The 143,039-nt window shown below is 38.0% G+C and overlaps 1 protein-coding gene across 22 annotated transcripts; it reads right to left on the bottom strand.

Annotated features, from left to right (window-relative positions):
• Positions 1-23,567: 23,567 nt before the first annotated feature.
• Positions 23,568-142,147, bottom strand: Cplane1 (ciliogenesis and planar polarity effector complex subunit 1). 22 transcript variants are annotated; one of them, XM_074077586.1, is made up of 53 exons: positions 141,906-142,119; positions 141,514-141,614; positions 136,011-136,104; positions 134,323-134,455; positions 134,093-134,212; positions 133,475-133,707; positions 132,103-132,209; positions 129,945-130,101; positions 128,066-128,169; positions 126,479-126,661; positions 123,801-124,050; positions 123,468-123,623; positions 122,554-123,305; positions 121,286-121,494; positions 121,011-121,091; positions 119,248-119,412; positions 115,708-115,881; positions 109,415-109,643; positions 107,810-107,949; positions 107,041-107,258; positions 106,621-106,785; positions 104,377-104,515; positions 102,892-103,001; positions 102,574-102,732; positions 101,720-101,828; positions 99,632-99,932; positions 97,093-98,050; positions 94,994-95,142; positions 93,605-93,792; positions 92,875-92,948; positions 91,897-91,976; positions 90,312-90,389; positions 88,516-88,708; positions 82,071-82,364; positions 81,106-81,876; positions 79,360-79,526; positions 77,914-78,046; positions 77,090-77,141; positions 73,550-73,654; positions 70,811-70,882; positions 69,817-69,926; positions 69,314-69,512; positions 65,048-65,301; positions 62,362-62,449; positions 55,391-55,552; positions 52,806-52,836; positions 52,231-52,362; positions 51,325-51,490; positions 44,347-44,405; positions 43,716-43,883; positions 42,095-42,219; positions 24,718-24,893; positions 23,568-24,294 (listed from the first exon to the last, which is right to left on the bottom strand). In XM_074077586.1, the coding sequence occupies exons 3-53, from the start codon at positions 136,089-136,091 to the stop codon at positions 24,118-24,120; spliced, it is 9,636 nt and encodes a 3,211-aa protein (XP_073933687.1). In that variant the 5' UTR covers positions 136,092-136,104; positions 141,514-141,614; positions 141,906-142,119; the 3' UTR covers positions 23,568-24,117. The 22 variants fall into 22 exon arrangements, with proteins under 22 accessions (XP_073933687.1, XP_073933694.1, XP_073933686.1 ...); XM_074077593.1 differs by lacking the exons at positions 134,323-134,455; positions 141,514-141,614 and adding an exon at positions 140,222-140,315; XM_074077585.1 differs by lacking the exon at positions 141,514-141,614 and having other exon boundaries at positions 136,011-136,139.
• Positions 142,148-143,039: the final 892 nt, after the last annotated feature.

Below are 143,039 nucleotides of genomic sequence, written 5' to 3'. Positions count from 1 at the left end.
GTTCCAAAGAGAGGAAGTACCCTTATTTTCTGATTTTTACCCCTGTTTCTTACCTGGATTCACTGTAGGTTTGAGAAATACTTGACCTCTTCCAAATTCATAAATACTGATGCTTGGTGGAATAGAGGTACCATTATAAGAATAATGAAATGAGAAAGGTCCAATTTTCAGAATTTCAGTTGCAAATCCAAGTAGACAATTGGAGATGAAGAATTAAAGCAAAGAAACAGAAGATTAGGTGCCAAAGGATACCCTATAACTAAAATTCCTTTGTTACTAATTTTGTGTTAAATATTGTTTGAAATAAGTGGAGGATGGGTTGTGACTTTATTAAACAATTCATATGTGTTATATTGTTGAATGGAATTTTGCTGGTAACTTTTTACTTGTGATGTTTAATCTTGGTCACATACAGTCTTGGAAAAAAGTTTTATGTTAATTCATCAAATATAGTTTTTTCACTTATTATATTAGCCTTTCTTCCACTAAGAAATGGCAGTGTAAGTTTGTCTTGATTATAACTTGCCTATAATCATAATTTAGACTTAACTTTATTACATTTAAATCTTGAAACAAAGAACAGTACAAAGTCATTATTACCCTAGTTTATCATAAAACCTAAGTCAATAATGACTTTCCATATTCCATAGTGGAATAAATATTTATATAATGACATATGAAGGATCTGAGAAATCATTTAATTCAGCTGTTCTTAACCATTTTGGTATTTATGGACCCTTTTGAGAATCTAGCGAATTTTCTCCTTAGAATAAATTCACACCCAGAATTACAAACAATTTCAAGAAATTCATAGTCACCCCCATTCATAGTCACCCCATTTCCCTATATCACCTGTCTTGGGTATCCATTGTTCAGATATCCTGTTCTAATCCCAACACTTCCCCTTTTTTTTTTTTTATTCATATGTGCATACAATGTTTGGATCATTTTCTCCCCCCCTTCCCACTGTCTCCTCCCTTTCCACCCACCCACTCCCTCTCCCCCCCCAACCCCTCACTACCAGGCAGAAACTATTTTGCCCTTATCTCTAATTTTGTTGAAGAGAGTATAAGCGAAAATAGGAAGGACCAAGGGATTTTGCTAGTTGAGATAAGGATAGCTTAGCTTATCTCAACTAGCGTTGACTTGCATTGCTTTCCTTTACATGTATGTTACCTTCTAAATTAATTGTTCTCGAACCTGGTCCCCTTCTCCTATTGGCCTCAGTCACTTTAAAGTATCTGCTTTAGTTTCTCTGCATTGAGGGCAACAAATGCTATCTAGTTTTTTGGGTGTCTTACCTATCCTCATACCTCGCTTATGTGCTCTCGCTTTATCATGTGATCAAAATCCAATCCCCTTGTTGTGTTTGCCCTTGATCTAATGTCCACATATGAGGGAGAACATACAATTTTTGGTCTTTTGGGCCAGGCTAACTTCACTCAGAATGATGTTCTCCAATTCCATCCATTTACCAGCGAATGATAATATTTAATTCTTCTTCATGGCTGCATAAAATTCCATTGTGTATAAATACCACATTTTCTTAATCCATTCGTCAGTGGTGGGGCATCTTGTCTGTTTCCATAACTTGGCTATTGTGAATAGTGCCGCAGTAAACATGGGTGTGCAGGTGTCTCTGGAGTAACCTGTGTCACAGTCTTTTGGGTATATCCCCAAGAGTGGTATTGCTGGATCATATGGTAGATCTATGTTTAGGTTTTTAAGAAGCCTCCAAATTTTTCCCAGAGTTGTTATACTAGTTTGCATTCCTACCAGCACCAACGCTTCCCTTTAAGAAATGACTGGGCACAAAGAGGTGAGCTGATCCCCACAAGGTCAGTATCTACTTATTACTAAAGTGAAGCAATACCCTAGGCTTTTTTTCTCCCAGATCAGGCGTTCTTACAAGGAAGATTTGGTCTTGGGAAGTATTTAGTTTCCTGCTAAAATTCTGAATGTAGGCTACTTAATGACTAAATTTTATTGATTTTTTTTTTCCCCAAAGATTCACCTTTATATTCCCAGGTTTTATGATAACTTCCATCCTGTTAGATAAATGGAGATAGAAAATACGGCATTTTATTGTGTTCAGTTTTTATTTTAATTATTTTCTACATTATCTGGATTGGTGAAGAAAATTAAAGTTGGATTAAAAAGAGTATTAACTTTGAAGTCCAAAGACAGCTTGGAGCCATGTGTTTCCAAAAACAGTATAAAATGAAATTTGGTAAATAAAACCACTTAGCATAAAATGTGGGAACATATTTAAAATGAAATCTACACCTGTTTTTTGTGTGTATTTGAATATTAGAATGTTTAGGTAAGTGGGGAGATGGAGGATAAAATCCTGCCTGAAAGTGGGAGCAGCAGATTGAGTGAAGGAACTGGGATGCGTGTAACACAGCATGCAGACGTGCTGGAGCACACCTGGGTTCCGGCTCTGAGAGGCTGAGGCAGGAGACGCATAATTCAAGGCCAGCCTGAGTTACAGAGTGAGACCCTGTCTTTAAAAAAGGGAATTTTTAAGTATGATTTTGATAACTTCTATAGTAGTATGTGATTTGATTATTTTAATGTGAAGACATTTGAAGGTCAAAAGCCCTTTCCTAAAGGCAAAAAGTTAATGAGTGTCACTTTGCTATGAATAGTGTTGTTTCAAAGGGTGTCAAGAGAATGCTGAGACAATTCTCAGAAATAGCAATTGAAGTAGGATGATGGTGACAGGGATGAAAAGAGGATTGGAGAGGTTACAGACGTGTTGAGGAAATTAAAGTTGACAGTTTTCAGTATGGAAAGTGAGCACCTGTGGGGCGTGCAGGTGATGTCAAAAGGTAGGAAAGTGTGACAGTTTCAGAGGGTGCGCCGGAGCTGGGCTGTATTTGGGAATCATCAGTACGTAAGCCATAGAGGACGAGCACAGAGCCAAAGAGGACCTTGGAGACTGCAAGCATTTAAGAAAATGAGCTTGTAGAAGTTACTAGTGGAGTTTAGGAATCCGGAAAGCCAGAATCAAAGTTCAAGGAAGAGGTAGAGGCTACAAATGGCAGCTGTAAGATCAAGATGGAAAATGATAGATCTGCTATCCAGTATGCAAATCTTAACTGTGAGGATATTTACTATTTTACAGCTGTTGGGGAGGGTAGCGAGAGGGAAAAAGGTAACAATACTGAAATTGTGAGAAGTGAAGCTTGAGAGGGAAGTAGCTAGTGACGGGCTGACTGCCACATTCAGGAATGTGCGGTATACTCAGAATGTACTTCGTTGAGCACTGGCTGTCGTGTAGGAAACTGTGCTGATGCCAAACTTCATGATTGTGTCAATTTTTCTGGAAGTGCTCAGCTGCCCAACAAAGGTGATTTGTCTTTGAGCCAGGGTTGAGAGGAGTAGTTGAACAAAACTGAGGGAAAATAAGAGGATGAAGGTTCACAGGTCTCCATGAAGTAGAAGAGAAAGTGCAATGAGAATAGCAGAAGTGACCTTGCATGTTAAGGGTCAGTGAGGCTTCTCACACAGTGTTCTGGGTGTGAGGTGTGGAGTAGGACTTTGGGAATGAGTAAAGTGAAGAGATGAAATTTGGAATCACAGGTTATATGCACACATTTCCTGAGCTAGAACATTGGTTTATTCTTTTGGGCCATACTAAGATTTTCCTGGAGATCATTTGGTATAGATACTGGTTCATTATGTTCAGTTTTTGCACACCCCACCATTTGAGAAGTATTTGCTGAGTGCCTTCTATGTACTATAGACCCATTGGCAATAAATTTGCATTCTGGTATTATAGCCAGAATATTACCATGAAGTACACAGTTATTTAATTATAATTAAGATGAGTGCTTAAAAGGAAAAGCAGTAGGACCCAGGACAGTATGTGGCACTAAAGGATTCTGGAGAGAGAAGTCTACTGACTACTACAAGTGAAATTAGTCCTCAGCTAAAGCCCAAGATGTGACAGACATGATAGATGCCAAATAATGTGGAGCTATTGAGAAATGGGAAATTATTTTTATTTTTTCTCTCAGTCATTAATTAGGATCATGATGACTGAACTTTGAGGTCTGAGGGAAAGAGACAGATGAAGGGAGGAGTTATGCTTTGGATGTTAGACGTGTTCCCCAAAGGTTCCTGTGCTGAGGGCTTACACCCGGACCCCAGCTTTTGACACCATTGGGAGATTGTGAAAGGACTGGGACCTGGGGAAGGATGACAGATCACTGGAGACATGCCCTTGAAGGGGCTATTGGGACCCCAGCGCCTTCCTCTCTCTCTCCTCACTTCCTGGCTTCCATGATGTAAGCAGCCTCCTCTGCCACGAGCTCCCACCATGATGTACTGCCTAGCCCCGGGCTGAGAGCAATATGGCTGAGACCATGACTGAAAGCTCTTAAACTGTGAGCCAAAATCAATCTTTCCTCCTTTAAGTTGTTTATCTTAGGGATTTTGTCACAGCAACAGAAAGCTGGCTAACGCAGGGGAGCAGAAAATGTTTCCAAGCACATGGCAAAGCGTGTGTAAAGGCCCTGGAGAAAGGAGCGTGTGACCTTCAGAAGCTCCCAAGTCCCTGTGAATGGTAGGGAAGAAATGAAAGAATGAGAAAGCTGATGGAAAACACAAGGACCGACTCATTCTGTGAGCCATGTTTTCGATGTCCTGCGAATCATAAGAGCCACTAAAGAACTTACAGTGTGTGGGGGAAATAGTAATTCGCATTTGTGTAATCCAGTTTGCATTTTTAAAAGATCGCTGACTTCAATTTGTAGAACAGTTGGAGGGTCAGGGTGGTCCATGCACAGATGGTGATCATTGTGCTGGGGGTGGGGCTAGTGAAGGAGAGTAGTGGCACCTTTTGCAGCCTAGGAAGTTAGTCATATTGCTTTGTCACTTATTTAAATTGTGATAAGGAGATAGCCAATGTGAATTTCCATGTTACCTTTTAGCTCATCTGGAGAACAGTCTATGAATAATAACAAGGAGGGGAAAGAAATCAAAGGTGACATTATCCAGAAAGGAGAAAAGTCTTGATAGATTTCTGCAAAACTTAAAACAGCTAATTGTATCCTTAAGATCCTACCTTTTATATAATTCAAAGCAATTTCAAATAATAAGTAGATAGGCTTTTAATTTGATAATAAAGTTTATAAGATTTAATGCTTTAGTTTTTGTAATTAAATTATGCCTATTACACCCTTCCCCATCCAGCCCTTCACTGCAGAGGCAACTACTTTGAACTCTTAGCTCTTTCATTTCTTTCTTTTTTCTTTTTTTGAGGTACTGGGACTTGAACTCAGGGCCTTACACTTGCTAGGCAGGCACTCTACTGCTTGAGCCAAACCTCCAGTACATTTTGTACGGTTATTCTGGAGACAGCTATTAAATAGTCACAAACTATTTGCCGGGACTGGCCTTGTGCTCCAATCCTCCTGATCTCAGCTTCCCGAGGAGCTAGTATTATATGCTTAAGCCACTGACACCAGACTTACTGGCTCTTTCTTTAGATCGTTATTTATAGTTCTATTTCTAAAGAATAAACTTATAAATTATTAATCCTAGATTTTATATATTATGTTCTATTGTCTCTTATGGAAAGATAAGGTCCTCATAGTCTTTCTCTGTTCTCAATATGGATGTCACTATATTTAATGAGGATTTGTGTAATATAAAACTATGTAAATATTGTTCAAAGCCAACACTTAAATGTACTACGAATGTATATTCTTTCTTGTGTACATTTTTGTCTCTCCTTTAGTAAAATTGCTCTGCTTTCTCACTAAAAATCTTTCTTTTGGAAAGATTTTTGTTATGCTTTCTTTTTTTTTTATTTCTTTTCTTTTCTTTGGCTGTATTGGGGTTTGAACTCCTGGCTTCACACTTGCAAAGCAGGCAGTCTACCAATTGAGCCACACCTCCACTCCATTTTGGCAATAGGGTCTCTCGAACAATTTGCCTGCTTGTGATCCTCCGAATCTCAGTCTCCCAAGTGGCTAGGATTACAGGTGTGAGCCACCGGCATCTGGCACATAATTCATTCTTTTTGAGTCTTCCCTCATCAGGACATTTTTTTCTGGACATATTCTTTCTTTTGGAGGGAAGAGGCAGCAGGACTTCGTGGTTGCTAGGCAGGCACTCAGCCAGTTGGGCTATTCTCCCAGCCATTTTTTCGTTGGTTATGTTTGAGGTAGGGTCTCACTTTATGCCCCAGCTGGCCGCAACTTTGATCCTTTTATTTGTGCTATCCTGTGTAGTTGGAATGGCAGACACCTGCCACCACATCCAGACATTGATTGAGGTGGGGGGCTTGTGAACTCTTTGCCTGGGCTGGCTTTGAACCACGAACCTCCCAATCCTGGAACTATTCTTTGAGCCAATCTAGACTAGTTTTCTGGAGTACGTACAAAGTTGTACCAATTTTCCTTCCCTTGTCTGGTTAGATCCAAAATCCATCTCTAGAATCCATACCTTCCTCTTAGCTTAAAAGCCTTCAATTTGCTTGAGCATATCCTGCAGTAGCTTTCTAAGAATAGATGCTGTACCATTGTGTGTGTGAAATGCCTTCATTGTCAGCCAGTGCAGTGGTTCTGGCCTGGCTACTTGGAGGAGGAGAGCAGGAGGATCACAGTCTACACTAGCCTGGGCATAAAAGGAAGATCCTATTTGAAAAATAAAGCAAAAAGGGCTGGAGGTATGGCTCAAATGATAGAGTACCTCCCTAACAGGTGCAAGTCTCTGAGTTCAAACCCCAGTACTGCCAAAAAAAAAAAGTATTTTTTCATAATGAAAACTAGGTCTAGAATTCCAAGATGGCTGTTTTCCCTTTGAAAGCAATTTAGCATAATCTAGCCTGTGCTCTTACTGTTACATGAGCTAATATTCTATTGTTCCTTTGTATATGACCTATGTTTCCTCCATCTGGAAGTTTTTAGGAAATTTTCTGCATTTCTGGTACTAAATATTTACCTTGAAGACCCTTCATGTGAATTTCTTTTTAAAAATTATTTTGCAGTTGGAATTATTAAATAAGTCTGTGTCCATAGCTCTGGGTAATTTTCCTTGATAATTTCTTCCTCGTAGTTTTTGTTGTTGTTATTTGCTTGTGTTTTGAAGTACTGGATAAAACCAAGGGCCTCGTGCATGCTGGGTAAGTGCCCTACCTGCTGAGTCAAGCCCCCAGCCCCTCTAATTTCTTTATCCTCTTTGAAATTTCTGTTAATTGTATAGTATTCTCTTAGACTGATTTTCTCAGTTATGTTTTTCCTATTTCTTTCTTTTTTTTTTTTTGATACTGGAATTTGAACCCAGGGCCTTGCACTTGCTAGGCAGTGCTCTACCCCTGAGCTACGCCCAGCCCTTTCTACTTTTGTTACTTTTGGGATGGATCTTGCGTATATGCCAAGGCCTTCCTGGACCACGATAATTCTATTTATGCTTCCCACTTAGCTACAATGACAGTTATGCACTATCATCCCCAGCTCTTTATTTGTTGAGATGGGATCTCAAGAACGTTTTACCAGGCTGACCTCCAACCATGATCCTCTTGATCTCTACTTCCTGAGGAGCTACGATTACAAGTGTGAGCCACTATGCAGACTAATTGTTGTTTTATAACTTGTGCCTTTGTTTTCAACTTTATCTTTTATGTCTTCTACTAAATTTATTTCAGATGTATTTTAAAATTTGAAGCACTTTTTCTTGTTCTCTCATTTCCCTTCATGTACTGTAACTTATAAAGGCAACATCTTCTCATCTCTTTCTGTCAGATTAGGAAGTAAAATTGTCACTTGCCATTTGGAGGCCAGAGCCCAAGTCATAGCCAACACATCACGTGTTCAGGCTTATGTAGGCTACAAAACAACATTCCTATTCTTCAGAGTTCTGATTAAAATTACAGACTGGAGTCAAACAGATGGAAATAAAATGAACAGCTTTATTGTTAGTAAAGCCAGAATACAGAACATATTGTAGCCTGGACCTGAAACCACCAAGCTTGCTGCCATCTTCTCCAGATCTAGACCTCACAATCCATCTGCTGGTGGATTGTTACACAAGAAAGACAGTTATCTACATACCCAACTTAGAGAAACTGCTGTCCCTCACTTAAGGTCACATACACTTAAGCTATGCCCCATGCCCTTTTGTTTGCATTTCATTTTTCAGACAAGGTCTTCCTACAACTTTACCTGGGCTGACCTCAAACATGTGATCCTACTAACTCATACTGCCACACCCAGCTTTGAGCATATTTTAAATAGTCAATTTAAAATTAGTATCATTGGTTTCTTAAATCCTATCTTTTTTTAATTTTTATTTTATTCATATGTGCATACAATGCTTGGGTCATTTCTCCTCCCTCCCCCCACCCCCTACCTTACAACCACCCCTCCCTTCCCTGTCCCCCTGCCACCCCTCGATACCCAGCAGAAACTACTTTGCCCTTATCTCTAATTTTGATGTAGAGAGAGTATAAGCAATAATAGGAAGGAACAAGGGTTTTTGCTGGTTGAGATAAGGATAGCTATACAGGGCATTGACTCACATTAATTTCCTGTGCATGTTACCTTCTAGGTTAATTCTTTTTGATCTAACCTTTTCTATAGTACCTGTTCCCCTTTTCCTATTGGCCTCAGTTGCTTTAAGGTATCTGCTTTAGTTTCTCTGCATTAAGGGCAACAAATGCTAGCTAGTTTTTTAGGTGTCTTACCTATCCTCACCCCTTACTTGTGTGCTCTCGCTTTTATCATGTGCTTATAGTCCAATCCCATTGTTGTGTTTGCCCTTGATCTAATGTCCACATATGAGGGAGAACATACCATTTTTGGTCTTTTGAGCCAGGCTAAACTCACTCAGAATGATGTTCTCCAATTCCATCCATTTACCAGCGAATGATAACATTTCGTTCTTCTTCATGGCTGCATAAAATTCCATTGTGTATAGATACCACATTTTCTTAATCCATTCGTCAGTGGTGGGGCATCTTGGCTGTTTCCATAACTTGGCTATTGTGAATAGTGCCGCAATAAACATGGGTGTGCAGTGCCTCTGGAGTAACCTGTGTCACAGTCTTTTGGGTATATCCCCAAGAGTGGTATTGCTGGATCAAATGGTAGATCAATGTTTAGCTTTTTAAGTAGCCTCCAAATTTTTTTTCCAGAGTGGTTGTACTAGTCTACGTTCCCACCAACAGTGTAAGAGGGTTCCTTTTTCCCCGCATCCTCGCCAACACCTGTTGTTGGTGGTGTTGCTGGTGATGGCTATTCTAACAGGGGTGAGGTGGAATCTTAGCATGGTTTTAATTTGCATTTCCTTTATTGATAGAGATGGTGAGCATTTTTTCATGTTTTTTGGCCATTTGAATTTCTTCTTTTGAGAAAGTTCTATTTAGTTCACTTGCCCATATCTTTATTGGTTCATTAATTTTGGGAGAATTTAGTTTTTTAAGTTCCCTATATATTCTGGTTATCAATCCTTTGATGTATAATTTCCTCTTTTACTTTATCAATGACCCATTGTTCATTAAGTAATGAGTTATTCAGTTTCCAAGTGTTTGCATGTTTTTTGTCTTTACTTTTGTTGTTGAGTTCTAGTTTTATTGCATTATGATCAATAGAATGCATGATATAATTTCTATTTTCTTACATTTGCTGAGGCTTGCTTTGTGCCCTAGGATATGATCTATTTTGGAGAAGGTTCCATGGGCTGCTGAGAAGAATGTATATTGTGTAAAGTTGAATGAAATGTTCCATAAACATCAACTAGGTCCATTTGATCTATTGTATATTTTAGACCTAGGATTTCTTTATTGATTTTTTGTTGGATGACCTATCTATTGATCAGAATGGGGTGTTAAAGTCTCCCACAACCACTGTGTTGGCGTTTATATATGCTTTTAGATCTTTCAGGGTATGTTTGATGAAATTGGATGTGTAAACATTGGGTGCATACAGGTTGATGATTATTATTTCCTTTTGGTCTATTTCCCCTTTTATTAGTATGGAATGTCCTTCTTTATCTCGTTTGATCAATGTAGGTTTGAAGTCTACTTTGTCAGAGATAAGTATTGCTACTCCTGCCTGTTTTCAGGGGCCATTGGCTTGGTAAATCTTCTTCCAGCCTTTCATCCTAAGCCTATGCTTATTTCTGTTGGTGAGATGGGTCTCCTGTAAGCAACAAATTGTTGGATCTTCCTTTTTAATCCATTTCGTCAATCAGTGCCTTTTGATGGGTGAATTAAGTCTGTTAACATTAAGCGTTAGTACTGATAGGTATGTGGTGATTCCTGTCATTTAGTTGTCTTAGTTGTTTGAAGGTTTGATTGTGTGTACCTAAGTTGAGGTTACTCTCTAGTTTCTTGCTTTTTCTTTTCCTGTAGTTTGGTGCTGCCTGTCCTTTCATGGTTATGTTGGGTTTCACTTTCTGTGTGCAGAATCCCTTGAAGAATCTTTTTTAGTGGTGGCTTTGTGGTCACATGTTGTTTTAGTTTCTGCTTATCATGGAAGACTTTTATTGCTCCATCTATTTTGAATAATAGTTTTGCTGGGTAGAGTATCCTGGGGTTGAAGTTATTTTCATTCAGTGCCCAGAAGATCCCACCCCAAGCTCTTCTTGCTTTTAATGTTTCTGTTGAGAAGTCTGCTGTGATTTTGATGCATTTACCTTTGTATGTTACTTGCTTTTTCTCTCTTACAGCCATCAATATTCTTTCTCAGGTCTCTGTATTTGTTGTTTTAAGGATAATATGCCATGGGGTAGATCTATTTTGGTCTGGTCTGTTTGGTGTTCTAGAGGCCTCTTGCATCTGTATGGGAATAGCTTTCTCTAGATTTGGGAAGTTTTCTGTTATTATTTTATTGAATATATTATGCATTCCCTTTGCTTGCACCTCTTCTCCTTCTTCGATGCCCATGATTCTCAAATTTGGTCTTTTGATGGAGTCAGTGAGTTCTTGCATTATCTTTTCACAGGTCTTGAGTTGTTTAACTAATAGTTCTTCGGTTTTTCCTTTAATTACCATTTCATCTTTGAGTTCTGAGATTCTGTCTTCTGTTTATTCTATTCTGTTGGATTGGACTTCCATTTTGTTTTGTAATTTTGTTTCATTTTTTTTCTGAGGTTTCCATATCCTGACTCTCTTCCTCTTTAATGTTGTCTATTTTTGTCCTGAGTTCATTTATCTCTTTATTAATTGTGTTCTTTGTTTCACTTTGGTGTTTATACAGTGCTTTTCTGGTTTCTTTTATTTCTTCTTGTGCTTTCTCAAATTCTCTTTTTGTTGTCTTGGAATTTCTTGAGTGTCTCCTGTACATTTTGGTTGACCCTATCCAGTATCATCTCTATAAAATTTTAATTGATTACCTGTAGTATTTCTTCTTTTAGATTGTTTTGTGGGCTTCATTGGGTTCTTTGGGATAGTTTATCTTCATTTAGTTGGAGTCGGGATCTGAATATCTGTTTTCTTCATTTACCTCTGGTTCCTGTACTAATTTTTTTCTGTGGGGAAACTGGTTTCCCTGTTTTTTCTGTCTTCTCTTCATTGCCATTGATGTTATTGTCCCTGTACTGTGTGCCATTAAGTATATTCTAGCTTGTAATAATAACAATGGTGATATTTAGAATGGAAGGGTGAGAGGAGATGGAAAGCAATGAAGTTAAAGAAAAAGGGAAAAACAAACAAATAGAAAAAACAAAACAAAAAAGTTTCAAAGACATAAACAGGGAGAGACAGTGTACTAATCAACAGTAAGCTGAACAGGCATTACAGAGACAGAGGATAGAAAATAAAAATAAAAAATAAATAAATGAAAAAAAAGTAAAAATAAAAAATCTCCAAGTTCAAATGCAATAAATTTCAGTCTTAATAATTTTGGTGTTCATCCCTCAGTCTCCAATCCTGGAGATGGTGTCTCAGAAGTACTTCTATTGTTGTCTCATCAAAGGGGAAAAAACCAAAAAAACAAAACAAAACAACACAAAACAAAAAAAAAAACCCACAGAGTCCCAAGTTCAAATGCAATATAGTTTCAGTATGTTTTTCAGCATGCAGGTGTAGTTTAGTTGTTGTCTCATCAAAGGTAGGGAGAAAAAAAAGAGTCTGGAGACAGTTCTGTGAGTGGCTATCTGAGGCTGTGGCTCGCCTGCCCGCTGCTGTCAGCCTGCTGTTGCTGGAGGCTTTATTTATGCAGATCTCAGGAGTGAGCTTAACACGCACCTGACCCCTCAGGCTTTGTTTACTTAGAGTTCTCCTGTGCGGGAGCCACTGCTACAAGCTTTCCCCTTTCCAAGCACTGGGGGAGGTGACACTGCACCTGCTTTCTCTGGCCTGTGTGTTTATTTACAGTTCACATGGGAAGTGGGTCTTCCCCCCTCTCCTGTGGAGTTTTCCTCCCACCGTCACTTTTACAAGCTTTCCCGCTCCTGGTTGCTGGGTGTGTGCTGCTGCTCCTGCCTTCTCCAGCCGGCTTGTGAGGGATTCCCCTCCCCACCTCTTCTGCGCTCAGGGCACCCCACCCTCTTTGCTACGTGTCTTTTTTGTTGTTATTGCTTATTATTCAGTTTCTCTTTTTTCCCTGAGTGGGGGTTGGTCTGTCCAGGGGTCTATGCTGATCTGGCCCAGGGTTGTCTGTGGGAGTACTGTGTGCCACTTAGCTCACCTTGTGGTCCGCATCTTCCCAAGCGGTCTGGGTGCTGCTGTCTGGCAGCGTGGGAGCCCTCCTGGTTTCTCTGTTTAACATGAAGTGGGAACGTTACATGTGGGCTGGGGGTGTGGAGGAGTCAAAGTTTTGCCTCTTCTCAGTGGTTTTTCCTGTAAGGTGTATCTCCAGCATCTCTCCAAGATTTTACTTTAGGAGGCACACTTTCTGCTTCCTCCCTCTAGCCACCATCTTGGAATCTCTTAAATCCTATTTTCCTTCCTGCTTGAATTCCTTTTATTTCCTCTTCCTGTCTTACTGCTCTGGTTAGGAGTTCTAAGACTATTTTGAATTAAAGTGGAAAGAGTGGATACCTGTTTCTCATTCCTGACATTAGAGGAAATGGGTTCAGTTTTCTCCATTTAGCCTGACATTGGCCATAGGCTTGTCACATGTAGCTTTTATTACGCTGAGGTGCATTCTTTCTATTCCTAGTTCCATCAGGGTTTTCATCATGAAAGGATGTTGAATTTTGTCAAAGGTTTTTTTTTTTTTTTCTGCATCTATTGAGATGACCCAAGTGGTTTTTGTCTTTGCTTCTATTAATGTGCTGTATTACATTTAATGACTTGTGTATGTTGAACCATCCTTCCATCCCTGGGATGAAACTGACTTGATCATAGTGCATGATCTTTTTGATATGTTGAATTTGGTTTGTATTTTATTGGGAATTTTTGCATCTAAGTTCATTAAAGAGATTGGACTATAATTCTCTTTTTGTGTTCTGTCCTTAATATCCAGTTTGGATGAATATAATGCCGGCTTCATGGACTGATTGTGGCTGTGTTCCTTCCCTATTTCATGGGAAAGTATGAAGAATGTTGGTATTAGGTTTGTTTGTTTGTTTTTAAGGTCTGGTAGAATTCAACAGTGAATCCATCAGGATTCACTTTGACTTTTTTTTTTTCTGGGGTACTGGGGCTTGAAGTCTGGGCCTGCACATTGAGCCACTACACCAGCCCTATATTGTGAGGGATTTTCTCAAGATAGACTCTCACAAACAATTTGCCTGGGCTGACCTCAAACCATGATCCTCTTGATCTCTGCCTCCTGAGTAACTAGGATTATAAACATGAGCCACCAGTGCTTGCCTGCATGTTTTTGGAAGACTTTTTATTGCTGCTTCAATTTCATTACTTGTTATGGATCTATTTAGATGATTTATAGCCTCTTGGTTAATTTTTAGATGATATTTGTCTAGAAATTTGCCCATTTCTTCTAGATTTTCCAATTAATTTGACTATACATTTTCAAAGTAATCCTTAATATTCCCCTGGATTTCACTGGTGTTTGTTGTGATATCCCCTTTTTCATTTCTAATTTTGTTGAGTCTTTATCAATCTTCATTATCTCTTCAAAGAACCAAATTTTTGTTTCATTGATTCTGGTGTTTTGGGTCTCTATTTCATTAATTTTGACCCTTATTTTTATTATCTCTTTCCTTCTGCTGGTTTTGGATTTTGCTTTTTCTTCTTTTTCTGTGAGTTTGGGATGCAGCATTAGGTCATTTGAGATGTGTGTTTTTAATATATGCATTCATGGCTATAAACATTCCCCTTAGGACTGCCTTTGCTATGTCCCACAGATTCTGGTAGGTTGTGCTTTCATTTTCATTAAATTCCAAGACATTTTTTATTTCCTTCTTTATTTCTTCAATGACTCACTGGTCATGGAACAACATGTTGTTTGGTCTCCAGGTTTTTGAGTATTTTCTGGTTTCTTTGTTGTTGTTTAAAACATTTCTACTTTATTCTGTTGTAGTCAGAAAGTATGCAGCAGGTTATTTCAATTTTCTTATATTTATTAAGTCTTACTCTATTGACCTAAAATATGGTCTATTTTGGAGAAAGTTCCATGGGCTGCTGAGAATGTATACTGTGCTCTTGCAGGATGGAATACTCTGTAGATGTCCATCAGGTCCATTTGATCAATGTGTCATTCAATTCTGAAGTTTCTTTGTTGGTTTTTTTTTGGTCTGGACAGCATATTTATTGGTGATAGAGTATTGTAAGTCTCCCACTATCACTGTGTTGGGATCTATCTGTGTTTGTAACTCCAGTAGTCCATGTTTAATGAAGTTAGGTGCACCAACACTGTGCACATACAGGTTATCAATTTTTATGTCTTGAGGTATTGCTCCTTTTATTAGTATGAAGCTACCTTCTTTGTCTCTTCTGACTAATTTAGATTTGAAGTCTACCTTATCTAAGTATAGCTACTCCTGCCTGTTTTCAAGGGCCATTTGATTGGTAAATCTTTTTCCACCCTTTCACTCTAAGCCAATGTTTGTTTCTGTGAGATAAGTTTCTTGTAAATAACAAGTCACTGGGACTTCCTTTTCCAGCTTACCAGTGGATGTCTTTTGATGGGGGAGGGGAGAAGATTAAGGCCATTAACATTCAGTGTTAATAATGAAAGTTTGGTGATTCCTGCCATTTAGTTGTTTTTGGTGTGTAAGGATTTGTGTGTGTGCAACTGATTCTATGTTATTCTCTAATTACTTGTCTGCTCTTCTCTTTTTATTTGGGAGGTACTGGGGTTTGAACTCAGGGCTCATGCTCTACCACTTGACCCATTCTATCAGCCCTGTCTGCTCTTCTTTTGAGATTTAATAATTCCCATCCTTTCATGGCTGTTTATTTTCATCTTCTGTGTGTAGAATTCCTTTTGAGTATCTTCTGGAGTGCTAGTTTAGTGGCCATATATTGTTTTAGCAGCATATTCATGGAGATGAGTCCCATGAATGCCTATTATTATTAGGATATTATCCTTATTCTAGCACAGAAAGAGTCCAAGCAGACCACAATGCTCTCATTGAGCTGAGGAGACAGAGATCAGAGTTCAGGGTAGTCAGTGGGTAGAATCTGAAGGGTAGGACCATAGAGAAGTTGTACAGACAATATCCCTTCATTATGGGGCCATTTTCTTCTTCCCCTTTATCATAATAATTCTAAGCAGGACAGATGAAAATACACTATCTTTGGTTCACAAGAGGTACATTTTATATCCAGCCTGGCATCATCTTATTAAAAGTCCATATAGGAGTTTTCTGTGAAATACTGGCTAAGGTCTGAGCTGCTGATGTTCACTGTAACACCTTATGTGGCCTATCAGAAAGCAGTTGCTACAAGTGAACAGAGATAATAGAGGCTGACCAGTGCTAAGGGTCGTTGAAGCCTAGACCAGCCAGACATCCAACTCAGACACCACAAAGTCCTACCTTATGAGTAAGGGTCACACCCTAGAAAGCCTAAACCTTTATAAGATTCACAGGGGAGAGACTATGGAGGTTCTATTCTGCCAGCTTACAGAGATACGGGATATAACTAGAGCTTTCCATAGACAGACCTACACACATGCAAGTTGATTGACCTTGAACTGCCTATATGAATAAAAGATAATCAGCTTTTTAGTGGAAGATAAAAGAATCCAGATTCTATTACACATCATCCACCATGGATGGTACATGATTTAAAAAAAATTAGACACACAAAGTTTGGGCAAGAGTCCAGAAAAAAAGCAGTTAATAGAAATCAATCTTGAGACGCCCCACTGCTTTAAAGCAGTAACTATAAGAGCCAAAAGAAAATGTTTAAAGAATTAAAGGGAAATGTGGTTGTAATGAGTTAACACAGAGGGACTGTGCAGAGAAAGGGAATTTATAAATAACCTAGAACGTGAAAATACAATAACTACATTAAAAAATTCATTCAGTAACTTCATGGCAGACTGGAAGTGGTAAAACAGTCATTGAAGTTTACAGCACACTTAATTTAATTGTGCAAACTAAAGAACAGAGAAAGAAAAAGAATGAAGAAAAATGAACAGAGTTCAAGAGCTGTGAGACAGCATCAGTCCAGCATATGGAGACTCAGAGAGGGCTAATAGAGCAGAGAAAAATACTGGAAGCAGTAGCATGTGAACATTTCTCCTATTTGATGAAAAATACTGACCTATGGATTCAAGAAGCTTAGCATGCCTGTGTAATAATTGACTAAAAAAAAAATCAAACCTAGGCACATCAGTCAAACTGCAGAAAGTCAGAGGCAAGGAGGAAATACTAAAAATACCCAGAAGAAAATGACATATTTCATGCATAGAAATGATTGAGGTGATGGCTGACTTCTCACTAGAAGCAATGCAAGCAAGAAGGCAACTGAATGACTCCCAAAGTATAAAAGAAACAAAAGCAAAAATAAACAAATGAGACTACACCAAACCAAACAGCTTCTGCACTTTTTTTTTTTGCAAAAACAAAAACAAACAAAAAAAAACCATTCAAGGGTGAAGAGACAGCTGGGGGTGTGCACCTGCCTAGCAATCAAGGCCTTGAATTCAAACCCCAGTACTGCCAAAGCAAAGAATGAAAAATTTTTAAAAAAAGCAAGGAGATAAGAATGGAAGAAAATATTTGCAAACCATATATTTGATAATGTGGTAATATCCAAAATATATAGGGAATTCATATAACTCCTCCCCCCCCAAAAAAAAACTGGTTAAAATGGGTAAAGAAACTAAATAGATCTCTCTCCAACGATGAAATAAAAATAGTCTCCATGTATATAAGAAAGTGTTCAGTGTCACTAACCATGAGGGAAATGTAAATCAAAACTACAATGAGAGAGCTTGTTGTAATGTTCCCCACCTATAGTTTGAACTGCTCAGGAGGCTGGAGGAAGGAAGACCGCTTGAGCCCAGACTTCATAGGCTGGCCAGGACAATATAGCAAGACCCCCATCTCTTTTTTTTTTCTTTTATTATTCATATATGCATACAAGGCTTGGGTCATTTCTCCCCCCTGCCCCTACCCCCTCTCTTACCACCCACTCCACCCCCTCCCTCTCCCCCCCACCCCCTCAATACCCAGCAGAAACTATTTTGCCCTTATTTCTAATTTTGTTGTAGAGAGAGTATAAGCAATAACAGGAAGGGACAAGTGTTTTTGCTGGTTGAGATAAGGATAGCTATACAGGGCATTGACTCACATTGATTTTCTGTGCGTGGGTGTTACCTTCTAGGTTAATTCTTTTTGATCTAACCTTTTCTCTACTACCTGTTCCCCTTTTCCTATTGGCCTCAGTTGCATTTAAGGTATCTGCTTTAGTTTCTCTGCATTAAGGGCAACAAATACTAGCTAATTTTTTAGGTGTCTTACCTATCCTCACCCCTCCCTTGTGTGCTCTCGCTTTTATTATGTGCTCATAGTCTAATCCTATTGTTGTGTTTGCCCTTGATCTAATGTCCACATATGAGGGAGAACATACCATTTTTGGTCTTTTGGGCCAGGCTAACCTCACTCAGAATGATGTTCTCCAATTCCATCCATTTACCAGCGAATGATAACATTTCGTTCTTCTTCATGGCTGCATAAAATTCCATTGTGTATAGATACCACATTTTCTTAATCCGTTCGTCGGTGGTGGGGCATCTTGGCTGTTTCCATAACTTGGCTATTGTGAATAGTGCCACGATAAACATGGGTGTGCAGTGCCTCTGGAGTAACCTGTGTCATAGTCTTTTGGGTATATCCCCAAGAGTGGTATTACTGGAAAAAATGGTACATCAATGTCTAGCTTTTTAAGTAGCCTCTAAATTTTTTTCCAGAGTGGTTGTACTAGTCTACATTCCCACCAACAGTGTAAGAGGGTTCCTTTTTCCCCGCATCCTCGCCAACACCTGTTGGTGGTGGTGTTGCTGATGATGGCTATTCTAACAGGGGTGAGGTGGAATCTTAGTGTGGTTTTAATTTGCATTTCCTTTATTGCTAGAGATGGTGAGCATTTTTTCATGTGTTTTCTGGCCATTTGAATTTCGTCTTTTGAGAAAGTTCTGTTTAGTTCACTTGCCCATTTCTTTATTGGTTCATTAGTTTTGGGAGAATTTAGTTTTTTAAGTTCCCTATATATTCTGGTTATCAGTCCTTTGTCTGATGTATAGTTGGCAAATATTTTCTCCCACTCTGTGGGTGGTCTTTTCAAGTTTAGAGACCATTTCTTTTGTTGAGCAGAAGCTTTTTAGTTTTATGAAGTCCCATTTATCTATGCTATCTCTTAGTTGCTGTGCTGCTGGAGTTTCATTGAGAAAGTTCTTACCTATACCTACTAACTCCAGAGTATTTCCTACTCTTTCCTGTATCAACTTTAGAGTCTGGAATCTGATATTAAGATCCTTGATCCATTTTGAGTTAATCTTGGTATAGACCCCCATCTCTTAAATAAAAAGAATTTTTAAAAAACTACAATGAAGTTGGGTGCCAGTAGCTCACGCCTGTAATCCTAGCTACTCAGGAGACAGAGATCAGAAGGATCGCTGTCTGAAGCCAACCCAGGCAAACAGTTCTGCAAGAACCTCTTCATAAAAAAGGGATGGTGTCCAAACAAAAAATCAATAAAGAAATCCAAGATCTAAAATATGCAATAGATCAAATGGACCTAGTAGATGTCTACAGAACATTTCATTCAACCTCTACACAATATACATTCTTCTCAGCAGCCCATGGAACCTTCTCCAAAATAGATCATATCCTAGGGCACAAAGCAAGCCTCAGCAAATATAAGAAAATAGAAATTATACCGTGCATACTATCTGATCACAATGCAGTAAAACTAGAACTCAACAACAAAAGTAAAGACAAAAAACATGCCAACAGCTGGAAACTAAATAACTCATTACTTAATGAAGAATGGATCATCGATGCAATAAAAGAGGAAATTAAAAAGTTCTTGGAAGTCAATGAAAATGAAAACACAACCTACCAGAACCTATGGGACACAGCTAAGGCAGTCCTGAGAGGAAAGTTTATAGCCATGAGTGCATATATTAAAAAGACTGAAAGATCCCAAATCAATGACCTAATGATACATCTCAAACTCCTAGAAAAACAAGAACAAGCAAATCCCAAAACAAATAGAAGGAGAGAAATAATAAAAATAAGAGCTGAAATCAACGAAATAGAAACCAAAAAAACCATACAAAGAATTAATGAAACAAAAAGTTGGTTCTTTGAAAAAATAAACAAGATCGATAGACCCCTGGCAAACCTGACTAAAATGAGAAGAGAAAAAACCCAAATTCATAGAATTAGGAATGCAAAAGGGGAGACAACAACAAACACCATGGAAGTCCGGGAAATCATCAGAGACTACTTTGAGAACCTATATTCAAATAAATTTGAAAATCTTAAAGAAATGGACAGATTTCTAGATACATATGATCATCCAAAACTGAACCAAGAGGAAATTAATCACCTGAATAGATCTATAACACAAAATGAAATTGAAGAAGCAATCGAGTCTCCCCAAAAAGAAAAGTCCAGGACCTGATGGATTCTCTGCTGAATTCTATCAGACCATTAAAGAAGAACTGATACCAACCCTCCTTAAACTGTTCCACAAAATAGAAAGGGAAGAAAAACTGCCAAACACATTTTATGAAGCCAGTATTACACTTATCCCAAAACCAGGCAAAGACACCTCCAAAAATGAGAACTATAGGCCAATCTCCTTAATGAACATTGACGCAAAAATCCTCAACAAAATAATGGCAAACCGAATTCAACAACACATCAAAAAGATCATTCACCACGACCAAGTAGGCTTCATCCCAGGGATGCAGGGGTGGTTCAACATACGAAAATCAATAAATGTAATAAACCACATTAACAGAAGCAAAGACAAAAACCACTTGATCATCTCAATAGATGCAGAAAAAGCCTCTGATACCTTAAAAGCAACTGAGGCCAATAGGAAAAGGGGACCAGGAACTAGAGAAAAGGTTAGATCAAAAAGAATTAACCTAGAAGGTAACACACATGCACAGGAAATCAATATGAGTCAATGCCCTGTATAGCTACCCTTATCTCAACCAGTAAAAACCCTTGTTCCTTCCTATTATTGCTTATACTCTCTCTACAACAAAATTAGAAATAAGGGCAAAATAGTTTCTGCTGGGTATTGAGGTGGGGGAAGAGGGAGGGGGTAGAGTGGGTGGTAAGGGAGGGGGTGGGGGCAGGGGGGTGAAATGACCCAAGCCTTGTATGCACATATGAACAATAAAAGAAAAAAATAAATAAATAAAAAAGAGATGGTGGAGTGGCTCAAGGTGAAGGCCCTGGGCTCAATCTCTAGTACTGCCAAAAAAAAAAAAAAAACCTACAATGAGATATTATCTCACACCTGTTAGTAAATCTGGCTTTTATTGAAAAGACAAGAACTTGGCAAAGATGTGGAAAAAACAGATGTGTACACTGTTGGTGGGAAAATTGGTGCAACCATTTTAGAAAATAATACAGAGGTTCCTAAAGAAATTAAAAACAGAACTCCATATGACCCAACAAGTCCTCTTCTGGATATACAACCCAAAGGAAACGAAGTCACCACCTTGTAACGTAACTCCCTTGTTCATCACGGCGTTATTCACAGCTGCCAAGATACATGGGAATAACTGAAGTGCACGTCCACAGAACAATGCTTATAGAAGTTGTGAAAATATGCATATGATGGAATATTATTCAACATTAAAAAGGAGATCCTGTTTTTGAGAACATGGATGAACCAAGCAGATAGATATTATGCTAAGTAAAACAAACCAGATGCAGAAAGAAAAATGCTGTACATGTGGAGTTAAAAAATACACAGAGGGCACAAAATAGTGACTGTATGGGTGTGAAGATGTAGACGGGACAAATGGAACCATGTAGTTAATTAGAAGAATACATTTAGAAATCTAATGTACAACAGAACGATAGTTAACATTGCTGTGCCATATACTGATAATTGTCCAACAAAGTATACTTTACCTTTACCATAAAAAAGGACAACTGTACCTGATGGAAATGTTAATTTTCTGGACCATAGTAATCACTTCACTATGTAGTATCAAACATGTTGTACACCTTATATAAGGCATATCCAAATACACTGTATAAGCCGGGTGCACGTGGTTCATGCCTATAATCCCAGCTACTTGGGAAGCTGAGATCTGGAGGATCACAAATCGAAGCCAGCCCAGGCAAAAGGTTCAAGAGACCCCCATATTAATCAATAGCTGGGCAGGGTGGCATACAACTGTCGTCCCAGTTACTGTAGAAAGCATAAGGAGGAGGTTCATAGTCCAGGCTGGCTGGGACAAAAAGAAAGACCCTATTTCAAAAGTAAACAGAGCAAAAAAGAGTACAGGCATGGCTCAAGCACCTCCTGCCTCACAAACAAACACAAAATCCTGAGTTCAAACCCTACTACCAAAAGTAAAGTAAAAATATACTTGGCTTAATGAAACCTGAGGGAATTAATTGCCAGAAGATAATACATTATAAGAAATGCTGAGCCAGGCATGGTGGAACACACTTGTAATCCAAGTTACGTAAGAGGTGTGGCAAGAGGATCACAAGTTTAAGGCCAACCTGGGCAACTTAGTGAAACTCTGTCTCAAAAAGTAGAAAAAGCCTGTGGGTAACAGCTTAGTGGCAGGGCACTTGCAAGTTGAGCATGTGCAAGGCCCTGGTTCAATTTCTGGGCTGTGGTGTGATTGGTGGCACTGGCCTAGTTAGGCATGTGTGAGGCATTGGCTCAACACCCAACCTGCACTGCAAGAAATATGGTTATGTTCTTCAGGTCAGAAGGAAATGCTAGACAGAAATTTAGATCTACAGGAAAAAATGAAAACACACTAGACATGACAAGGCAATGGAATGAGCAGGTAAAAGTGATTACTTTGCTGAGACCTAGTACAGGTGTGACTGTAGAAGGTGAAGTAAGAAGTGTGAAACACCAAGTGTAGAGTGGTAGGGGTATTGACTCTCAACTGACCGGTAAGCTAAGGATTCCTACTGCTAGCCCTAAAAACAGCAGTTCTCAAATTTTGTTCTCTTCATATTATTGAGAATATTAACAGGCTTTTATTTCTGTGCCTAAACCTGTCTACAGTTATGTCAGAAATCAAAACAAAAAATGTAAGTACTATTTTAAATGACTGTAACTCATTCAATGTTCACATCACATTTTTATTTTTTATTTTTTTTATTCATATGTGCATACAATGTTTGGGTCATTTCTCCCCCCTGCCCCCACCCCCTCCCTTACCAGCTACTCCACCCCCTCCCTCTACCCCCCATCCCCTCAATACCCAGCAGAAACTATTTTGCCCTTATCTTTAATTTTGTTGTAGAGAGAGTGTAAGCAACAATAGGAAGGACCAAGCATTTTTGCTAGTTGAGATAAGGATACAGGGAGTTGACTCGCATTGCTTTCCTGTACATGTGTGTTACCTTCTAAATTAATTCTTGTTGATCTAACCTTTTCTCTAGTTCCTGGTCTCCTTCTCCTATTGGCCTCAGTTGCTTTAAAGTATCTGCTTTAGTTTCTCTGCACTGAGGGCAACAAATGCTATCTAGTTTTTTAGGTGTCTTACCTATCCTCATATCTCCCTTGTGTGCTCTCACTTTATAACATCACATTTTTATAAAGCTACTCACCCCCACAAAATTTAGTGAGAATGGCACTGCCGTTACAGTTCTGCCAGTCTCTCTGATGATCAGTTTACCAGAAGGCAGCGAATTCTCACACCTGCTTCTACATTCAACCGGCTGCAGGATATTATTTTAAATGAAGAATGTGAAGAAAGAAGAAATTAATAGCAGCCTTTTCAGGTAACAGGATTCTTTGATCCTATACCAAAAACTGGCAAGTGGTTGACAAGAGTCCTGGTTTTTAGTCATTTCTTCTCTAAAAGTGAACTCCAAATTGTGCTGTTTCAGAACTAAAGGCTTCTACACTGTGGTTTTCATGAGGCTAAGATAAGCCTTCTAAACTCAGGCGTTGTATTCTCTCTCTTTCTGACGTCAAGGCTCTCAGGTCACAGGCACAAGACAGAGGTCTCTTGGTCCACATGAAACTTAGCTTATTTACAAGTAAGTGTTCAGGATTAGTGTTTAGTGGCTAGTTCTTTTTCACTCCCAGGCCAACCCCTGCTGAAGGGAATTTTAGGATGTTTTAAATTTGAGTTTCTTGGGTAAGACTGTGATTTTCTTTTTAATGAAAGCAAAATTGGTTTTTTCCTATCAGGTTCACCATATAAGGTTGTTTCTCAAATCATAGACAGTGGTAAAGAAGGAGGCAAGATAAAAGACTTTTATTGAAAGGAGCTTAAACATTAAAACTTGGCTTGAAGGGTATGTATCGTTTTTTAAATTATGAGTGAAAATGCGTCACATGCAAAAACGTAACACATAACTAGTTAAGCAGCCTCTCCCTATGAAGGCAAAATTACTGAGAATATTTGTTGCTCTTCTCCGAATGGCAGTCCAGGTAATACTACAGCTGTGGCTGGTAAATACATCACTTTCCTTCATTGCTTCTCTCCCTGAAACCCGTAGAGTCTTTTAGAACCAAATCAATGAGGCCTGGCCAGTGCTTGCAAAGAGAATGCTATTCACCTCTCACAGGCCCAGGGCCCAGTGGACACACAGGCTCTTGTCCTCCATGCTGGCCACCATGTCTTCAATGGCGTTCCAATCAAGCTTGCTGAGGATGCTGCCGGTGCTCTCAGAGACGCTGTCTATGCCACCCATAACAGGACTAGGATCAGCCTCTTCCTCTTCGGCCGGTGACAAGTCCTACGGAATTGAAAAGACAGTTGAGGCTTGAGCTGCTCATCCACAAGTGCTAAAGGCAATGGGAAGAGAATGGGGCCGTGCTGCCCAGCAGATGGAACTGGCACCAAGTTGAGTGTCACCTGCACAGAGGCTGCTTTCACATCTGAAGGGAGGCAGGAAGGATTTTGATTCCTGTAGTACAAGATGATCTGCTCGTGTTTTTGTTGTTTTTTTTAATTAAAAAGAGTTACAAAGTCAAGAAGAATTCTAAAAAATAAAAGCTAAGCTAAAAGGGTAGATACAGTTTGAATCACTGTTTCAAAATGACCTAACAATCATTCAGTATTTTCACATCTTAAAAAAAAAAAAAAAGAGCAAATAGAAACAACGAAACCACTGAAGAACATAGAGCAATCACTAGACAAAGTCTGGGCCAATGCTTACCTGGAGGAGGGAATTGTGACTCTCATGAAGAATCCTTTGGATTTCTGAAGGTAATGTCCAGGGGCTCACCACAGTCTCCTCTCTCTCATACTCTATACACAACTCAGCGTGAGGAGCAAGCCCAGTACTTACATGGTTTTTCCTATGGTGTAGACTATTACACGGAGTATTAGAACCTTGGAAAGGAAAAGAACAAAACATTCATTTGTTAATCTATTGTGACCTTGTTGTCAAAACCAAGACAAGCACATTTTACTTAATACTCAAATCACAAAGTTTGGATATGGTTCACTGTAGTGTTCCAACAATTCCTGTTCTATTACTGTATGACTTGGAAACTGAATTCTGGCCACCTCTTTGAATTAAAAAGTAATAGCAGTGATTATCTAGGACAATAAAGTCTAGTGAAAAGAGACCTCAGATTTCACAGAGCTGGGAGAAGTCTGGACTTCAAAGTTGGGTTAATTCAGAAAACTGTGCCCTCATTGTTTTTATGGAAAGTCTTCTGGAAACTTCACCAAGGCTTCATGCTTACATCTCATGTGCCTTGGGGCACAGCTGACAACACATTAGGGCCCTCTTCCCCGTACCATATATATATATCAGTATTTGTGAAAAAGAAACTCATTCCAGCTAGTGCCTGGAGGACACCCATCAATCAACAGAACTTCTCTACATCAGGCCTTGGTGGAGCTCGCCCCACCTAGCACCCCTACTGTTCTAATGCCAGTGCTGCAGCATGTTCTGCCCCACATTGGTGCACCTCGTGAAGGCACACCCAAGACGGCAGGGTAGGAAATAAACTCCGTTCTTCTGCAAGCCGTCCTGTGACTCCCTGCAGAGGGAAAAGCAGGTAAGAGAATGCTGACGTCTGGGCCCACTTGACCTTTGGGAGTCTTGAAATAAGCCCTCAAACTGCAAAGGTTCATGTTGCCATTTACCACAACATGAACTCTACCAGAACTCTACCTACATTCATCCCCATGCCACACACCTGGTCCCTGGTCCTCCACAGATCTACACTATCCCCAGCTGACCTAAGCTAGCAGCCAGGCTTTAACTGTGACTCCCATGCTCTAAACTCTCTCAAACCCGAACCTCTGGCCAGCAGAGCTTAGAACTGTCCTTTTAACATCCTCACTTAGATGTTCAGTAAACATCTGAACCTTAACATGTCCAAAGCCAAACTGTTAATTTTTATCCCTAAACTTCCCTATTCCAGGAAAGGCTTGGGCTAAAATCCTTTTGCTCTTTGGCTTTTCTTATACACCCTACACCTAAACCATCAGCAAGTCCTAATTTGATCTATCTTCAAAAGATATCCTGAATTCCCACCCCTTCCAGTGTTATAACCCCTGTCTAAGCAATCTCTTTTCTTGTTCACTTTCTGTTTTTTTCTCCTATGGGTTAAAAAACAAAACACCAACCCAACCCTCCCCTTCACTCTGCTGCAATGAGCCTCACTGGCTCCTGAGTACCATCCAAACTCCTTGCTTTACAGTGTCTAGCCTCTCCAGCCATCTCTCTGGCCACTTTCCACATGGCTCTAGAACTTGTTCTTTCTTCCTGCAACTGTTCTGCTTTGCCTTTTCCCTGTTAACCATGCTAGATCTTCACTTCCACATCACCTTCTCAAAGAGGCCTGAATTAACTCCACCTAAGCACTGCACTCCCCCTTGTTTACATGCGGCTGTCAGCACTGGAGGAGCTCAGTGGGTGACTGACAACCCCTGGGGAAAGTAGTTCTGTGCTCACATTGCAGATGAGGAACAAGAAGCACACTGGGGCTGTATAGGATTTATCCGAGATGATAGGGAAGAACCCCGCAGAACTTGAGCTAATGTATTAAGTGTCTAATCCTCAGGGTAGAGGAAGAACGGTGCTCGGAGAGCCCTTTGAGATAATCTTCCTATTTCTGAGTGAGAAACAAAGGGTTTATCTGGGTTTCTGAGGCAGCTTTCCTAAAACTTCTTCCGGGGTTAGTGCTAAATGAAGGGGTGGCAACAGAGAAGGCCTAAGAATTTTTCTTTGGACTAATCCACAGGTCTGAAAGAGGAATGAAGGCAAATCATTTGGAAGCACTCATGTTTGATATTTTAGCATGCAATGTGAGAGCGGTGCTCTGGCTGAAAATGTTTGACTTTTTTCTGCTATTTAAAGACTATTTTGAGATGCCACAGGAAGTTCAAACTTAAGAATTATTTCAGCAACTATTACTAGGGAACAAATCTGAAAAACTATGAATGATTAAAAGTCTATGAGCAGCAATGGGAATGTATGCACAAAAAAAATACTGTGGTAAAAAAGAAAAAAATAAGACAAAGAAACCAGAAGAGAGAAGCAGTATTATAACCATAAAGGCAGCAGTCTCTTCAAAACTAGAAACAAGCCAGGTGTGGTGGCTCACAACTGTAATCCTTGCTATCTGGGAATCAGATTTTGGGAGGATCGTGGTTGGAGGCTAGCTCTGGCAAAAAGTTCACCAGACTCCATCTCACCTAATGGCTGGATGTGATGGCAAGTGCCTATCATCTGAGCTATGCAGGGAAGCACAAATAGGGGGATCATGGGCCAGCTGGCCCTGGCATAAATGTGAGACCCTACCTCAAAAATAACCAAAGCAGGGCCGGTGGAGTGTCTCAAGTAATAGAGTGTCTGCCTAGCAAGCATGAGGCCCCGAGCAGTCAGGACATGACCAGAGATTAGGAAAGGCTGTCAACACCAACCAACCACACCTTCACCTCTGCCAAAATTAATTTGGTAGCCTCAACATCTTGTCAAATAAGCATAACTACTGCCATTTAGAAAACAAAAATGACAAAACCAAACCATTGTTAAATCTGCTGGAATTAGGTTAACACTCTATTTCGGATCAGCCTTCACCTAGGGGGTGTCTACAGGCCTTGAGCACCCACCATGGCTTTCACCCAGGGATGACTCTGTAACTTTCTTTTCTGCTGATCATAATTACTTTCTCTGGAATTTACTTTGGATAACCAATCTTGAAATGAAAATACAATAAGAAAAAAATTTCTGTGAAACTGAGCATATGTAAAGCTCAACGTAGGGTTTCTTTGACTTCACTGTAGACAGTGAAAGCTTATGTAAATTTTACTTTGTATATTTAAGGTATATAACCTCATGTTATAAAATACAGATTATATAATAAGCAGGGAGCCCTGCTCACACCCATAATCCTAGCCACTTGGGAAGCTGAGAGGCCAGCCTGGGCAAATAGTTTGAGAGACCCTCATCTCCAAAATAACCAGAGCAAAATGGACTGGAGGCATGGCTCAAGCAGTAGAACACCCGCTTTACAAGCATGAAGCCCTGAGTTCAAATCCCACTTCCACCAAAAACAAAACAAAAAGCAGATTATATAATAAAATGGTTACTATGACAGAGTTAACATACACATCATAACACACAGTTTCTGTTCTTTCCAACCCCTCTGCCTGCACCAATGTTCATATTTAGCAAAATTCCTCAATCCCATATAGCATAATAATATGCTATTATTACAGTCCTCATGTTGATATTGGATTTTGGGACTTATTCACCCTATATATTTGCTACTTTGTAACCTTTGACCTGCATCTCCCCATTTCCTGTCCCCCATAGAAACTGCTTGGGTTTTTTTTATTAGCTCTATATACCTGAGACCCTCTCCCTTTGTTTTTTAGATTCTACATGTGAGATCACTCAATAATTTTCTTTCTGTGTCTTGCTTATTTCACTTAGCGTAATGTCCTCCCAGTCCATCCATATTATGGCAAATAGCAGGATCCCTTCCTTTCTGGTGGCTGAATAAGTCTTCCTTGTGTGTATGTGTGTGCAAATACATGTAATCCCTCCTTATCTGAAGCTTCACATTCACAGTTTTCAGTACTTTCAGTCAACCGAGGTCCAAAAATACTAAATGGAAAATTCTATAAATAATTCGTAAGTTTTAGGTTGTGTGCCAGTTGAGTAGCACAATGAAATCCTGTGCAGTCCCACTCCATCCCACCTGGGAAATTAATTATCTTCGTCCAGTATATCCACACTGTATATGCTACCTGCCCAGTCACTTATAAGTTTTGCTTATGAGATTGACTGTTGTAATGCTGCAGTGCTTATGTTCAAGTGAACCTTAAATTTACTTAATAATGGCCCTAGAATACAAGAATAGTGATGCTGGCAACTCAGATATGCCAAAGAGAAGTAGTAAAGTGCTTCCTTTGAGTGAAAAGATGAAAGTTCTCAGCTTGATAAGGAAATTTGAAAAATTATATCCTGAGGTTGCTAAGATCTATGGTAAGAATGAATCTTCTATCTGTGAAATAGTGAAAAAGGAAAAGCAAATCTGGGCTAGATTTTTTGTCACAACTCAAACTGCAAAACTTACAGCAACAATGCATGGTAAGTGCTGAGTTAAGATGGAAGGCATTATTAACGTAGTCATGGGCATGTATGCATGGGAAAAATAAGTGGACTTGGCACCATCCTGACGTTAGGCATCAACTGGGGGTCTTGGAATGTATCCACCATGGATAGGGGAGCTGACACACAGCTGATGGACACACAGGCTGTTTCCACATCTTCTTGACTACTGTGAATAACACTGCAACAAACATGGGAGTGCAGAAATCATTATGAGGTGGTTATGTCATTTCCTTTGGGTATACACCTAGAAGAGGGACTACTCAGTCATATGGTAGTCCTATATACATAGAATTTTTTTTTAGGAACCTCCATACTGATCTCCATAATGACTGCACCAATCTACCTTCCCACCAACAGCATACAAGCATTCCGTTTACTCCACACCTTCACCAATGCTTGTTACCCTGTCTTTTTTCTTCTTTTGGTGGTACTGGTGTTTGAACTCAGGGCCTCACACTTGCTAGGCAGCATTCTAACATTTGTGCCACTCCACCAGCCCTTTTTTGTGTTGGATATTTTCAAGATAGGGTTTCTTAGCTATTTGCCCAGGCTGACTTCAAACCACAGTCTTCTTGATCTCTGCTTCCTAAATTGCTAGGATTACAGGTATGAGCCGAGCCATAAGCACCCAGCTGGGAGGTTTTTAATTACTACTTCTATTATGGTTTGAATCCAAAACGTTCCCTGAAGCTCACAATGCTAAAGACTTGGTTGTTAGCGGACAGATTTTTGAGAGATGGTTGGATTATGAGGGCTCTGGCCTCACCAATGGATTATCACACTGATAAATTCATAGCTGAATGGACTATTAGGAGGTGGCGCTTGAGTAGACGAAATAGGCCACTGAGGGCATGTGTGCCTTTGTCCCTGGACCCTTCCTCTTGTTCTCTCTGCTTCTTGGCTGCTATGAGGTAAGCTGCTTTTCCCCACTATGCTTTTCCTCCAGGTTTCTGCTTTCCCGACCATGGACTGAAACCCTAAAACTGTGAGCCAAAAGAAGTGCTTCTTCCTTTGTTTTTCTTAGGTGTTTTGCCACAATGATGAAAAGCCAACTAACACAATTTTAATCACTTTGTTACTTATCTATTCAAGCTTTCTATTTCTTCCTGATTCAACTTTGTAGGTTTTATAGGAATTTATTTCCTCTAGATTATCAAATTTGTAAACCTCCTCTGTGATTTTTTATTTTTGAGACATCATAGTATTTCCACTTTCATTTCTTTTTTAAAAATTTTATCATTTTTACATTTATTTACACATGTATACATTATTTGGGTCACCCCCCCACTTACTTTCATTTCTGACCTTATATATTTGAATCTTCTTTATAAGTCTAGCTAAGATTTGCCAAATGTTTATTTTTCAAAAAACTCAGTTTTATTGATTTTTCCAATGATTATTTTACTACCTGATTTTATTTTTACCCTGATCTTTATTATTTCCTTCCTTTTGCTAATTTTGGGTTTGGTTCTTCTTTTCTAGCTCCTCAAAGTAAAATGTTAGTTTACTTATTTGAGCTCTTACATATTTTTTAATGCAGGAATTTATTGCTATTGCTGATTCTATAGATTTTGGTATTTTGCGTTTCCATTTTTATTTTTGGTTTCCTTTCTGATTTCTTCTTTGATCCACTACTTGTTCAATACCATGTTGTTCAATTTCCATGTTCTTGAATTTTCCAAAATTTTTCCTATAGTTGATTTTTAGTTTCATCCTACTGTGGTTAAAAAAAAAAATACTTGCTATGGGTTAGGGATAGGACTGAGTGGTAAAGGGCTAGGCTAGTATGTGGTGTTGGGTTCAATCCCTAACACCACAAATGAAACAAAAACCTGATATAAATAATAGAAAAACTGCTCTGATTTCTAACTTCTTAAATTTGTCAAGACTTGTTTTATGGCCTACAGTAAGGTCCATTTTGGAGAATGTTCCATGTGTGTTACTGTTGGTATAACAATGAGGGAAATTCTATTTTTTGTGGGGTTTTTTTGGTGGTACTGAGGTTTGAACTTCAGGGCCTCATGCTTGCTAAGCAGGCACTCTACCACTTGAGCCACTCCACCAGCCCATGGATGAGGGAAATTCTGAATATATATCAGTTTGGTCCATTTTACCTCACACTTTATCTATTTTACCTTTCATGTAAATTTATATTTGCTTTATATACTTGGGCTCTATGATGCATATATACTTCAATTGTTATGTCCCCTTAATGAGTTGATCCAGTTATCATTAAATAATGACCATCCTTGTCTCTTGTGAGTTTCTGACTTGAAGTTTATTTTATTGATATAAATAAACTTCTTTCGGTTACCATTTCCTTCCATCTTGTTACTTTCAGCTTATGTGTGTCAGTGAAAGCTTTCTAAGGTAAAAGGTAAGTGCTGTCAAGAAGAACCCTACTAGAGAAATCAGGTTGGCAATCGTCTTTCTATGTGGACAGTAACAGATGCTTTACAATAGACTGACAGACAATGCCCAAAGACTCTAGCATGAGAAATAGGAAAATGAATGGTCAAGTTATACCCACAACCTGTACCTCCCCTAAAAAAATCACAAACCTCACTTCTCTTGCCCTTTCTGTATCAATTAGTGTACACAGTGTAGCCAAGCAGACTCAAGCCAGAAACCTGGAGTCATAACCAATTTCTTACCTTTAACTGGACAATGAAGCCAACACCTAGGACTTTCTATGAACAAGGCTTTACGCTAGATCATAATGCATTTAAGGAATCCTGGATCTCTGGAGCTCTCATAAACAATACCATATGATACATACAATACAATGTACATATCATTGCAACTGTTTATTGGTATAACATTGGGGGCATTTTATCTGTTGAACTAGACATTGCTGGGTATTTGCTTAGAAAACAATTTAAAAAAAAACTAATGAATATACAAAAAGAGAAAATCTAGCAACTAGGAATCCAGACAGATGTCTCCAAAGCCTCTTCTCTAAGCCACTTTACTACACGGGCACACTCTTCATTCTTAAGTCTCTAGCTGAAATTTATAAGAGTGACTTACAATTATTTTAAATTTAGTAAATTAGCTATAATCCTAGCTACCAGGGAGGTAGAGATCAAAAGGGTTGCCATTCAAGGCCAGCCTGTGCAAAAAGTTAGTGAGATCCCATCTCAATCAATAACCTGGGCATGGTGACATGCACCTGTCATCCCAGGTACACCTGAAACATAAATAGGAGGGCCATCGTCCAGGCCTGTCCAAGGATAAATGCAAGGGCCTGTATGAAAAATAACTGAAATAAAAAGGGCTGGGGTTGTGGTTCAAGTGGTAGAGTAACTGCCTACAAGTACAAAGCCCTGAGCTTAAGCCCCAGTATGGAAAAAACAGCATGGAGTTAAAGCACTTTCTATTCTTTATTCATCCTTCACCTTTCTGGAAGGCGTGGCCCAGCTACCACTGCCCAGGCTCCCCCAGCTCTTTTCTAAATGGTGAAAGTGGAAGTTCCTACAAAGGCAGACACACTTTTTAACTTTCCAGACACAGCCATGATTTTCCACACACCACAAAGAGGGACAGGAGGTTCCTGTCAGCTCTGAATCTGTTCACGAAGCCCAGCTCATTATAAGGCCAATGAAAAGAATGGTGGCTGATCTGAACCAAGAAAGGAAAAACAGAAAGAGGGAAAACTTTTCTTTAAGATTGGGTATCCTTAGAGTATAACTGTGGAGTTTTTTATATATACCCCACAGCTATATTTGTCATCTACCTATCTGTCTATCATTTTTTGAGAGAGGAAGTCTCACAATATTGCATAGGCTAAAACTTCTGAGCTCAAGTGATGTCCCTGCCTCAGGCTTCCAAGTAGCTGGGACTATAGGAAATTAAAACAGACAATCGGAAGTAGCAAAGGGACAAAAATAGGCTGCAGAGCTGGGACATGAACCTAGATCTGGGTGATTCTAAACCTAGACTTTTCTTGAAGCTACATGACAAGTTAGTGAGTATAATGGCCAGGCATATGGTATAAATGCTATAATACCCTCCTATAAATGTCTTTGAACAATAATTTGCTTACATATAGCATTTTTTTGCAGTACTCACATTTGAACTCAGGGCCTTGTACTTGGTAGGCAGGTGCTCTACTACTTGAGTCATGCCCCTGACACTTTTGTGCTCTAGTTTTGTTTTTTTCTTTTCTCACAAGTAATTACAGCAGAAGACTTGTTGTAATAGTGACTCAAGAGGGGCACAAACATGTGGTTAAGGGCTTAGAGAACAGAAAAATAATTATTTTAGCCAATATTTACCACTAATCCTCATAGCCACCATGCAATTTAAGTATTAGCCTCAAAAATTCAGAAATAAGAATGTAAAATTTAAAATTATCTCAGACAGGAAGGACTAGAGATGCCTAAGCTGGGTGTGGTGGCACACATCTGTAATCCATACCTGTAACTCAACTAAAAAATTAAGGATGCCTTTTGCAAAGACATAGAAGTGAGACATTCAAGGTGCCAAGATGTAGGAAAGACTTCAACTGAGGAGTAGAGGTATGATAGCATGGCATGTGGTTGGAAAATGAGCTGTTCCCATCAGGGTTTGTTCAGGGAAAGGAGACTAAGGAGGTAGAAGGACACTGGAAGGTATCTGCATGGATGTGAGGGTCACTGAGGGCTTCTGAACTGCAGCAGGATTATGCTGACCCTGCATAGGCCAGCGAGCCCAGGTGAGATGGCCACAGCCACAGACAGAGTGCAGAATGCATGGGACAGATATAAAAGGAAGACAGATTGTAATGTAATCAAAGTTTTCTTCATCAGATATTAAGAAACCATGGTTCGGAAACCTAGCCAATTTTAGGTATTTAACTTTGGCAAATATATCAGGTGTGAAATAAATGTATTTAAAAAGAAAAGAAAGTGTAGTTTTTATATTTTTGTTTAAGAAGAGAAGTACTTTCTATTGCATTTCATCAAAAATAAGAGTTAACCAGAGGGATTCCAAGATGGTGGCTAGAGGGAGGAAGCAGAAAGTGAGCCTCCTATAGTGAAATCTTGGAAAGATGCTGGAGATACACTTTGCAGGCATAATCACTGAGAAGAGGCAAAACTTTGACTCCTCCACACCTCCAGCTGGTGCAGAGAATGTCCACTTCATGTTAAACAGAGAAACCAGGAGGGCCCCTAGGCCGCCAGTCACCCACGCCCAGATGGCTTGGGAAGACGCAGACCAGGTGAGCTTTACGGTACCGTGGAACTCCCACAGACAACCCTGGGCCAGAGCAGCATAGCCCCCTGGACAGACTGACCTCCACCCGGGGAAAAAAGAGAAACTGAATAATAAGCAATAAGAACAATAAAGACACACGGGAAAGAGGGTGGGGATCACTGAGCGCCAAAGATTGGGGGAAGGGAATCCTTCCTGGGACTGTAAATAAACAAGCTGGGCGGGCAGGAGAGGCTCCGGCGGGAGCGGGGGCGTGTGCCCAACAACCAGGAGCGGGAAAGCTTGTAAGAGTGGCGGAGGGAGGAAAACTCCACAGGAGAGGAGGGAAGACCCACTTCCCACGTGAGCTGTAAACAAACATGGCAGCTGGCAGGAGCAGCAGCACTGCCCAGTAATCAGGAGCAGGAAAGCTTGTGAAAGTGGCAGTGGGAGGAAAACTGCACAGGAGAGGGGGAAGACCCACTTCCCACATGAACTATAAATAAACACGCAGGCCTGAGAACGCAGGTGCGGTGTCACCTTTCCCAGTGCTTGGAAAGGGAAAAGCTTGTAGCAGAGGCTCCAACACAGGAGAACTCTGAGCAAACAAAGCCTGCGGGGCCAGGTGAGTGCTAAGCTCACCCCAGAGATCTGCATAAATAATGCCACCCGCAACAGCAGGAGGACAGCAGGGGGCAGGCAAGCCACGGCAGCAGATACCATTCTCAGAACTGTCTCCAGACTCTTTTTTTTTTTCCTCTTTCTCCCTACCTTTGATGAGAGAACAACCGAATTACACCTGCATGCTGAAAAACTTACTGAAACTGTATTGCATTTGAACTTGGGACACTTGGTGGGGTTCTTTTTGTGTGTGTGTGTGTGTGTGTGTGTGTGTGTGTGTGTGTGTGTGTGTGTGTGTAGTTTTGTTCTACTTTAAGCATACCCTTTGAAGAGATAACTACAGAACAACAGCTGAGGCACCATCTCCAGGATTGGAGACTGAGACGGACACCCAAATTTTTAAGACTGAAACTTCATTGCATTTGAACTTGGAGGTTTTTGGTTTTTTTTTTTAATTTTCTATTTTTCATTTTATATTAATTCATATTTATATATAGATATTTCTTTCAACTACTTATTTTTTTTTTATATCTTTCTTTTTTATTTTTGATTTTCAATCCTCTCTCTGTCTGTTCAGCTTACTGTCGATTAGTACACTAATGCTCCCTGTTTATACCTTTGAAACTTTCTTGTATAATACCTTGTTCTGTTTTCTCCTTCTTTTCTGTGTATTTGTTTTTCCCATTTCTTTAACTTCTTGCTTTCCATCTCCGCTCACCCTTCCATTCTAAATATTACCATTGTTATTATTACAAGCTAGAAAATACTTAATTGCACACAGTACAGGGACAGTAACAACACCAAAGACAATGACGGGAAGACAGAAAAAAAAGGGAAACCAGTTTCCCCACAGCAAAAAATTAGTACAGTAACCAGAGGGGAATGAAGAAAACAGATACTCAGATCCAGACTCCAACAAAATGAAGATAAACTATGCCAAGGGACCCAATGAAGCCCACAAAATAATTTAAAAGAAGACTTACTACAGGTACTCAATGAGAATTTTATAGAGATGATACTGGATAGGGTCAACTAAAATGTACAGGAGACACTCAAGAAATTCCAAGACAACAAAAATAGAGAATTTGAAAAAGCAAAAGAAGAAATAAAGGAAACCATAGAAGCACTGTATAAACACCAAAGTGAAACAGAGAACACGATGAATAAACAGATAAATGAACTCAGAACAAAAATAGACAACATTAAAGAGGAAAACACCCAAGATATGGAAAACCTCAGAAAAAAGAACGAAACAGAACTGCAAAACAAAACAGAAGGCCAATCCAGCAGAATGGAACAAACAGAAGACAGAATCTCAGAACTTGAAGATGAAATGGTAATTAAAGGAAAAACTAAAGAACTATTAATTAAACAACTCAAGACCTGTGAAAAGAAAATGCAAGAACTCACCAACTCCATCAAAAGACCAAACTTGAGAATCATGGGCATCGAAGAAGGAGAAGAGGTGCAAGTGAAGGGACTGCGTAATCTATTCAACAAAATAATAACAGAAAATTTCCCAAATCTAGAGAAAGATATTCCCATACAGATGCAAGAGGCCTCCAGGACACCAAACAGACCAGATTAAAATAGAACTACCCCACGACATATCATCATTAAAACAACAAGCTCAGAAACTAAGGAAAGAATATTGAAGGCTATAAGAGAGAAAAAACAAGTAACATACAAAGGTAAATGCATCAAAATCACAGCACACTTCTCAACAGAAACATTAAAAGCAAGAAGAGTGTGGGGTGAGATCTTCCGGGCACTGAATGAAAATAACTTCAACCCCAGGATACTCTACCCAGCAAAACTATCATTCAAAATAGATGGAGCAATAAAAGTCTTCCATGATAAGCAGAAACTAAAACAATATGTGACCACAAAGCCACCATTACAAAAGATTCTTCAAGGGATTCTGCACACAGAAAGTGAAACCCAACATAACCATGAAAGGACAGGCAGCACCAAACTACAGGAAAAGAAAAGGCAAGACAGTAGAGAGTAACCTCAACTTAGGTACACACAATCAAACCTTCAAACAACTAAGACAACTAAATGACAGGAATCACCACATACCTATCAGTACTAACGCTTAATGTTAACAGACTTAATTCACCCATCAAAAGGCACCGCTTGACAAAATGGAATAAAAAGGAAGATGCAACAATTTGTCGCTTACAGGAGACCCATCTCACCGACAGAAATAAGCATAGGCTTAGGATGAAAGGCTGGAAGAAGATTTACCAAGCCAATGGCCCCTGAAAACAGGCAGGAGTAGCAATACTTATCTCTGACAAAGTAGACTTCAAACCTACATTGATCAAACGAGATAAAGAAGGACATTCCATACTAATAAAAGGGGAAATAGACCAGAAGGAAATAATAATTATCAACATGTATGCACCCAATGTCAACGCACCCAATTTCATCAAACATACCCTGAAAGACCTAAAAGCATATATAAACGCCAACACAGTGGTTGTAGGAGACTTTAACACCCCATTATCATCAATAGATAGGTCATCCAACAAAAAATCAATAAAGAAATCCAAGATCTAAAATATGCAATAGATCAAATGGACCTAGTTGATGTCTACAGAACATTTCATCCAACTTCTACACAATATACATTCTTCTCAGAATAGAATAAAATAGATCATATCCTAGGGCACAAAGCAAGCCTCAGCAAATATAAGAAAATAGAAATTATACCGTGCATACTATCTGATCACAATGCAGTAAAACTAGAACTCAACAAGTGTAAAGACAAAAAACATGCAAAAGCTGGAAACTAAATAACTCATTACTTAATGAAGAATGGATCATCGATGAAATAAAAGAGGAAATTAAAAAGTTCTTGGAAGTCAATGAAAATGAAAACACAACCTACCGGAACCTATGGGACACAGCTAAGGCAGTCCTGAGAGGAAAGTTTATAGCCATGAGTGCATATATTAAAAAGATTGAAAGATCCCAAATCAATGACCTAATGATACATCTCAAACTCCTAGAAAAACAAGAACAAGCAAATCCCAAAACAAATAGAAGGAGAGAAATAATAAAAATAAGAGCTGAAATCAACGAAATAGAAACCAAAAAAACCATACAAAGAATTAATGAAACAAAAAGTTGGTTCTTTGAAAAAATAAACAAGATCGATAGACCCCTGGCAAACCTGACTAAAATGAGGAGAGAAAAAACCCAAATTCATAGAATCAGGAATGCAAAAGGGGAGATAACAACAAACACCATGGAAGTCCGGGAAATCATCAGAGACTACTTTGAGAACCTATATTCAAATAAATTTGAAAATCTTAAAGAAATGGACAGATTTCTAGATACATATGATCATCCAAAACTGAACCAAGAAGAAATTAATCACCTGAATAGACCTATAACACAAAGTGAAATTGAAGCAGCAATCAAGAGTCTCCCCAAAAAGAAAAGTCCAGGACCTGATGGATTCTCTGCTGAATTCTATCAGACCATTAAAGAAGAACTGATACCAACCCTCCTTAAACTGTTCCACGAAATAGAAAGGGAAGGAAAACTGCCAAACACATTTTATGAAGCCAGTATTACACTTATCCCAAAACCAGGCAAAGACACCTCCAAAAAGGAGAACTATAGGCCAATCTCCTTAATGAACACTGACGCAAAAATCCTCAACAAAATAATGGCAAACTGAATTCAACAACACATCAAAAAGATCATTCACCACAACCAAGTAGGCTTCATCCCAGGAATGCAGGGGTGGTTCAACATATGAAAATCAATAAACGTAATAAACCACATTAACAGAAGCAAAGACAAAAACCACTTGATCATCTCAATAGATGCAGAAAAAGCCTTTGATAAGCTCCAACACCATTTCATGATAAAAGCTCTAAGAAAACTAGGACTAGAAGGAAAGTACCTCGACATTATAAAAGCTATATATAACAAACCTACAGCCAGCATTATACGTAACGAAGAAAAACTGAAACCATTCCCACTAAAAGAAGGAACCAGACAAGGATGCCCACTATCTTCACTCCTATTCAACATAGTACTGGAATTCCTAACCAGAGCAATTAGGCAAGAAGAAGGAATAAAAGGAATACAAATAGGTAAAGAAACTATCAAAATATCCCTATTTGCAGACGACATGATCCTATACCTTAAAGACCCAAAACACTCTACTCAGAAGCTTCTAGACATCATCAATAGCTATAGCAAGGTAGCAGAATATAAAATCAACATAGAAAAATCATTAGCATTTCTATATACTGACAATGAACAAACTGAAAAAGAATGTATGAAAACAATTCCATTTACAATAGCCTCAAAAAAAATCAAATACCTAGGTGTAAACTTAACAAAAGATGTGAAAGACCTCTACAAGGAAAACTATACACTTCTGAAGAAAGAGATTGAGGAAGATTATGGAAAGTGGAGAGATCTCCCATGCTCATGGATTGGTAGAATCAACATAGTAAAAATGTCGATAAACCCCAAAAGTAATCTACATGTTTAACGCAATTCCCATCAAAATTCCAATGACATTCATTAAAGAGATCGAAAAATCTACCATGAAATTTATATGGAAACACAAGAGGCCACAAATAGCCAAGGCAATACTCAGTCAAAAGAACAGTGCAGGAGGTATCACAATACCTGACTTCAAACTATATTACAAAGCAATAACAATAAAAACAGCATGGTACTGGCACAAAAACAGACATGAAGACCAGTGGAACAGAATAGAGGACCCAGATATGAAGCCACACAACTATAACCAACTTGTCTTTGACAAAGGAGCCAAAAATATACGATGGAGAAATAGCAGCCTCTTCAACAAAAACTGCTGGGAAAACTGGTTAGCAGTCTGCAAAAAACTGAAACTAGATCCATGTACATCACCCTATACCAAGATTAACTCAAAATGGATCAAGGATCTTAATATCAGACCCCAAACTCTAAAGTTGATACAGGAAAGAGTAGGAAAAACTCTGGAGTTAGTAGGTATAGGTAAGAACTTTCTCAATGAAACCCCAGCAGCACAGAAACTAAGAGATAGCATAGATAAATGGGACCTCATAAAGCTAAAAAGCTTCTGCTCATCAAAAGAAATGGTCCTTAAACTGAAGAGAACACCCACAGAGTGGGAGAAAATATTTGCGAGCTATACATCAGACAAAGGACTGATAACCAGAATATATAGGGAACTTAAAAAACTAAATTCTCCCAAAACTAATGAACCAATAAAGAGATGGGCAAGTGAACTAAACAGAACTTTCTCAAAAGAAGAAATTCAAATGGCCAAAAAACACATGAAAAAATGCTCACCATCCCTAGCAATAAAGGAAATGCAAATTAAAACCACACTAAGATTCCACCTCACCCTTGTTAGAATAGCCATCATTAGCAACACCACCACCAACAGGTGTTGGTGAGGATGCGGGGGAAAAAGGAACCCTCTTACACTGTTGGTGGGAATGTAAACTAGTACAACCACTCTGGAAAAAAATTTGGAGGCTACTTAAAAAGCTAAACATTGATCTACCATTTTTTCCAGCAATACCACTCTTGGGGATATACCCAAAAGACTGTGACACAGGTTACTCCAGAGGCACTGCACACCCATGTTTATCGTGGCACTATTCACAATAGCCAAGTTATGGAAACAGCCAAGATGCCCCACCACTGACAAACGGATTAAGAAAATGTGGTATCTATACACAATGGAATTTTATGCAGCCATGAAGAAGAACGAAATGTTATCATTCGCTGGTAAATGGATGGAATTGGAGAACATCATTCTGAGTGAGGTTAGCCTGGCCCAAAAGACCAAAAATCGTATGTTCTCCCTCATATGTGGACATTAGATCAAGGGCAAACACAACAAGGGGATTGGACTTTGAGCACATGATAAAAGCGAGAGCACACAAGGGAGGGGTGAGGAGAGGTAAGACACCTAAAAAATTAGCTAGCATTTGTTGCCCTTAATGCAGAGAAACTAAAGCAGATACCTTAAAAGCAACTGAGGTCAATAGGAAAAGGGGACCAGGAACTAGAGAAAAGGTTAGATCAAAAAGAATTAACCTAGAAGGTAACACCCACGCACAGGAAATCAATGTGAGTCAACTCCCTGTATAGCTATCCTTATCTCAACCAGGAAAAACCCTTGTTCCTTCCTATTATGGCTTATACTCTCTCTACAACAAAATTAGAAATAAGGGCAAAATAGTTTCTGCTGGGTATTGAAGGGGTAGGGGGGAGAGGGACAGGGCAGAGTGGGTGGTAAGGGAGGGGGTGGGGATAGGGGGGAGAAATGACCCAAATCTTGTATGCACATATGAATAAAAAAAAAAAAAAGAGTTAAGCAAACCAGGAAGTATAGTATCAAAAGTACGGGAATGTGGGGCGCTTCAGTGTTCTGAACTGAGGCAGCACACTGAGGTGCAGTTCCAAGTATACACCAACCTCCACCTACAGCTCTGCCTTCCCAGCTCTCTCATCTTGGGCAGCTATTAAACCTTTTCCTGCTTCAATTTCTTCATGTTTAAAATAGGGACATAATTGTACCCGTCACATAAGTCAGATGTTTTTTGCATTTTCAGCTCTATACATTTATGTATTACATGTTAACTATTATACATTTTAATGTGTAATCATTCTACAAATGTTTTACTTTAGTAATAAAAACCCAAATATTAACAAAAGAAAGGCTAGCAACAAATAACAGATACATCTTCAAATGTGGAAAAGGATGTTCAAAGGATAAAACCATGATATTATTTCAATCTGATCTTCTTACCATTCCTTTTTTGTGATGCAGCCATTCTGTAATCTATCAGAATTTGACTTGTACAAATGTACAACTTTAGTCAGACATACAAAAGAAGACTCCCAAATAAGTTACATCTAACTCTCTGACTGTTCCAATTCTATTACAAAAAGGCAAGTTTAAACAGATTCCTAGGTCCTTCTTATTTCAAAGCAACAGAACAAAATCCTGGTACAGCTAAGCCTTTATGAATTCCTTGCATCCTGTTCAAATCACAGTTCTTTTTTATGAAGATTTTATTGCTTTCACTGGTGAAAACACAGCTTGGCAACAAGAAGGAACAGGTCTAAATCACACAACACAACATAGCTTTAGCCTTACCGTGTGGCCGAGGTGACGGTTGTGGCTGCCAGAAAGGTTTCCCCTTGTGGATATGACTTGGTTTGGACATATGTCTGACTCTTCCAGGTCGATTGACTGGAAAACTGTGCCCGTGAGGATTCTCCCTAAAGTAGAAATTATACAATTATTATACTCCTAAAATCTCTTATTAGTGAAGAACCTTAATATTTCAAAAAGCCCAAATTACAGCCAAGATTAATATTCACTTGACACTGCTTATTCTGTACCTTAATGTTACATTTAATGTATAATAAACTGCAATAAGTTATTCTTTTGTATGTCATACTTCAAATCTTCTCTTTTTTTGAGGGGGAGTAGTACTGGGGTTTGAACTCAGGACTTCATGCTAGCTAGGCAGGTGCTCAACCACTTGAACCACACCTCCCACCCTTTTTGCTATGGTTATTTTGGAGGCAGGGTCTCACTTTTACCCAGGCTGGCCTGGATTGAATTCTCCTATTTTATACTTCCCCCCTCACTGGGATGACAGGTGTGTGCCATGACACCCAGCATTTTTCTGTTGACATGGAGTCTCACAAACTTTTTTGCCTGGGTTGGCTTGGAACCGTGATTCTTCTCATCTTACTCTCTGAAGCAGCTAGGATGACAGGTGTGAGCCACTGGCACCCAGCTTAATTAACGTGTTTAACAAAATTTTTACTTATCTCTCTAACCATTTCATATTCTCCATATGTCTGGCAGCTATTTATGTATTTAATCTCCTGCTTTGTTCTAGAAAAGACTCCAGGGAAACCTATGGTATTTTGAGCAAACTTCAAACTACACACACAAGTGATCTGGTTATGTCTGGATTTTGTTGGTAGTATTTCCTGTAGGATTTTCTTCTTTTTTTTTTTTTTTAAGTGGTACTGGGCGTTGGACTTGGGACCTTGCACTTGCTATACACTTAAGCCACACCTCCAGCCCTCCTTTAGGCTTTTAAATTCTGTGATTAGGTTTTATAACTCTAATCATCAAGGTGGTAATTTTTAGCAATACTGTGCTGCCAATTCTTGTTCATCATATGGATCACGAGCAGATATAAGTCTGCGTGTTTGTTTGCCATATATAACAAGTTTTATAGTTGGGTACTTTAGCATTCTGTATTTAATGAATTCCTGACTAATGGATGCACATCCAAACCCACTGCAGGTGATTAAGGTAGTATCTATAACTGAGCGGGCATAATTGGGCAGGGTGGGGAGGGTAGCAGAAGGAAAAGTGGCAAGTAGGTTGGAGCTGGCTGTTCCTGCCAGAGTGAAGACAACTGGTGGAGAAACAAGGAGAGTAATAGGAGGCAAACTACAGAAGCAAATTTTAACAGAAAATAAAGAAAAAAAGTATAAATAGATAGCACTTTTCATAACTCAGGTGTACTTAAGTTCTTTGTTACAGCTTAGTAATTTAATAGCATTTTGCCTTTTTTCCTTGGTGATTCTTTACATTTATAAAGAGCTCATCATTATTGGGCTGTTGTTTTCTCATTTTATCATCTTACACTAAGCAGGGTAGATGCAAATACAGTGAAATTGGGTCACCAAAGTGCCACACATCAGACCTGACATTCTTTTGCCAAATGACATGCTAAACCTTGCCTCACCTCCTGGGAGAAGGGCATTGTTGCCGTCTGGAGTGCTGAGCAATATTGGGCGTGTTAGGCAGTGGTTTCTGTGTGGGCGCTGGTAACTGTACTGACTCAGATAGCAGTTCATTCATCAGACTGTATGCTTGCGAGATTCGACGACTATAGTGGTCAGAGAGCAGCAATCTTTAGACAGAGAATTAAAATGCATTACTTAAAGAGTCACTTCTAGTTCATGCTTCTGGAGAAAACTATGCTTGCTTTTTTTCAGAGCTTTTCAAATCCTTCTGATTCATCAGATTTCATTAAAAAAGAATCACTGGACAGTACAGGGTATTATTAAAGGAACTTAATAAATTAAAGGCATTTAAAAGCCTTGGAGGTATTTCCCAAATGCACGTACAAATCTGGGTTGGGAAAAGGAGGAGAACAGCAGAAATAAAAGTTGTAAAAACTGAATGGTACAAATATGTGAAAGCAAATTCCTAAAAAAGCTTCTTAGTCTATGTATGTTACTTACCATGATATCTTCCATAATACTCTGTTTATTGAAAGAAAACTGTTGTGAAAAATATATTTCCTAAGGTACTGTCTACGCCAAGCATCAGTGAGCCAGAGAGAATGCTTAGGGTGTAACTCCCAAGCTTACCTATCTTTCTCATGCTTTGTCTTTTGTCTCAGCCGGATTTCCTTTGAAGTCATGTAAAACTGTGTAAGAAATATCCAGTTAGTTTGCTACTGTTCACTACAAATAATTAAACCACTGGACACAATTAGAAAGCAGAGGAAAACAGAGCCATATTTGATATAGCTTCCAATGCTAATACAAAACCTAAAAATGTTAAGTTAAAACATCATGTTATTAAAGTAAGATCTAATTTGATAAACAGAATGCAAAATCTATTTTACTAGTTAAATTAATATATTTTGCCAAAAGGGAAGGACCTTATTATCTGCATTTAAAATTGAAAAGAACATTTTATGGATGGAGACCCCTCAACTTTTTACTCAATCTTGTGATTAATTTCACCAAGAGCTTGGCTGAAGAAGTGGAACTGAGTCAGACACTGAAAATGATCACTTTAATGTTTTAAAATGTTTACAAATACCTGCTGGAAACTCATTGTGCCTTGTAAATTTTTCAGAATTTATGAACTAGAAGGCAAAGTGACAAAGGTCAGATATACACATTTCATTCTAGAACAGTAAGAATTACTGCTGTGGGGCTGAAAGCGTGACTTGGAAATAGAATGCTTGCCTGCTTGCCTAGCAGGTGCAAAGCATGGGGTTTGATCTCCTCTGAGAGAAAGAGAGAGAAAAAGAGAGAGAGGGAAGGAAGGTAAGGGGGAGAGGGAGAGAGAGAGAGAGAGAGAGAGAGAGAGAGAGAGAGAGAGAGAGAGAATGTGAGAGAGAATGAATGAATGAGAGAATACTGTTTTAAATTACATGTGAGGTTGTCTCTTCATACATAATTATATACATAAAAACAGGCACCTAGAAGTAAATCCACTTTCTTAAGGTATTATATAGAAGTAGTGACAAATTAAAGGTTTCTGATAGAAATTCAAAGAAAAATTTCTATTACATCAACCCTTCACTAATCTCATGCCCTTACTCAAATAGAAGCTAAAATTAAAAGAAACAAGTGTTTGTGATCTTGAACAAGATGTCACAAAATCCATAAACCAAACTGTCCTGTTGTCCTCACAATTAATTTACTCTAAATTTTAACACAATTCTACCATCTTGGGTATTTTCTTGGCTGACAGGGCAGGTGGTGGTAGAACCCCTCCCTCACGGGGAGGGAAACACACAGAGACACAATTTTAAGATTCTGGTCCCATAACTCAGCAGCCCTGAAGGTCCCTATCATGTCCAGGAGCTGACCAAGAAAATGTTATATGAACACAGGTATGCTCTTTCCAGAGACAGGTACATAAAGTACATATTTTAAATGATAGTTCACCTACTTTTGCACCATGGGGAGTTTAAATGGAACAGCCCTTATCTAGAAAATTCGCTTACAGAATTTATTCTAATGAGACTTAAAATGAAGTGCTATTTCAGATTACAAAATATAAGATAAGCCATAATCTAATTACAATCTAAATGTAACTTTCATAGTAATATAATTATCAAGATAAAACTATTTTCCTTCACTTTTTGAGTTGTTTTACTTTTCTTGTGGTACTTAGGGATTGAACTCATTTCACTTTTGAAGAAAAAATATTCCTGATCTGGCCATGAGGACTCAGCAAGTAAATGTGAATAGCTTAAAGGGCAGTTAAACAAACTCAAACACACACACACACACACACACACACACACACACACACACACACACATATGCAGACACAAACACACACACACACACGTCACTGCTCTGCTGGTACATACTTAGACCCTAATTATATTTTTATTTTTTTAAAAATTTTATTCATATGTGCATACAATATTTGGGTCATTTCTCCCTCCTTCTCCCTGCCCTCCTTGCTACCAGGCAGAAATTATTTTGCCCTTATCCTAGTTTTGTTGAAGAGAGAGTATAAGCAGTAATAGGAAGGACCAAGGGTTTTTGCTAGTTGAGATAAGGAAAGCTATGCAGGGAGTTGACTTGCATTGCTTTCCTGTACATGTGTGTTACGTGCTAAGTTAATTCTTCTCGAACTAACTTTTTCTCTATTTCCTGGTCCCCTTCTCCTATTGGCCTCAGTTGCTTTAAAGTATCTGCTTTAGTTTCTCTGCGTTGACGGCAACAAATGCTATGTAGTTTTTTGGGTGTCTTACCTATCCTCATACCTCCCTTGTGTGCTTTTGCTTTATCATGTGATCAAAGTCCAATCCCCTTGTTGTGTTTGTCCTTGATCTAATGTCCGCATATGAGGGAGAACATATGATTTTTGGTCTTTTGGGCCAGGCTAACCTCACTCAGAATGATGTTCTCCAGTTCCATCCATTTACTTGCAAATGATAACATTTCATTCTTCTTCATGGCTGAGTAAAATTCAGCCATGAATTTGTGTACAAGTACCATATTTTCTTGATCCATTCATCAGTACTGGGGCAATTTGGCTGTTTCCATAACTTGGCTATTGTCAATAGCGCTGCAATAAACATGGGTGTGCAGGTGCCTCTGGAGTAACCTGTGGTGCATTCCTTTAGGTATATCCCCAGGAGTGAGATTGCTGGATCATATGGCAAGTGTACGTTTAGATTTTTACAAAATCTCCAAACTTTTTTCCAGAGTGGTGGCACCAGCTTGCATTCCCACCAGCAATGGATTAGGGTTCCTTTTTTCCCACATCCTTGCCAGCACTTGTTGTTGTTGGTGTTTTGGATGATGGCTATTCTAACAGGGGTGAGGTGGAATCTTAGTGTGGTTTTGATTTGCATTTCCTTTATGGCCAGAGATGGTGAGCATTTTTTCATGTGTTTTTTAGCCATTTGAATTTCTTCTTTTGAAAAAGTTCTGTTTAGTTCAGTTGCCCATTTCTTAATTGGTTCATTGATTTTAGGAGAGTTTAGTTTCTTAAGTTCCCTCTATATTCTGGTTATCAGTCCCTTGTCTGATGTATAGCTGGCAAATATTTTCTCCCACTCTGTAGGTGGTCTTTTCAGTTTAGAGACCATTCTTTTGTTGTGCGGGAGCTTTTAATTTTATGAAGTCCCATTTATTCATTCTTTCTCTTAGTTGCTGGGCTGCTTGGGTTCTATTGAGGAAGTCTTTGCCTATACCTATTTGTTCCAGAGTGTTTCCTGCTCCTTCCTGTAGTAACTTCAGAGTTTAGGTCTGATATTCAGGTCCTTGATCCATTTTGAGTTGATACTAGTACAGGATGATAGACATGGATCTAGTTTCAATTTCTTGAAGACAGGTAACCACTTATCCCAGCAACATTTGTTGAAGAGACTGTCTTTTCTCCATCATATATTTTTGGCACCTTTGTCAAAAATGAGGTGGATGTAGTTGTGTGAGTTCATATCTGGGTCCTCTATTCTGTTCCACTGGTCTTCATGTCTGTTTTTGTGCCAGTGCAATGCTGTCTTTATTTCTATTGCTTTGTAATATAGTTTGAAGTCAGGTATTGTGATACCTCCAGCATTGCTCTTTTTGCTGAGTATTGCCTTGGCTATTCACGGTCTCTTATGTGTCCAAATGAACCTTAGGATAGATTTTTCAATCTCTGTGATGAAAGTCATTGGGATTTTGATGGGAATTGCATTAAACATGTAGATTGCTTTCAGTACTATAGCCATTTTTACTATGTTGATTGTACCGATCCATGAGCGCGGGAGGTCTTTCCATCTTCTGTAGTCTTCTTCGATCTCTTTGTTCAGGAGTTTGTAATTTTCCTTGTAGAGGTCATTCAACATCCTTTGTTAAATTCACACCTAGGTATTTGATTTTTTTTGAGGCTATTGTAAATGGAATTGTTTTCATATATTCTTTCTCAGTTTGTTCATTATTAGTGTATAGAAATGCTAATAATTTTTCTATGTTGATTTTATATCCTGCTACCTTGCTATAGCTATTGATGGTGTCTAGGAGCTTTTGAGTAGAGTTTTTTGGGTCTTTAAGGTATAGGATCATATTGTCTGCAAACAGGGATATTTTGACAGCTTCTTTACCTATTTGTATTCCTTTTATTCCTTCTTCTTGCCTAATTGCTCTGGCTAGGAATTCCAGTACTATGTTGAATAGGAATGGAGATAGTGGGCATCCTTGTTTTTTTCCTGATTTTAGAGGGAATGGTTTCAGTTTTTCTCCATTAAGTATAGTGCTGGCTGTAGGTTTGTTATCTATAGCTTTTATAATGTTTAGGTACTTTCCTTCTATTCCTAGTTTTCTTAGAGCTTTTATTAGTATGGAATGTCCTTCTTTATCTTGTTTGATCAAAGTAGGTTTGAAGTCTACTTTGTCTGAGATAAGTACTGCTACCCCTGCCTGTTTTCGGGGACCATTGGCTTGGTAAATCTTCCAGCCTTTCACTCTCAGCCAGTGCTTATTTCTGTCAATGAGGTGGGTGTGCTGTAGGCAGCAGATGGTTGGATCTTCCTTTTTAATCCAGTTTGCCAATCAGTGCCTTTTGATGGGTGAATTAAGTCCGTTAACATTAAGCGTTAGTACTGATAGGTATGTGGTGATTCCTGTTATTTAGTTGTCTTAGTTGTTTGAAGGTTTAATTGTATGTACCTAAGTTGAGGTTACTCTCTACTTTCTTGCTTTCTCTTCTCCTGCAGTTTGGTACTGCCTGCCCTTTCATGGTTATATTGGGTTTCACTCTCTGTGTGTAGAATCCTTTGAAGAATCTTTTGTAGTGGTGGCTTTGTGGTCACATATTGTTTTAGTTTCTGCTTATCATGGAAGACTTTTATTGCTCCATCTATTTTGAATGATAGTTTTGCAGGGTAGAGTATCCTGGGGTTGAAGTTATTTTCATTCAGTGCCCGGAAGATCTCACCCCACACTCTTCTTGCTTTTAATGTTTCTGTTGAGAAGTCTGCTGTGATTTTGATGCATTTACCTTTGTATGTTGTTTTTTCTCTCTCACAGCCTTCAATATTCTTTCTCTAGTCTCTGTACTTGTTGTTTTAATGATAATATGTTGTGGGGTAGTTCTATTTTGGTCAGGTCTGTTCGGTGTTCTGGAGGCTTCCTGTATCTGAATGGGCATAGTTTTCTTTAGATTTGGGAAGTTTTCTGTTGTTATTTTGTTGAATATATTACACATTCCTTTTGCTTGCACCTCTTCTTCTTCAATGCCCATGATTCTCAGGTTTGGTCTTTTGATGGAGTCAGTGAGTTCTTGCATTTTCTTTTCACAAGTCTTGAGTTGTTAACTAATAGTTCTTCAGTTTTTCCTTTAATTACCATTTCATCTTCAAGTTCTGAGATTCTGTCTTCTGTTTGTTCTATTCTGCTGGATTGGACTTCCATTTTGTTTTGTATTCCTGTTTCATTTTTTTTCTGAGGTTTTCCATATCATGGTTTACTTCCTCTTTAATATTGTCAATTTTTGACCTTAATTCATTTTTCTGTTTGTGGTGGTCTCAATTTTAGTTTGGTGTTTATTTATGGTTTCTATGTTTTCATTTATTTGTTTTTGTGTTTTCTCATATTCTTTATTTTTGTCCTCTTGGAATTTCTTGAGTGTCTCCTGTACATTTTGGTTGACCATGTCTAGTAACATCTCTATGAAATTCTCATTAATTACTTGAAGGATTTCTTCTTTCAGTGTGTTCTTGTGGGTTTCGTTGGATTCCTTGGTATAGTTTATCTTTGTTTTGTTGGAGTCTGGGTCTGGGTATCTGTTTTCTTCATTTCATTCTAAATCCTGCAGTACTTTATTTTTTGTGGGGAAATAGTTTCCTTCCCTTTTTTTTCTTTCCATATTTTCACTAGGTAACGTTTCTATCCCTGAACTATGTGTAATTTAATATTAGCTGGATAGTAATATTATACTAATAAAACCAAGAGAGAAAGATAAAATAGAGAGAGAGATGGAAAGATAAAAGGACTAGAGTAGAGAGTAAAAGAGAAAAAAAATGGTAGAGATGGTGGATGATCAAACAATAAACCAGGCAGCAAATTCCTTAAAGAAGGGAAAAAAATAAAAATTAAAAATTAAAAAAATCACCAGTTCTGGAGCAGTAGAATTGCAGTCTTAGTTGTTCTGATGTTTGTTCTTTAGCATCCAGACCTGTCTGTGTGTGTCTCTTAGGTAGGTTTGGAGCCTTCCTGTGGCAGGTGGACACTGGGTGGGGTCCCTTGGGCCTCTGGGTGGAGGCCTTCAGCTGAGGTGAAGTAGCAGGCCTTTGGAGCATGGGCAGACCCTAATTTTTTTCTATTCTTTGTCAGTAACTTATAGATAAAAAATCAAGTTTTAAAAATGGCATTAGGGCTGGAGGCATGGCTTAAGTGGTAGAGCACCTGCCCAGCAAGTGCAAGGCCCTGAGTTCAAATCCCAGTACCACCACCAAAAAAAAAGGCATTAATGGGCTGGGCATGGTGGCACTTGTCTATAATCCCAATGATATGGACAGCGGAGATGGGAGGATAAGCCCAGGCAAAAAAGTTAGTGAAACCTTATCTGAAAAACAAGCTGGAATGGTGGTGAATACCTGTAATCTTAGCTATGTGGGAGACAGAGGCAGGAGGATCACAGTCCAAGATGAGACCCTACCTGAAAAGTAAGAACTAAAGCAAAAAGGACTGGGACCATAGCTCAAGTGATAAAGCTGCTTGTCTAGCATGTGTAAGGCCCTGAATCCAAATCCCAATACTGCTCAGAAAAAAAAAAAAAAAAAAACCTCAGTGGGCTATTCAACTGAAAAGTAAAGAAAAAAACCCAAAAACTCTGTTTTACCCAATCACTCACTAGTGCAATAATAAGCCTGAGGGAGAAAAAAAAGATTTAAGATCATTAAACGGAACAGTGTGCACACTATCCCACTACACTTTGTTAAGGTCAATTCTTTTCCTAACTTACTTAAAATGTTGAGTTTTTGATCTGCCCAATTAAAAAAGACATTCAGATCATGTTAATCTTTTTCTCGCCTATTCACCAGGAAAAAAATTACAATACGTTCTGTCGCAATTCCATCGCCATCAATTCAGCAGACTTACTGGACTGCTTCTGGGGCAGAAAGGATCATGCTCCTGACCCCTCCTTTTTGCCAGCTGATGTAAATACTCTGCCATTCTTTCTTTTCGCTTTCTTTTCATCCAGACTCTAATTTCTCTTTTCTCCTTCTCAGTTCTTTGTGGATGCCTGCCAGAAGAACGCTGAATGCTGAGAAATTTAATAAGAGACGCATCATTGGTCTTTTAATTTGTTATGCAGATAAGAAGTATCCTGACTGAGTACTATTCATTTGGAAAGATTCTGCCCATCCTGAAAAGTAGTATCCACCATCCAGGTATGGAACCTTGGATCTCCTGCTTCTACCTCCTGATTGCTGAGATTACAAGCACATGTCACCATATAAGTAAGTCAAGTGCACAAATTTCAGGAAAGCATGAATAGGGAAGTCAGTGTTAATTTTATCCATGAAGGGCTGCAAGGAAAAGCATTTCAACCTAATGTTGCATGGAAAAGCTACTGTAAATATATCATAAGGATTGATATTTAGGATAAAGTACCATGAACTAAATCATTAATTACTTCTAATAAGAAGTAGCACTAACTGTATGTTATACAGTGATAAAACCTGGGAAAACTCAAAGGATACGGATTCGTTGTGTAGATAATCCAGTATTTATACTGCCAGGGAAGGAAGAATGAACACATGTCACTAAAAGGTCTTATGAACAAAACATCTATTCTGAGCTCAAATTTGTTTCAAAAAAATTACATTAAAATAAGGACAATTCTGGACAGTCTTCAACCTGAAACATTTTAAGTAAAGAAGTGAATTTTTCAGAGGCTGGGATGTAGGTCAGTGGAAGAGCATGTGTTTAACATGCACAAGACCGTCTATACTCAGAACAAACAAGACAAAACAAAACAAACAAACAACCTCCAATGATTACCTAGAAATACTCCTTGCTTGATGTTCGGTTAAGCCAAGCTCTTCACTGGAAACTCCACCTTCAGTTATAAGGTCATCAATAATGTCAGCAATATCAGTCAATCCAGTCATCTGGAGTGGATCTACTGAAACACTTTAATTGCAAATGGAATTTGAGAAAGATAAATCAGTATCTACCACTCTTCCTTCTATTTCTATAATTTTGGTATCTCTTAGTGGAAAAGCCTAATTAACAACAATTGATTACCTCTACTACTTTGTGGGGGCTCTAAAAAAACAAATTTGGGCCCAGGTGAAAAATTCTATGGTATTGACTACTGAAATTTAATTTATATTTAGTAAAAGAAAATGTAGCCATTTCTATTATATTTTAATTACCTATGTTAAAACAGAAAGAAAAATAACATGACACTTCTGTTTCTTAAAACACCCCATTCTCAATGAAAAATTATTATATTCCTTTAAGCTACAAAAGATGTGTAATGTAAAAATTCATATTCATAGGAAAAACAAAATTTCCAGAATATGTAACTACACCCAAATTTAAGTGAAATCATGAACTCTTAAAATACTTACCTCTCCAGTAATTCATCACTGTTATTCACACCTTAGAAAAGAAGTATTATTATTACTAAAAATTTCAGGTCAGTTATTTGTAACTTCAATTATTAATCACATTTAGAAATTATGTAACCAGAATGAAATAATTTTGAAACCTCTAAATTAGTTTAAAGATATATCTATATAGAACATTTAAAGCTACATTAATGTCTACACTTTAAGATTATGACTTTTCTGTCATGAGTATTTTGTAGAATACATTTTAGGAAATACAATTCTTCTTTGCTTAGTACACAGTTTAGGATACTGGAGTGCAGTTTACATAAAAATTAAACAAAAATGGCAAAATTCTGGTGATCAGAAACTAATACATGTTGAAAAATGTATAACCTAAATTCAAGAAGCAGGTTATTCAGAAGAACAAGACCCAAGGAATAATTTTTGAGCTTTTTCTAATATTAACTATATACTTTTAAACAAAACAATCTGTTCAGTATTCTATGTATCTAACTCTGAAAGACCACCAATTAAAGGAAAAGTGTTCTGACATCTCTTATCAAAAAAACAATCATTGTTAAGATTTTATTAGACTAAGATAAACCAAACCCTCCCCTAAGACTTGAGTTCAAACTCCAGACCCACCAAAAAAAAAAAAGATTAATCTCTAAGACTTATTCATCCACACATTTCTAATATGAAATAATTTGCTTTATTGAGCACATATTGTTAATTTACTAATCCTAAGTCAAAAATTTTATCTTTGTTCTTAACATCTGTGCATGTGTGAGTTTGTAATAACAATTAATTAAATTTAACTATTTTGCATAAATCTAAGATGATAGCAATAGTAACAATCTACCCCATAGCTCTTTGCTCAGGAGAAAAACATACTAGTTAGAAGAGAGGGTCCATTAAAGTGATACTTTCTGTCAATGTTTGAATGACCCCTGCCAGCCTAACCATGAGGAAAACTAAGGATTCCCTCCAGTACTGACTGGGCTGCATAAGGGAAGTAAGTGAGACCAGTCAAAGGTGGTTAAAGGTCCAAGTGTTAGTCACCAGAGGTAAGCACCAAGATGCCCTTTCTTCTGCCACGACCATGAGCTCATGGCCAGTGTCTACAACCCTGGGCAAGTTTAGTACTTCTCAATCGCCACTACTAAAGGAAGTCTTTTTGCAGAACTCCAAAGCACTTTGGTAACAAGTGCAACTGAACAACTTCATGTTTAACGACAAACTGTCTTCCATTATAGGATTTATTGCCTTTGATTACTGATAAATATCTTTCTCAATTCAATTATTATTCAGAGGTGCCTCTGAATATCTTATGGATATTACCAAAAATTAAATCCATCTTCAGTGAGTAAGTTATTTGCCATCGAGAATACTCAGAAGAGTGCCAGGCATTGTGACACATACTTATGATCATAGCTATGTGGGAGGCAGAGATGGGAGGATCATGGTTTGAATCCGTCCTGGGCAAAGTTAATGAGATTATACTTTAAAAAAAAAAAAAAAGCTACATTGGTGGTAATGCCAGCTACACAGAAAGTGAAGGAGAAGGAGGAAGATTGCAGTCTGAGGCTGGCCCAAAGAGAAAGTGAGATCTAACTGAAAAAAAAAAAACTGAAGCAAACAGGGCTGGGAAAGTGACTTGAGTAGGAGAGCACTTGCTTTACTACTGAGTTCAAACCCCAGTAGCACCAAGATAAATAAACACTCAGAAAATGTACTAAGAAATGGAAGTTAATTGCAAAAGAGGAAGTTAATTTAAGCTATTTTATGTTATAATAGCAAGGTAGTTAGAACATATATTTCCAACATGAAAACTTTGGAATTGAAATTATTCACTTTGTTAAAAAGTAATAATGTCATTTCTTTCCAGGTTTATAATCATACAGTGAATATGAGAGAGAAAAACACGCTAATCTATTCATCTTTACATGGGTTATATGTAGAGTAGTTCATATGACAAAATGTGTTCATTAGGATGAAAGAGTAACACTTAAGTTAAATGCCGCCTCCAAATGAAATGTAAGAAAAAGTGGCACTCAAAGTTTTCACTCAATATCTTTGATTATAACAGTATCTTCCTCATGGGTCAGGCTCAAATAAGGATCCACGCATAGAAAACATCAATGGCTGGCATACAGGAGAGGCTCAATAAATGACACCAGTGCTTTGTTATTCAAAATGACCACACTCATCAGTATCAATTTCTCATCTTTTTAAAAAATCAGGTATTATAGTAATTCCATTTGCCATATATTTAACATTAAAACATTACACAGAGGGAGGGGGGATAAAGGAGAATGATGGAGAAGTGAACTATGAAATATTTAAGAACTTTTGTAACTGTCACAATATACCAACAGTACAATGATATGATAATTAAAAAATTAATTAATTAAAAAAGTTACACAGAGATATGATACAAGGTTGAAATATATCTTATAAATTTCTCATGTGAATGGCACAAGTATTAATTTTCATTCCCAGAAAAAAATATTATAAATGACTTGACAAATCCCAAAAGATATAGCTTGGTAACATAATGCAAAATAAGAATGTGTGTAAATGAAAAAAGCAGAGAATAATACCAGAAATAATATTCCAGTCACTGGAGAGGCTAAGGGCTGAATCAGCGGAAGCAATCACACGTGTTTGCTGACTAGAATGATTTTCTGTTATGGAAAATTCAGTTTCTGAAGTCTCCTCTTTAGCATTTTGATCTTCCTCATCCATAGGAGTCAGGAAATGCACTAATTCAGAGTACATATTACAATTAAAAGAAAATAGTAGGGAAAAAAAATCACAGGGAAACATAAAGTAACAACTGCTGACACTGCCCCATAGCAACACAGATATACAAGAAGTTTGCAACATATTATTCTGATAGCTTTCTACAGTATAGTGAACTAATTTAATATGAAATTTAAAATTAAAACTCTTCCATAGTAAAAAAAAAAAACAAATTTAAGATAGGAAACAGAAATCCTAACAAAACAATAGAATAGGCACAGATGAAAAAGTGATCAGCATGCACGAAGCCCTGGGTTCAATCTGCAGGACCAAAAAACCACAATGGAATGAAAGTAATACAAAATTCCCAATGTTAAACCATCAAATTGAAGAATCATTTCCACTTTAGTAGAAGATAAAAAAGAAATACAGTCAAGTACCAGTGGCTCACATCAGTAATCCTAGCTCCCCGGGAGGCTGAGATCAGGAGGACATGGTTCGATACCCATCTCCAAAATATCCAGAGCAAAATGGACTGGAGATATGGCTCAAGCAGTAGAGTGCCTGTTTTGCAAGCATGAAGTCCTGAGTTCAAACCCCAGTCTCACCAAAAACAAAAAAACAAAAAAGAAAGAAATACAAACCTATAAACACTATATCAACAAAACAAAAGAAAAAAATTTCTTTTGACACAGGGTCTTGCAACGTATCAGGTTGGCCTTGACCTCACTATGTAGTCCAGGTTGACCTACAATTCATGATTCTCCTGCCTCAGCCTCTCAAGTGTGGGGCTTACAGGTATATACCACTATGCCCAGTGTAAAGAGAGATTTGTAAAGTCATCAGAGATAAAAGAACAACAGTTAGACTGATAGCATATATGTAGTGTAAACTCAGCAATTAGTACTGTTAGTAGATACTGGAATAATATTTCTTAAATGCTGAGGGAGATCCCAAAATTGGAGTCTGAGAATTATGTCTTCAGATATAACCACTCAAAAGGCAGAGTAAAATTAAAGCTATTTTCAGAGACTGGGAGAATTTAGCACTCACAGATGCTAGATGAAAGAACTAACAAAGAACAAAAGAGGAAATGGAATCTTTAAAGAAAGAGAAGTAAGAAACAACTGTGGGCAAAACAGAGAAGAAAAAATGCAAAGTGCATCTCAGGCAGGGAGTGTTGTTCATGAAACTCCTGCCATGGTTTTATACATTTGATGCTTACATAGTTACATTATTTGAATTAAATTTTTAAAGAAGTAATTGTGAGAAAATAAACTGATGGAGAATTCCAAGACGGGAGCTAGAGGGAGGAAGCAGAAAGTGTGCCTCCTAAAGTGAAATCTTGGAGAGATGCTGGAGAAATACCTTAAAGGAAAAACCACCGAGAAGAGGCAAAACTTTGACTCCTCCACACCTCCAGCCCATACGTAGCATTCCCACTCCACGTTAAACGGAGAAACAAGGAGGGCTCCAGCACTGACGCCAGACGCCAGTGCCCAAACAGCTTGGGAAGATGCGGACCACAAGGTGAGCTAAGTGGTACACAGTACTTCCACAGACAATCTTGGGCCAGATCAGCATAGCCTCCTGGACAGACCGAGCCACACCCAGGGAAAAAAGAGAAACTGAATAATAAGCAATAACAAAAAAGACATGTAGCAAGAGGGTGGGGTGCCTGAGCATCAAAGAGGGGGGAGTGCCCTGAGCACCAAAGAGGAGGGGAGGGGAAATCCCTCACAAGCCAGCTGGAGAAGGCAGGAGCAGTGGCACACACCCAGCAACCAGAAGCGGAAAAGCTTGTAAAAGTGGCGGTGGGAGGAAAACTCCACAGGAGAGGGGGGAAGACCCACTTCCCATGTGAGCTGTAAATAAACACGCAGGCCTGAGAGAGTGGGTGCAGTGTCACCTCCCCCAGTGTGCTTGAAAAGGGGAAAGCTTGTGGCAGTGGCATCGTGCCCAGGAGAACTCTGAGTAAACAAAGCCTGTGGGGCCAGGTGAGTGTTAAGCTCACTCCTGAGATCTGCATAAATAATGCCTCCACACTATTCACAATAGCCAAGTTATGGAAACAGCCAAGATGCCCCACCACTGACGAATGGATTAAGAAAATGTGGTATCTATACACAATGGAATTTTATGCAGCCATGAAGAAGAATGAAATGTTATCATTTGCTGGTAAATGGATGGAACTGGAAAACATCATTCTGAGTGAGGTTAGCCTGGCCCAAAGACCAAAAATCGTATGTTCTCCCTCATATGTGGACATTAGATCAAGGGCAAACACAACAAGGGGATTGGACTTTGAGCACATGATAAAAGCGAGAGCACACAAGGAAGGGGTGAGGATAGGTAAGACACCTAAAAAATTAGCTAGCATTTGTTGCCCTTCACGCAGAGAAACTAAAGCAGATACCTTAAAAGCAACTGAGGCCAATAGGAAAAGGGGACCAGGAACTAGAGAAAAGGTTAGATCAAAAAGAATTAACCTAGAAGGTAACACACACACACAGGAAATTAATGTGAGTCAACTCCCTGTATAGCTATCCTTATCTCAACCAGGAAAAACCCTTGTTCCTTCCTATTATGGCTTATACTCTCTACAACAAAATTAGAAATAAGGGCAAAATAGTTTCTGCTGGGTATTGAGGGGGTGGGGGGGAGAGGGAGGGGGCAGAGTGGGTGGTAAGGGAGGGGGTGGGGATAGGGGGGAGAAATGACCCAAGTCTTGTATGCACATATGAATAATAAAAAAATAAAATAAAAAAATAACACCTCCAGCCAACATCAGGCTGACAGCAGTGGGCAGGCGAGCCACAGCCTCAGATAGCCATTCACAGAACTGTCTCCAGACTCCTTTTTTTTTTTTCTCTCTCTTCCTTTGATGAGACAATAACTGAACTACACCTGCATGATGAAAAACTTACTGAAACTGTATTGCATTTGAACTTGGGACACTTTGTGGGATTTTTCTGTTTTGTGCTGTTTTGTTTTCTTTTGCTTTTTTTAGTTTTTTTCCCATTTGATGAGACAACGATAGAAGTACTTCTGAGACACCATCTCCAGGATTGGAGGCTGAGGGAAGAACACCAAAATTATTAAGACTGAAATTTTATTGCATTTGAACTCAGAGATTTTTTTTTTAATTAATTTATTTATTTATTTTTTATTTTTATTTTCAATCCTCTCTCTGTCTCTCTAATGCCTGTTCAGCTTACTGTTGATTAGTACACTATCTCTCCCTGTTTATATCTTTGAAACTTTTTTGTTATTTGTTTCTTTTGGTTTTTTTCTACTTGTTTGTTTTTTTCTTTTTCTTTAACTTGTTTGCTTTCCATCTCCTCTCACCCTTTTATTCTAAATATCACCAGTACCATTATTACAAGCTAGAAAATACTTAATTGCACACAGTACAGGGACAATAACAACACCAAGGGCAATGACTGGAAGACAGAAAAAACAGGGAAACCGGTTTCCCCACAGCAAAAAATTAGTACAGGAATCAGAGGGAAATGAAGAAAACAGATACTCAGATCCAGACTACAACTAAATGAAGATAAACTATGCCAAAGAACCCAATGAAGCCCACAAGAACAATCTAAAAGAAGAAATACTATAGGTAATCAATGAGAATTTTATAAAGATGATACTGGATATGGTCAACCAAAATGTACAGGAGACACTCAAGAAATTCCAAGACAAAAAAAAGAGAATTTGAGAAAGCACAAGAAGAAATAAAAGAAACCATAGAAGCACTATATAAACACCAAAGTGCAACAAAGAACACAATTAATAAAGAGGTAAATGAACTCAAGACAAAAATAGACACCATTCGCTGGTAAATGGATGGAATTGGAGAACATCATTCTGAGTGAGGTTAGCCTGGCCCAAAAGACCAAAAAATCATATGTTCTCACTCATATGCAGACATTAGACCAAGGGCAAACACAACAAGGGGATTGGACTTTGATCACATGATAAAAGCGAGAGCACACAAGGGATATATGAGGATAGGTAAGAAACCTAAAAAACTAGATAGCATTTGTTGCCCTCAACGCAGAGAAACTAAAGCAGACACTTTAAAGCAACTGAGGCCAATAGGAGAAGGGGACCAGGAACTAGAGAAAAGGTTAGATCAAAAAGAATTAACCTAGAAGGTAACACATATACACAGGAAATCAATGTGAGTCAACTCCCTGTATAGCTGTCCTTATCTCAACTAGCAAAAATCCTTGATCCTTCCTATTATTGCTTATACTCTCTCCACAACAAAATTAGAGATAAGGGCAAAATAGTTTCTGCTGCCTATCGAGGGGGTGGGGAGGAGAGGTAGGGTGCGGGAGGGGGGTAAGGGAGAGGATGAGGGAGAGGGGAGAAATGACCCAAACATTTTATGCACATATGAATGAAAAAAAAAAAAAAGTAGACAACAAACTGACAAAAACATGTGATAAATCCTAAGCAAGAACCAACTTAGTAAAAGATAAAGGAGACAACAGGTGGGTTAAAGATACAATAGATCTAAGATATTAAAAACAATTATCAGGCTGGGTGTGGTGGTCCATGTGTGTAATCCAGAACTCGAGGAGCTGGGGCAGGAGGGGAAAAAAAAAACCATGGCAAACAGGAGGCACAAGAGGTTTAAAAGAAATAAGCACAATACATGGACACTGCCAGATTTCACAGTTGGTGATTAAAGAAACAGACCACCTAGTTATTTTAAAGGAATGAAATCTAGTTATATGTTGGATAGAACCACAATAATCATGTTTGAAAGTATAGGGAGATCTAATTCACAGGAAATTCAATCATGAAAGGAGCATATTAAATGGGCCACAGAGACTCAAGTTAGTAAAACCCAGACTGACAAAAACTCAGAATAAACATCCTAGTTTCTTCAACAAAAAGCAGACATAGAAGAGAAACCTAGAAATGAAACTTATAGCTTATATGTTTCCCATGAATAGGGATTCCAACTAAAACAAAGAAATAATTTTTAAAAGTGAGACAACTGGCAACACTACAATACTGATTAGATATGTGAAAATATTAAGATTTTTTAAAGGTGTGACAATATTTTAGTCTTAAGTTTAAAAAAGGGATCTCATCTTTTAGAGAGACATATGAGATGTTTATGGATAAAATAATGTGCTATCTGGATTTTGTTTCAATGTAATACAGGAAGAAGTGGGATAGATAAAAAGGACTAGCCATGAATTGATAATTATTAAAGGTGACTGTTGGGTATATGAAGGTTAATCAGATTACTGTTGAAATATTTTTAAAAATAAAAAATATAGAAAGGATATACAAGGCAAAAGAACACAGGTATAGTAAAATTAGTATTAAACAAAACTAAGTCAAAATGCATTACTGAAGATAAAAAAGGTCATTACTTAATGATAAAAGGGGTAAAAGGGACAAAATTCAACTAAAAAAGTAAGATCCTGAATTAAATTTAACTTGGAGCCTAAAATACATAAAACAAAATTTGCCATATTTAACAGGAGAAACAATCCCATAAATCATCGTGGAAGATTTTTAATGCACCCTTCTGAGAAAGAGTATCAATAAACTAAAGAATGAAAGAGGTTAGGCACAGTGGCTCATGCCTATAATCCTAGCTATTCAGTGAGCAGAGATAGGGAGGATTGTGGTTCGCAACAACAGGGGAGACAGAGTTCCTAAATCCCAATCTCAACTAATAAAAGCTGGGTGCGGTGTCCTATGCCTGTCATCCCAGCTATGCAAGAAGCATAAACAGAATGACCATGATCCAGGATGGCATAGGCATAAAGCGAGACACTATCTCAAAAATAACCAAAGAGAGAGGGCGGGAGAGAGAGATGAAGGAAGGGAGAGAGGGAAGGAGGAAGAGTAAATACAATTTACAAGCCAGACTAAATGGATATATAACAAACACGCCCTACACACAACCATCAGAAAATGGTGATTGTTTAAATAAGTGTAGAATATTTACAAAAACTGACCATAAACACTAGGCCACAATAGAAAAAAAAACCTTTTTTGGCAGTAATTGGGTTTGAACTCAGGACTTCGTGCTTGCCAAGCAGGCACTCTAATGCTTGAGCCATTCTGCCAGCCCTTTGCTCTCTGGTTATTTTGCTTTTTTGCCCGGTCACAATCTTCCTATTTTAATCTTCTTGCCATAGCTGGGATGACAGGCACATGCCACCACACCCAGCTTGTTTCCATTGAGATGGGGTCCCACAAACATTTTTGCCAGAGCTGGCCTGGAACCACAGTCCTCCCAGTCTCAGCTGCCTGATACCTTGGAATGACAACCATGCACTACTATGTCCACTGGTCAAGATGGGGGTCTTGAAAACATTTTTTTTAACCTGGCCTAGTCTCAAACTGTGAGCCTCCCAATCTTAGCCTTCTAAAGTAGATAGGATTACAGGTGAGTCACCAGTGCCTTGCTCACAAAGAAAATTTTAACAGGTATCTAAGAAATGATACCATAATATACATCATCTAAGCCCAATGCAAAGAAAATGAAAATCAAGTCAGGTGCCAGACAGCCTCAAGAAAATCCCCTATGAAACCAAACATAATCCTAATCTAAAAACTGGAGGAAGGGCTGATGACTTCAGTTCACATATGAAAAGTATTTCTAATAAGTCTAATCAGAATTGTCACTACAGATCCTCCCCAGTATAATGAATATATCCTAATAAAAATTTCTCATAAAAAGAGGGAAAGGGAAAAAAAAGTATTTCTAGTTCTAGCACTCCAAAACCAAAGCTCATTCTTTCAGGTTAATTAAAGCCAAACTCAATCCTAACCCCTGCCATCCCCCACAAACCTTCTTCAGAAATACTGATATTTTTTGAAGTTAATGGGTTTTCAATTTCAGGGCCAGATGACAATTCAATGTGATCCACCTGTCCAACCTATAGAAAAAGCACACACAGAGCAGAAAACTATTATAAACTTTATGTTTTGGTAATTTAAAAATATTATAAGCAATTTTACGTAAGTTTTAAAATATTTGCACTAATTCAACAAAAGAATGAGATGGGATTAAATTTGATAGAGCTAAGTGGTAGGGATCAAGAAGAGGAAGTTATTATCTATTTGTAGCTTAGCTGATTTAACCTTTTATGAGGCATAGGATCATATAATTTTGAAATAGGGGAAGAACCTTAACTACCACCTAAACAAAATCTTCCATTTTACAGGTGAGAGAACAGAGATTCAGTGACTTTCCTAGGGACAGAACATGGGTTTCAACCATGTTGACTAGGAGTCCTCAAGGCTCCTAGTCAGTGCTTGTCCACAGTGTCCCTCTACCTCTTCCAGACCTACAAACTGTTTTCTTAAGTAGGCAACTTAAAGTGTATTTATGTGTACATTATAATAGGGTGAGAGCATTTTAAACAAAATATCAAGCTCATCACTTCTATCAGTGCTATTTCCTTCAAAGCAGTCATCTTTGAAGACTTAAATACTTAAGGACTTTGAGCAAATGTTTTTAACTCTTCCTTTGCAATTGTCTCCAAGGTTGTGCTACAATTATTAATCACTGTTCGAGTGGCAAATTTTTAATACGTAAATGTAATTTTATCATTGCAGGAGTCCAAAAATAGGAGTGCAGAAGCAACCATTAAACATACATTCATGGAGTACATGCTATGCACAGCAAGACAAAGTCCCCACCTGCCAGTCTTCTAAGACTTCTCTCAGGGGTTTGGAAACTCTCCAAATACCACGCCACCTCTGCCTCCCTCAGAGATTCAGGCGAGCCAAAGTGTGTAATTTGAAAACATGTCCTAGGAGATTATGATGTGTACTCTTGTCCAGGAGTAACAGAGCCAGCCCTGTGGAAACTCCACTTGACACACCCCCTACATTGCCTTTCTCCTGTCTGTCACTATCTCAGGCCTTGCTGTGAATCCTCATCCTAGCCATACAACTCTCCCCTTTGCCCTCTTTTTTTCTCACTCCATGTGCTCTAGCTATCATGACTTCAGCTTCCTTTTCACAGAGGACTCCAAAATCTGCACCTTCAGCCTGGACCTAACTCCTCAGCTCTGGAATCTTTGGTCTACCTGCCTACCAGTCTCACAGCACTTCAAGTTTAACATGGCCCTCACAGAAAGAGCTGTGCCTCCTCCCCCAGCACTGCCACATGTGCACACATGCTTGCTCCTCCGCAGCCTCCTGCTCCCAGGCTGGAGTCTGGGTACCACAGGGAATCCCAGGGATCTTCTCACCCTTCCACAGCCTATCAACCTCTACATCTTGTTGTATCCTTCCCTTCACTGCTACCACTTAAGTTCACGTACATTATTATTTTTTGCCTGGGATATCCAGTGGATCCCAAACACCTGTCAGTGGATCTTCTAACCATCACTTATGATGCTTACTAATAATACAGATTACTTGGCTCCATCTCAGACCAACTTAAAATCAGAATCTCAGGGAAATAGGAATTTGCATTTCTAACAAGTTTTCTAGATGATTTTAATGAGCAGCCAGGTTTGAAATCACGGAGACCCAACTGTTCTTCCTGATCCCAATCATATCCTTTTTAGTCTGCTCTTCACACTATCATTAACCTATCTGATTTTATCATTTTACTGCTTAAAATTCTCCAAAGGCTCCCTATTGCCAACTTATAGGATAAAAATCCCATTTTCTTAGCATGGCCAACAATGCTTTCCTTCCTTATCTGCCCCATTCCTGCCTCTGCTGCCTAACAACTGCTACCTCCAAGTAATGCTGATACAGCTCCCCCACACTGTGCCATTCAGCATCTTCCTGCTCTTGCTTCCAGTGCCTGTCAGCCCTTCCTTATCTAACCTACATTTGCCAACTCATTGCCAGCTCAAGACTCACCTTACAGAGCCTTCTCTGATGTCACAGCTCTACTTATCCTGTCTGGTCACAACAGGCCAGGCTTACTTATGTAATCTCCTATTCCCAGGACACATGTATTTATTGGTGTGTGGATCTGCCTTCTTTCAGTAGGTTCTAAGCTGCTTGAGAGTAAATACTTAGCTTAGAACCTACCATTTGTAGATGCTCAACAAATGTTTATTGACTCATGGACTCTTGAGACAGCAAGCCAAGATCAAGACTACTTTCAGGTAGAAGTAATGTATCTGGCTTTAGATGGGTTTTTACTACTTGCTCGGAAGGCAATTTCAAAAGAGGGTTTTTGCAGTAAAGGTTCCAGGGAGTACTCTGTGCACAATTTTCATTTGGTAGGGAAGGGGAAAATAATTTGGCCATTTCCCATTATTTCAAAAGGCAACAGTTTAGCATGGTGCTGCATGCCTAAAATCCCATCATATAGGAAGTAGAGGCAGGAGGATCTTGAGTCTGAGGCCAGCCCAGGCAAAAAAAAAAAAACACAAAAATCCCTGAGGGTATGGCTCAAATGGTAGAGCACCTAATTATTGCTAACAAACAAAAAAGGCAAAATGACTTAGTTATAAATGTAAAACCAAACAAACAAAACCTCCAAGGAATAAAAATAAGACTACCTTTTCATAATGTAGATTAAGAATTTCAGAGCTGGGGAAGTCCTGTTCTATGTTTTCCGCAATGGTCTGTACTGCTAACAGCTGCTCGTCAATTTTCTGAAGCTTAGCAGTGAGATGCTGCATCCCGCAAGCTGCAGGGCTTGGTGTGGGGTGAGCTGCAGGAACATTCTGCAGCAGTATCTGCAGCAAAGGATCTTCCATAGAGTCTGACTTTGTGTTCTGCTCCTTGAACTGGAACCCTAGTTTTGGTGGATCTAAATGTTAATAAAAGTAAAATTAGTACTGATCATACTTAACAGGTAGACACTGATTAACTCATTTTAATCCACCCATAACATTACTTTCCAAATCAGTTTTAATATGCTCAGAAATTCCATTTCAGCTTCTAGATTTCTGAAATTTGTCTTTGTTGTGATATAAGGACCCATAACATTAGTATCACAAAACTCTACACACATAGCAGTCTGAATGTTACCTTAATCCCCTGCTACAAACTAGTATTTCATCAAAAAGCAGCTCTAATATATTTATGACTTTTTGAAACTCTACTTGAAAACCAACACCACCACACAGTAACAGCTAGGTACATTTGCTATTGCCAATTCCACATGGGAACTCAGGCAAACATTAAATTCCCAAGACCAATTCACCACCTCTCCTCCAACTTGCTGCCTCTTCCCTGTTCCTCAGCTCAATGAACAGCACATCCCAAGCCAGAGGCCTGAGAGTCACTCAAGGTTCCTCTCTTTCCTTCAGATTCAAAGTGATGCCAAGTATTGCTGATTCTCCTTCCTACCCACCTTTTATTCCTACCACCACGGCCTAAGTGGAACTTTCACAATAGATGGACCTCCAACAGAACACCATTTCTCTTTGATATAGTTCATTTTCAGTGCCCTAGAAGATCTATTAAAACACAAATTTGATATTGTTCCTAATCTTCCCAAAACCTTTCTATGTCTCCAGTGCCTTCACCTTAAAAGTATAAATGCCTCAATATCACAATGACACAGTCTTTCCTTTGCCAACCTCTAGAGTTTTATCACTATTTCTTTAAATGAACACTCCATTTGACTAATTTTCTCAAATTCAGGAAGCTTCTGTGTTACCACACAATGAATTCTCCCAGTCTAAATGCCCTTTCTCTCTTTAATCCTATTTTGCTTTAACATCTCACTTAGGTAGGTCTCCCCTAAATGGCCCCAATTCTGTCCTGGGGTAGATTAGGTACTATATTATTCAAGACTCTCACCATACCACCCTCATGACACTTACCAAGCTGTATCACAACCATCCCTTTATCCATCTTCCTTCTCCCATAGGTATTGCCCATATACTAACAGTCTGGTATTCTCCTTTTTAGTCCCAACATCTAGTTCCTAACTTGGTTTTCATAGAATGAAGAGTAGGTCAAATGATTGTGATGCCTGCCTTAGCTAACTCATAGAGGTTCTGTGATGATCAGTTATGTGACAAGGTGCTCTGAAAAGTATAAATTACTAAACAAGTATGAGCAGCACTTGGTATGCATTTTCAGTCCCAATCTAAGGTGAAGCTTCCCATGGAGAAGATGGTGGTAATGGCAATGCTGGCCATGGCAGTGATGTAATCTTGCCCTCTGTTTTAGCTTGATTCTCAGTTTCTCAGCAACCTGAAGTGTCTCCCTCAATCACTCTCAGAAAAGATCTTCTGCACATGGACTTCAAGTAAAAAATACAGCAAAAGAAATGGACATGTTTGGGCTGGGATGTAGCTTGGTGGTACAGCGCTTGCCTAGCATGCGTGAGGCCCTGGGTTCAATCCCAGCACCAAAAAAGAAAAGACAAAAAAAAAAAAAAAAAAAAAAAGAAATGGACATGTTCAAAATCCAGAATGGTTTCCACCTATATTCAAAGACTTTCTGAGAAAGCTGCTCCTTTCTGGAGAAGCTGTCTACCTCATTCAGAAGAAATTGCCCAGAAGGGCTGAACATGTGCTGCTTGAGCCTGAGGTACTCTTCCTAGACCCAGCACACTGTCCCTATGGGAAATGTTTTTTAAAATAAGAGGCTACTGTTATCCAAAGTAGTGAGAGGTCTCACTAAAACAGGTACTGTTCATTCTAATCACCTATGGACCCCGCCCCTCTTCTCCCACCCCTTACAATGCAAATCCCTTTCCACTCTAACATGGAACTATATTCGCAGTCTTTATAATATATTATGTATATATGATGGAGTTAAATTTCAAAAAAATATAAAAATGCTGGTCTAAGATACTCAGGAGTGTCACGGAGAAGGATTGGCTTCCAGTTTGTCAAAATGTCAGAAGCTGATGGGTATGAAAATGAAGGGAGACTAACAGGGCACCCAAGCAGCCACTGGTTAGATACACTTCAGACAAGTGAAGATCAAACAAAGTTAGTTGATTTGCACACAGTCTCCAAGCTATTAAATGACAGAGCTGGGCTTGAAACCTAGGTCCGTTCTAAGTCCATTCTAGGTCCATTCTAGAGAAAAGCCATGCTCTTTCCTCTTCCCTAGCCTGAAAGATTCCAAGCTGCATACATCTTCTGTCCACTGTCCATGCACCCGAGCTGCTCCATGACAGCAGGGAGAGGGCAAAGCCTCCAAAACTGCAGTGTTGGCACTTGTTGGTATATATAGCTGTAATACACATCCCCCTAAGGTGACATTTGCCTCCACTCATCATGTCTGGCTCCTCATGCCTTCTGTGTGCACTGTGGATACCCATGCATAGGCAGAGGTGGATTCTTCACTTTAGCACCTCACAACCACCAAGCCAGGTCCACAGCTCCCAGTAGCTATGGAACCCAGAAGAGGCATTAAGTATCTGTTGCAGGAAATTTGTGTATTGTATTAATCCAACTACTCATAGGATCTAAGAACTTCTAAATATAACAAAATCTTACCATAATATAACCTGATTTATGACAATAAAACTGAATACATTATTAGTTAAGTACTGTTGGCTACTATGCCTGTGTATTTTCTATGTGCTATACCTAAATTTCTCAACTTTTTAAATATAAGAGTTCCTTTTTAACATCAAAATGCTTAGGAACAGGATGTTACTTTTAGCCTCAGCAACTGAAAAAAGGCACAAGTACAAGTACAGTCATGGACTCCTTGTAAAATACCCAAGTGTTGCAGTCTTACAAACATGGCTGTACCTCACTTAGCTAAGGACAAGTCTCTTTCAAGAATTTTCCAAGTACCAAGAATTAGTGCTTATTTCTAACATAGCAGGAATTCTGGGCCAGAGGGTGTTGGGGGGGTGGCGGAATGCTACACACCCTGGAGGTTCACCTTTGTCTGTCTGATGACGTTGCTGAGGTGATCCCAGGCGCCTGCACTCTTATTTATTTATTTAGGCAGTACTAGGGATTTGAACCCAGGCCTTGCCCTTGTTAGGCAAGCACTCTACCACTTGAACCCTGCCCCCAGCCCTTTTGGCTTTAGGTATTTTTCAAATAGGGCTTCATATTTTTGCCCAGGCTGGCCTATTTATGCTTCTGAGTAGGTGGGATGACAGGCATGTACCACCATGCCTCGCTTATTGGATGAGATGGGGTCTTGCTAACTTTTGACCCATGCTGGTCTTGAACTGCAATCGTCCCAATCTTCACCTCTGGAGAAGCTGGGATTACATGTGTGAGCCACTGCACTTGGTCTCCTGTACTTGTCTAACACCTGTTCTCCAAATTTTCCCTCTTATAAGGCTGGAGTCACTTTTGCAAGTTTAGAAAATAAATCCACAGTGGAACTGGCAGATTCTCTCAAGAATATGAAAGGCATTACATGTGTGAGGCAATGGCTCACACATGTAATCCCAGCTTCTCCAGAGGTGAAGACTGGGAGGATTGAAGTTCAAGTAGGAAAAGGGCTGCTGTAGTGGCTCAAGTGGTAGAACATCTGCCTACCAAGTGTGAGGCCTTGAGTTCAAACCCCAGTATCGCTACAAAAATAAATAAGCAAAAAAGAATAATAATAAAAAATAAATTAAAAGTAGGAAAAGCTGGGCCGGTGGCTCATGCATGTAATCTTACCTACTTGGAAGGCTGAGATCAAGAGACTAAAAGTTTGAGGCCAGCTTGACCAAGCAGTTTTCAAGACTCCATTTCCAAAATAATCCTTGCAAAATGACCTGGAGGCGTGGTTCAAGTGGTAGAGTGCCTGCCTTACAAGTGCAAAGCCCTGAGTTCAAACGCTAGTCCCACCCCTACCCCCACCCCCACCCTAAAAAAAGTAGGTAAAAGTTATTACACCTTGACTCTCAAAATTGGGTGGGGCAACAGAATTAGTAACTGCAGCTGCCATACAACGTAATTCTGCAGATGACAGGCCTTGTAGATGGTTACTTTGCTGTTTGATAACATTATCATTTGAAGGCTCTTCTTTGACAACTACTTCCTGCAGAAGATCATCAGCTTCAATGTCAATCACATTTAGGTAAGTATGTCCAGCCTAAATTAAAACATAAAAGTCATTCAAAAAAAAAAAGGTTAATTATTCTTATTACCAACAAGCAAGAAGAGTGTGTATGTGCCTAACCTATAGAAAGCTGCAGGAAGTATGTGCTATTGGTTTTAGTTCATAGTATTTTAGGGCATAATACTTTAATTAATTTTTGGCCTTTCCTACAAAATCACACAGATAAGATTTTTAGCCTCATTTTACTCATACAATGGAATAATATCTGGAAGGCCATAATAAATTTGAGCAAAAAGGTATTATTTAAAACTTTGAATATACAAAGCAAGTTTGTTACCCTATGAGGTGGAGAAGGTGACAAAGGTTTCTCTGATATTTCAGTGGAAAGTTTGACATTTAGATACACATCTGGAACCAATAACTGAGGAACATTCAAAGGTTCATGTTCTGAAAATTAAAAAAAGAAAAATCAGGAATATGAAAGATGTCTGCAAATCATTTTATAATAGCAAACAACATAAGATGTATATTTCTTGAAAGTCTAGTAAGTAGAAGCTTCATGGGTATAAATTACAGCAAGCTACTCTATTCTACAGGTGAGTTACTCTAGCATAGTTTATAATTGAATGAAAATGAATTACTGCTTTTTTCATATGAATGATTCATAAGAACAATAAAGTATCTAAATTATGTCAATAAAATGTTATAATTTCCTATTTTAATTTCATATATATCATGTGGAATTTCAACAAAATTTGATTTTAGGAAATAAACCCATAAATAAATTTTTCAAAACTTTCAATGTTTTCTTGTTATTTAATTACTTACTTATATTAAGTTTTATCAATAAAATTCACATTCTTTAAAAGTGGTTTTCAATATACTCAAAGAGCTCATTGCTAAATTTTACCAATTAAAATGTTTTAACATCTAAATTTCACAAATTATTATTTGCTTCTTATTCAACAGTAAAATAAGCAGGACTGCCACTATGAAGGTCAGTAGACAGTTTAACTCTGTGCTTTTGTCCTAGGAATCTAATCTTATTTTCTGGCATTTTTTAAAAAAAAATAAAGCATTACTGAAAATTTCATGTGTAAAAAATACAATTCATCATCATATTAAGTACTGGAAACTTGCTACCAAAGCTTGAATTTAAATCATAGTTTTGCCAAAAAACTAGAAAAAAAGAAACCGAAAATATTGTCATTCTGTCTCTATGACATCACTTGACTGGCTTAACTGCCTTTTTTAATGGACTTCACCTTTAGCATCATGCAGACATAATTTTTTTAAGTCAAACTGTTCTCAGGAAAAAAAACAAATCACACCTGAGGTAGAAGAAATGATCTGTTGATTTTTATCACATTCAGAAACAACTTCTTGAGAAGCACCTTCCATATCTTGTATCAAATTAAGAGATTTGAGGCAAAAAGAAAAAACAGAAAAAGAATTTCACAAAAACAGGAAAAATTAAGTATATGAATGCAGATAATTAGATATACATAAAAGGTGGAGAGAAAGTAGATCGACACCTTAACTGAATTTCTAAGCAATTAAGGAAACTTCAGGTTTTGATTACGTGTGTCCTGGGCCTTCCCCTGGAGGAATCTTAGCAAACACCCTGCCAACTTCAGAAGACTACCCAGCAGCAAAGCAAGGGACCTTCAAGTCTTTCTCACAGATTGCACAAATAGGAGCGCTGAAAGATGCTTCTCAAATGCATGCTCAATGTTTGCACCAAAAACATCATGCATGTTTAATTTCATTCAGAAAGAAGCACAAAGTAAATTAATGCCTTTTTTGACATTCTAGATCACTAGAACAGTTAACTAAAGCCAAAAAAGTTACTAGTAATGACCAAAAACTAAAACAAAGCTGGGCGCCAGTGGCTCACGCCTGCAATCCTGGCTACTCAGGAAGCAGAGATTAGGAAAATAATAGTGTGAAGCCAGACCAAGCAAATAGTGAAATCCTATCTCAAAAAAACCCATCACAAAAAAGGGCTGGTGGTTTGGCTTAAGGTGTAGGCCCGGAGTATAAACTTCAGTACTACTTAAAAAAAAAAAAAAAAATCACACACAGAAAAAAAACAAACCAAACTAAAAACCTCTTATGCAGGAAGATTCACACTAAAGCATTATTAGCAGAAAAACTGGAAATTTAACCAGATGTGGTAGTACACATCTCCATCTAGTCCATCTAAGTATTCAGGAGGTGGGACAGGAGGATCACAAGTTCAAAGTCAGCCTGAGGCTATATAGTGAGACCCTGACAAGAAAGGAAAGAAGGAAAAGAAGAGAGGGAAGGCAGGAGAATGGAAGGTAGAAAGACCGGTAGGGAGAGTAAAAGAAAAAAACTGGAAATGGTCTAATGCATTCAACAAAAAGAAATTGGTAAAAATATTTTATGGCAAAGCTGGCCAAAAGGAATATGCTAGCTGGGAGCTGGTGGCTCACACCTATAATCCTAGCTACCTAGGAGGTAGAGATCAGGAGGATCCCAGTTCCCAACTAGCCCAGGCAAATAGTCCACAAGACATTATCTTGAAAACTCCCAACACAAAACAGGGCAGATGAATTGGCTTGTGTGGTAGAGTGCCTATAAGCATGAGGCCCTGAGTTTGAACCCCAGTACCACCACCACCCAGCCCTGGAAAAAAAGAATATGCTTACAAAGTACTTTTTTAATGACATGGAGAAGTGTTTCATATAACTACAAATCAAAGTGAAATGAAAGGATGTAAAACACAGGTATCCCTTGTTATCCAAATCTACTCCACTCCTGAAAATATGCTCAATAGCAAACTTTTAGATAACAGAAGTTTATAAAGCATTACTTCAAATAGAGGAAAAAGGGGTTCCACAATATCTAATTTTCCCATTAAATAAGTTCTAAACACCTAAGTAACAACTCATGAAGGATTATTCTACCATATGAAGCATTTTAAACATCATTTCTTAATTAACATTCATTTTACTTACTATTATGCATTCACTATACAGCAAATGTACTGTGAATATACTATAACTATAATACAATAAAATGATCTGTTAAAGATACACTCTAATTAAGAGTGTCTGAGGTAGCTGGGAAAATCCAACACTAGGGCCCATGAGGTTAAACTCTGAGGGAAAAGCTAGGGAAGATAGTTAACAGCTGGATCATGAAGAGTTCAGCTAGGAAGAAAGGATACCTGTACTATGTGTGTTTTGTACTTAACTACATAAAATTCACAAAAGAAGACTGAAAGATACAATGACATAAAATATTTTTTGCTAATTGGTGTGATTACCTTTGTCACAACTTGCTATATTATCTAATTATTCTATAATAATTGCACATGTATTCATTGTTTTTTAGAGGTACTGGGACTTGAACTCAGGGCTTCACACTTGCTAGGTAGGTGCTCTATAACTTGAGCCACATCCTTACGCCTTTTTTGTATAGTTTTCAAAATAACACAAATAAATATTTAATAAGACAAAATTAGAGAGGATTTAATAAGCACTTGAAATGTATAAAACTGTATACAGTTGAAACTTGACTGAAAGTCATAACAAAGGATTACTATGACACAACTGGCAAAGTACCCATCAAGATACTATTCATAATGCTTGGTTACATTAATACTAACAGATCCTCCAATGCTTACTTTCTCTGCCTGTGCACATGGTTACATGCTTTCCACATTGACTCCAACCTAGTCTTTCTCCTACATTAACTTCTCTAGCCACAGCATCAGGCCTCTCAGCCTTAGGTATTCAATTCCAGGGAAGAAAATTCCTGGCCTAGAGAATCCAATTCAAAACATTATCTGTATTGACTTGGGATGTAGTACATGTCAGCCATGAACAGAAATCTCTATTTAAAGTTTTACTTAAATCACCATAAATTCAATTTCTAATTTCCCCTGGTTGAGGAGAAAAACCTAGGTTGCTGCAAGTAGTTACTATCACACAATTTAAAATCCTCTTTAAATCCCTGCCTTAAAGAAAAAGTCTAGGTATCTTAAATATGTCAAAATATATGAATCTTTAAAAAAGAAAAAAAGAAAGATAATATTTTACCTGGGTCTGTATTTGTACTGGCGTCCTGACTTCCTATAGCTTTCTTTTGTACAGAGGCCATGAAATGCAGTCCAGCTGAAGTATTAACATCATCTTGCAGCATTTCTTAAACATAACAAAACAGTGGAAGCAATCTTTGACAAGCCAACATGTTACACTGGGAGCCCAGAAACACAGTAACTTGAGAGAGGTAGAGGACAGGTTAAGTTAGGATGTTATCACAGTATTTTCTGCATGAAGCAGTGGTAGCTGAATCTCAAGACACTGTGGAATCAAACCGAAAATTGTGAAGGACTCTATGTTCAGCCTAGAAACTTAGATATTCTTCTGACTAATGAAGATCCAGTGGAAGTTGTTTAGCAGGAAAGAGACATGATCTGACTGCTGTTCTACAAAAGCCATCCCTACCAATGTGTGGAGAATAGACTGCAGTGGGCAAAATTGAAGAAATCAGTTATATGAGGCTACTGCAGCAGTTTAAATAAATGAGAGAATAAATTTAAGAATTACAAAGGAGGGCTGGCACAGTGGTTCACACCTTTAATCCCAGCTACATGGAAGGTAGAAGTAGGAGAACTGTGCTGTGAGGCCAGCACAAGCAAAATCACAAGACCCCATCTAAAAAACATCTAAAGCACAAAAGGGCCGGGGGCATGGCTCAAGAAGTGGTAGAGCACCTACCTAAAAAGCACAAAGTGCTGAGTTCAAAACCTTAGTAACTGTCCCTCCCTAAAAAAATTACAAAGAAGGTAAAATGAACAAAAACTGTAATTGACTGGATGAGGAAAGGGGAGGCAGAATTCAGAATAACGTGTTTTTTGGCTGTTGCTATTGACATAAATGGAAATAGAGGACATAGAAGGAAAAAAACCCAGTTGGGGTGAGGGGAGACAATGAATCAGACTTCATATGTTATGTTAAAGTAATTGCTTCCCAAGTGGAAAAGCTCAGCAGGAAGCAGAATCAAAGTCCAAAGTATGTTATCGCAATTTGGGTTTAGATTTGGACTTTCCTGAGATGACCAAAGGAGACTATCTATAGATAGAGTAAGAGGGTATTGATTATGGCACATTGTGGAATAATAAGAGCATGTATTTGGCCTTTGTCCCTAGTTCCAGGCACAATTTCTTATACCCTTAGAATTCCTGAATTCAGGAGTGTTTTTTGTTATTCATAGTGAGTCTCCTGTTTTGTTTCTTAACTCTTGAAAAAATGATAAAAATCATTTTCACCTTGTGAATAGTGATGTAGGCTGCATCCCACAGTTTCCCATCCCTAGGTGTATTTCCATCTTCCTGAAAGACTACATTCCTTTTAGTTTATGAGTCCTTCTGGTCATACCTGAGTTTATGTTAATGAGGTGACTCCTGGCAGGACCTATCTAGGTCCTATCTAGCTTCAGGATGGGAGTTGGTCACCAGAGGGACTAACCACATGGACAAAGGGTTAGCACCAGCAGCCCCTACCCATGATCCCCACTGTGGGGAGAGGACAGGGCTGGTGATTGAGTTTCATCACAACAGTCAATGTTTTAATCAATCATGCCTATGTACTAAAACTTAATAAAAATTCTGAAATGGTCAGTTAAGGGGACTTCCAGGTTGGTTAATACATGGACATACTAGAAAAGTGCCCTGCCTTCAGGCACAGACTGCCTCTCCAGCCCCTCCATGCCCTAAGCATCTCTTCCATTTGGCTCCTCCTGAGTTGTAGCCTTTATGAAAGCACTGTAAATCATAAGTCATAGGACTTTCCCAAGTCCTGTGAATTGCTCTTGGGAATTATTGAACCTGGGGAAGCAGAAAGAGATCTGTCAAAAAAACACTTGAATTTGTAGTCAGTCAGGCAGCAATGCAGATAGCCTCAGGACCCTGTTTTATAGCTAGTTGCTAAGTGAAACATCATCTGTGGGATCTATGCTAAGTCCAGGAAGTCATTGTCAAATAGGCAGTGAACTGTAGGATACTCAGTTAATGCCAGAGAATCACAGAATTGTTGTTTGGAATGATACAACATACACTCAGGGGAGTACTATGTAGCCTTTAAAAAAATGACATTGTACAAGAATTTCTAGTGATATGGCAAAATATCTACCTCAAGACTAATAAGAAATATGTAAGTATTTGCAGATATTTATGTGTAGGTATATATTCATAAAACAAAGGCTGAAAGATATTTATCTGTAGGTATATATTCATAAAAAAAGGCTGAAAGAAGAATATTATCTCTGGATAGAAAAATGGAAAATTTTAATGTTCTTTTTGTTCCCTATTTGTATTGTATTTTCTACAATAAGCATAAAGTGAAAAAATACACTATTAAGAATGAAGAAGAAAGTGGTTTTAGGGCTAGAGCTATGGCTCAAGTGACAGAGCACTTGTTCAAGGCCCTGTGTTCAAATTTCCAGTACTGCCAAAAAAATAAGGAAACAAAAAAGAAAGTGGTTTTAAGACAGTAAATGGAAAGAAAAACTGCAGATGGACTAGGAAGTGAGAGACGAAAGTGAAGCAGGTCCATTAGGAGACGACTACTAGCTTTAGGTGAGCAGAGGCCTGATGCAGAGTCATGGGCTTGAGAAAGGAAGAGAGAAATATAGGTTGATGGAGATGAAAGATAAGTCAAGGGTGACTTTGAAGGCAAAAATCTGGGCCAATCAATAGTATTCAATAATCATTATTGGGAAAAGGTCAATTGAAAATTTGGGTATGTTAATTTAAGGTGAAAGTAGGAAATAAGGATGTGAGACCTTATGTATATTTGAGTATTATCAAGGCAAATTAAGAGCTGAAGTCATTAGAGTGAATGGCCCTACAAGCACAGCAGGAGTGAGCAAAGAAGGTGGAGGTGGGGAAAGAATGCATGACTGAGGAGAAAGAGGAAGACTTAAGGAAATTCACACTTGATTCAAGGGGCAAGAAACTGACCAGTTCAAGAAAGAGCATAATTTACTATCTGTAAAGGAGTTCTCTATTCTAAACTAATTCCTCTGCTTTCAATGTGCATGAATTTTCCATACTGAATTCAATCCTGGGCATGTTCTTCCATAATTTCCTTTTAAACCTCTTAAATCTTGAGATTCTAGTTAACTGCATCACTACTGCAGCTGGCAAACTTTTTCTGTAAAGGGCCAGACAGTAAATATTTTAGGCTCTGTGAGCTATACAGTCTCTGCTGCAACTATTCTACCTTGCTACATTGTGAAAGAAATAATAAACAGTGCATAAACAAATGGACATGTCTTTGTTTCAATAAAACTTGATTTATAAAAACAGGGATGGTCCAGATCTGACTTTGGGAAATAGTTTGTAAACCATTGCTCTTTTGGATGAAACATCAAAACACATATACACCCTCCATCCTCAGACTCTCGTTTTTATACTATATCTATTTCTACAAAGTTGATTTTATTTTGGGGGGGGAATGTAAAGGGAGTTTATTAAAAGTTAGGAAAAGGAAATACAAAGGGGAGCATGCTGGCAGAAAGAGTGCTACAAAGTTGATTTTAAACTTAGACATTACATCAATCAGGCATATACATACCAAAAGGAATGTTGAAAGTATCCAAAAGCTGAGAAGCAGGATGTTCTTGTTCCTAAATAAATTCCCAAATGATCAATCTATGATTAACTCAAAGATGTTTACTATTTTGGAAAAAAAATACTCAATAGCTTCGTAGATACAGGTTTAATTTCTATCACTCTAGGCACAATTACTTATTCTATCATGTTATTTACTGTTAAAGCAACTCTACAAAAGAATTCCTAAAATTTACAAGTCAAGCAATAAAAAAGAACAATACCAACATAACACAAAGTTACTAAGTTACTTGGGCAATTCTTCACTGCAGAGTAGTTTTGATACTTAAACATTAACCTCATCCTATCAAAATCTTTCATGGACCCAACACATATTTTCACTAAGTACCTCCAGACATGTTCTTGAAAACTTTCCTGAAAAAGCATGCTTTTTAAAAATCCACACAAATGAACTTAACTTTAGGTTACATAACAAATCCTGTTTGGCAAATCCTAGGAAGCACCTCAGAGATAGGCAAAACTGTAGTAGGAGATGCCCAAATCACATATCATATGTATTAAGATATCAGAGAAAAAAAGCCAAGAGTGATTTCAAACCTAAGAAAGTCACACACATAGAGTGCAATTTTTGACTTGCCATGCAGTTGCTTTTCACATTTATATCTGCTGTTCTGTGGAGGGAAGCAGCAGGATCTGTGTACTGAATGACCTCAAGCATCTCCTAACCACAATCTGAAGCTTCCAGCAACCATTGTAGAAAAGCCACAAAGATGTACCAACTCTGTGCATGTGCAAGTCAGGGAAGAATTTATAATAGCTGTTCTATACCTTGGGCTTCAGGATGACTTCTGAGTCATCATTATTAATGAGGGAATCCTCTGACCGGAAACTCACACTTGGTTTTCTCCCAAGTTTCTGGGATCTCTTTTCTTGCAGCTCTTTCTCAGCTCGTCTTCTTTGCCTGTCAAAGGCAAAAGAATAAGAAATAATATTCCTCTTATAGTAATATTAATTTTTCATTTGTACATGCCATATGAGATAGTTGTTAATGAATTATTTCAATAGGATTTAATTAGCAAGATACTCTGCTAGGATACAAATACAAAAAAAAAAAATCAAAGAGGTGATTTTACTTCTATTTCTTCTACTACTGAACTGCCTATTCTGTGTTGGTCACTGGATCTCAGGACAGGCTTACACCTTTTAAGTAATTTTCAAACTCTCTTTGCTGCAGATTCAAAGCTGGTGCTAGAAACCCATGGAATACCTCCCTTCGCCTATTTGAAGTAGATAAGAACATTTAGTCACCTTCACAAAATCCCAGCAAGAAGGAAAGAGGTCCAAAAGTTAAGGGGAAAAGTTATACTCAAGAGGGAAAGGCTGGAAAGAAGGATAGAACAATTTCTGGAAAGAAAGTACTGTTAACAGATTTGAGTCTGGTAAATATGAAACTTAAAAATTTTCTAGACTCAGTAATAACATGCCAATCAATACATGTTTCAAGCACTCACTACAGGTAAAACACTTATAAGTGCTCTTTAGAAGTCACAGTCTTGCTTTTTACATGTGCATTTCTTACTGAAACAATTTACATCATTACCCACTCTCCTGCTTTCCACAAGAGTCTGGAAAATATGGCAAGATGAGTTAAAATGAGTATTGGTTCAGAACACTAGTACACAGAATATTGCACGATAAAAAATGCCTGCTCATCCTGTCACAGAAACATGTAAAAGAACCCTCCACCCTATCAATGGCAGGAAAGAACTACTTAGTAAACTAGAAACAAGGGAGAGGGGTTAAGGAAATATAATAGAGGGGTTGAATTTGATCAAAGTACATTATATGCATCTGTGGAAATATCACAATGAAACCCATTTGCACAATTAAGGTATGCTAATTTAAAAAAGGTTCTGGAGATGGATGGAAATGATACTTGTGAATTTTGTTTAATTACACTGAACTATACACTTTAAGAATGGCTAAAGTGGTAAAAGTTATGTATATTTAAAATCAGTTTTAAAAATATAAGTTTAGTACCTCTGTCCTGCAAAAAAAATAGGAAGTTAGAAATGATGATAGTATTTCTCATAATAACAGGAATTTTCCTCATTATAAGACATGTTTAAATACATGACACTTGACGAAGAAACTGAATATACAATTGTGTATTGGTTAGGAGCTGAACCAGACGATTTCCACCTTATGACTACATGAATATAAATACAATGAATTTGCTGACACATATCAAGCAAAATTTCAGTTAGAACTTGCCTTTTGTTACTATTCTTTCCTTGTTTTATTTCAGATGGTTCTACATTGACCTTTAGAAGCTGAAGGTGGCCAGAATCACCTTGTTCAAATAAATTATGTGTTCCTTCCTGTTGGCTTTGTTTAAATGCAGTAAGGTTTTCAAGTGGGATAAGCTGTGGTTTCTTATACTACAGGAAAAAAAAGCAAAGCATAATAAAAGTTTACCAAGTCAATTATGCAATACATTTAAAACAGAAAAACATTTGTTTAAATTAAATTAATACTTTCAAGAGATGGAACAAATCAAGCAGAACAAATTGACTTTGACTGACAAAATGAGTATCCATATCTTTATGTCTTTTTGTGTGTGTGTGTGGCACTAGGGCTTGAAGTCAGGGCCTCACACTTGCTAGGCAGGAACTCTACCACTTGAGCCACTCTACCAGCAATATCGATAACTTAAAGAATTAGAGATTTTTAGATTGGTGAAAGTTTCAACTTGATTTTAAATTGGTGAAAGTTTTTTTCTTTTTCCTTTTCCAGTGCTAGAGATTGAATTCAGGGTCTTGTACATAGTAGACAGAAGCTCTATCTCTGAGCTATATCACTAGCCCTCAACTGGGTCATCTTGTTTCAGAAATTAAGCAAAAGTCATCTTCTAAATTGCATTCCCATATTAAAATTTTTCTTTCTTATAATTATAAACATAATGAAATAAAATTTGGCATTCAATTTAAAACTATTTGGAAGCTAGGCACTGGTGCCTCATACCTATAAATCTACCTACTTGGGAGGCTGAGATTAGAAGAACCACAATTTGAAGCCAGCCCAGGCAAATTAAGACCCCATCTCCAAAACATAAGCAGAACAAAATGGACAGGAGATGGGGCTTAAGTGGTAGAATGTCTGCTTTGCAAGCATGAAGACCCATCAAAAAAAAAAAAAAAAACAAAACCCTATTTGGAACAGGGAGGACACAGAGGCATGAAGACTGTGCATGGAACAGATCTGAAATATGCTGGTAACTCCTAAGTGGGGTGATGGGGACTTGGGGATTCATTATACTATTTCCAGTAATAAAAATCCTTTGTTCTCAAAATGCTGACTTTTCCATTTCTTTAATCCCTTCTGTTCATACTATGTTCAGAAGAAACGGAGGCATGGTTAAGTATTTTTTCTAATGAATAACCATTTCTCTTCCCAGAGCATCTTCAAATCTTAAAGTGCACCAGACAATTAATTACTCAATTACTTCCCTACAATGATACTACTCATTTACAAAGTTAAACCTAAACAATTTGAATTTCATAAATCAAAGTATTTTAACATGCATTTAGTAGTTTATAAAGCCCTTTAGCACATGCACAACTACTGACAGACCTGGAAGCACTTAACATCTTTAACCTGTGACAGATTTGAAGACAATCACATCACAACTTCTAGGAATCTCAAACAGTATGCTCACTTATTCCTCACACACACAGATATACACATGAACACAACTGGTGATTTCACTTTACATCTTCTTTATTCTCTGAGCAAAAGAAGTATCTATGAGAATCTAGTGAATTATGGCATTCATGAGAAAATAGAAAATCTTTAAAATACATAAATTATTATTTTAAACCTGAATTATATATTATTTCTATAACAGAAGCATTATTTTAAAAAAAGAAATATACTAGAGCTTTCATTGAACATACAGTATTTATGGTATGAAAAACTCAGGACTCAGCTCTTTTCCATCACTGCATAAAAATTCTTTACCGTATTTTCTGGGGGTAGACATGAATGAAGTAATGACAGTTGTGAGTATTTTCTTTCTTCTGCTACAGTTCTGACAGGTATTGAGGGAACTGTAATTGACGCTCTTGAGGCTGATGAAAATATATAAGGAGGCTTAAATTGCAGATGTAATAATGGAAGTCCAAATGAATTCAGAGGAGGTATTTCAAGGGGTCCTGGCTTGACATCAAATAGTTTTTCTGGGTTTACAAATACTGAAGAGTCCTGTTGAGAAGTCAAGTTTTCTTGTCCAGTATACTGACCCAAGTTCACGTGATTAGGGATGTCTGCAATTACAGGTTCTGACTGTTTCATCTGCTCAGCTGCTTTACTTATGGCTTCAGTATTGTAGTGCCTTGAATCTGAATGGTATGTTGAAGTGGTATGCACAACTCTCTGAGGCAGAGGAGGCTGGAAGGAATCTGATAATCCCCAGGCCTCTCTTGGTTGGGCCTGAGGCCTGAAGGGAACTTGTGGAACTCTTCCTGCAGGTAAGGAAAGGGGTTTGAATTCATGCTTAGACTGAAATTGAAGTAAGGGGAAACCACAGCCAGGACTAAATGTTTTGGCAGGTAGGATCAGTCTCGGTGTCTTTTGGACAGCAGAAGGTGTAGACAAAAGGTGGAGGTAAGTACTTTCAGCTGGAGCTGGAGAAAATGAAGCAGGTGCTAATAAGCTTTGAGATGCTGGGATTTGCCCACTCTTCTGATTTTGGCAGTCTAACTGACAAGGAATACTCACATGTGGAACATTCTAGAAGAAAAAAAGGTGGTATATGCAAGTTTAGAATATATTACAAATTCCTCATTTTGTAAATGATATTCAGTATGTTATGGAGGGGGCAGAATGTTGGAAAAATTGCTTAAAAAGTTTACTCAGATAACAAAAAGCCAACAGTTAAACTATAAGGACACTAGTATTTTAATAATATTTTTTTTATACATTACCTGTAAATTCCCATTACAATCTTCAGATTGGATAATTCCTTCATGGCCCTGGGGGATGGTCTTGCAAAGCTCCCTGGTGCACTCTTCCATAGATTGTGGTTTAATGAAACTTTTCTCCTTAAGATTCTGACTGCTGTTGACTTCAACATCACCACTCTCTCTTGTGTAGTTTGATACTTGGCTTCCCCCAAAATGTACTGACTGGGCCTGTTGGAGAAGTTGATGCACATCTGGTAGGTTAGCAAATGATGGCCCTACTATTTGCATTAGGCTCAGGAAGTTGATCTGTTGCAGCTGGAATAAAATAAAAAAGAGGTATTTTAAAACATAATGAAAAGAAGCTAAGGAATCCACCTGAGTCAACTCAAGACTTGATGCTTGCAAGGCAGGTGCTCTACACTTGAGCCACTCTTCCAGCCCCCATCTGAATCTTCTATAACAGTCACATGTTTGTCTCTGTATCTGTTAGACACACGAATGCTAAACAGGACAATGTTTTTATTTTTTTTTTTTTTTTATTTTTTTTTTTTTATGCCCACCCCCATTCGTATGTTTTATTTTTTTTTTCATTTTTCTTTTATTATTCATATGTGCATACAAGGCTTGGTTCATTTCTCCCCCCTGCCCCCACCCCCTCCCTTACCACCCACTCCACCCCCTCCCGCTCCCCCCCTCAATACCCAGCAGAAACTATTTTGCCCTTATCTCTAATTTTGTTGTAGAGAGAGTATAAGCAATAATAGGAAGGAACAAGGGGTTTTGCTGGTTGAGATAAGGATAGCTATACAGGGCATTGACTCACATTGATTTCCTGTGTGTGGGTGTTACCTTCTAGGTTAATTCTTTTTGATCTAACCTTTTCTCTAGTTCCTGGTCCCCTTTTCCTATTGGCCTCAGTTGCTTTAAGGTATCTGCTTTAGTTTCTCTGCGTTAAGGGCAACAAATGCTAGCTAGTTTTTTAGGTGTCTTACCTATCCTCACCCCTCCCTTGTGTGCTCTCGCTTTTATCATGTGCTCATAGTCCAATCCCCTTGTTGTGCAGGACAATGTTTTTAAAGATAAGTACAGCTTCCTGTCATCCAGGTACATGAACACTGACTCACAAATGAGAGGTGATTATTTGCAAACCAGTCTACATAAACTGCCAGGAGCCATAAAGGGGCAATCTGATGGAGGAGGGTGAGGATAATTAAAGGATTCCCAGATGGTGGTACACATCTGTTATTCCAGCTACTTGGAAGACAGAGGTAGGAGGATCATGGTCTGAGGCTACCCTGGACAGTGTGAGACCCTATCTACAAAATAAAGTTAAAGAAAAAGGATTGGGAGCATGGCTCAAGAATTCAGGATAAAATCCTGAGTTTAGTTCCCAGTATCACCAAGGGGGAAAAAAAAGGGATTCCCAGATGGATGTGTTTTAAGCAAATTTTCAGGAAAGAAATGAGCAAAACAGCACACTACTGTAGAGTGAAGAACTCTCTCCAAGGGCTGACTAGGTGAAAGGCAAAGTCAGGTGCCAGTGGTTCCCAAACTACTGAATTTAAAAACTGACTCAGGAGCGGGGAGTAGCGGGGAGAAATGGCCCAAACAATGTATGCACATATTAATAAATGGATAAAAAAATAGTACAAGGGGAAAAAAAAAAAAGAACTGACTCACCTGAGCAGCATTAAAAAGTCCCAATGATCAGAATGTCTGGGATGGAAGCCAGGATCAGTATTTGTTAAGATGACCAGGTGGTTTCAACATGCAGAAAAGCTTGGCAAAGCACTAGCACACACAGTGGCTAATGTAGAACAGGAGTGTGATAGCAGGAATTCTGAGAAGCAGGCTAATATGTAGCTCTTCAACTTTAGCATGCATCAGAATCAGCAAGAAGTCATTAAACTACTTTGTGTTGAGCCCCACCCCCACAGTTTCTGATTGAACAGGTCTGGAATTGAAGCCTGAGAATTTGCATTTTTAAGATCTAAGTGGTGTTGCTGCTACTGGCCCACACTCTGGGATCACATTCTGAGAACTGCCAGACTTGGGAGAATAAGGTGGGAAAGGAGGAAGGTAAAGACTGGTAGTGGGGTCTTTATAAGGCTAAAAGAATTACTTGATAGAACAAACTGATACAGAAACACTGCAAGTTTTAAAATGTAATTTCGCTTCAATTATAAAAGCAATATACACAGGCTAGGGATGTAGCTCAGTGGTAAAGTACTTGCCTGGCATGAACAGGCCCTGGGTTTTGATCTCCAACACCAGCAACAAAAATAAGAACTATCACATTAAAATGTACACACATATGTTACAGGACTATCAAAGTCTAAAAGAAAATAAGAACCATTTATAATCCCACCCGTAAGAAGTCTAAAAGAAAATAAGAACTATTTATAATCCCACCCCTAAAGATAACAAAGTATTAACATTTTAGGGTAATGTCTTTTCACTCTCTTTGTATTTTTAAAACAAGATTGATACCATGATACCATATAGTATATAAATTTGTAACTGAAATTTAGTGAAGATGTTTAACTATAACTAGAATAATCTCAGAAGGTCCTAGAAAATATATATCCAAGATAATGGAATATGAAATGCTAAGAATCTATAGTAGTCTAGCAGTACAATACTATAGTGCTAGAAATAGCAAGCAATTTTATTGACTTATAGTGTGGGCAAAAAAAAAATCAAGAGAGCTGGGCACAGTGGCTCATAACTGTCATCTTAAGCTATTTGAGAGGCAGAGATTGGGAGTGTCTTGGTTCTAGACTAGACTAGGTGAAAAAGTTCAGGAGTCCCCATCACAATTAATAAGAAGCTAGGCATTAGGGTCACGAGCCTGTCATCCCAGCTATATGGGAAGGGTAAATAGGAGGATCACCGTTGAGGCTGTCCTGGGTATAAATGTAAGACTCTACTCAAAAAATAACTGGGCTGTGGGTGTGTGGCTTGAGTGGTAAGCACCTACGTAGCAAGCAAGCACAAAGCCAATTCAATTCAAACCCCAGTACCACCAAAAAAAAAAAAAAAGAAACATTAAGAGAGCATAATGAAATATGGATATGAGTACAACAAAAAGGCAAAGGTGACACTCTAAAACAGTAACTCTCAATCTTTCATCACTATCAGAATTATTTTGAGAACTTGCTAAGCATATAGGGTGGTGACTGGGAAAGGGAAAGTCCCCAGATATTTATAAAAGCTTGAAAAATACTTCTAAAGCTTTAAGCTAGTAAAACAGGGAGCATTACTAAAACAGAAAGAGTAAGAAGGGAGTGAGGAGAGTAAGAATAAAATCAGTTTCAATAATTTTCATGGGGTAGAGGACATGCTGAAAAAGTATTTTCATAAGGACCCACAAGTTCAAAGAGAAAATGAGGGTAAAGAATCATCAAGCATTATACTTAATGGAGAAAAACTAAAACCATTCCCTCTAAAATCAGGAACCAGACAAGGATACCCACTATCTCCACTCCTATTTAACATAGTACTGGAATTCCTAGCCAGAGCAATTAGGCAAGAAGAAGGAATAAAAGGAATACAAATAGGTAAAGAAACTGTCAAAATATCCCTATTTGCAGACGACATGATCCTATACCTTAAAGACCCAAAAAACTCTACTCAGAAGCTTCTAGACATCATCAATAGCCATAGCAAGGTAGCAGGACATAAAATCAACATAGAAAAATCATTAGCATTTCTATACACTAACAATGAGCAAACTGAAAAAGAATGTATGAAAACAATTCCATTTACAATAGCCTCAAAAAAAATCAAATACCTAGGTGTAAACCTAACAAAAGATGTGAAAGACCTCTACAAGGAAAACTATACACTTCTGAAGAAAGAGATTGAGGAAGACTATAGAAAGTAGAGAGATCTCCCATGCTCATGGATTGGTAGAATCAACATAGTAAAAATGTCGATACTCCCAAAAGTAATCTACATGTTTAACGCAATTCCCATCAAAATTCCAATGACTTTCATTAAAGAGATTGAAAAATCTGTTAAATTTATATGGAAACACAAGAGGCCACAAATAGCCAAGGCAATACTCAGTCAAAAGAACAGTGCAGGAGGTATCACAATACCTGACTTCAAACTATATTACAAAGCAATAATAATAAAAACACCATGGTACTGGCACAAAAACAGACATGAAGACCAGTGGAACAGAATAGAGGACCCAGATATGAAGCCACAAAACTATAACCAACTTGTCTTTGACAAAGGAGCCAAAAATATATGATGGAGAAATAGCAGCCTCTTCAACAAAAACTGCTGGGAAAACTGGTTAGCAGTCTGCAAAAAACTGAAACTAGATCCATGTATATCACCCTATACCAAGAGTAACTCAAAATGGATCAAGGATCTTAATATCAGACCACAAACTCTAAAGTTGATACAGGAAAGAGTAGGAAATACTCTGGAGTTAGTAGGTATAGGTAAGAACTTTCTCAACGAAACCCCAGCAGCACAGCAACTAAGAGATAGCATAGATAAATGGGACCTCATAAAGCTAAAAAGCTTCTGCTCATCAAAAGAAATGGTCTCTAAACTGAAGAGAACACCCACAGAGTGGAAGAAAATATTTGCGAGCTACACATCAGACAAAGGACTGATAACCAGAATATATAGGGAACTTAAAAAACTAAATTCTCCCAAAACTAATGAACCAATAAAGAGATGGGCAAGTGAACTAAACAGAACTTTCTCAAAAGACGAAATTCAAATGGCCAAAAAACACATGAAAAACTGCTCACCATCTCTAGCAATAAAGGAAATGCAAATTAAAACCACACTAAGATTCCACCTCACTCCTGTCAGAATAGCCATCATCAGCAACACCACCAACAACAGGTGTTGGCAAGGATGTGGGGAAAAAGGAACCTTCTTACACTGTTGGTGGGAATGTAAACTAGTACAACCACTCTGGAAAAAAGTTTGGAGGCTAGACATTGATCTACCATTTGATCCAGCAATACCACTCTTGGGGATATACCCAAAAGACTGTGACACAGGTTACTCCAGAGGCACTGCACACCCATATTTATTGCGGCACTATTCACAATAGCCAAGTTATGGAAACAGCCAAGATGCCCCACCACTGACGAATGGATTAAGAAAATGTGGTATCTATACACAATGGAATTTTATGCAGCCATGAAGAAGAACGAAATATTATCTTAGCTGGTAAATGGATGGAATTGGAGAACATCATTTTGAGTGAGGTTAGCCTGGCCCAAAAGACCAAAAATCGTATGTTCTCCCTCATATGTGGACATTAGATCAAGGGCAAACACAACAAGGGGATTGGACTTTGAGCACATGATAAAAGCGAGAGCACGCAAGGGAGGTGTGAGGATAGGTAAGCACCTAAAAAACTAGCTAACATTTGTTGCCCTTAACGCAGAGAAACTAAAGCAGATACCTTAAAAGTAACTGAGGCCAATAGGAAAAGGGGACCAGGAACTAAAGAAAAGGTTAGATCAAAAAGAATTAACCTAGAAGGTAACTCACACGCACAGGAAATCAATGTGAGTCAATGCCCTGTATAGCTATACTTTCTTCAACCAGCAAAAACCCTTGTTCCTTCCTATTATTGCTTATACTCTCTCCAGAACAAAATTAGAAATAAGGGCAAAATAGTTTCTGCTGGGTATTGAGGGGGTAGGGGGGAGTGAGGGGGTGGAGTGGGTGGTAAGGGAGGGGGTGGGGGCAGGGGGGAGAAATGACCCAAGCCTTTTATGCACATATGAATAATAAAATTAAAAAAAAAAAAAAAAGAATCATCAATATAAGTGCTGGTGGAGTGACTCAAGTGGTAGAATACCTGCCTAGCAAGCATGTGGCCCTGAGTTCAAACGCTGTGCCACCAAAAAAACCCAAAATCATCAATTATACAAATAGCATACTACAATTCACATGTAAAGATATATAAGTGAATGCAGAACAAATGAGTTGAGGATTAGATATGAGGGGAATATTTCAAGAATAAAAAAAGAGAATTAACAATTATTGGTAAAAAGAGCAAATGGTAATTGATAAAAAGATGATGGAAGTCAAAGTGAACAGTAATTTGAAATGAAATGGACACTTTGAACCCAAAGCAAAATTTGGTCTGTGGGTAAGAAATATGATTGCCTGGCTTAGAAAATAAACCTTGGATGCTGTTAGGAGCCAAGTAATCTGGTTTGAGTTCTCCCACTCACTTGTGTGAGCAGCAATATCCCAAAAAGCTCAATAAAAGAAGATATTGTAAGATGTGTGGAGTTAAATCTATACTCTAGGCCCTAGATTTAAGAACTTTTAATGACAAAGGCAGAGTACCCACAGCAGAGAAATGCCTGCAATTTAATTCTGACCAGTCCATTTCTAGAAGTTTGCTAATTTCAAATTCCATATAGATCATGTGTAGATTTACTTACTAATGTAGATGAAGCAATGTGCTTACCTGAACTAGTTTAAACAGTTCATCTTGGAGCATCTGTCTAACAGAATCTGAAGAATCTGGTAATTGAGCCCTCTGTTCGAGGCTCTGGGTCTTCTGAGGCGCTGAAACAGGTGTCTGTGAAGCAACATCAACTCCATCTGATATCAGTGGCTGAACTGAGGAAGATTTATCTCTAAACGCAGAAATCTGTGCACTATGTGGAGGCATGTAAATAAAAAACACACGATCAACAAAAACAACTGGGGGGCAGGGGGGAGAAATGACCCAAGACTTGTATGCACATATGAATAATAAAATTAAAAAAAACAACAACAACAACAAAAAAAAACAATTGGATGTCTGTGTCTGAATATTTAATCTCACTTTTTTCTCAGATTTAAAATTATTCTGGCCAAGCACCAGTGATTCAAACCTGTAATCACAGCCACTTGGGAGGCTGAGATCAGGAGGATCATGGTTCAAAGCCAGCCAAAGCAAATAGTGCACAAGATACCATCTCCAAAATACCCCATGCAAAATTGACTGGAGGTGTGGCTCAAGTAGTAGAGCATCTGCTTTCCAAGCACAAAGCCCTAAGTTCAAATCCCAGTCCCACCAAAAAAAATTACTTTTGTACTTCTTAGGACCTCTTCTGTACCCACCCATCATTTTTCACCATGAGTATCTGTATGGGGGAGGGCATGCACATTCAATCAGTGATGGCACCTCCCTTTGGTGTTACAACCCAGCCCTGGTCCCTGCAGGCATCTGAGTTTGAGAACTGTACAATCATTCTAACTAACTATACACACCAAGGAATAAGTTTTCTGAGAAAAATTAATGATCTAGAATAGAGTTAAGAAAACTGAGGAAAGAAAGGGTTAAGATGTTGAACTCTAGGATCAGTAGCGCAAATGACTGCTGGTCACTATTAAACATGAAACAACATTATTGTGAACACAGCATTTCCAAACAAATTAGGGTTTCCATTCATGAGAAACCTAACAAAAATGCTTTTGTTTTTTAAACAAAATGTTTATTGGGGAATGCTTCCTTAAACATAGCCAGTAGTCAATGTTTTCTAGGCAAATAAATTTCATAAACTAAATAAGGGAGCAGACAATTATCATATTCAAATAAATTAGTCACTGTTTCCAAAAGGAAAAGAACATACTAAATTGTACTTAGATTTGTTTGAGTTTACATTCATTCCTTTTCAGCAATATTCACCCTTTATCGAGCATCCAGTATGCTCAATAACAAAATTGTATTTGGCAAATCCATGAAAAACAGACATTACAACTGATTAACTGTTTTACAACTTTTTTGGGCTTTGCTTTCAATGGCTGGCAAGGAGATCAATTCCAATTATGTGAATTTCTTCTAAAGATAAGTTGTGCTGAGTTTTTCAGCAAAATTTCTAAACACTACCCATTCTGTTTGACCTCTGTAAAACAAGTTGAAAAGACAAGATAAATCTGAAGAGAATTTAAAACATTTCAAATGCTATTAGGAACCAGAAGCTGAAAATGAGCAACAATTACACATATACATCCACTTTTTTTTCTGAAAACATTATTCTAACATAGTTCCTGTATGTCTTGAAGACACAACTGATAGATGAAAAATCTTTGGATAACTGGTATAAGAAATATATGCCTATGTTGCTCTTTTGATTTCACGTTGCTTTTGTTTATTCTTAATTTTTAGTTTAAACATTTAGCAATTATTTCAAATTGGTTCCATAGACATCAATTCATTCTCTTGTTTGTAAAACATGATTATTTCAAAGTGGTACAGTAGACAAAAACTCTTACCTAGAAGTTTCTGAACTTGTATCTACACAAGACGGATGAGGAATGTTATGTTCAGGAATTGAAAAGGCTTCAATCATACTATAAAAAAATTAGGAAGTGATTAGGAAGCAATATATTCTTCACATTCTCTAAAGTATAGGCAAACTAATGTTTAGCCATCTAAGAGTCTAAACATCTCTCTGTAATGCTTAGCTCATAATCAAAGTGTGTTTACATTTGTCTCCATAGCAATTAGTAGTAGATTCAAATAAAAAATCAGACTATGTCAGGATGACTTAAAACATGACTTACACACTGGATTTCTCAGCAACAAAAATAATAGACTCTAAAATCAGAGGACATGAGGTTAGCTGGGACCCAAACAACTCCTACAGAATAGGTGAATGCTTTTCTGAGAATACTAAAGAGCCCTCTGGCTCATCTGAAACTGTAAAGACTAGTTTTCATGAATAGTATATCAATTTTATAAATACTATGACATTTAGAAATATCTGTATTACTTCAAAAGGCACAGGCCATTAAATATATTCTTTTGTGGGTCAGAGGATATAGCTCAGTGAAGTGCTTGTCTAGCATGCGCAACCTGTAGCATCAATCTCTAGCATAGCAAAAAAAGAAAAAACTTCTTTGTACTAACTACCCACATTAGAACTAAACAAAATTTGTACATTAGGAAAGAAAATCTCATTATGCTGCCACTTAATTCACGATAATTCTAAAATTTTAAAACCTCTAATATTCTAAAAATTAAGAAATTGTGTTTAATCTGCAACATGAAAATTGCCTTCAGCTCTCCTTGAAGCTGTAAGAAGCCACCAGCAGAGTATGTGTATCTCAGAGCCCTAACGGACAGTAGGCAGTGGCCAAAGCATAACAGTGAAGCAGCTTATATATCTACGAACCATAATGGTTCTGTGTTTGATTCAGTCACTATGGAAAGGCAGTTCCCTAATTAGCACATAAATAAACTCCGGTCTATTTATAGTGATTTTTTATTTTGATAAGGCTGATAGGTGATGGGAGAGCGAAAGGCATTTTGGATGGGCACAATGGCTCACACCTGTAATCCCAACTACTTCGGAGGCAGAGATCAGGAGGATTAAACTTCGAGGCCAGCCTGGGCAGAAAGTTAGCAAGACTCCTATCTCAACCAATAAGCTGGGTACATTGGTGCATCTGTGATCCCAGCTACACAGGAGTTTGTAGGAAGGAGGACTGAGATCTGAGGCCAGACTCAGGCAAAACTGCAAGATCCTATTTGAAAAATTACTAAAGTGAAAAAGGGTTAGGGGAGTGGCTCAAGTGATAAAGTGCCAGCCTAGCAAGTCAAAGGCCATGATTTCAAACCCCAGTACTACAAATGTTTTTTAAAAAGCATGATAGGTATTATATTTATTTCACCTTGCCACAACTTAAAAGTATAACATTTACCAAAATTATTGTTTACTATTGCTATAAAGTTACAATTTCATTGGAAACACAATACCACGATAAAATAAGAATTGTAAATTTTAAGGGACAAAAGCTGGAGCTTCACTGAGATCAAAAAGCCAGTACTAATCACTGCATACTCTCCTCTCCTTACCCTTTTTGCTCAACTGATTTACTCTCCATCTTTGTCTCCAATGGTTCTCTCCTGAGACAATGAACCTCTTCCATGGAATGCTGTTAACATTTAAATTAAGAGAAAACAAAATGAAAGCGGGTGAAACAAATAACTATTAGTAGTATGTTAGATATTTTGAGTTTCCCATTAGCAACTAGCCAGAGTAACAACAGTCTCAAAACAAGTGAAAAATTGAGCACAAAGAGGTACTCCCAGTCCTGCTCTCACCAGAGCTGTATACTGTGTGACTTGCCTTTGACCCATTACTCTAAGCTACTGAGCATGTTAAGGTACAAAGACAAGGTGATGTCAATAGACTAACACATTATAAATCACATACACTCATCACTCTGTAAGTATTAACTATCCTGTGAGAGCAAGTACAAAATAAGGAAAAACATCCTTTTTAAAAGAAATGTTATAATAATTAGAAATGTCTATGTTCCACCAAGAAACTCAGTGTAGAGTTTTAAGAAAAGAAATAATACAAAAAAGTATATGTAGGTATAAGAGTGTATACTACATTGAACATCACTTTGTAAATAAAGGACACTTTAAGTAAATTTGTGAAATTTCACATAATGAAATTTTTCAACATGTAATAGAATGTAGTGAAAGAAAAGTGCTACATGGCACGGCTATATTCTATGATCTATAGTGTACTTGTAGAGAGTTATTAACCGCTTTGCCAAGCAGAGTGGTGCATGCTACAATCTGAGCACTCAGAAGGCTGAGGAAGGAGCATGGTGAAATTGAGGCTAGCCTGGGCTACATAGCAAGATCATCTAAATAGACAAACAAACAAACAAAGGTGGCAGGCTGAATCTGACAAAAAGGACAGAGGGAAAGAGAGATAACAGCCTTATTTCTATGTATTTTATAACAATGGGTAAACATATAGGTATAACAAATACTAGGCAAAAGTTGAATAATTCTCTCCACCATTTATTGACTTACTTCTTCTAAGTGCTGTGGTGAAGCTGGCATGCAAGTAGCAATATTGGGACTTTTGAGACTTTCAACAGGTTCTTCTGGAGGAAAATAAAAAAGAATGAGAAAACTAATCATTTGAAAATTAATCTTTTGTTTTTTTTTTTTAAAGGCATAGGGAACATTATAGGAAAGAAACATAATAACAAAGTTTCTATCCTCACAATTTTTTTTTCAGTACTGGAGTTTGAACTCAGGGTCTCTCACTTGCTAGGCAAGTGCTCAAACACTTGAGCCATGTCTTCAGAACTACAAAAAAAAAAAATTTCAATCCAGAAGCTATTCCCTGTTCATCAGGTAAAATCCCAGAGAGGCCTTGAGAATTCTCGTATCAATATGTGCAACTCCATGTAAAGCCTGAAAGTTCCTACTTTAAGAACGACTGCCAGGGAGAGGCTCACAAAGTTGGTTCACAGGAATGAAGAGGCCTATGACAACTACACAGGGAGGGCAAGAGGCCAGTAATTGTGAAACTACCAATACAAAAAATGCCTTTTATCTTCTTTGTTTTATTAAAAACTAACATTACAAGTTAATATATTCGTTATTTTATAAATTTAACATTCTCTTGTAATTTTTGGTTTTAGGGTATTGTAAATGTATTAAATTTAAAACTAAGTAAGTTATTTCAGAAAGTATCATTTATCAGTATCAAATTAATAAAACCAAAGAAAAAGATGATTTTACATGAACTGACCTTCACAGTCTGATATATGCATATCGATATCCATATCCATATCCATATCCATATCCTGTGTAAATGTGTCTACTTCAAAAGGATTTTCATGGACAGCTGTATATTCTTTTTTGGTATTATGCGTCATGGAAATAATCTCACCATTGATTTTTTTAATTTCAGGATTTTCTGCTTCAGTTTGCATTCTACTACAAAAATGCAGCAAAATTAAAACTCATTCTTACAAAAAAAACCCTCATTCTTACAAAGAGCTTGCTTTCATTTAATTCATTTTGTTAAACAGAGGACAAACTTCACTTTCATTTTTTATATCTTTTTACATTTCTCTGTAAAAACTTATTAATAAATTACTGGCAACCTAGTTTTCATTTACTCAACACATTAGAATAGTTCCAACCTGATATTACCATCCTGACAAAGGAATCTTCATGTATTAAGGGTTTTTGCCTTGGTATTTGCCATAGTTTGGATGCTGAATGCCCCTTACAGGTCTATGTTAAAGGACTGGCCTACAGGACAGCCCTACTGGCTGGTGGTGCAACCTTCAAGAGGTAGGGCCTTGAGGAAGGTCCTTGGGTCCCTGGAAATGTGCCCTTGAAGGGACTATGAAACCCTGTTCCCTTTCTCTTTCTCTTCCTTGTCAGGAAGTGAGTGGTTTTGCCTTAATACACACTCCCACTATGATGGGCTACACCACAGGCCCAAAAGCAGTAAGGCCAACTAATCATGGACTGGAATCTCCAAAAACGATAGGCCAAAATAAACCTTTTGTCTTTATAAGATGGTTATTCCAGATATTTTGTTATAGTGGTACAAAGCTAACTAACACAGTATTCAACGATACATTACTAGCCAGGTGACAGTGGTTCACACCTGTAATCCTAGCTACTCGAGAGGCAGAGATCAGGAGGATCACGGTTCAAAGCTAGCCCGGAAAAATAGTTTGCAAAACTCTATCTCGGGGGAAAAAAAACCCATCACAAAAAAGGCTGGTTGAGTGGCTCAAGGCATATTCCCTGAGTTCAAACTCCAGTACCACAAAAAAAAAAAAGAAAGAAAAAAAGATACTTTATTCCTACTATTGCCTCCTAAGTAAAACTAGATAGAAGGATTAACTCAACTTCCTCTGATGTGGGAAATAAATTAATATGATAAAGAGATCTCTTGGAATCAGTCAGCTCCTCTCTCAAAATATAAGCTAGGCCAACAGGAAAGAAACATCACTTGCAATGAATTATTAAAGCACTTTAGAAATCTCACTTCCTGTTCCTCTAGATCAAAGAAATGCTCATTCCTTTAACTCTCAAGATTTCAAGTCTTTCCTTTAAGCCCAAACACTAACAAATCAGTTAACTTCCATAGAAAAGGAGGACGTAAGCAGCAACTTACTTCAAGACACTTTGACACAATTCACTGTCATCATTTCTTCCCTCAGGTCCACCTTGAGCTACTATTGCAACTGAACAGCCATCATCAGTGTTGCTCTCCCTCTTGATGTTGGGTGCCATCCGAAATGCAGTGCAATGGTTCTCTAGCACCTAAAGCAAATCATTTATAGCATTTTATATTCATTATTGAACCCCTTGTCTTTTACCACTTTTTGTGGCAGTACTGGGAGGTGAACTCAGGGCTTTGTACTTGCTAGACAGGCACAGTACAGCTCGAGCTACACTTCCAGCTCTTTTTTCTCAGGTTATTTTGGAGATATAGTCTCATGAACTATTTGCCCAGGCTGACCTGGACAATGATCCTCTTATTTCTTGCTTTCTGTATTACTGGGATGACAAACGCATGCCACCATACCCAGCTTTTCTCCATTAAAATAGGACTAATTTTTTTTTTGTGGGGGGTGGTGCCTGGGCTAGCCTAGAACCACAATCCTCCCAATCTCAGACTGCCACATAGCTTGGCATGACCAGTATGCATTACAATACCCAACCACTAGTTGAGACTGGGTCTTGAAAAGTTTTTGCCTGAACTGCCTCAAACAGTGACCCTCCCAATCTCAGCCTCCCAAGTAGCTAGGATCACCAGCATGTGCCACTGATGCACAGCTTTTTACCAAAATTTTCTTGATTAATTCTTTATTCATCAATATTTACTTCACTACTACAACTCAGTATTTGTTGATGATGCAATGGTTAGGTCTTTATTCCACTTGGAAAAAAGGAAGCCTGACATCCTAAAGAAATCATCTTTCCACATTTGTTAAGTATACTGTCATTGTTTTCAGGCCACAAAACAACGGTAATAAAAATGGGATGCTCTCATTTCATTCTCTTTCCTATTATAAAGACATTTAGTAGTTATTTCAAAATGAAACAATGGACAAAAATACATGTAACTAAAAATATAAGGGACGTATCCCGTTTATCTCACTTAGAAATTTATATATTACCTAGAAGTACAAGTTGTGAGCATGACAAATATAAACTGTATAACTTAGGATAAAAGAACTGGTATAAAAAAAACGAAAACTCACAAAACAAAAAATAAAACAACTCTCACACACATACTCTTGCACCTGTTAACCTAGAATACCCAGCTTTAGAATGAGGCCTTCATCCTAACCTTGATTAAGAGAAAAGAAAGTCTAGTTAACACCGCTCCTCTACTGACACACATTTGTCCTTCTAGGTTAGCTCTCTTAACCTAGAAAGTATAAATAAAAAGATCCCCTAATGCAGTTGATGAGATATCAGTAATAAAAAACTGGATAACTACCTAGTCCTTCCTCTCAACAAAAACCTGAAACTTAAAATTTTTAGATATAATATAGCTGGACATGGTGGTATACATCTCTAATCCCAGCTACCAGGAGAGAAGAGGTAGAGGCAGGAGGATCATGAATTTCAGACCAGCCCAAACAAAGCTCACAACACTCCATCTCAAAAACAAAATACAAACAAAAAGGCCTGGGCGGAGGGGGCATAGCTTAAGTGGTAGAGCACTTGCCTAGAAAGCACAGGGCCCTGGGTTTATACCCCAGTACTGCCAAAAAAGTTTTTAAAGAGAGAGAGAGACAGAGAAATAATATAAATGCAGTAGCATTCATTATGTAACTTGGAATCATCTTCCCTTTTTCTTCTTCATAAACCCTAAGAGAATGTCAAAGCCTTCACAGCCTCTCTGAAAGCACTTTCACTTTAATTTTCTTTTTTAACATATGGTCTCACTGTTTAACCCAAGCTTGCATGGAACTTGATATACAGCCAAGGCCCTGAACTCAAGATCCTCCTGCCTCAGCCTCCAGAGTGCTGGGTTTACAGGCCTGTACCACCACACAGACAGCTTAGCCTGATTAAAAAGATCCTCGAATTTTTAGCAGTTAAAGAAACCCTAGAAGAGAAAACACACACACACCTTAGGTGGTAACACAGTATAAGCAACACTGACATTAACTTTCCATTACTTTAAGAGATGATGAACATAAACACAGTTTTAATTGAAAATGATACTTCCTCGTTTCTAAGAAGTGATATAATTACCTTAATAACGGCATTATTTGCCTTATATGTAGCAAAATAGGGCTGGTCCAGGAGCCATAAGGAAGTAAGAATGGCAGCTGTTGAGGTCTTTACGCGAATCACTGGTCTGTACTCACAGGACAACTGAGTGATAGAATCACAGAGGAGTCTTCGATCAGACCACCTGATCATCCACTCCAGCAGTCTACCTATGCTGCCAAATGTACTTTCAAGGGCCAGAGGAAGATCTTCCTGAGGGTTAGTATTATTGCACTGAACTGCTTTGAAACTGCACCTTCTAGTTTTAATGGACTTGGGAGCCCAAAAACTGTGGTTTGACAATCTCTGGATTAGAGGTTTCTCCTGGATTAGAGGCTTCTCTCGACTATCATCTTGAATTCTGTAAATTGACTTTTGTTTTAAACCAAACAATCCACTCTTTCCTTCATTTTTATTGACTTCATTCAATGGGTTCTCTGAAAAAGGTCTGGTCCCTTGATGAACAAGTTCTGAAACTGAAAGTGCCTGGTTTTCAAAAGTTAAGGGATGCCCACTGTTTAAAGAGGATGATTTTTCAGATTCGTGTGACTCAGGAGCAACAACAAAGCAAGAGCCAGCTCTAAACACATTCTGGGTTTTGGATTTGTCCTGACGTCGTTTCAATGTTGTATGTACATCAAAAAGTAACGAATTAAGTTCATGTTCTCTAAGCTGTCCAGAAAAGCTGGTAAGAAATGGAATGGCAGGATTCTTGGAAGTACTCAGGTCTCTTTCGAGAACATAACTCAAGAAGAGATCAAGGAACTTAATATATTCATCATCATCTCGCTCAAATTCCCAAACACCTACTATAGGAAGTGTGTTTTGTGGTAACTTTTTGTGATCTTTTTTCCTGGTGGCATTTTCTTTCTGCTTATGTATTTTCTTCTTATCACTAGGCTTATCAGCCAATGTTAATTCCATGTGATTTGGGGCATTTCTATGGCAAAAAAGAAATTGAAAAGAAAAACAAAATTAATAACCATTTAATTACTGAAATTGATCTTAGAATTGGCATTAAAAATTCTCTCTACTGAATAAATCATGCATCTTTTTTGTGCCTCAATTACCTATCTTTTAAATGAGGGGTAGTAGATTTAAATGATCTCTAAGAAAAGGAACATAATATGAGGTAAAAATATGACATATTGGTAGAGCAACTGCCTAGCAAGTATGAAGCCCTGAGTTCAAACCCTAACACCACTAAAAAAAAAAAAAAAAAAAAAAGACATACTAAAGTCAAAGGGAAAGTTTGTGTTAAAAAATTAAAATATGTTCACAGAAATTTCACTATTAAAAAAGAACATAAATGCCTGTTCTGGGGAATAAAAAAATAGGCCTCACACTGGAATTTAGAAATACAAAGTCAAAAAAAAAAATAAGCTACCAATATACTAGTATCTTAATTTAGGGTGCTGTATTTCTCTCTTGTAGCTGTCTATTCCGTTCAGTTCTTCTTACCCTATGTGCAACAAGTGGGACTATCCTTTTTTGTTTCACCATGGGAACCTTTTCAAAGCACTTTTCAGCTGCTATGAAACCTGCTGGGCAAGCACCATAGCTCCCAGCCACAATTGCTTTCAAAAGTTTCTTTTTGACAGAGTCTCAGACCCTTCAGTAAGAGAAAAGGCGACGCCCCAGCTGAGATAAGCACATCTCTTCTTCCTGAGCATGCCCGACAAGCAGCCTGTAGGATAGACCTGAGCTAACATCTGAGCTCAATGTTTGTGAAACAAGCACCCAGCATGGTATGAGAGGGGGGACTTGTGGGAGGGAGGAGGGTGAATGAAGAAGATTAAGGTAAGGGAATATAGTTGATGGATTTCATATACTTCCACAAAATAGAAAAAAGAAACCTCTTGTAATTGCTTTAAGTGGAGCGGGAGGTGTTTGGGGGAGTGGAGGTGATCTAACCAATGTACAATGTAAGCTTATTCAGAATTGTCACAATGAATTCCCTGTACAATGAATATATCCTAACAAAAATAAATAAAATAAAATGCTATTAGATACAGTTCAAACAGATGTTTGGAGTACATACAATAAAGTCAAGAGAAGGATAAACTCCATTGCAGTTACTGGAAATATAACCAAAAAAAGAAAACCATCTCAAATCACAGAAACTTATATTTACACAAAATGCAAGACCCTACCTATTTCAACTAACAAGCTGGGCATGATGGTTCACACCTCCCAGCTATACAAGAGGCATAGGTAGAAAGAACATGGTCCAAGGCCAGTCTGGCCAAAAAACAAGAGAACTTATCTGAAAAATAACCTAAAGCAAAAAGGTTTGGAGGTATAATTTGTGTAACAAAGTGCTTGCCTAGTACAGTACCACATACATACAAAAAAAATTTTCAAATGTACGTCTCACATGTAATATCCATGTGAATAGGGAGTTTTCATGGGGTTAATACTACAATCATGGAGGGTTGTTAGAACTAGAAATGTGCTGAAAACAGTGAACACTTTCTTCCAAAGGAAGTGAATGCTTGTTATTAGGAGATTTTAACTGTACCTTTGACAGAGCTGTATCCTAGTTTTTTCTTCAAGCAACAAATCTTCAGAGAACATATCTGCGGTATCGGCATCACTGTGCACCATGGAACTGCCCAACTCAGTGAGGGTACTTCTACTCAAACTAGTCCCCAAGGAAAACTTGTCAAAACCTAGGACCTCATCTGGTTTTTCTTCTTCAACAGGCTCCCATATATTCATCTCAAAAGAACCTATATTTCTCTGCACACGTTTTAGGGCTTTCACCCTTACTTTATGGATAGAATGCATGATAGCAGACATCAATTCCTCAGTCTGGGGACCTGGGAACAAAAGAGCAAAAGGCCTCATTGCTCATTAGTAGTTCAACTGCAGACCTAAGGGGGCCTGATTCCCCTCTTGGGGACATGAGGCTAATCACTAAGGTTTATTTCCATATCCTAACAGGTCATGCTTTCCTCAGTATTCATGGGAAATCTATGGTATTTTAAAACAAAATTGTGAGTCATTAGGGAACAATAAAAAGGACAGTGTACCCAGATTTGGTTTTTTTGTTGTTCTTGTTTGGCAGTACTGGGGTTTAAATTAGGGCCTCAAATGTGCTACCACTTTAGCCACACCACCAGCCTCAGACCTCATTTTTTAAAACAAACGTACACTGGAAAAAGAAAAATTAAAAAGTCATTTAATCATTTCAAAAAGCAGAAACCAAGTACACACCTGTAATCCCAGTTACTAAGGAGGCTGAGGCAGGAGGATCATGAGTTCCAGGCCAGCCTGGGTTATACAGCAAGACTTTGTCTCAAAATAAATAAAAAATAAATAAATAAAATTTTTAAAAAGCTGAGCACTGGTGGCTTATGCCTATAATCCTAGCTACTTGGGAGAATGAGATCAGGAGGATCATGGTTCAAGGCCAGCTTGGGCAAATAGTTAGTGAGACGCCCCCCCTGCCCAGCCCCGCTACAACTCCAAAACACCAGAGCAGCAAAATGGACGGGAGGTAGGGCTGGCAGAGTGGCTCAAGTGGTAGAGCACCTGCCTAGCAAGTGTGAGGCCCTGAGTTTAAACCCCAGTACCACCAAAAACAAAAACTAGAGGGCCAGTTACAAAAAGAATGACTAATATTTTCTGTTACCACACGGTGACAATAAGAGAAAATAAGTATAATTTTAGCCAAAGAAAGGATACATTTCTTATGATAAGCAACAGAAAATAACAGCAAGGGCAGTTTTTAAAGATTCTATAGAAAAACATTTAAAGTGTTAAAAATACATAAACAGGCTGGACATGATGGTGCACACCTATAATCTAAGCTACTCAGGAGGTGCAGATCAGGAAGATTGTGGGTTGAGGCCAGTCTCAGCAAAGAGTTAGTGAGATCCCATCTCAACCAATAAGCTGGGCAAGGTGGCCTTGCCTATCACCTCAGCTATGAAGAAGTATAAGTAGAAGGATCGCGGTCCAGGCAACCAGGACAAAAAGCATAAGACCCTACCTGAAAAATAACCAAAAATTAAAAAGGACTGTTTGCTACAATACAAAAATTTCATAAGGTCACTTTGAACACATAGGATAAAATTTTCAATAAACACTTGCAATATACAAAGCAGTATATGCTCATTTTATTTAATTAGATTTTTTTTTTTTTTTTTGAGATGAGGTCTCACTATGTTGCCCAGGCTGGTCTTGAACTCACGGGCTCAAATGATCCTCCTCTCCCACCTCCCAAGTATCTAAAACTACAGGTGTGCATGCCACCATACCTGACTTATATGCTTATTTTATAAGTCCTAACTTGTTTAATTTTCTTTCAGTACATATTCATAAAGAAGGTAATAATATAAAAATTTTACAAATAAAGAAATGAGCTGAAAGACTGAGCAACTTGCGTCAAATCACAGTTACCAAGTGCCAGAGCTATGAGCCGAAGTCAGCTCATCTGCTCCAAAGTAACAAAATCGGTTCTGCAGGGAGGTGTAAAACCCTCACACTCCTGTCTCCAGGGAAAGGCAGAAATGCAGATACACAAGAGGCAGAAAACAAATGCTTTCAAAAGAAGAGCATCTTCAGCTGTCCATCTGTCTTATATTTGAAAAGTGACAAATACCTTTCACAACACAGTGTCCAAGTCTCTGTTGAAGAGAGTGGTATTTTTCTCTTAAAGGAACCCGTATGTCCTCAGGATTGGGAAATGCTGTCACAAAAATTTCTGCTACCTTCAGAAAAAGAAAAATTTTTAAGTATTATGAGCAATATCATTTCCTTTATATCCTTTCATTCCTTAAACATTTTAACTCAAAATATAAATGCATACTTATTACTAATCTTTTGATGTAGATTCAAATATCTCTTTGAGTATGAACCTGCTGATTGGAGAGCTTTGGCATCAATTTTCTTTTTTTAAGCTTTAAAGTATTTAATTGACAAAAATTGTATATATTCATGATGCACAATGTGGTTATTTGATATACATATGTACTGGGTACTGATTATAACACCAAATTAACATATCCCTCACTGCACACAGTCACCACTGTGTAGGAGCTATGATGAGGACACTTAAAATCTCCTCCCTCATGAAATTTCAAGTAAAAAATACAGTATTAAACTTGAGATCCTCCTGCCTCAGCCTTCCTAGTGCTAGGATTATAGGCATGTGTTACCACACCTGGCTCTTAATTAATTTTATAAATAAAAGTTTGGAAACTTTCTCCAAGAGTTCCCCATTTCCACCAAACTCCCAAGCTTGCAACCACAATTCTATTCTTTGCATCTATGAACTTGATTTGTTTAGGTTCCACACATAAGTGAAATCATACAATATTTATCTTTCTGAACCTAGAAGATACTATACAAAGTGAAACAAGTCAGACACAAAAAGGCATGTTGCCTCTTAATTAAAATAAAAATTATTGAAAATCTGATTGAGATTTAGTTTATTTTCCCCTATAACCTTATTACCTTTCTGATTGGTGGTAGTCCTTCAATAAGACTCAAAATTATATCTTGAATAAGTTCTTCAATATTAAAAAACCGAGAGAAAGGTAACATTCGATAGGCCCATTCCACTGCACTGAGACAGTGCTCAACCATACAAGAATCAAATTCCACTTCAAGGCCCTAAATGGATATTGAAAAGATTCATTTCTTTTTCAGTTTAGATTAACAGACCAGAACAAGCTCAAAAACAAATTTTGCTACAAGCAGTAAAATCTTCTATTAAGCAATAATTTCCCAAGTAATGTCTATCTACTTTTCTCATCCTGTGCTAGTAAATACCTTCTCTCCCTTCGCATTTTCTCTTGCTTTCTGATACTGTCTGCAAGTGTAGGATAACTTATCACGGACATGCAGCATCCAGCACAAAGCACAAAGTTCTCGGAAGCACCCTAAGCAGGGATACAAATATGAAAGAAAGAGCATAAACATTAATGTTATCCTAACTCCACTCTGCTGGCTATTTTAATTCAGAATATATGTCTTTGCTTTATTGTTTATATATATCTTACATGAAAGTCAAAGAGACAGTTCCACAATTTTAATGCACATTATTCTAGAATATTTCATGCATATCAGTTGCATGGAAATGCTGACAACATATTTATAAAGTAATTACTCTATCAGTTGACTTACTTTATAACTTCATAGTATATACCTAGCTTTATATTATATAATTCATTCAGAATATGACTTATTTTTTGGCAGTGCTGAAAATTGAACCCAGTGCCTTGTATACGCTATGCAAGTGCTCTACCAGCCCTGAAAAACACTTATTGATATATACTTATGCTAATATTAAAAACAACTTCTAACATTAATGTTGTATTAAAAGTAAAACATGGAGCCAGGCACACCTGCTATCTTAGCTACCTGGGAGGCAGAGATGGAGATACTGTCGTTTGAGACAATCCTGGGCAAAAAGTTAGTGAAAACCCTATCTCAGTGGAAAAAGCTGTGCACACTGGCTCATGCCTGTCATCCCAGGTGCTTTGGGAAGCATAAAACAGAAGGATCACCATCTAGGGAAAAAAACAAGACCCTATCCCAGAATAAACCAGAGCAAAAAGGGCTGGAGGCATGGCTCAAGCAGTAGAGCACATGCCTAGCAAGCACAAAGCCGTGAGTTCAAACCTCAGTTATCACCAAAAAAAAAAAAAGGTTTATTAACATAAAACAATTAATCTTTTTACCCATCAAATTAATCCAAAGGGATTATAAGATATACAGTAGGCATATGTATTAACTCAAAAATTCCACATTTGAAAATCTACCAAAGGGAATATTTCAAAATACAAAACAGAAACTGATGTGCCAGAAGCAACTTAAAGTTATAACAACTGATGTAAATTTTAATATTTGCCAATAAAAGCCATTAAAATCAATAGATATTAAAGTTTACAAAATGGAAAGGCTTAGGTGGGATGTGTTAAATTAAGTCTATACTGAAAGTCTAAGAGCCTGCCCACTTAACAGTGTTGGGTAGCAACATTCAGTGCAAGAGAATGACCACTAGAAAGGCATTATTGAGTGCTAAACTCCAAATGTAAATGATGAATCAATGATTCTTAATTCAATACCGCACATACAGTACATGTAAATACATGGCTATTAAAATAAGGTACTTGTTTGTGAATATAAGGCAAAAAATCATACAACATACTGGACTTTAAGGAGTAAATAGTTCAGCAATTTTCCAAATCAAATGAAAAATGTATCATTCATACGTAAGCTAATTTCTAAGCAAACAGGTCATTTCTGACAAACCTATTGCTCTAATGGAAACTTCATCAAGCTTGTGGTCCCCAGCTGCTCCAGGTCTAAAGAATGCCACACCTCCTTTACAGTAATTAAGTAAGGAATCAGGGAAAGGACTCAATAAAGGAAGTGACCCTTTCAATCGAATCTGAAAAGGAAAGAATGATAGAATGTTAATTATCCCTACTAAAAAGAATTTTTAAAGGAAACTATAAAAGAAAAGGGCAATTAAGATGAACCATACAGAATGGAAAACACAGTATGGCTCCCCAGCATGGAAAGGAAAACAGACTTGAAGCAGTTGCACCTTCTGAAACTTAGCTCACAAATCTAACTCAAGAAATTCACTAGATTGTATCTCAAAAGATTAAAAAGGTTCTAACTAAATCATTTATACTCGCTCATCACTCAGTTTTGCCTATGTTTGTCTGACTTTCCCTATAGTCATAAGAAAGAAAATAAAGAAATCTCAGTATCTAAATCTCATCTGAAATAAACCATATAGAACCTATCTACATATGTAGCTTTTTAAAAACTAATTTATAAATGACGAAGTAGAAAGCCATCGTTTGGTAACTTCTTTAAAAAATGGCACTAGACAAAGATTATCAATAAATGCTAAATTAGATAAAAAGTTAGTAGGTTTTCAGGGAACTTGATATAGGGTATGACACAACCCAAATTACTGATCAAACTTTCCATCACTAAAAGTGAAATAAACAGACATAGGTGCCTCCTGAAATGGTGCAAGGTGAAGCAAACAACACTTATGAAGGTTACTGCTATGAAAGCCTGAGCTTAAATATAATCAAGCCTCTCTACCTCAGGAAGGAGATGGATATCAGTTCACAGGAAATTTAAGGAAAGAGGAACAGTTAAGTGACACTAAATGAAGAAATGATTGGACAAATCTACAATCTGGTACAGGACAAACTACCCAAATGTCTAACAAATCAAGAATTAAAAAGGAAAAAAGAGGGAGGCTGTTAGAGGTAAAAGAAAAAGAAAGCAATGATTGGCAGTAGGCTTTCAGTCTATTTTTCCGCTACTCGTCACTCCCAGAAAGACATGATACGACCCCTTGTAAGCTCTGGTTAAACACATTAAGGGCATTTATTAACAGGATGGCACCAATAGGCAGCACTAGCAAGGCAACTGAGAGCTTCAGTCCTGCAGCACGTGGATCTGAATTCTGACAACACCCTCTTGAAAGAGCCTGGAAATGGATTTTTCCCTAGACTCCCTAAAGGACACACAGCCCTGCAGTTACTCTAAATGGTCTTAGGAGACTCTAAGCTAGTCCCTGACAAGCTATGCTATGACCTGTGATGCACAGAAACAGTAAGATAATAAGTGGCAGGCCATGCATGTGGTACCTCTAAGCAGTCAGGAGGCTGGGAAAGGAGGACTGATAGTTTCCAATCAGTTTGAGCTACATAGCAAGATCATGTCTCAAAAAATTGATTAATTAGGCCCTTCTCTCCAGTCCCTCACAACCACTAATCTACTTTCTAGCTCCACAGTAATGACAAGACAGTTTTAGCTTGTATTTTTGTGGAAACTGTATATAAATTTTACAAACTTCTTTCTCTTTAAAAAAGGCTAATTTCTGGCTAGGCATGGTAGTGTCTATAATTCCAGCACTCAGGAGGCTGAGGTAGGAAGACTGCAAGTTTGAGCCCAATCTATGGTACATAGTAAGACCTTCTCGAAAAACAAAACAAAAGGTTAATCTTCAAAAATACTGATGAGAAAGGATTTCAACTATCGGCTAAGGAGACTTGTCTCAATGATGCACTGGCTGGAAAGCAGGTAAGAATGTAGGCAGTCATAGCTCAGCAGCAGTCAGGTTGTTAGTGGACAGCCCAGAATCACAATAAATGTGTATCTCAGAGGAAAGCAGGCAGAGCCCTGACAAGAGTCAGCCAAGAACTGACTCTAACTCTCCGTGCTCTGAACAGAGACCACACCCCAGGGAAAAGTGCTCTCAATGACGTCCATTTCCCATGAATTGGCTGAGTAGGTAATATTTCCTGCTTCCAGTCAGGGTGGAACTAACCTGCACACCTGCCAGGTCACAGTCCTTATCTCTCAGCCAAAAGAACCTGCTCTACCTAGATCACTTACTGTAAACAGGCCTGAGATTTGTGGATTCCTAAGGCAGGACTCCTTGGAAAAGCGTTTTCATAGTATAAGTGTTAGTATATTTCAGTTGCCAAACACCATACATGGATGACTAAGATACTTTCCTACCTTCTGCATGACTTTTCTTGTCCACCTCAACTGTAAGATGTACCACTGTGCTGCAGGAAAAGAACACCGAGCTGCCCGGAAAAGCAAGAGAACACGCTGAAGGATTCCAGACACCATTTGGCGATTATCTTTTTCAGCTTTTAAAAGAAGATCATCTCCATGTTCCTGAGGACAACAGAACAATCATCTATCAATAAAACTCTAATAAAAATATTATCTGCACTTTACAGATGGGGAAATTTAAATAGCAGTTCAGTATGCTACCTAAGATTATACAATTAGTAAGCAGCCACACTGGGAAACCAGCAGTTTGTCTTCAAAGCTTGCATTTTAACATGATAATCACTATCAGGTTGATTATTTCTTAAACTGGACAAAGTCAACTTTAAATTAATTAAAAGAATAAGGTACTGTGCTTACTTCACTTAGAATAGCTGGCTGGGGACAATACAGTGGAGGAGCTGGAAGATACAGGCTGTCGGGCACTAAGCCCCACAGTCTCTTAACAAAGTCCTTGGCAGAGTCCATCAGAAGTTGAAGCGTCTCTGAAAGAATATCTGCATCAGCCATGACTGCAGCTTTCAGCACTTCTTGCACTGATCCAAAGAGCAGGTTAGCATCTTCCTCTTCGATAGAATCTATCAAACACAAATTTGGTGGCACACAGCTGTAATTCCAGCACAATCCCAGCACTTAGGAAGCCAAGACAAGAAGGATCCTAAATTCCAGGCCAACCTGGGTTACATAGCAAGACCCTGCCATCTCCCCAGAATAATAATAATCAATAGTATACAGGTATTTATGGCTGGGTGTCAGTGGCTCATGCCTATAATCCAAGCTACTTGGGAGGCTGAGATCAGGAGGTTCTCAGTTTAAGGCCAATGCAAATAGTTCAAGAGACCCCCCCCATCTCCAAAATAAACAGAGAAAAATGAACTGGAAGTGTGGCTCAAGGGATAGGGTGTCTGCTTTGCAAGTGAGAAGCCCTGAGTTCAAACCTGAACCCACCGATAGACAAAATAGATAAACAGATAGATAAGATAGATAGGTAAAGGTATGTATGGAAATCAGAAATCAGTACATAGCTTATTTTAAAGTTTTAATACTATTTATAGATATTCATAAGTTTTTTATACCACAAGGTTTGTATTAACCTGATATACATTCAGATCTCATGAAGGTAACACACCTGAAAACTGGTTATATTTTGAGCCCACATCATTTCTTCCTTCTGGAGAGGCTGGCTGACCTAAAAAACACTGCAGTTTTTCCTGGAAAATCTGTGCTGGGGTCATATTTAATGGTATAGTCACTCCCCTTTTCCTAGACCTGAAATAACATTAAGGGAAATGAAGCCAAGTTTTGAAGCAAAGGAAAAATTTCACACATCAAGAACTAAACATGAACGTTTAAGAAACTCTGGAATTCACTTGCTTCCTACACCCTGCATACAAAAAGGCAACACTTTGTTACGGCCATCCCTTATTTCCTGCTCCACCCCAAGTGGAACCAAAACTTGGTTTTGCAAATGCCTTTGTTCATGCTCATATGCTCTCTGTAACCACACATCTGCCAAGATCCTGCCTACCCTTCAATGCCCATCTCAAACAACTCCCCTACATTGTCTCCTGATTTCCCCACCTGGTATTATTCTCCCCATTGCACAACTGGCACTTTTCTTACCACACTATAACTATAATTTTATGATTAAGTTTTGTCCTTATTTTCTCTATTAAAGCAAAAGGGCCTTAATAAGTTTGTATCTACTAAATACCTGACACTGAGCTTTGTACAGAGCAGTAATTTAATAAATAAATGTACGTGGAATCATTGACTGAAAAATAAATGTAAAATACAGCAATGCCATAATATTCAGAAAAATTAAAAGACCATAGATTAATTAGCATAAAACTCAAATTCTGGCTAGGTGAAATGGCACACACTTAGGACACCCAGAAGAGTGAATTCAGGGCCTGTCTGGACTACATAGCAAGACCCTGTCTTAAAAAAAACAAAAACAGAAACCCAACAACAACAACAACAACAACAAAAAAACCCAAAGCAAAACAAATGGGGCACAAGTATCTCACGCCTATAATTCTACCTACTTGGAAGGCAGAAATTGGAAGGATCATGGTTCAAGGACACCGCAGGCAAACAGTTCATTAGACTCCCATCTCCAAATTAACCAGAGCAAAATGGACTTGGATTTGCAACTTGAGGGCCTGCTTTGCAAGTACAAAACCCTAAGTTCAAACCCCAGTTGCACAAGAACAAAACAAAACAAAAACCCTCTAATCCGATTTGGAATAAACTCTTCCATTGACTAAATAACTTTGACTAAATCAACTTTTCAACACCAACAAGTAACCCATTGAGGTACTGTACATGTACAGCACAGTGATAGCATGTGGCTATTTAAGTTTAATTAAAGTTAAATTGAAAATTCAACTTTTGGTCTCATAGTCACATTTCAAAAGCTCAGGTGTGAGGCCCTGAGTTCAAACCCCAGTGCCACAAAAAAAAAGGGTGGGGGAAAAGGGTTAGTAGAGTGGCTCAAGTGTGGAGTACATGCCTAGCAAGTGTGACATCTTGAGTTTCAACCCCAGTGCTGCCAAAAAAAAAAAAAAAGGATCAAATGCTCGGTAGTAGTTTATGGCTAGTGGCTACCACACAGAACAGAACAGTAAACAGAGTTCCATGGGACAATGCTGAACTAAGAATTCACATATAAATACCAAGAATGAGAGATGATACTGTTACACTGTATCTTAAACATGCTAAAAATACCTACCTCCTGGAACTTCTATCACCTTTACAGAACAGTTGGAAGGCCAACCCAATCGAAAGGGATGTCTTCCAGTCTCCAAGTTTGTGTGCCATCCACACGGCCTCTGGGATCAGCCCACCAATAAGTAATAACTCAAGGGCATATTCAACGGTCCACACATTTGAGAGATTTTGATTTCTAACCACACTGGCCACCTTAGAGTGCTGCAGAGGAATGAGTCGAAGGGATTGCTCTGTGAGTGAATTTAAAAAAATGGGTATAATGATTACATACATATATCTAAACTCATGACTCCTTATACAGTATACTTATCTCTTCGACTGGTATTTTCTACACAAAGCCATAAGGAAGATACACACAAAATGGGCAAAAAAATTACTAATTATACTCTGGAATAGTTTTTGCTAACACTGAAAAATGTTCCTCATTAGTGGGTCATGAAAAAAATGTCAGCATTCTTAAAAAATGAAACAAAACAAAGAAGTAACAAATAGAATGAGTGCACTACACAAAATAAAAGTAAGTAATAATGGCTGGGCATGGTGGCTCACACCTATAATCTCAGCTACTGAGGTGCTGGAGATTGGAAAGAACATAGTTCAAGGACAGCCAGTTAGCAAGCACCCATCTCAACACAAGCTGGGTGTGGTGGCGCACTCCTGCAATCCCAGTTACATAGGCAGCATAATGGAGAATAGTGGTCCTAGATCAGCTCCAGGTAAAAAAGCAAGACCTTATATGTTAAATAAATAAAAGCTTGCTTTGCAAGCACAAAGCCCTGAGTTTAAACCCCAGTCCCCCAACAAAAAAAGTTCAAGGTCTAGGGGCACAGCTCAAGTGGTAGAGCACCTGCCTAGCAAGTGCAAGGTTGACTTCAAAACCCAGTACGGCTAGGAAAAAAAAAAAAGTTCACCTCCTCAGAGAGCTTGTCTGTCTCAAACATTATATATAAACCCCAGAAAAGAACAGGTTCACGGCAGTTTTGATATATTTGTTTAGTGAATATTTAAAAAAAACAACAAGACTTTTCATTGAATTTTTTTTTGGTGGTACTGGGATTTGAACTCAGGGCCTCAGGCTTGCTAGGCAGGTGCTCTACCACTTGAGCGACTCCGCCAGCCCAAGACTGTTTTCATACAAGCAATTTCATGTGGTGGAAGCTAACATGCAGTCATACACCACAGAACTACACTTGGTCAATAGCACACACACATGTGATTATTCTATTGCCAGCAATGTCAGAGCCACTTCAGTTTGTGAAAATACACTCCCTGGTAATCACTCAACCACAAAATCACCTAAGGTCGCATCTCTCAGAATGTGTCCCCATTGTTTTGTGACACACTGACTACATTTACAGCAGCAGAACACTTCCCAGAACACAGTAGGGACTTAATAAAAATGAGTACACAAGGATTACATGATCTTGCTCACATGTGGAGTCTAATAAAGCTGACAGCATGGAAGTGAGGAGAAGAATGATGGTTACCAGGACAGGAAGCAGTGGGGAAGAGGGAATGAGAGCTATTGATTAAGGGTACAAGTGTCACATAAGCAGGAAGAACAAGTTTTAGAACTACTACACAGCAGTGTGACTATAAGCAGTAACAATATATTTATATTTCAAAATAACAAGAGCAAATTTCAAATGTATCAATACAGAAAATGTAGGTGAGCAAGGTGACAGATGCAACCTAGCTTGATTTCATCATGCCACACTACAAAGTAATTCCCCCTTACCTGTGGATTTATTACATGTGGTTATGACCAAGTGTGGTCAAAAAAGAGTAATAAAAAGTAAAATTCAAAAGAAATTTCAAAAACAAAAATTTTAATTCTTGCACACACACTATGCAGCTCTGTCAATCCCACAGTATCATCAGTTGTATTTAAACTGTTGTGTGATCTGCTGGGTGTTTCCCTGTGAATTTTGTGAAAATAAACTTCCCAAAAAGCAAATGTTGCCCCCAAAGCAAGGCAAAAGTTAATGTGCTTAACTTAAGCGACACAGTGAAAACTTTAAAGTTTGTTGGAAGGCATGTCTTTGGTGGAAGCTGGTCGGCATTATGGAAAGCAAATCAAGCAGCAACACAGAGCGCTAAACTCTATGCATCCAATTTGCAGTTCCTCCCTAATGGTTCCACACGGCACCAAGGGCCCACTGTTCACAGTTACAAAAACACCACTGGCGCCCCATAACTGTACACAATTATGACTTGACAATCAAAAAATATTTACTAATTCCAGGAATGCAGGGGTGGTTCAACATATGAAAATCAATAAACGTAATAAACCACATTAACAGAAGCAAAGACAAAACTATGAGATCATCTCAATAATTGCAGAAAAAGTCTTTGATAAGATCCAACACCACTTCATGATAAAAGCTCTAAGAAAACCAGGAATAGAAGGAAAGTACCTCAACATTATAAAAGCTATATATGACAAACCTACAGCCAGCATTATACTTAATGGAGAAAAACTGAAACCATTTCCTCTAAAATCAGGAACGAAACAAGGATGCCCACTATCTCCACTCCTATTCCACATAGTACTGGAATTCCTAGCCAGAGCAATTAGGCAAGAAGAAGGAATAAAAGGAATACAAATAGGTAAAGAAACTGTCAAAATATCCCTATTTGCAGACGACATGATCTTATACCTTAAAGACCCAAAAACCTCAACTCAGAAACTCCTAGACATCATCAACAGCTACAGCAAGGTAGCAGGATATAAAATCAACATAGAAAAATCATTAGCATTTCTATACACTAATAATGAACAAACTGAGAAAGAATGTATGAAAACAATTCCATTTACAATAGCCTCAAAAAAAATCAAATACCTAGGTGTAAACCTAACAAAGGATGTGAATGACCTCTACAAGGAAAACTATAAACTTCTGAAGAAAGAGATGGAGGAAGACTATAGAAAGTGGAGAGATCTCCCATGCTCATGGACTGGTAGAATCAACATAGTAAAAATGTCTATACTCCCAAAAGTAATCTACCTGTTTAATGCAATTCCCATCAAAATTCCAATGACATTCATTAAAGAGATTGAAAAATCTACTGTTAAATTTATATGGAAACACAACAGGCCACGAATAGGCAAGGCAATACTCAGTCAAAAGAACAATGTTAGAGGTATCACGATACCCAACCTCAACTATATTACAAAGCAATAACAATAAAAACAGCATGGTACTGGCACAAAAACAGACACGAAGAACAGTGGAACAGAATAGAGGAGCCAGATATGAAGCCACACAACTATAACCAACTTGTCTTTGACGAAGGCGCTAAAAATATACGATGGAGAAAAGACAGCCTCTTCAACAAAAACTGCTGGGAAAACACTTAGCAGTCTGCAAAAAACTGAAACTATATCTATATATATCACCCTATACCAATATTAACTCAAAATGGATCAAGGATCTTAGTATCAGACCACAAACTCTAAAGTTGATACAGGAAAGAGTAGGAAATATTCTGGAATTAATATGTTTGGCAACAACTTTCTCAATGGAACCCCAGCAGCCCAGCAACTAAGAGATAGCATAGGTAAATGGGACTTCATAAAACTAAAAAGATTCTGCTCATCAAAAGAAATGGTCTCTAAACTGAAGAGAACACCCACAGAGTGGGAGAAAATATTTGCCAGCTACAAATCAGACAAAGGACTGATAACCAGAATATATAGGGAACTTAAAAAACTAAATTCTCCCAAAATTAATGAACCAATAAAGAAATGGGCAAGTGAACTAAACAGAACTTTCTCAAAAGAAGAAATTCAAATGGCCAAAAAACACATGAAAAAATGCAATAAAATAAAAAATGCAATAAAGGAAATGGAAATTAAAACCACACTAAGATTCCACCTCACCCGTTAGAATAGCCATCATTAGCAACACCACCAACAACAGGTGTTGGCGAGGATGCGGGAAAAAGGAACCTTCTTACACTGTTGGTGGGAATGTAAACTAGTACAAGCACTCTGGAAAAAAATTTGGAGACTACTTAAAAAGCTAAACATTGATCTACCATTTGATCCACCAATACTGTGTCTGTGACACAGGTTACTCCAGAGGCACCTGCACACCCATGTTTATTGCAGCACTATTCACAATAGCCAAGTTATGGAAACAGCCAAGATGCCCCACTACTGACGAATGGATTAAGAAAATGTGGTAACTATACACAATGGAATTTTATGCAGTCATGAAGAAGAACGAAATGTTATCATTCACTGGTACATCATTCTGAGTGAGGTTACCCTGGCCAAAAGACCAAAAATCATATGTTCTCCCTCATATGCGGACATTAGATCAAGGGCAAACACAACAAGGGGATTGGACTTTGAGCACATGACAAAAGCGAGAGCACACAAGGGAGGTGTGAGGATAGGTAAGACACCTAAAAAATTAGCTAGCTTTTGTTGCCCTCAACACAGAGAAACTAAAGCAGATACCTTAAAAGCAACTGAGGCCAATAAGAGAAGGGGACCAGGAACTCGAGAAAAGGTTAGATCAAAAAGAACCTAGAAGGAAACACACTTGCACAGGAAATTAATGTGAGTCAACTCCCTGTATAGCTATCCTTATCTCAACTAGCAAAAACCCTTGTTCCTTCCTATTATTGCTTATAGTCTCTCTTTAACAAAATTAGAGATAAGGGCAAAATAGTTTCTGCCGGGTATCAAGGTGGTGGCAGGGAGAGCAAGGGGGTGAAGTGGGTGGTAAGGGAGGGGGTGGGAGCAGGGGGGAGAAATGACCCAAGCATTGTATACACATATGAATAATAAAAAAATAAAATTTAAAAAAAAACACTAAGATTCCACCTCACCCCTGTTAGAATAGCCATCATTAGCAACACCATTAACAACAGGTGTTGTCGAGGATGTGGGGGAAAAAGGAACCCTCTTACACTGCTGGTGGGAATGTAAACTAGTACAACCACTCTGGAAAAATATTTGGAGGCTTCTTAAAAATCTAAACATTGAACTACCATATGATCCAGCAATACCACTCTTGGGGATATACCCAAAAGACTGTGACACAGGTTACTCCAGAGGCACCTGCACACCCATGTTTATTGCAGCACTATTCACAATAGCCAAGTTATGGAAACAGACAAGATGCCCCACTACTGACGAATGGATTAAGAAAATGTGATATTTATACACAACGGAATTTTATGCAGCCATGAAGAAGAATGAAATGTTATAATTCACAGATAAATGGATGGAACTGAAGAACATCATTCTGAGTGAGGTTAGCCTAGCCCAAAAGACCAAAAATTGTATGTTCTCCCTCATATGCGGACATTAGATCAAGGGCAAACACAAGAAGGGGACTGCACTTTGATCACCTGATAAAAGCGAGAGCATACAAGGGAGGTATGAGGATAGGTAAGACACCAAAAAAACTAGATAGCATTTGTTGCCCTCAACGCAGAGAAACTAAAGCAGATACTTTAAAGCAACTGAGGCCAATAGGAGAAGGGGACCAGGAAGTAGAGAAAAAGTTAGGTCGAGAAGAATTAATTTAGAAGGTAACACACATGTACAGGAAAGCAATGCAAGTCAACTCCCTGTATAGCTATCCTTATCTCAACCAGCAAAAACCCTTGTTCCTTCCTATTATTGCTTACTCTCTCTCTTCAACAAAATTAGAGATAAGGGCAAAATAGTTTCTGCCTGGTAGCGAGGGGTTAGGGTGAGTAAGGGGGGAGGGGTGTAAGGGTGGGGGGAAGGGGGGTGAAATGACCCAAACATTGTATGCACATATGAATAAAAAATATATATATTTATTAAAAGTAAATTTTTGAAAAATTAGCAAAATGAATGAATATTATAGAAATTCATGTACATACTTAGCTCCAGAAGTGCTTGATAGTTATCTACCACAGGATTAGGTATATTTTAACCCTATTAATAAAATAATTAAAAAGAAAAAAAAGTAAATGCTCCAAATAAAATTAAATTCTAAATTAACAGAATTAAATTTGATCAATGTCCACACTTTTACCTATGAAGGTGGCAGCTTTCACTTTAAAAATGGAAATTTTATTAATATCAATTTGTCCAAATTTTGTAAAAAAAAAATTCATATTCAATAAAACCAAATCCAAGCAATGTCTTTCTGAGATTTTGTTTGTTTCCAAACAGTCCCTGAGTATCTCCTATGTGTCAGGCATGTGCTGAAACTGTAATTTCCATAACATAATGAGCTCTGCTTAATATGGTTTTAAACATTCCCTGCAAAAAGCAAGGAAGGAAAAGGTTGACCATGTTACCTGTTTTAATATGAACTGGAGGAAGAACATTCACACTATGAGGTGGCAAAATGCAAAGCAGTTGATTGGTGAAATAGGCGGCCATGAAACGAGCCATGGACTGGACAACTCTTACTGCAGCCTCGGGATGGACATCTCCAGTCACTGTAAATTCACAATGAGGCCTCTCAGGATCTAAGGAATATACATCAAATAACCAAAGGATATTCTGATCAAATTAGCAAAAGGAGAAATATTTAATTCATGAGAATAAAATTAATTTTTTGCTGAAAAGAGCATCCATGGCCCACACAAGTTATAATAGTATCTATACTTCTTGAAGACAATAAGAACAGAAATAATGTGTAGTTAGAAGCACATACACTTAGGAACTGTTTAAAACTCTAAGAGTTTTGTTTTTAAAATAGTGGCATCTCCATAAAACAATCTACCCATGATGGACTTGCAAAAACTCAGCATTCATCATTTTCCCCTTTTTTTTTTTGATGAAGGAAGCAGGGCTCACCACGATTATCTGAAAATCACCAAAGCAGCAATTCTTCACTATCTGAAAATCACCAAAGCAGCAATTCTTCACTTGATATTATAAAACACCAAGCAGTGATAACACAGGGATTCTCAATGCTCTTTTCTAAATCATTAGATCTGGAAGTTATATGCACATTAGTTGCAGTACCTGAATAGCGTAAGATAGTTTAAGGAGGTAGTGACCAAAAGAACATAGGGTAGGGGAGAAGAGCAGAGGATAGGTGGTAGAGCAGAATTATATCAAATTTCTCAAGTCTCAGTGGTAGAAAGAATACTTAGCATGCCCGAGGTCCTGGGTTCAATCACCAGCACCAAAAAAAGAAAAAGAAAAAAAGACCAAGCAGGGTGGCTCACACCTGTAATTCCAGCTACTCAGGAGGTGGAATGGATCAAGGTTCAAGGTTATCCTGGGCAAAAAGTTAGTGAGACCTCATCTCATCTAGTAAGCTCAGCACGGCAGTGTGCACCTGCTATCCCATCTACACAGGAAGCATAAACAGGATTGTGGTCCAGGCTAGCCCACGCAAAAATGTGAGATCTATGTCAAACATAATTACAGCAAAAACAGTCGGGGGGGTGTGGCACAAGTCAGAATGCCTACCTAGCAAGCACAAGGCCTTGAGTTCAAACTCCAGTACTACTAAAAAACAAAAAACATAATGGTTAACACAATAGGCCTAACTACTTGAAATGCCCTGTTCTAAGGCTGGCCCTTGGCCAAGCACCTGGGAAATTGGATTTGAGGAGACTTTCTACCATGCTAACTAAGAATGGCTCACTAAGCCTATACTGTTTGTAAAACAAATAAGCAAAAAAGTGGTTTGTGCCAAACATCTACTTTCCCCAAGAGTGTGGAATTTTGGTATATACTAGCCAGAAGGGAGCTATGTGACCAGCCCACAATTAAAACTCTGAGTACAGAGTGTCTAATGACTACCCTAGTGAAAAACGGGCTCACATCTCATCTCTGGGAGAACCAGGCACCTCACTCTACTGTACCTGGTTTTCTCCAAGTTTCACCCATGCACCTTTTCCCCTTGTTGATTTTGCTCTGAATCCTTTCACTGTATACAACACAGCTATGATTACAATGTATGCTGAGTCCTGTGAGTCCTCCACCAAGTCGTCAAGCCTGGTGAGTAGTCTTCAGGGACCCTCAACCCAAAAAGCACGTGAGCAGTACACTTTAAACAGTATCATTAAAAATTAAAACATGAACTGGGTGCCGGTGGCTCACGCCTGTAATCCTAGCTACCCACCAGGCAGAGATCAGGAGGATCGTGGTTTGAAGCCAGCCAGGCAAACAGTTCATGAGACCCTATCTTGAAAAAACCCATCATAAAAAAGGGCTGGTGGCTCAAAGTACAGGCCCTGAGTTCAAACTCCAGTACTGATAAATAAACAAATAAATATAGAATTACTATACATTCAACTTATCTCCTGAAAATTAAATCATGTAAGGCCAGGAGTGTTGGAAAAACTGAAGACTATAAAGTCATTTAAGAAGTCATACCCAGGGCTGGCAGAGTGGCTCAAGTGTGGTTAAGAACGCCTGCCTAGCAAGCGTGAGGCCTTGAGTTCAAACCTCAGTGCCGCCAAAAAGAAGTCATACCCAAAGTCTTTCAAATAGTTAGTGAAACTTTCTGGAAACTTCCCATAGGGCAATGTGGCAACAGGAATTAAAAGTCTTAAGTTGTGGGTACTCTTTAATAGTAAACACATTTCTCAGATTTTATCCTAAAGAAATTATTATAATGCTCACAAGTATTTAGTTACACTGCAACATTCTATAAAAGTGAACATAGGTGACAGCAACTTAAAATGTACAATAATGGGGGAAAAGTTTTGATAGATTTTTTTGGTGGTGCTGTGGTTTGAATTTAAGTCCTCATACTTGCTAGGCAGATGCTCTACCACTTGAGCCACATCTCCAGTCCTTCAATAGATTTTTTTTTAATATTTTTTAAAAGAGCATTCTTGACACTGGAAAATATCGTAATTTAAATTTAAAAGATTATAAAGATTATAAACAAGGGGTGAAGATTACAAAACATAATATATAGCTCTGAGAACATAAATAAGTTTTATGTATATATGTGAGACAAATATAAGTACATAAATACACACACATATGATGAAGATCTAGGTTCGATCCTCAGCATAGCAAAAATAACAACAGTCAAATAAATAAATAAAAAGATATGAACTCCATGCAAAAGCTTGTACAGACTCCACTTAGAAAGTTCTGCTTCATTGGGCCTTTCAGACACATACATATGGCATAGTATACATTTAATACTCTCCTGCCCTGTAACCATTTTAAATATATTACATGATCCTCCATACACTTTTCCCTCTAGCTATATGTCTCTGAAAAAGAGCAATCCAGATAATCTACAATTTCTTAAACAAATTACAAAAAAGATTCAGAATACCTCAGAAAGTAATATTCATGACTTTTCTTTCTTTTGATGGGACCAGGGTTTGAACTCAGGATTTCATGCTTGCAAACAGGCACTCTACCACTTGAGCCACACTCTAGTCCATTTTGCTCTCATTATTTTGGAGATGGGGGTCTTCTGAACTATTTGCCTGGGCTGGCCTCAAAACTTGATCCTCCTGATCTCAGCCTCCCAAGTATTTAGGATTACAGGTATGAGCCACCAGCACCTGGCTCATGACCTTTCTAAATTAAGCAACATTTAAAGAACATATAAATATATTAAGAGTACCTGATATTATGTCTAATGAAAAGGTCTGTGAATAAACAGTTATATAAGGTTAGTAGGTAATTAATACTAAAACCTGGGGATCCCAAGATTAAAAACAAAGCAAAATAAAAAAATTCAACATGATTCTTGCCATTCAGAGAATAACATTCTAAAATCCAAAGTACTATAACTTAGTCACCATTGAGATAGGATAATTAATTTTTACATATGAACAATTTCTTATATAAACCCATCAATACAAATTAGCAAGATTACATGTACTGAGTTTTAAAAGGCATACCTGAACAATCTTCATTTTCCTTTACAGGTAACTGGGACCAAATCAGTATTTCTCTTACTAGCTTATCACATAATCCTTGAGCGTCATTTAAATTATAACTATAGAGGTAGCAGTATAAGAGAGAAAGATAATAACGTATCTGAAAAAAACATGTCCTTCTTCCTCCTGAAACAGGAAAGAATTAAACTTACATTAAAAGCATGTTAATGCTTTGTCTAGTGTTAGATAGACAAAAGTGTGTGATTCTCATCAAACTATACTTAAGTAAATTCTTCTGTATTTGTTTTATATTTCAAGGAAAGATTTTTTAAGAACAGGTCAGCAATACTTTGATCTTTTTCATTTTAAATTCTGAACAATTTTCTTTCAAAGAGAGCTGCAAATTCTCACCATTACAAATGGCTTCTAGTAATGAAGTTTCATAAATGAAATTAAATGTCCACAGTGGAAACTCATTATGAAAACTGTTTTTCATCCAGAACTTCCCATCTTACTGAATGTTTCAGTTGGACAATCCCAAAATCTAAGTACTGCTTTAAACTTTTTTCCCAAATCTACTCAATTACAAGTCCAATTGACCAAACATATTAAATATCTGTCAAATATGACCACTATTCCATTATCCTTGACATTACTTTGGTTCAGAGTCCCATTTCACTAATTTCCTTGCTTCTAGGTAAAACCCACACCCCTACACCATAGTCCTGCAATGTTGTATAAGTGACCTTTAAATGACTATATTGATTCTCCTTGACTTATAATAGGGCTATGTCCCAATAAACCTATACTAAGTCAATGTATACACCTGACCTACTGAACATTATAGTTTAGCAACAGTATACCATAGAATATCAGTCATTTACCCTTGTGGTTTTTTTTTTTCGGTGGTACTGGGGTTTGAACTTAGGGGTTCATGCTTACAAAGCAGGCATTCTACTTCTTGACCCACACCTCTGGTCCATCTTGCTCTGGTTATTTTTGAGATAGGGTCTAATGAACTATTTGCTGGGGCTGTCTTGGAACCACGATATTCCCAATCTCAACTTCTCAAGTAGCTAGGATTATAGACATGGGCCACCAGCACTCAGCTTGGGCCTTCTATTTTCAGAATGCTATTTCCTCTCTTAAACCATTTCCACTGCCTTAACTTGCCAACTTTTATTAAATTTTATTTATTTTCTAACTTTTTGAGGCAGGGTCTCACTATGTACTACAGGCTGGCCCTGGACTTGTAATTCTTGTGCCTCTACCTCCAAATGATGGGATTACACATATGTACCACCACACTCAGCTTCTACTTAATTTTAAAAATCAACTCCACCAGGTTTTCCCTTGGCTGATACTTGCATCCAGCCTCAGATTATGCAAAGTGCTCTTCTGTGGGCCCAAGCACCTACAATATAAGTGATTATGGGCAACTTAATGGTAAAGTTGTTAATCCTTAGTGCCTTGTACAGTGCTGGGCAAACAACAAGCATTCAATAAATATTAACAAAGTAGATGAATAAATGAGATATACAAAGACAATGCCGTGGGAAAATACATGTAAAAATTGGCCCAACCTGACAATGCAGTAAGCATAATCTTAAGTAACTGTTTCTGACAGTCAAGCTGCCTATAGTATGTAATCTATTCAGGCATTAAGATACTGTGAGCTTTAAAATTATAATACTCTGAACTTTAAAATTATTTTTAAGCTCTGCAGCAAGTTAAAATATGTTATTCCAATACCAAGGCACATTTCATTTTTTAACACATCATACCTTTCTCTTCGGTTTCTTGTAGAGCCTTCTTCCAGAGTTTAACAGACTTTTCATATGATCCTAACAGAAAACATTCTTCACCTAGGAAATTTCAACCAACAATTAGTCATAGTTAATTGCATTATCTTATAAAATTTATTGTTTTAAAATTTAGTGGCTACATCTCAGCCAAAAGTTATTTTGAAAAACAAATAATCCCAATCAATTACAAAATCACAGCTCAGTTCATTATTTCACTTATTCATGAAGTTAAAAGCTGTTTATAAGATACTGACCATGGATGGGTGCAAGTTCTAAGGCTTGGTTCAAGCGATCTCCAGAAGTCTGTAAGTGAGCTTGCATGTGACATAACAGTAACTTCACAGTAGAGGCTTCATGTATCATCTTTTCAGTTAGCTGTCTGTCATCTTCAGGAATTCTTCGACTTAACTGTGTTTGATACCATGAAGTTTTTTTGTACAATATTCTCCAGAGAGCAATCAATCTATACACAAAATTAAGTAATCATCAAAACTAAATTTTACCTGGGTGCTGATGGCTCACACCTGAAGTGCTAGCTATTTGGGAGGCTGAGATCAGAAAGATCGAAGTCCACAGCTAGCCTGGGAAAAAAGTTCTTGAGACCTTGTCTCCAAAATAACCAAAGCAAAATGGATTGGAAGTGTGGCTCAAGTGGTAGAGCACCTGCTTTGCAAGTGCAACCCTAAGTTCAAACCTCAGTCCCACCAAGAAAAAAAAATATTCACACTAGTGATAGCCTATTTTTGGCCTGTATTCATCACTGATATAATAATAATAATGGTCAGATTTAAATATAGTACAAACCCAATAACCAAAAAATACCCAAAATATATCTTCCTAAGTGTTTTATATGCCTGTGGTCATTTTTTATAGTAATTAACCAAAACCTTTCATTATCATGGTTGCCTAAGAGTAAAAAAATGTGTGTACTATATAAATTTGGCACAAATCCTTAAATAATTCTTATTAACAAGTTATATCTATACATATACATATATATCAGGTATAAAACAGTATTTTGAAATATGTATTTATAGTTCTCTTTCTTTTTTGGCAATACTTTTTTTTGGTGGCACTGGTGTTGGAACTCAGGACCTTGCACTTGCTAGGCAAGTATTTTTAAAATAACATAATGCCTTAATGCTGAGTGCCATTGGATACAGGGCTCCTTTTTGAGGTCATAAAAATAATATCTTAGAATTAAGCAGTGCATGCCTACAATCTTGGTTACTCAAGGTGGAGGACAGGGGATCTTGAGTTTGAGGCCAGCCTGGGCAAAGTTATCAAAACTCTATCTTGAAAACAAAATAGAAAAACAAAAAGGGGCTGGAGGCATGGCTCAAGAGCCCCTAGTTTCAATCCTCATCATTGCAAAAAAAAAAAAAAATTTCTGGAATTAGTATTAATAGTTCTATAACCTTAAATATATACTAAAAGCTACTGAATAGTATAATATAGAATGGTGAGTTTTACCTTGTAAAAAAATCTAATGACATTTCAGTAATGAAATTAATGATTATACCTGTGATCTGGCTTTTGAACAAGATTTGTCACTTGAGGATGAATCTTGAAAGATGAGTCCAAAGACCAGTTTTCCTGAGAACCACTGTCTCTGAATATTTGAAAAATAGGTACCACAAATAAGTCTTGATCTGCTGTCCTCCTTCCATCGGCTGATGAAGGATGAAGACTGTATATGTCATTTAATTTGTCAGCTACCATTCTGAGTAAATAAAAACAGACTAGAAGTTTCTCTGAGAATAACCGAGCCTTTTGTTGCTGAGTCAGCAAAAGCTTTATAGTATTTGAGGTCAGCTTTATCAAATGTCCTACATCTTGTTTATATCTTGTATCCCAATAGTGGATGGATAAACACTGGTGGAAAAGTTGAAAGATACAAAGTACCCATGCATTAAATTTTGGGCTCTTGCTTAAAAAAAGATCAAGTTTGGGGAAAGGACATTTAATAAATTGAAGAATGTGGAAAAAATGAGTGATACAAACTACAGTGTAATTTAACATTAAATTTTTTTCTGTCACGTTTTTTGAAATTCCTATAGTCCATGCTGCAAGTAGGTTTTTCTGGATAGAATGCACCTCTGTAATGGTTCCATCTGTCTCTTTCATATCATCCTTTGCGTGTATTGTATCAAACATTGATGCAAATTCCAATCTTCCTTCACTGACAATGCTGAAGAGTGGATTACTTTTTTGGTTATAAAAAGGAAATGAGTTGTTTGGAAATTGTTTGCCTTCTTTAGTTGCTTCAAAATCCTAAACATGAGAAAAAAAATTACAGTTAATATCACTAAGCCTTATACATAGAATCACTGTGGAGTTAATTTCTCTTCCCTTTAATAAGGAAAAAAACAAATGTGTTTCTTAGAAGAAAGTCAATATGCCATTGTTCAAAATAAATACAATGCTATTAAGTACCTGAAAATCTGCTGCTTTTTCATTTAGCTTCATTGTTTCTTCTGCCTGCAAGAATCCAGGCAGAGTACAATCAGCTGATGTTTCATTTCCTTGGTGCTTTAACAAGCTAGACCTGAGGGAATCCAGGGAGCGCAGGTTCAGCCCTTTGCCTCTTGACTGTAGAGGAAAGATAAAACATTTCTAAAAACAAAACCTTATATGTATTCTATTATGAGCAGTTAAAAATTCTAAAGTCAACTCTATAGAATTAAAGGACATTAACTGTCAGTATGGTTTTAACCTTGACAGGAAAAAGAAAGCAACTTTTACCAATGGCACCAAAAAACACTATACCTTAGATGACATCACACTCTGGTACATTTTCTCAAGTCTCTGAGTTGAATCAAGTAGCAGCTCTCTCATGAGCACTGATGGAGACAGGTTGTCAAGAAATCGAAGGGTTGTGACCATGTATCCATCAGAAACAATGAGGTAGGGTAAACGTGAGTGTGCTTTTACAGAAAATCTCTGTCTCAGAGAGTCACTATCAGAAGCTGCTGAATCTACAGAATAATTTGAGTCTTGAAATGTAAACTGCTGTGGTCTAGCAAACAAACATTAAAATATAAGAATCAGTAAGAGAAAGATCTTAAAGGAAGCAATCATATTACTCCAAAGAAAAAGCAAACTAACAAAGTTACAAAATGATGAGAAAGCAAGCAGATAAAATATACAAAAAAAATTAAATATATATAACATGAATATATATATGCCAGAAAAATAAAACAGTGATTAAAAGCATGTAGGTTTATATTTTTAAGTTTTTTCCCGGATTATGGCAAATACAAGCTATGTCAGAGAAGAATTAAGGCAGTTTATTTTTATTAAGAGAGTTAAGCCGGGTGCTGGTGTCCCACTGCCATAATCAGAGCTACATAATCAGAGATCTGGAGGATTGCAGTTTGAGACCAGCCTAGGCAAAAGACCTCCATCTCCAAAAAGTAACCAGAGCAAAACAGACAAGAGGTGTGGTTAAAGCAACAGAGTGCATGATTCCATTAAAAAAAAAAAGTTTATCTTTTTACCATATATTTAAATATATGTATGAGGTATCAGTATAATTGTTTAAAGAAGAGAAAGAAAAGAAACTGAGAAGGAACTTGGAAAGGATAATGGTGAACAAAATTTTATCAGCTTAAAATTAAATTTGAGTAAGTTTCCATATAAATGCACTTATTTATTATTATAATGGTGTACTTGATTCTGACTACTTAATATGACTATTTATTAAATTTGAGGCTTTACAAACGTAAAGGGGGACAAATCATCAAAATGTTATAACTTTTTTCAGGTTAGGAAACTATTCCAATATTGATTTTGGGGTCTGGGGGTGAGTTCAGTGGTGGAGTGCTTATCTAGTATATACAAGGCACTGGACTACAAAAAAAATAAAATGAGTAAACAAAAATAAACTTGTGGACTGGTGGAGTGGCTCAAGTGGTAGAGTTCCTGCCTAGCAAGCAGTACCACAAAAGATAGATAGATAAGTAAATAAATAAAATAAACTTGCATCTGATTTCAAATATAGATTTTTTTATCAACCAAATGGCAAACAGGAGACTGGTTAATTATAGAATGTACACACCACAAAACTCTATGGAATCATTAAACATAATATCCAACAAGGAAAGATATAATAGAGAAACTGTTAAGTAAAAGTAGCAAAATACTGAACAGTATATATCATATACTGGTGAAAAAGAAATTAATAATGCTACTGTTTTATATATATATAGTGTTAAAAAAACTAATAATGCTATTGTTACAAATGCTACATGAATATTTTTAAAATTTGGAGGACAACACAATAATTAAGGACACACTCAACTCTGTTTCCTTTCTGTAACTTGATTAATTTTAAAGGCCTTTTCCAATTTTTCTGTTTTAAATATAGCTCTGTATTTATGTCTAGCTACAAAGAACATTATCAATATCAATAATAAAAATCTGGAGCTGGTGAAGTGGCTCAAGTGGTGGAATACCTGCCCAGCAAGCCTGAGGCCCCAAGTTCAAATCCCAGTACCACAAAAAAAAAAAAACTTTTCTTTTTTTCTGGGTGCCAGCAGCTCATACCTGTAATCCTAGCTACTCAGGAGACAGAGATCAAGAGGATCGAGGTTTGAAGCCAGCTGGGGCAAATAATTCACGAGACTCTATCTCGAAACTACCATCACAAAAAAGGGCTGGCGGAGTGGCTCAAGGTGAAGGCCCTGAGTTCAAGCCTCAGTACCTCAAAAAAAAAAAAAAAAAATTACAGCCCGGGCAAATAGTTCATGAGACCCTATCCTATTTTCAAAAAATATCCACAGAGCATGGGCTGGCAGAGTGACTCAAGTGGTCACTCTTGCTAGACACCAGTCTAGCAAGCATGAGGCCCTGAGTTCAAACCCTAATATTGAAAAAAAATATATATATATATATATCCACAGTAAAATGGACCAGAGGTCTAGCTCAAGTGGTAGAGCACTAATTTTGCAAGCAGGAAGCCCTGAGTTCAAACTCTAGTTCACGAAAGAAGGAAAAAAAAAAAATTACCAAGCAATTACTTTAGAACTGTGCCCTTTTAGAAAAAAAATGGTAAGTCCACGTGCCAACTTAATTTTGAATTATTAATTTATCTAAGTGCTATTCTAACAATAAATGCCGTATCATACATCTTTATCTCTTACATCAAAGAAGATATATTTTTTAGCACTACTGAATATTTAATTGAATTAAATAAAATTTATATTAAATATTAATAACTTATACTTACATAACCATAATGTCAAATTTTCACTAGGGTTAAGCAACAAAAAAGAAATAGAAGAAAACTATAAATAAGAAACAGAAATTGAGATGACAGACTCAAAGAAAGAAAAACAATAATTTGACAGATGAAAACACTTTTTAAAAAAAATACATAGTAAAAGTAATCCCAAAAGAGAACAACTTTTGCAAACAAATTAAAGCAGGTCAAATGTATGTCTCACCTGTATGTTATTAGTGGATGAAGAGGTATAAATTCTGCTGGCCCAAATTCTATAGAGCAACCACACGTGACTAATGTTAGCAATTCCCCTAGGCAAGTCAATAAAAGCAGGGAGCCACGTTTTAACACACAAGCCAGAAAAAGACTATTATGTGTCCAGCTGATGTCACCTACCCAATAGGACCTAGAAAGAGCAAAAGACATGTTTAGAAAGAACTCGCTACAATTTCTTTGACAATTATAATAGGCTGTTTCATCAAGAGTGAAACTTTTCAAAAAATTTGGGTAAAAAGAATGTATAGTAACGAAGTATGTAAACACAGGAATGAAGTTGTCAAAATGAAATCCATTAGTCTATATAATTAGTATGCAGTAATAAAAAAGAAGGGATAGTAAGCAACTGAAACACACTGCATGAATTTTAATTCCTAAAGAAAAGGAGCTTACTTATGGACATCTACTCTGACAGTATTTCAATTAGAAATTTATTTAGATCTGTAAGCAATTAAGAAATTCACCTATTCCCTAAAGTTGAGCTGTTTAGTCACATTTTAATCAGAATGTATTTTATAATCATTCTGGAGTCCACAACCAAGACTGAATGACAGATTTCAAGGCCATGCCTGCACCCTCTGAAGCTTGCTAGGGAAGACTGCTTCTTCCCAAAACTGTCACTGTTACTATTTTTTTTTTCACTGTTACTATTTCTTAACTGCCTACTAACATAAAGGTTTCATGAGAATAAAAAAGAAGCTCCTCCCTCAAGAAACTAATGGACATGACAAATCAGACTGCTGAAATGAGATTAGTGGAAATTTTGAATAGGAACTGTTGAGGAGGAAGAGAAAATGAAGAGGAAAGGCTGAGTGGCCTAAAAACACTGGAAATTCCAAAAGCAGCACAGAAAAGCAATGAGGAGCTCAAGAGGAAATCTTCGTACTCAGTCATGCAGAGGTCCTGTTGGTAGCTTGTACATCAGCCAAAATCACCACCAGTGCTCCTATTGACTCATATAAAGAGGATGCCAAATGTTTAAGAGGCTAGTAATACCAGACTCCCTGAGTGAACAATGGTTTTCCCTGTTCAGGCCTTTTCATTTCAGCTTCTCCAATTATTGCTCTATCAACTCATGATTACACACCTCCTAAGAATACATAAAAACAATGAAAGAGAACCCAGCATGGTAACACACTGCTATAATCCGAGTGCTCAGGCGGCTAAGACAGGAGGAGATCTGAAGCTCAAGGTAAATCTGGGCTACATAGGGAGAACCTGCCTTATGAAAAAAAAAAAAAAAAAAAAAAAAAAAAAAATATATATATATATATATATATATAGAGAGAGAGAGAGAGAGAGAGAGAGAGAGAGAGAAAAGAGAATATGATTGTATGTTTTCTATCCCACCAAACACTTCTTTAAAGTATTTAAGGCTTTCCATATATAGAGTATCTTTTAGAATTTATCAAGCACAGATGCTGAAGGTGAATTGTACTCTCATCTAAATGAAACTTATGGAATGATTTGAGCCTTAAACTTCTCAAGCAATTGGAAAAGAAATAAAAGCACTACTTAGTACATGAGTTCATACCTAATGAGTGTAGCTGGAACCACAGGATTCTTATTACTACATCCTTTAAGGCTGCCGCACAGAGTAACAAAATTCACTGTGTTTATAAATAGTACCCGAGTTGCCTGGAAGGGGAAAAAAAAAAAAAACAGAAAACCATTAAAATTAACTTACTATAATCATGACTTGCAACTCTGAAGACCTAGAGTTCTGTTTTGTTGTTGTTGTTGTTGTTGGCAGCACTGGGGTTTGAACTCAGGACTTCACACTTGCTAGACAGGCACTCTACCATGTAAGCTACTCCACCAGCCCCAAGATCCATTATTATATTACTGAACTACCTAGGGGGACTTTCCCAACTGGTCAGACAATATTGACACCTGAGAGCCCTCTGCTCGTCTCTACTCCACTTTAAGAACATCAGTTACTGCTTCTGTTAGAGACAAGGCATGAACCCTGGGCTGGGGAAAAATGGAGTTTGCACAGCCTCTCCATGTAGAAATTTGCACAGCCTCTTCTACCATAATTTCCCCAGTATCTGGTGTCTTGACCTTTGTTCTCCCATCTCCTTGAAGACTACAACCTGCTGTGTCCGCATACCAGTCCCCTGATGCAAAACTAGATAAAGTACCAGAACTCTTAGGAGACTCCCTGATGCCAAATTAATCAATACCTTAGATAAGGTGTCCTGTCTTGATGATTCCAGAACTGATGTGCTATAATTAAGCTTCATTAGCCTTAGGAAAATCAGCCCACCAAACCTCATTCCTTTTACCTTGCATCAAGAATTGTTAAAGCTTGATTTTTACCTGAGTTTTTTCCTTGTACTCACCTATAAAATAAACACTCTGGCTCAGGTAGGCGCTCATGTTTCCCACCAGGAACATGCAGCCCTCCTGTCCCCAGCTTTTCTGTTTTATGTCTGTATGTCTGTGTGTGTCTTATTTCTCATTCCCTGCCGCTGCATACCTACACAGGTCGCGGGCCTCTTTGTCTTTTTCTCTTCTCTTCTCTTCTCTTCTCTCTCTCTCTCTCTCTCCTTTCTCTCCCTCTCTTCTCCTCTCTCTCTCTCTCTCCTCTCCTCTCTCTCTCTCTCTCTCTCTCTCTCTTCTCCTCTCTCTCTCTCTCTTGTTTTTGACACATGCTTCTCACTAAATTGCCTGGTCTCAAACTTGCAATCCACCTGCCTCTGCTTCCTGGCTAGCTAGAATAATACACATGTGCCACTGCACCTGCCTCTTCCTTCCTCCTTTTCCTTTATCCTCTTTTCACTTTTTTAAAATTCAGACAAGGTCCAACTATGTAGCCCAGCTGATCTCCAACTCCTGACCCTCCTGGTTCAGCCTCCCAAGTGCTAGGATTACAGGCCCGTCCTCCACCCTGGCTTCCTCTTTTCATTTCTAAAGATCAACTTTTAAAAATTATGACAGCTAACTGAAATAATTAGCAATTCACAATGGACTGAACACCAATTTAAAGAACATAAAACAGTATTAAGGAAAAAAACATATTCAAAAGGTCCCTGCCTAAATCTGTGTGCTAGTGGCTCATGACTGTAATCCCAGCTACTCAGGGGGCAGATATCAGGAGGATCATGGTTCAAAGCCAGCTCAAACAAATAGTGCACAGCCTGGGCAAATAGTTTGCGAGACCTATCTCAAAAATACCCAACACAAAAAAAACAGGGCTGACAGAGTGGCTTAAGGTATAGGCCCTATACCATACTCACACACACACAAAAAAAGGTGCCTACCTAGCAAACACAAGGCCCTGAGTTCAAAACCTAGTACCACCCAAAATAAAACAAAATAATAAAACCTATCTTCAAGGAAAACAAATCTCAAAACTGTAGTCAACTCCTTTCAAAGATTACTTTCCAAGATAGATTATATTTACTGACCTTTGGGTCTTTCTGATTAAGAGTTACTGCCAGGGTAAGACCATCTCTTGAAAAGGCAGAAATCAGAGCTCCTCTTGACTTTACTGATTCACATTTGGGAATTAGACTACACAGAAGACAGTCCTGTTGTGACCAGTGAACATGAAATGGCAATAACCTAAGAAAGTAATGAAATATTTAAAAACAGGAAGTACTGTGATTTTATTTACTGATCTATTTTTGCTTTTTTTTAAGATGAGGTCTTGTTATTTTGTCCAAGCTGGCCTTGAACTCCTGGGTTCAAGCAACTGCCCTGCCTCAACCTCCTAAGTATCTGGGACTACAGGCATGAGCCACCGTGCTCAACTCATATAGTAATTTTGAAGTTAATATACAGTTCATTACAAAAAAAAATTATAGATTAACCTAAATTCCTACAAATGTACATACAATTATGGGCCTTTTAGAGACCTTTTAAAAGTTCATCCAGCTCACAAAAGAGAAGCTATCAGTCAATCTAGCTCAATATCAGAGTTTTATTAGTAGAGCCATGTTCCACGGTCAATCTCAAATACATTTGCTTCAACTAAATATTTAGATACAAATATTTTTGCATGATAGCAAACATTTTTACAGGACGTAAAAAAGTAGAGGGCTGGAGGCATGACTCAAGTGGTAAGCTGCCTAACAAGCACAAGGTCCTGGAGATACCCCAGAACTACCCCCCAAAAAAGTGGGGGTGGATTTTACCATAAGTAAATTTCATCCTCATAAAGTTCTTTTCTGGAGGTGTGATTCTAGTGGTAGAGTGCCTGCTTCAAAAGCATGAAGCTTTGTGTTCATGCCAGTATTGCCCCCCACCAAAAAAAAGTAGAGAAAGGGGATAAGTGAGGATAATAGGGAGAAGAATATGATCAAAGTACATTATATATCTATATGAAAATGTCATAATGAAGCACATTATTTTGTGGGCTTGGGATATAGTTCAGTGGTAGAGTATTTGCCTAGTATAGGCAAGGTCCTGGGTTCAACCTCTAGCACTGCAAAAAATAAAGAAAGAAAGAATCCCGTTATTTTGTACAGTTAATATACAGTAATAAAAAAAATCTTAAATATAGAAAAGAGGAAATTCTTTGGGTGGTGCCAATTTTCTACATTTGATCTGAGTGATAATTACACATAGGCATATATATATTTATAAAATTCTTCCTACATGCACATTTAAGATTTGTTCATTTTCACACAAGTGGCTGAGGTAGGAGGACTGAGAGTTTAACCTGGGCTATATAACAATACCCTGTCTCCAAAAGCAAGAAAAAATATTTTTTTATTCTACCTTATGTAAATTATCTTAATAAAGTACTACTAGCATAAAAAAACTCTTTAAAATCACATCGTTTTACTAAATCTTAGGCATTATATGCTTTTAACATATTATTCCTATTTTACTGAGCTTTTTAGAATAAACAAAATTACTTTAATATAGAAAGCACTTCAGGGGCTGGTGGAGTGGCTCAAGTGATAGAATGTCTGCCTAGCAAGTGTAAAGCCCTGAGTTCAAACTCTAGTTCAGCTACAAAAAAAAGAAATAAAAAGTACTTCAACATTTAAAATGGGGCTGGCAGAGTGGCTCAAGTGGTAGAGCACCTATCTAGCTAGCACTAAGGCCCTGAGTTCAAACCCCAGTACCACCAAAAAAAAAAAAAAATTTAAATGTATACTGGTAAATTCAAACAGTTATGCCCTTTGAAAATTTTAATTAATTTTCCAAAGTAGTTACAAGCAAAACCACAGCCTGTCTTAACTTTTACACGTTCTCACTTCCAAGAATTGGTTTTGTTTTATTTCTGTTCTTGGAAATAAAACAAAAACAAGAAAAACTTTCTAGATTAAACATTTAGAAATAAAGGTAGAAAGAAAGGATCTATGGAGCCTCCAAAATTGAAATTCAGATTTAAAAACTGTAAAGTACATACAAGTCAAAAGACAATAATTTTTAGTTTTAAAACAGTTTGCTATAGCCCAGGCTAGTCTCAAAACCAGTATGTAGTCTAGGCTGAACTTAACTTTCTATCCTCTTGCCCCTGAATACTGGAATTACAGGCATATACTACCATGCCAGGCTTGATAATGTTTTAAAAGGAATAGAAAATAAGTAAAAAGGAAACATTTCCCTTACCTTATAGGTGTAAATACATTCTCATGCCACCAAATTGCTAAAAATGCTAACTTCAGGCATTCCCCAGAATAAAAAGTAAACGAACACAAGCAGCAGTCTCCAAATAACTGTAGACAAATTTAATATATATTTAAGTACAAAATTAATTTAAAAATAAATCAAGATACAAAAACATACAAATATGTTTCTCATCATAAATAAAAATAAATGAAAAATATTGGGACCTTGCTTGAATTTTTATTTTTAATATTATGCTAAAGACTAAGTGAGGTGGAGTGGCTCAAGTGGTAGAGAGCCTGCCTAGCAAGACTGGCAAGGGTGAGACTTTGAGTTCAAACCCCAGTATTACCATAAAGACTGATTTTTTTTCTGAGTCGCAGGCAGTCCCAAATGGAAAATCAGGTTGCAGATTGTTTTCCTGGTACTTGGAGCAGACTAAGCTGTGCCCTCCCACAGTACTGTACCCAAAACCCCTCAGACTACAGTTTATGTTCTTCAGAAGTTCAATAAGGGGCATTCAAACACAGTCAGAGGAGTTCTCATTTTTCTGTAGAACAGCTCAGTAACAACTGATTGAAATCATCTATATTTCAAAATGACTAGAAGAGTATGAAATTACAAACACAAAAAATCATTAATGATTGAAGAGATGGAAATGTTTATTGAATTACCATAATGTACCCCATAAAGGTGTACAAATATTATGTCTCAACAAGAACAAAACTTAAAAAAGCAAAATCCTACCATTTATTGTGGCTATACTGGAGCTATGTATCTTTCATACTTTTATACTGTTCATATTAGAGCACCACCCCAATGCACAGAGCAATAAAACTTCAAAATGCAATTTCTAACAAAAGTAGATTAGGTAGTAGATATTGGTTCATACAGAATACCAGTTATTTTAAACATTTTTAGTTCATAAATCTACTATTTCCTGGGAATTAAATGATTTATTTAATAATTACCAGTTCTTGCTTAGTATATTACAAAACATTTGTTCTGTTTACTTGTTCGTTCATTCACTCATTCATTCATTCATTCAGTTTTGATCGTCCTGGGGTTTGAACTCAGGGCCTCACACTTGCTAGGCAAGCACTCTACCACTTAAACCACTCTGCCAGCAACAAGCTGTTTTTGCTAGGGAAAAGGAGGTTCTAATTTCAAAACACTTTTAATTAACATTTTTTACATGTGATCCAAGAAACGGAAAAATATCATTAACCCTAAAATAATTATTATGACAGTTAACAGTGACACAATATAATTATGCCCTTCTACCCTCAGCTATACAGACAGCTTCCAAGACAGGGTTAGTTCTTAAAGCCCGAGATATCATCTTCTGCCACATCCTCTCTCATTTAGATTTTACCTCATTTTTAATAAAAACCGCATTCACTACAGCTTCTTTATCTTCAATGGAAGGCAAAAGAACTGCTTCTTCAGGTATGATCTGGGACCACTGACCCACCAATGAAAGGCTTTTTGAAAAGAAGTTATTCTTTGACTCCAAATACTCCCAGAGAAATATGCATCCAGAAAGTGTTATCAACAGGACTCTTTTCCCATTTTCAGATACAGACATGTATAGTCTTGAAGAGCTTGCTAATTAAAAAACAAAACAAAACGAATTAAACCTCTGATGTCTGAATTTTCTGAAGAAAGCACATATTAACTATTTTTGCAATAAGAAACCCAAATTATGTTACCATTCAGGATGACAAAACTAAGGCACTAACAATAAAAGTACAAATAATAACATTAGAAAGCCATTGTTATTACAGTAATTCCAGACTTTCCTTCTTGTTGAATCTAGGTATCACAGATACACCACCAAAAAATTTAAAATGTAAATATATACAGAAATACATATTCAGATATACATCTGCATATATACAAAGACATATTTTCAAAATAGTTAAAGGAGAATATTTCATCCTCTTTTCCTTCTATTTTTCCCAGTTAAACCAATGTAAACAAAAATTCCCACCTACTGTAGCTTTAATCATTTCTTTAGGCTTTTCAGTTACTTGTATAGTTTTCAAGCAATCTTGATCTTTGTTCCAAAGGAAAAGCTCCCCTGTAGTGAGTACCCCAGCCAGCCAGGCATCTGTTCAAAAATGAAATGCAATTCATAACCCAGTTATTTCTCTTACCACCTTAAAATATTCAAAAGCATGTCAATCTATAGCCTTTTTGAAAATATCAGTACTACTTAACCATTACTGGACGTTGTCAGAACAAAAACATCCTTCAACAAAGGCTGTAGACTAGAAATCTTCTTTGTTCTTCCTGATACCAGATTAATTTCATTTATAAATTTATCACCCAAAAGAAAAACAGCTTCATTTTCCTAAGAGACAAAATATGCGAAGGGCTTAAGTGATTCCAGAAATTAATACAACCTCTTATCTACATAAACTATCCTAGAAAGGAACACAAAGTAACACTTTTTTAAAACAAAGTAACAAAGATTAAAACTTGGACCACAAAGATTTTTCATTCTACTTTAAAATACCTCTTGGGCTGGAGGTGTAGCTCAGTGGTATAGTGCTTGCCCAGCATATTTAAGGCCCTGGGCTCTATCCCTAACATCATGAAAATAAATAAATAATAAAATACTTCCTTAGGCTGGGTGTCAGTGGCTCACACCTGTAATTCTCATTACTCAGGAGGCAGAGATCAAGAGGATTATGTAATCCTAGCTACTCAGGAGGCAGAGATCAGGAGGATTGTGATTTGAAGCCAGCCCAGGCACATAGTTCATGAGACCCTATCTTGAAAACCCTTCACAAAAATAGGGCTGGTGGAGTGGCTCAATGTGAAGGCCCAGGGTTCAAACCCCAGTACCAAGGGGGAGGGGGGAAAAAAACTCCTAAGAATTACTAGGTAAATTGGCCTAATAATTACATTTAAATTTCTTTGAAGTTTAACATCTTAAGATTGTCTTCCAATTCAGCTAGCCAAAACTTGGTTATTTGCTGTTTAATCACTTGTTGATGTGAACATGGACAAATTTTTACATTATTTACTTAAAATGGATATGGCTTCTCAAATTCATAAACCCTTGATTCTGATGATTTTTGGTCTAGAAAAAGGAGACAAGTTTTAAATGAACCTTGTTTTCATATGTTCAGGAGCAGAAAAGCCAGCAGCAGCAGCACTAACAGTTGTACCTGGGAACATATTAGAAATGCAAATCACCCAACCCTGCCCACACCTGCAGAGTTGGAAACTTTGGCTGTGTGGCTCAGCAATGTGTTTTAACAAACCTGTACAGATGATTCTGAGGCATGTAAAAGTTTGAGAACTTCTGTTCCAGGGAAGTTAGTGATGTAATAACTTCATTTACCTCAATAATCATTATAAATTCTAAGAGGATTTCATAGGTTTACCCACTTTCTCTAAGGTGAGGAATCCATCCCAAATATTTTTGAATGGCATTCCTGAATTATTTGTGTCTCCTCTGTCATAGTCTGAGGATACTTTATAACACACTCATGAAAATCACAACAGGTGGAAACATTCCACTGACTTCCAGTAGAAATTGTTTAAGAGATTAAGCGTTCCCTTTTGATATGGAGATTAAAATTCCCTTTGATATAAACCATCATAACATACTTAGACATAATATGAAGAACAGAAATTTTGGTAGAGCACCAGCCTACCAAGTGCGAGACCCTGAGTTCAAACTCTAGTATCACCAAAAAAAAACCTACTCTCTTTTAGACCACTTAACTTTCTGGAGAAGTTACTTCATTATAATTAAAACAAAATACACCAAAACTCTGTTCAGGAGTCAAGTGATCTCTCTGAAGATGTTTTATTCTTTAGTATATAAAACATTCTTATATAGGAAAAACACATATTTAGCATGTATAAACTAGTATGAATAAAGAAAAACTCACCTGTCCTAACCAGGAAACTCTTGGCCAGGGTTTTTTCTGCTTGATACTTGTTGATGTCAAGATTTCTAATCTTATCTCCATGCTTTTTAAGATACTGAAGACCAATTAAGCAAATCTAGTTACAAGATGCTGTAAACAATAGCAGTAATAATAAATAGCTCATACCATTTACAGAACATCTTAATTTAGAATTTCCATGAAGTTTTTGATAATGACTTTCAATAGCTCCAGCTAACTCTTTTGAAGGTAAGAAGTTGACAATGCATTCATTATCTTACACTCTCACATCCTCAGGCAAAATGTATTTGCTTTCTTTACAAGTTACTTCTTGGACAATGAAGATAAACACAAACTAGGAAGAATTTTGATCAAGTTTCTTTTTCTTTTCTCCTTTTATTGTTTTTACATTTACTTACATGTGTATATATAGTTTGTGCCACCTCCCCCATCACCCCCCTTGATCAAGTTTCTATGTGAGTCGTTTCTCAGTGTGGCAGATTGTGTTTTGCAAAGATGGCAACATCTTACGGTCTCTGAGTCCTCCCTTGATTTTGGGCCAGATTTTGGGACTATTTTAACCAAGAGAGTACAACAGAAGTAATGCTATGCATTTTCCAAAACTAAATCATGAAAGACAATACAGTTGTCTTTCTACCTTTCTCCGTGGAATAACCACTCATAAAGCCCCAATCACCATGTAACCAGTCTCACTGCCCTGAAACCCTGAAATAGCATGAAGCAAGAGATTTCTGGCAAGGCCCTACACTGGGTGTGAGGGCTAGTTGTTGTTACAGCCCAAGCAGAGTAAAGAGGATACTCAGGTGGGGGCCATAGTGGGCATGTGGAACAGCCCAGGAAGGGTGAGAGGAGCATAGTCTGGGAAATGGCCCATATTAGAGGACCTTTGGGAGGATGATCATGTAGTGGGGACAATTCAGCATGGTGTGCTGGAGGTGAAGCATGGAGAGGACACAAAAGTCATTAATGAAAGGGAATTTTGCCAGATGCCAGCCCAGGCAAATAGCTTGTGAGACCCCCCCATCTCTAAAATAAACAGAGCAAAATGGACAGGAGGTGTGGCTCAAGCGGTAGAGTGACTACAAGTATAAAGCCCTGAGTTCAAACCCCAATCCCAGTAGGAAAAAAAAAAAAAAGGTGTATATTATGTTCTCACGTAGGAAAATTGAAAAATGAGACCTGCTGAAACAATTCCAGAAATGAGAGGAGGGGTAATAAAAGAATGATGGAGGGGGTGAATTTAACCATGATACAGTGTAAGAACTTTGATAAATGTTGCAATGTACCCCCAGTAAAACAATAACATGATAATTAAAAAATAAAAATAAATTTTAAAAAGGCAAGAAGAGACTGGGGAATTGGTCCTTAAATATTAGACCAGACAACTAAATGCAATGAGTAATTATAAACTTTACTATTATGTTATAAAAAGGCAGTATGTGACAACTGGAAAATCATGAACAGGAAGAGATTGATTTATGTTAGTTTTCTCATTTTACTAGTCATCCTGCAGTCAGGAAGAAGAATGCCCTTGTTTATAGACAATCACACTAAAATATTCAGGGATAAGGAACATCAGTCTGTCACTTACTCAAAAAATTCATGACAAAAGTTCTTTGTACTACATTTGCAATATCTAATTTTCTGTAAGTTTGAGACTAATTCATGTTAATAAAAATTGAAATCTTGGGGTTGGAGGTATGGTTCAAGTGGCAGAGATCCTGCCTAGCAAACATGAGGCCCTGAGTTCAAAAACCAGCACCGTCAAAAAAAAAAAAGAAATCTTGAACAGTGATGGCATTTGGTTACTGGCCTGAACTGTATTCAATCATATCATTTTTTTTTAAAGTTCTAGCTTCCTAATTCTATTTGGTCTACAAAATCCAAAGAATTTACTTGGCATTATTAATCCTATCTTTAACAAGAAAAAAGCTGAATCTTTTTTTAATAATATAAGGTTAAAAAAGGAAACTACTGGGATGGGGTGTAGCTCAGTAGTATAGCATTTGTCTAACATATGTGAGGCCCTGGTTTTAACCTCAGTACTGAAAAAAAAAGCTATTCAAGTATAGCACCCAAAAATCTATTAAGATGCTAACTATTCTCATATTTTATGCATAACATTATGTATTTTCTTTCTTTCTTTTCTTTTTGGTGGTGCTGGAGAACAAATCCTTATGTATGCTAAGGACATGCTATACTGCTGAGCTATAGCATTATGTTTTTAATTGTTCAGAATCCTGAGTCTGGATGACTACTCTCTTAGACATTATGCATATAAATATAGAATTTAAATATAAAAATTACAGGGCTGGGGCTGGACTCAGTGGTGGTGTGCTTACCTAGCATATATGAACCCTTGGGTTCAATCCCTAACCTCCAAAATATAATTTTTTTTTAATTACATATAAATTATTTTAAAGAGTTAACCAAATGAAAAAGGAATGCCAGCATTAGAAAAGCATCATCTGCAGCAACTAATGAAATTACAGACCCAGTCAAAAGTGTCAGGGGTTACAAAAATGATTAGGTCAAAATAGACGGGCTGGGAACTTTATAACAAATGCATTGACATGCCCTAAACCCACTGATTAATCTTAAAATTGCTAACGGTGAGACAAAGAGAAATTAGATTCCTCTTGATATGATGGCATATAGATAGGAAATACATTGAACCACCTATAAAATATTCTTATAAAGATAAAAGAAATTAAACATTCCTGATCTAAATCTAATCACTTTATAGGAAATAAAGACAATGAAAGGACATTTTAAACACACCAGAAGAATGTAACCAACCAAACTAAGAAGAAATTCTACAGAATAATATAGTTTCTTCAACAAATAAATGGCAATGTTTTTTGGCAGTACTGGAGTTTGAATTCAGGGCCTCCCACTTGCTAGGCAAGAGCACTACCACTTGAACCACTCCGCCAGCCCTTTTTTGAGTTGGGAATTTTCAAGATAGGGTCTCGAACTATTTGCCCTGGCTGAGCTCAAACCACCACCCTAGAATTACAGCATAAATGGCAATTTTTAAAGGGAGGTGAGGTACTGGAGGTGTGGTTAAAGCAGTAGAGCACCTGCCTTGCAAGCTCAAAATCCTGAGTTCGAACCCCAGTACTGCCAAAAAAACAAGGGGGGGGCGGGGAATGTTACTTATAACTAAATACATTGCAGGACTGAGTAGATGAGTGCATAGACTAAAGTTAATGGGAGCTAACATTCTTCACTCTGGAAGGGCACAGTTTTAGGATAGAGAAATGTTAGGAAGAGCCCTGATGGGGCTGAATTAGAAGTGGAGATTAGTATAAAAATTCACAAGCCCTAGCTACTCTGCACACTGAAAGAGCCTAGAGGTAATGACACTCAACATCAATAGTCATACCTAACACCTGAATCTTGGTTTTCAATTACTATTCCTAAGAGGAACAAGAGCTCCTTTAAAAAGTAACTGAATTCAAGGCTATCTAGGGAAGGAACCAAATGAACCTGGAACATTTTGTTCTAAATTAAGGAAGTGAACACATGATAGGGGCATGTTAGAAAGAAATGGTGGTGTATGCTTGTAATTACAGTTATGCAGGAAAGCTGAGATGGAAGGTAATCAGAGTCCAAGGCTGGCCCCTGGACAAAAGTTCAGACCAGGTTGGGGTTGTAGCTCAAATGGTAGAGTGACTGCCAAGCAAGCACAAGTTCCTGAGTTCAAACCCCATACCACCACAAAAGGAAAAAAAAAAAAAAAAAGAGGAAAGAAAAAGGGACAACTTCAAGGGCCAAATCTGAGACAATTTATCAAAATAAATAAACAATATATTACAGCCTATTAAATAAAGAACATAGTGGTAGATATGGAAAGTTACTATTTTGCAACCATAAACTGAATCCAGCAAAAATCATCAATGGGTGCTACATCAAGCAGAGAAAAAGGGAGAAATGAGATGAAGGAACAGGATATTTACAAAGTCTACAAGTATCTCCCTACAAATCACTTAATAATTTGAAAAAAAAAAAGACCCTAGCAATATAGTGAGAAGAGAAAACAGCCTAAAAGGCAGACATCACAGCCTTCTGAATGTGATTTTTGGAAAGGACATAACATTACTTATATAGATATCAGTCCAAAAATACAGACAGTTCATGAAGAAATAAACTCAATTTGAGGAAAACATTATCAAACAAAGGGCTATTACCTCCTTAAAAGTCAGTGTCATGAGAAACAAAGCCTCAGAGGTTGTTCCAAATTAAAGATGGCTGACTATACAAGGCAAGTAAATGCCTTGTATCCTGTACCAAAAAAGAAAACTTGCTATGAAGAACATTACTGCAAGCCAAGTGTGGTAGGACATGCATATAATCCCAGTATTCAGGAAGTGGAGGAAGGAGAACTGGGAGGCCAGCCTGGGACACAAAGGAAGACCTTGTCTTAAAAAATATAAATAAAAATAAAATTATCACAATTGATAAACTACAAACTATAGCATAAATAAAACTAATGTGTCAATGCCAAATTCCCTGGATTTGATAATTACTCATGTAAAAGAATATCATTGATCTTAGGAAATACATACTGTACTGAGTATAAGAGGGAATACATAAATGCATGACATATGCAACCTACTGCCGAATAATTTAGGAAAAAATATTTCTAAAAGGTTAACAGTTCCTGGGCTGGTGGAATGACTCAAGTGGTAGAATGCCTACCTAGCATGCATGAGGCCCTGATTCAAATCCCAGTACCACCACAAAAAAAAGTTAATAGTTTCTAGGGTGGGGGTGGGGGACTGTAGCTCAGTACTAGAGCACCACTTGCCCGCATGTGCAATGCTCTGGCTTCAAAAAAAAAAACTTGATAGTTCCTCAGTAGTGTATGCATACACACGTATAAACAGAAGGACAAAGTATGGGCAAAACAAACTAGTTAATCTAGGTAAAGATGTAGGTGGAAAGTAACATTTTTCTTGCAACATTTTTGTAAATGTGAAATTATTAAAAAAGACAATTAGAGAAAACTGAACCTGACTCAATATGAATCATTAGGTTCCACCAGTGACTAACAGACTTATCTACAAGCTAATGCCAATTGAATTAATGTCAATTTTGGTGTGCAATAATTCTTTTACAGTTATATTCTGGTTATTTCTCTCCAAGATATGAGAGGCACAGTAGATACTTAAGTAGTAAGTTCTTGACAGTGCTCCAGATGTCTACTGAAGTTCTGCAAGGATAGTGTAAAGGACAAAAGGATCCCAACCCTTGAAAATGTGAGGACTGGCCCTGCTGACTGACTGGGTGGAAGGCAGGATGGCGTTTCAACCTCGCCTGGCGTGCAGCAGGTACTTCTGCTGCACCGCCCCTCAACGCACTACTGCTCCTAGACGGGTGACATACACCACTAAACAAGCAGAACTCGTAACAAAATCAAACTCAATCACACAAGCCTGTTAGGAGGAGCAATTTCCAAGCCTGGGGTGCGGGGGAGTACCTTTATTTAAGAAATCGGCGAATGCAATTTCAAGAGAGTAATTCGAGTTTTGACGAGTCTTGCACAACGCCTCCATCCTTCAGTGCTCGATTTATAACCAACTAGGGTCAAAAAACGGCGTTTCCCCCTGACAACCTGACAGGCATCACCCAAAGGACCCCCGTGAGGCGTGCTTGGGGAATCCCCTGGAAGGCTCAGCGGCCGCACGGGAGGTGGGGGACCTGCGGCGGAGGCCGAGGCCGGGAGGCCGGACCTGGAGGACCGGCAGGATCCCCGGCAACGGGAATGGACCGGGGCCCGTGCGGAGGCGGGAGGTGGCGGGAACTGGAAAGGTCGCGGACATGCAAAACAGGAGGGCGCATGGGGGTCGTGGGGAGTGTGCAGGCTGTTACCTCCGCCCTGGTCCGGTACGGCTGGGGACGCGCACAGCGCGGCTGGGAGACTCGAGTGAGACGGCCTGCGCCAGCCGCCCGCCCAAGACGCCAGTCAGCGTCCTGGAGACGGCGGAGGGCGGGGGCGGCCGCGGCGGACGCAGGCGGGAAACAGCCGGTGACGTGGTTCCTTCTTCCTTTTCTCCAGCTTCTTCCCTCTTCTCTCCTGCCTCCTCCCTCGCCCCTCCTCCACAGCCTCCCAATGTTCCCGGACTCCGCCCCCTCTCCTGGGAGCCACCGCCTCCGAAAACTTGGGCCCGCCCCTCTCTCCACCCCTGCTCCACACCAGCTTCCGGTTCCCTCCCGCCTCCCTACCCCGCCCCCTGCAGGATCCCGCCCTCTCCCCTTGGAGCAACAGCCTCCGAGGCCCGGCCCCGCCCCTCGGTCCACCCCCTCTCCATCTCAGCTTCCTGTTCCCTCCTGCCTCCCGCCTCCACCTGCTCCAGGATCCCGCCCCCTTCTCCTGGAGCCGCAGCCTCCTAGCCTTTGCCCCCACCCCTCGCTCCCCCTCCAGCTCCATCTCAGTTTCCTGTTTCTTCCCGCCGTCCCGGCTCCACCCTTCCTATGTTTGGCTAATGGTGCATTCCTTCTCTATCCACGCTTTCCAAGAGCTGTAATCTTGAGAGCCCAGGAACAGTGTGGAACGTCGCAGAAAGCCTTAATAACTCATACCTAATTCGCAGGCTGTCACCTCCCTGGCGGGGACCTCCAGGTTTGTGTTCTGCTCCCCACAGGTGAAGTGGGCAACTCAGAACACCCAAGAAAACGTTTTCCCTGATGGCTAATGATACTAAGAATTTTTCATACATTTATTGGTTATTTGTATTTCTTCTTTTGAGCAATGTCTATTTAGACATTTGCCCGTTTTCAAATTGGATTACTTGTTTTAGCCTACTTTGTTGTTCTGGAGATTGAACCCAGGACCTCGTGTTTGCTAGATAAGTGTTACTTTTTTAGTTCTTTATATATTCTGAATAGCTGTCATATGAATAGCTGGCAAATATTTTCTCCCATGCTGCACCATTTTCTCTTCACCGTGTTGTTTCCTTTGCTGTGAGCAGCTTTTGTTTTTGTGGTGATACTGGAGTTTGAACT

This window comes from Castor canadensis, chromosome 6, assembly GCF_047511655.1.
Source record: "Castor canadensis chromosome 6, mCasCan1.hap1v2, whole genome shotgun sequence".
Taxonomy (NCBI): domain Eukaryota; kingdom Metazoa; phylum Chordata; class Mammalia; order Rodentia; family Castoridae; genus Castor; species Castor canadensis.
Note: the sequence above shows the minus strand (reverse complement) of the source record. Positions and strands in the feature narration are given on the sequence as shown.

Excerpts from the sequence above, each read along its gene's own strand:
- Cplane1 (XM_074077586.1), bottom strand. The coding sequence starts at position 136,091 with ATGGAGATAAGATTAGAAATCTTGACATCAACAAGTATCAAGCAGAAA. Across the intron at positions 126,662-128,065 it reads GTTCCAGCTACACTCATTAG|GTCCTATTGGGTAGGTGACA; the intron begins GTATGAACTCAT and ends TGCTCTTTCTAG. Across the intron at positions 123,306-123,467 it reads AAAAAGCAGCAGATTTTCAG|GATTTTGAAGCAACTAAAGA; the intron begins GTACTTAATAGC and ends TCTCATGTTTAG.